Raw genomic sequence first — 144179 nt, 5'->3', positions numbered from 1 at the left:
AGCAGTGCCAGTGCAGTACCAGCCTTGCAGGCAGTCTTATATAGCAGTGCCAGTGCAGTAAAAGTCTTGCATGCAGTCTTATATAGCAATGTCAGTGCATTACCATGCAGCCTTATACAGCAGTGCCAGTGCAGCACCAGCCTTACATGCAGCATTATAGAGCAGTGCCAGCCTTGCATGCAGCCTTATACAGCAGTGCCAGTGCAGCACCAGCCATGCATGCAGCAGTGCAGTACCAGCCTTGCATGCAGTCTTATACAGCAGTGCCAGTGCAGTAGAAGCCTTGCATGTAGCCTTATACAGCAGTGCCAGTGCAGCACCAGCCATGCATGCAGCAGTGCAGTACCAGCCTTGCATGCAGTCTTATACAGCAGTGCCAGTGCAGTAGAAGCCTTGCGTGTAGCCTTATACAGCAGTGCCAGTGCAGTACCAGCCTTGCATGTAGCCTTATACAGCAGTGCCAGTGCAGTACCAGCCTTGCATGAAGTATTATACAGCAGTGCCAGTGCAGGAAAAGCCTTGCAGGCAGTCTTATACAGCAGTGCCAGTGCAGTACCAGCCTTGCAGGCAGTCTTATATAGCAGTGCCAGTGCAGTAAAAGCCTTGCAGGCAGTCTTATACAGCAGTGTCAGTGAAGGTGTAAGCTGGCACATGGCAGCATTTTCTGGCATTTCATAACAGCATTTATAGTAACAGGTCAATGAAGGCACAGTAGGAAACTGATGTATTTACTACGTGGCTCCACAAAACCCATGGATTGCTGACTGTGTAGCTTTAATATGACACATTCCATTGCAGAAGCACTCACCAGTCTTCTGATCGCAGCCTGCAGTCCTTGGCCTCCTTCTCCAGGGATTGAGCTTTGACCTGAGGGATATATACTATATAGGTTAGACGCCCATGTTTCCTCAATTAAATTCCAGCAGATTAAGGATGCAGCGGCATAATCTCAATAAATACAGAAAAAACGATGAATGCGCCTGAAGCCATTTCCGCGTGCTGCGGACAGACCACAGCAACCAATAACATACTCCAAGAGTGATCTCCTAATGTCACTGCATCGTGCAAACAGCACAATGTGCTGCAACGCATAGCAACCTTCCATTTTCATTTAGATCCGTTTAGCGGAAGTTAAAATACAGAGGGCCTGACTTCAAGATTTACGCAATTCCGATATTTATGGTGAGCAATTTTTACCCACTGCACATGCGTGAAAGCCGTATTGTGAACGCACAGTGATTGGTTGGCGATTACGTTCGCACTGAAGATTCACTCACAGAGTGAGCGACAGGTAGTCAGCATTTGGGGGGAGGCAACAATGGGGTGGGTTAAGGAAACGCAGGTGTGTCTGAGCGCTTACACACCGTTTCAAGGGCCTGCATAAATAATCCACTGCGATCTCATCTCGTTCGCAGCATGAGAGACGCTGTGTTCCAGACAGGTCAGACTTGACTTAGAGGATGCGCAGCTGCCCGATCTGCGTCGATGTTACCGGTGTTTACACAGGAGAAACCCAACTCTGATGGGGACTGTCCAAAATGGACAACTCCTCCTTTTTCTTTTAAATATAAATTCTAAAATGAGTTTTGACAATGGCGCCCCTGCTGTTATAGAGGTTTTTCAACAACCGATTATTAACAAAAAAAATAAAAAATTAATAATAAAAGTATGAACAGAAAACAGGAGAACATTTCCTTAAGCTGAATCAGCAGAGCAATGGTGCGGTGTCACTATCCCCCCTCCCCCACCCACTCTGCCTTTCCACACTGTCAGCAACATTGCTACCAAGCAGACAAAGCCCAGGAAGGAACTTTAGTCATGTTTAATGCAATAGTTCCTCTCAAAACCAAGAGAAGATGATTTCTGCTCACCTCCAGCTTTGCCTTGTCACTCTGTAACTTTTCGATGGTTTCCATGTATTTCTGCTTCAGGCCATCCACGACAGCTTGGTGCTGAGCGGCGCCCGTCTCCAGGATCTCCAGCCGACTCTTCAGCTCATCCTCTACCTGCCGGTGCTTCTCGCTGGCCTCAAAGTACTAAGAACACAGAAATGACCCTTGTGTGAGAGAATTACTGCAGCCACGGACTGTCAGGGGATCTTCTGTGGTATTATATTATAGACTTACACAACACAAATCAAGGGGTAACGTGTACAAGATCCCACCATGTCTTGTACAAAAGCGCTATTAATACCACACACGGGCAATTGGTGGCTCTCCATCTGTTGTGGAACTACAAGATCCAGCAGGAAAGCTGACATTGTTAGTGGGACATGTAGTTCCACAAAATCAGGCAAGCCACCATAAAAACATGTTTGACATAAATGCATATCTACTATATAATCAATATAATATATATATTTTCTAGGAAACCGTAAGGTGCGCACAAGTTGTAAAGTGTAAAAAAAAAATTTAATAACACAATTGGCATCAGTTATGTACATTTCAGTGTTAGAATATCATCACATGACCAGCCTGGTCCCGAAGCATCGCTCCCAGCTCATTCGTACCATGTCACCTAACAGCCATCGATCTTCAGCAGCGTGCAGTCACGGCTCTAACCACCGAACACTGGAACGCTGCTAATGCCACGTGTGTTCCAAGCCTCTATTCCAGACCAAAAGCACAGTGCTCAATGCGTCTCAGGCTCTGTGAAGTAGCTCCGCCCAGACGCTTTTCGTCATACCGAGGGGGGGAATTCAATTAGGTGAGAGTTTGCAAAAGGCGTTAAATTCGCACACTTCGCCTTCATGCGCGCACCCAAGATACGCACAATTCAATTAGATATGACAATTCGCAGCAAAAATGCGTATGAATTTCGACCAAAAAACGAACAGGCAAAATAGCATAAAACAGTGGGGAGACTTTCTTGGACCCCAAAAAAGTTACAAATTTGTTAGCAAAATCATATAGCAGACTGTTAGTGGCCATAAGGAAAGTACTGTACGCTTTTAAAAAGGTTTCAAATGGCTGATTTGTGCACTGAAGAATTTTATTTAATTGCAAAGGAAATAAATGGAAAATGCAAAAAATAAAAAAAGTAGAAGATACTGCTTTTGGAATAATTTGAGGCAACTTTACAAAATGTAAAAAAAAAAAAAAAAAAATGATAAAAAGCAAATTATTTTAGTTTAAATAAATACTTTCATTAATATTTAGCAAAAAAAGAATAGAGAGCTTATTTTAGGATAATTTTGAGGCCATTTGATTTTTTTTCACCTCAAAACAGAACATATAATTATTGGTCCAATTAAACCAAATGAAAATGTCAAAATGCCTACATATGTGTCCACATACATCTGTCCTTCATGTGCTACTAGTCGCGTTACACAAAACGTGTGAGCACTGTGTGACTCGGTAGCGCCGGGTGTCTTTCGGGATGACATTTTACCTTTGCGAATAGGACACAAGCAGCTTCTGCTGCGTAAAATGATATGCGGCATGTCTATATTCTGTGCGACTGCGGGTGTATCTACATATGAAACGCTACCTTACAGTGTCAGCGGCAGCGACACTAACATAGCGTTTCACATGCAGATGCGCCCTGCTTGTGCATTCTATTCGCATCGCCGTGCGAATAAGACGCATTTAAAAAAGGTAAAAAAAAATAAAAAACGCACCAAAAGATACTCAGCGCTACTGAGTCACGCCACGGCAAGGCGCGACTAGAAGGGCTGTTAAACCTGCAAGGGAGCTAGATGTGCAAACATCTGTAATTACTCATTAGGGGGGGTGGTCCAAGGGGTTCTGAAGCAAGTCCCGACATTTTTACCTTAAAATAAAGATTTTCCCTACCTTTTCACCTGCTCAGGGGATGCAAACAAAAACAAGAGAATTTATTCTGAAAAAGAAATGAGCGTCTGGAATTGAAGTACAAATGGAATTCGCAATGCGACTGCCATGAATTTGCCTCACGGGACCAAACTCGCACCTAATTATATTCCTCCCCAAGACTTCGTCAGTGGGGGTGTCTCACCACTTGTCATATCCAGTTTATATACCCTTCAAACGGCTTCTAATTTATAACATCAATTGCCAATAACCAAACAGGCTACATTATCATGCAACACAGCGAACATTGGGCCTGATTCAGAGCCGGACGCTATTTGCGCTCGCTCGTTCAGAAAAAGGGGGTGGCTATTTAAATGAACCGTTCGCTCTTTGCGGTCTGTTCACGCCTCTATGTCTGAACGAGCGAACAAAACATGCGGTCGTAATTTTGTAAAAGACGACCCCTGGCTGCTCGCATCATACGTCATGTCCGCTATTTAATAGATTAATCGAGTACATCGAACAGCGTATGAACTGCTCGCTATTCTTGTGGTTGGTTTTTCCTACCACAATCTTGCGAGCAGTTCTGACTTTAAAATAACCAAGTGACGTGGTCAATGAAGCTCCTGTATTAATTATGCACACCCATAAAACGCCCGTTTTGACCTTTAAGCACGCCTGCGTTCTGATTTCCACTCCCCGTTTTCAAGCACCTTCCCCCGTTACCACCCACATACGCCTCCTCCTGTCACTCAAATTATCAGGCATTCGCTTTTTAGCGAACAAACGATTTTCGGCCGCACTGACTGGTTCACGCATGCGTATTACAATCCGTACGCATGCGCAGATGTGCGAACATCGGTCACAACGAACGAGCGGCCGCTTACGAGCAGCTCTGAATGAGGGCCATTGTTAAGCTGAATACACACACAACAATTTTGTTACCAACAATTTTATGAACGATTTTCTGTCAGATTATCTAAATTGTAATGAACGATTTTTTTGAACTACAAACGATATTTGCATATTCCCTTAATGAAAATTGTTCAGTTGGTCAGTCTGACTGAACTACAAACGTGAACGAGCATGAACGATAATCGTTCATAGTTTAAACTCAGAAAGTGAACAATTTTTTCAACGATTGAATGATAAACGATATCGTTAAAAAAATCGTTGTGTGTGTATGCACCTTCAGTCACACATAAACTAGTACAAAACATTACAGCAATTACAAATGTATCCATCACAATTATACATAAAAATAAAGAAAGGCTGTACATGGCGGTTCAATGTTCACAGTCAATTATCCATAACCGTACTTAGGGCGGAAATCAATTGTTTCACCCCACTACATGCCCAACAGGAGCTATTCAATTGTTGCTCCGGTCGGGCGCAATCAGCTGCCGATGCACCATTTCAGTTCGCACCTCCCAGGGGGTGCGAGCTGAAATGGGCAAAAAAAAAGGGACCATATTTGTTATGTGAAGCGTCAATAGCGGGGGGGGGAAAAAATAATTACTTTCTGCAATGTATATGCACCAAATGTCTGCTCAAAATTTTTTTTCAACAATTGATTGCTCTCCTTAGCCAACATCCAGCTGATTCTTTATGTGTTTGTGGGGATTTGAATCTAATCTCTTTACCACAATTAGACAGACAGGGACCTTCTAAGCGGGTTCGTAAGCTTCCTAAACTGGAGGCACCATTTTTGCAGTTAGTCTAAATTTATTAAATATCTGGAAGACGTTCCATCCGCTGGAGGGATCATATTCCTTGCTGGTCTGTGGCTCATGGCACGTTCTCCAGCATAGATTACATGCTCCTTTCTACAGCCTTATTACCGCACACAATGGAGGCAGAGATGGAACCGATTGGTCTCTGTGACCATGTTCTCTTGAGGTTTGGGCTTCATGTAAATTACAACAAAAAGGTATTTATAGAACGTGGTGATTCCCGACATATTTAGCACAATCCTTAAAGTTCCGTGCTAAAATCGAAGCTGCATGGGAAGAATAGAAACCAAATAACCTTGAACATTTGGAGGCAGATCCAATACTATTTTGGCAAGCTTCCAAAACAGTAATTAAGGGAGCGATCATCTCTTATATAGCAGCCCATTGGAAAAAACTTGCGGAAGAGTCTCTCTCAGCCCGGAATGGGTATGAAATACCGCCGGCCGCACGGCCGGCGGTTCGATTCCCGTCAGCGGCAGCCCGACAGGAGCAGAGTGCGACGCAGCGGAAGCCCGACAGCGCTGGAGATCCCGATCGTGGATAGGTAAGTATCCACTAACCTAACCCCCCTAACCCTCCTTAGGGGTGCCTAACCCTAACTTCCCCCCCCGAGTGCCTAACCCTAACCACCCCCTTCCACGCTACCTAAACTTAAGTCCCCCGGGGGGGTGCCTAACCCTAAGTCCCCCCCGGGAGCCCTAAACCTAACCCTCCCCCCCCCCCGCGGCTGTCCGCTCGCGGCGCCCGGCATCACTACGATCGTGATGACGGGCGCCGGTCTCCCGGCGTTGGGGAAATGCGGGCCTACATCTAGACGCCCGGCATTTCTCCATTGCCGGGATAAGACAGTCGGGAAGCCGGCTGCCGGTAGATAGGCAGTTGGCTTCACGACTGCTTCCCCTCAGCCCAACAGTGACTTACAAATTCAATTCAAACTTACTCTTCGTCTCCCAACAACCAAAATAGAATTAATTATTTGAAGGCCAAGACCATTTCGATGGTCTTTTTATTCAAATGGAAAGTAGATTCACGTTTAAAAAGGACCATCGATTTCATCAATTTGGAAAGAAGTCTGGGAGACTACTTACTAATTTATCGCGAGGCAGTAATCCTCCCTCGATAGTTCATCCCCTACGTCTTCCTGATGGGTCTTTCACCACATCAGGAGTGCATGTAATGGAGGCAATGAGATCTTTTTATGAGACATTATATGCAGATGGGCAGACCCCCTATCCCACTGATGAATCTGCAAAGTTTTCGAAGCTTTGCCGATACCTCAAGTGTCCACCGTATTCAATGATCTATTAGTTTCTCCTGTGACTGAAGCGGAGGCGAAAAAGGCGTTACATAGTATGAAAAAAGGAAAGGCGTCTGGCCCTGACGGTCTGTCAGCAGAATATTATCATATTCTCTCTAAAACAGTGTATCCTACGCTCACGCTTGTATTGAATCACATGATTCAACACAGCACCACGCCAATCCATTTTAGCTCAGCGATTCTCAGAATTCTGCCAAAACCAGGTCGAGATCTCAGTGATCCAAGCTCTTATCCCCCCATATTCCTCCTGAATTTAGATTATAAAATTTTGACTAAGATATGGCAGAAAGATTGAATCATTACCTTCTATAATACATGAAGGCCAGACCGGTTTTATTGCAGGCAGACACTCAGTGGTCAGTATACGAAGGGTTCTGTCAGCTATAATATCTGCTACGAAGTCTTCAGGCCACTCAGAAAAAGTTATATTGTCATTAGATGCTGAATAGGCATTTGACATGGTGTTGTGGCCACATCTCAGTGATACTTTGAGGATATTTGGATTTACTGAGGGCTTTTTGAATATATTTTAAAAACATTGTATTCCAGACCCACTACACAGGTCGTGTGCGATGGGCATATTTCTGATCCCTTTCTAATCCAACGAGGCACTCGACAGGGATGCCCAATGTCACTTTTGTTCGCCATAGCGCTCAAACCCTTGGCAATAGCTTTAAAGGCAGTCACCTCTATTTCAGGGTATTCTAGTGGGTAGTATAGATCTGCGAGCAGCACTATTTGCAGATGATAGGCTGTTATTTTTGTCCGGCCCTTCGGAATCTATTCCTAGGGTTATGGCTATCATTGAGGAGTTTGGTAAATTTTCTGGTTACAAAACTAACGTAGAGAAATCAGAGACACATGTTGTTATTTCTGGAGATGTTGCCACACTTTCTCAGACTTAGTCATTAAAACCGTTTAAAATTCTAGATACTCAGATTAAATATCTGGGCGCACAAATTCCTGCAAAGCTCTCAAAACTTTACTCTCTAAAATTGTATGCCTCTACTTCAGCCAATAAGTAAGATGTTGGACCGCTGGATGTTGTTGCCATTGTCGATGCTTGGTAGAATAGCGGTGACCAAGACAATCCTCTTCCCCAGGTTGTCTTCTACGTGATCCAGATGTTGCCAATAAAATTATCCCGTATAGACATGACTCGTATTACTAGATTGTTCATAAAATGTATCTGGTCTAACAAAAAACCCAGAATAGCACAAGCCAAATTAAAAGCCACTAGAGAAGGTGGGGGCGTTGGCCTTCCCGACCTTCTGAATTTTACACATGCAGTTCATTGATACATCACAGATTGGCTACTTACACGTAGTATCTACACCACATATAGAGCCATATTCAATTAGAGGTGAAGTTTTCGCCTGTCCGACTGTTCGCTTTATTCGCCTGTTTCAGAGGCAAATTTATTCCGTGCTCGTCCCCGCTTTTCACCTAATTCAATTGCAAAACAGGCGAAAACGGAAATAGGCGAATGCGGAACAGGTGAAAAGTACAGAAAGAATTGGGGAAATCAGTCTGTACCCCAGAAAAAGATGCTCTAATATAGGGAATCAATATAGATGTGTACTAATAGCCCTATTAAAACTATTTTGCGTACTTAAGTTGTGTAAATTGCTTGCTATTAGCGTCTTTGTAAAAGTGGTGAAGAATGGCATAAAGCAGTATTTTTTGGTGAAAATAAATAGTCCTGGGTTGCTTGAAAATGGGTGCAAGCATGTTTTTATGTCTCTAAAGTAAACTTTTAAAAAACGAGAAAAATCCACCTGCTGCATGCACCTGCAATCCCAAAAACACCTGACCCATATTTGTGGACCCCCAAGAAGTCTTTTTTGTTACTTTTAATGTTTATCCCCCCACTTTTTAAATTTTTACCCCAAAAATGACATGTCTTTTTTGGGGTGTTCTTAGGTTTTAGTTTCTGGTTTTTTTGCGTATTTGTCCTTTGGGGGGCTGTCCAAAGGGGTCTGAGTCGTTACCCCACGTTTGCACCCCAAAATAAAGATTTTGCATTTCTTTTCACCAGCTATTGATTGGAGAATCATTTTTGGAGAATTGTTTCCACTTAGGCAAAATTGTCCTGGAATTGAATTTGGCGAATTTTTTTTTTAGGCGAATTTTTCACAAAAAAAACAGGCGAATATGGCTTTTCACCTCTAATTGAATTCCCCTCATAGACTGTGCTTTATTAGCACCTTATTCCCCAGGAGCATTCCTGCACTCTCCGCGATCTGACATACTTCCTGAATATTGGAATCATTTAAATGTTTCACGATACCCATTTTACATGGTGGGCCTTTAACACAACCCTTAAAAGAAACCCCAGACATTTTAATTTTATTCCAATTTGGGGCAATCCTCAATTTTTGCCAGCATTGGAAAATCCTATTTACAAAAAAACTACAGGTTAAAAGGGATTCGTTCTACAGCGGACGTGTTCGACTCAGGAGGTAAATTACTAACTTTCTGATTTGAGAGAAAAAGTATGGACTTCCTCAATCTTATTTTTTTATCTTTACCTCCAAATCAGACATTATGTTCAATCTATACCGCCTCCTATGACCGTACCTCAATCACATGATTTCCTAATGTCTCTAGTTTCATAGGTCTCTAGAACCACATATAGAACTAGGTCACTGAAATCTTGGCAATCGGATTTTCCCTCTATAGCTATTGGGCAAGAACCCCTCCATAATTATCAAAAAATGATATGTACTCTAAACTCAACTTTATTACAAGAAGTCCATTTTAAAACAATTAACAGAGCTTATATTACCCCTACTCAAGGTTGCCATATAATTTCTTCTGAAATGGGAACTTGTAATAAATGTGGTTATAATAATGCTTCCATTATACACTGCATGTGGAAGTGTAGGATTATTAAACAGTTTGGGAATAAATTGGTGGTATACCTGAACACATCATTACAACTCAATATCGTTAGATCCATTGGCTCTCCTATTTGCTAATTTTACCAAGTGGGACTTTGGATCGGGTAAACATCTGCTGACTCCCTTCCTTATAGTAGAGGTTACTGTTGCGAAGAAAGTCATATTGGACTACTCACTCAAAACCCCACTATTCATGCGTCAAAAGATTTTTTATTACGGCTAATGTATTACGACAGGTATTCCACTCTCCCATATGTTGAAACAGGTGTGGTCCATTTCTATCGCAAATGGGGTAAATTTATTGAAACTTTAGATACAGAGACTCAAAATCAAGTATTTCAGAAATTTCACAAAACACAGACTGGTTCCTCCTCAGGAGAGTAACATCAACAGTGTAAAATCTAGCTATAGCTACCTGGTTCCTCCTCTGAGCCCAATATCAAAGATTCCGATCTTATCGACTCCTAACCAAAGGCTGTGTTATCTTATCTTAGTCTTATTTTATTTCTTTGTCTGTAGATAAGAGTTGTTTTCTGTCTGATATGTATATATGGACCAAAGAATTATTCTCTCTCCCACTTCCCTATTGTTCTTTCCTTTGTCTGGTGTCTTCCCCTAAGTATCTACTATTTTCAATTTTGACTGGCATATTTACTAAGCTATGGAGCTTATTCAATTCAAAGACAGTAACACAATGCAGTCCTTATATTTATATTCATGTCTAAGTTTGAAGTATAATGTCCTATACCTGGACTGAAGCCTTTATTATAAGCCGATTCCCATATTATGACTTTTTTTTTAATGCTAAATATATTATTTATTACATTAAAAATGTGCCAATATTTGATTCTCTGTACAATCTTTATAAAAAAAAAAAGCAATAAAAACATTTTGAAGAATAAAAACAATCCTACCAACACTCCACCCCCTCCTTTCCTGGATCACCCTTCCTCATCCATTTCACCAGCTGTAACATACTTCTCCCCTGTATCTGGAGAGGAAGTCATGGCCCTCATACGATCCTCCCTCCCCCCTCTTCCACCTCCCCCTTGACCCTATCCTTTCCAGTCTCCTACTCTAAAATCTCTCCTTGTGCCTGCTCCCATCTTGCCCACCTCCTCAATCTCTCTCTCTCTCTCATCTGGCACAGTCAGGTCTGCTTTCAAACATGCCCTTGTCTCCCCCATGCAAAACCACCCTTGATCCGTACACTCTTTCCAACTACCGGACCCATCTCTCTTTTGCCTCCAAACTCCTTGAGCGAATGGTTTACAACCGCCTTTCTTTCCTCCCACTCCCTGCTTCACCTGTTTCAGTCTGGCTTCCGTTCTCTCCACTCCACTGAAACTGCCCTCATGATAGTCAACAATTACCTCCTTGCTGCCAAATCCAAGAGCCACTACTCTCTGATCATTCTCCTAGAACTATGACTCCTCTATCCACCCACATCTTACAGTAGGTGTTCCCCAAGGTTCTGTTCTTGGACCTCTCCTATTCTCCCTATATACATCCTCTCTAGGTGAACACATCAGCTCTTTTGACATCCAATATCCTCTCTATGCTGAGGATACTCAGATCTACCTCTCCTCCCCTGACCTCTCCCCTCACTCGTATCTCCAACTGTCTCTCTGCTGTCTCTTCCTGGATGTTCCAGCGATTTCTTAAACTTAATATGTCCAAGACTGAGCTGATTGTCTTCCCACCCTCCCACATAACCTCACTTCCCAAAATTTTTCTTCATCAATTGATGGCACAACTATCTCCTCTAGCCACAAAGTGCGCTGTCTTGGAGTTATCCTGGACTCACCCCTCTCCCTCAAAACACATATCCAGCACCTCTCGCAGTCCTGTCGCTGCCATCTAAAAAAATAGTTCCAAGATCAGACACTTTGTCACCCAGGATGCTACTAAAACCATCATACACTCACTGGTCGTCTCCAAATTGGACTGCTGTAACCTCCTCCTATCTCTCTTCTCCAATCTGTCCTCAGTGCTGCTGCTCAGCTCATCTTCCCCTCCAAAAGTTCTGCATCTGCCTCCCCTCTCCTGCAAGCTATACACTGGCTCCCCTTCAAAACCCAATTCAAGGTTCTTACATTCACTTACAAAGTACTCACCTATTCCTCTCCCATTTACATCTCTGACCTGATCTCCCTTCACTCTCCTGGCAGCCCTCTTCATTCAAAAACAATGCACCCTGCCAACTGATTACTTGCCGCCTCCAAGATTTTGCCCTGCTGCTCCCCACCTTTGGAACTCTCTCCCTCTCCCCATCAGACTCTCCACCTCTCTACAATCCTTCAAACGGGCTCTCAAGACCCACTACTTCATCAAAACCTTCCAGCTCTCAACCTAACTTGCTCCTTCCTCCCTAACTGCTCCCATCTGTGTCAGGCCTGTTTGTCTGCCCCTCCCCCTTAGAATGTAAGATCTTACGAGCAGGGCCCTCTACCCCTCTTGTGCTTCTCTTTACTTTAGCAGCACAGGACAAAAAACACAGTATAAAAGTAACAGTGACAAGGTAAACATAAAGACAGCTTTTATTACCTGCTTGCTGTACTCCTCCTCTATAACAATACATTCCTATCCAGCCAAGCTACATCCTGTGGCTTCTGTACCGTATAGTATATAAGTCAGCCAAAAGGCTCACAGGGAACAAAAATTAAAAAAAACTATTAAAAGGCAAATTGACCCAATGCTCAAAAGCAATTAAGCTCCTTCTACTGTAAATAACTCATAAAGGTGCATACACACACTACGATTTTTTGAACGATTATCGTTTAAAGATATCGTTTAACGATAATCGTTTGAAAAAATCGTTCACTTTCTGAGTCAAACGATGAACAATCATTGTTCATGTGCGTTCACGTTTGTAGTTTGTAGTTCAGTCAGACTTGTCAACTCAACGATTTTCATTAAGTTAATATGCAAAAATCGTTTGTAGTTCATAAAAATTGTTCATTACATTTAAATGAACATAGTAAATGAACAACTTTAGTAAACGATTTTAGTTCATTTTTTCAAGGTAGAAAATCGTTTACTAAAATCGTTCATTAACTCAATCGTTGTGTGTGTATGCAGCTATAGGCTATAACGGTACATTATTTTACAAACATATAAAAATAACAGATGTGTCCTCATACACTATTGCTGCAGTCGTGCCAATCAGCCTTCTTGGCGTGCCAGGTCCCGCCTGACTACTTGCGCCGAGCTTCTTATTCACCCCAAAAATGCATCTTAGTCGCTAATGGGTGTGATAAACCGCTTCAGGAGACCGCGCAGATTCATTTGATATGCGATACTTGTATATATGTGTGACAGAGTCTGTATACTAAGTACTACGTGGTAGTGGCCGCGGCTGTTTTCCAAGCCATGGTCCGTTGTGCTTTCTCCTAAGGTTTTAAACATTAGGGGTTAATTACCAGAACTGCATTTACATAGCGCAACAACCAATTACACAATTGCTTTCATTGTCTAAAGCGCCCCATAGACCCCGATCGGGCCGGTACTGCAGACTGGCAGCCATCGATGATCGCAGATCCGTTGTGGTAATCAGTGAGATTTTGCATGTTAAAAATCCACGATTTGCTAATCACGATCATATTTTGATCGTGATCGGCAAATCAGTAAAATACAACATGCTGGATGCCACCGATGCGCCGACCCCAGCGTCTGGGGATCAGCGAATTGGCACCATCTGTCGCTAGTGTATGAGGGACTTAACTTCCACTATAAAAGCGAATTGGCAAATGTTTGTGAATTCTGCATATGAACGCATACTGGCATGTACATCCAAGTTAGAATTCTGACATTTTTTTTTTAGCCCTAGGCTTCGATTTTCCTAAGAAAGCAAAGAAAAAAAAAAAAAAAAAACTTAACTTGTTACTGACCTGTATGTGCAACCTCTCATTTTCCTCTATCTTCTTCTGGAGATCCTCATCAAAGACACTTTTTTGTTCCTGACTCATCTGGGAAGACTCCACGTGTTTCTGAACGACAGAAGGATATAGCATTAATCATTGTGCATTATCAAATCACTCAATAACTTAGTTATTAAATAACTTTTGTATCGAACGGGCCTATTTCCAGGTGAGCAAACAAGTCTATGAATAAATAGATATAAGAACATGGGAATGCTCTAGGACACCACTTAGTGAGAGTAATCATTTGTCTATTATTTTCTCACATCTAGCTCAGGGGTAGCCAACCCTGGTCCTCGTGAGCTACCAACAGAGCATATTTTCCAGGTCTCCTCATAGAGTCACAAGTGAAATAATTAGCTCCACCTGTGGATCTTTTCAAATGTGTTCGTGAGTAAAGAATACACCTGTGCATCAGCTAGGCAATCTGAAAAACATGAACTGTTACTAGCTCTCGAGGACAGTGGTTGGCTACCCCTGATTTAGCTGATAACACCTTACGAATTAACATTTGGGCTAAGAAATAATTAATGTCTTCTCAAAGACCAGTCATTGAATTGGCAGCTCCCTATTATATTACTTTGGTGATATAACGGAAAAATGTTCCAGGCGGATAATGCACAAGGATGTAGTCACTCTCGGAATCCCGACAAAGTAGTGGGGTTAGGGAAAGGGTTAGGCACTAGGGAGGGAGGGTTAGGCACTAGGGAGGGAGGGTTAGGGGGAGGATTCTGACCGCCAGCATTCCATATCCAACCCATTCCACAGATTTACAACTTCCTAATGCTACACATTACAAGATATATCGAACAACAAATGATACATCAGTAGTGAATCGGCAGGTGTGTACACCCGATATGTCTGTTAACGATGTCGTTCAGGGACATATCCGTCAGTGCAGATATATCAGCGCATCTGCATACGTGTACAGGCACCCAGCCGACCGCCAGTACACCGGCTGCAAGACCAGCCAACAACGATCTCACAACTGGGTGGGCAAATTTAAATGCCAGCCCAGTTGCGATGACAGGACAGACATATGGAGTGGCCGATCTGTGTGTACAGCTTACCAAATCTCCCGCTAGGTCGGCACAATGGCTGGTCGGCCACTTCATTGTGTGTGTAGCCCAGCTTAATGCACCGCACTGAAGTAAAACATTAATGGTCCGATTCAGAGTTGTACCGGTTTTGCTTCTGCAACTTTATGCAAATACCGCTACAGGCCTTTCCTTGGCGCACAGCAGTGTGTCTGCACGTGTAAGGACTGAGACGCTCTAACACCGCTTGGTGCGTCTCCAGATACAACCATTGGTCGCACCAGCCCCATGCTAAGTGCAGATTGTCCGTCACAGTATGGTCTCCAGTGTGAGCGAATAGGCAACAGAGTTCGCAACCACTTCAGAGAAACGCCTGCGACACTCCCATAACACCCCCATAAGAGGTATCATCTCCGTGCGTTGGAATAGCGAACGCCCATTACTTTTTCCAAGACATTTCTGAGACTACGCATATCAATCGCTACTGCGCCTCTTTGCGCGTGGACTCTGGATACATGTAAAGCGCAACAAAGACGCATGCGCAGCAGGAAAAACAATGAAAATGCTCAACTGCGTCCAACATCAACATCGCGGACGACGCAGAATCAGGACCCCAGCCTCACTTATAAAGCACAGAAGAAAGGCAGATATTTTGTCTTTAGGGTCATTTTCTTTATTCATATGCGCAATTGGTTTTGGTTGTAGGAGACAAGGAAACTGGAGGTCGCTTATAGAAGACAACACAAAGGCATCATCTAATCACTAAGCCTTGGAAAGAGATAAAGTGGCGAGAGATAAAGTATCAACCAATCAGCTCCAAACTGTCATGTTACAGGCGGTGTTTGAAAAGTGACAGGAGCGGATTGGTTGGTACTTTATCTCTTGCCAAGGCTTAGTACATAGACTCCGTAGTACAGTGGCTCCCAAACTGTGCGCCGTGGCACCCTGGGGTGCCTCAGGTTGGTGGTCCAGCATCATGTCAAATTATTTATGGTCAATGTCATGTAAATATGTGGACAAACAGAAGCGGAAAACCTGTCCACCACCACATAACTGTACTGAAGGATGACAGATAAACACAATTGACTTCATTTTACTACTTTACTACATTTATCAATAACAAACTTTTGGCTTAGGGGTGCCATGAAAACAATGCTGATACTCTAGGGTGCCATGGTTCAAAAAAGTTTTGCCGTAGTACCTTAGTCTTTTTGCCTTTGGCTTCCATCAAGGACAGTTCTTCCTGCAGCAGCTCCACCCTCTTGGCCAGCTGTTGGTTTCGGAAAGTCAGACTGTCCATCTCCTGCTGCTGTTTCCTCAGTGACTGGTCCTTCATCTTCAGCTGCTCCTGGTTGAAATAATAGAAGGAACATACTTTTAGATCCTACTACATTAAAGGAAACATCCACCTTTTCATTATGCTCTACAAACAGGAAGGATTGTGGGACACTCATGGCCGGGAACATTCACGGTACCCGGTACATGGCCTGCACTCCATGTGCTCTCCAAACGCCACGGTGGGGCACATCGAATCCCATCTGGGTTCAATAGAGGCCGACTGGACAAGACATCGCAGCCAATAAACACAGATGAGGGTTCCGATAACATAAAATCCTAACTGACACTTCACATAAGGTCCACCAGCAGAAGCTGTTGCGATGGGCCCCATGAAGACCAAATGAGTGGGGTCACTGGTATCATTCGCTGTGGCTCATGAAATCATATACTTGTAGTTTATTATTAATAAGCGGCCATCATCGACACATACTGCCAAGGTGGGTTCTCTTATACATAATAAGGTCTAGTTACCCAACAGTAAGAGAAAGAGTGGTGAAGTGTGGGGGATAGGGGACCTAACTACTAAATCATAGTGTAAGCCTCTGCTGTAAAATGCATACAGCCATAGCTACAACCATGTATGTTCTATAAGCTGGCAGATACCTTATTGCACAAACTCATTTTATTTTCCACTTGTTCAGGCAGGCTGTAGTTTTATGTGGAGTATTGCATATTTGTGTCTTCTACAGTGCTGTAGGAAATAATACAGCTAGCTTTAGAAGTGTTATGCTCACAAAGAACACGTAAATATTAACAGGTAACCCATAAAACAAAGTAGAAAGTTAAAGTTACACATTAAGTTTGGGTGCATAAGAGGTGGTCATCCGCTGACCAAAGTGCCTCTGGTGACTCTCCAGTGAGCAGCAAAGTGTTCCCTGCAGCGTTCAGCACTGCCCGCTCAGCACTGCCTGCTCAGCACTGCTTGGTCTGCCAGGAGGTAAATAGCATTGCTGGGAATACCTGTGACACAGGCACAGAGCAATCCAGTATTGCACACTTTTATAGTTACTTACCCCGGCGACTATGTAACCCTAAAACGGGCATTGATAGCAGTTATTGCCATGTGGAGGGTACACCACGGATAGTTCCGGGAATATCAAGTAAGAGAGAGAGAACAGGCGGCACAATTAGGGAAGAGTCCAAAACCCTGTTTTCAAGATTTTGAACATTAATTACGCAATTGCCGCAGAGTAAATATTCACCACAAACAGTGACTCCACCCGAGTCTGGGCTAATTCAATACGTGCACAAGGTCCAGGGGGAAACTAGCTGGCTGATCAGGGCAACCAATGGCTGATTGTACTATCTTGTGAGTAGGGATGTGGATTATTATCTCACAGCATGGATGTCATGTCCCAAGTTTTACTGCTTTTCTTGGTGGGTGTGGACAATTGTGACTTGTTTTATTGTTAGTGGGTATGTACACACACACACACACATCGAATAGTAATTGTGAGCCGGACCTCCCCCTTAGGGCTAATACCAAGACACGATGAGCACATCTTCTGTTACAGATGCTAGGGTGTCACCTTCACGACGTGCATTGTCTACCAACACCTGGAACCGTGCAGGAAGGATGCAGCACTATTACTCTCCAGAAAAGTCACTCAACTGGGTGTTAGCAAGTGGTGTAAAACACGGTATTCCCAGTATATCCCATAACGGTTCAGTTAGGTTCTCATCTGGTGAATAAGAAAGTCCTGACATGTGGATAAAAAAAAAAAAAAACAGTGTCATGCTCCTGAAACCACTGGGTGACCATATGGGCACTATGGCCGGGAGCATGGTTATCCTGGGAGACACGTGAAGATGATGAAGCGGTAGGATTGAGGTGGCCAGGACTGCAGCCAAACCATGCCAGGAAAACGCACCAGACAGCATTATGGAACCACCAGTAAATGTCACGGTCCCTCAGGGTTGTATAGTTCTCCAGCCGCACATTCCTAACCCGTGGTGAAATAGGACTCACCTGTCCACATCTCCGTCCTCTATAGCTCAGTCGTGCGCTGCTCATTCGCTTTGCAAAACTAGACAATCAAGTATTGACATAAGTCAAAAGCTCTACAGTTGTTCATCTGCTTTGCCCTGCATGGGTACTACCCTCCTGGAGCATGACAGCGTCACGTGAGACACCGCTGCTGATGAAGCATTAGCTGAACTGTACTCGTCAGTGAAACCTCCGTCAATGCTAACCATAGTATTGGTTTAAATTAGGGATGTGCAGGCTCGGATAGGTTCGAGTTTGCACGTGGAGTTCGGATTTTTCCCTCCAAAAAAACGGAACTCAGAACGAGGCAAAACGTCATCTTACATGGACGAACATCATCATTCCTGGACAAAAGACCAGGAATGATGATGTTCGTCCATGTAAGATGACGTTTTGCCTCGTTCTGAGTTCCGTTTTTTTGGAGGGAAAAATCCGAACTCCACGTGCAAACTCGAACCTATCCGAGCCTGCACATCCCTAGTTTAAATACTGCATTAGCCACACCTGGGTGGAAACCCTTCCTTCCGATATGCTTGGTGTCCATCGTTTTCCAAGGTGCTTCCATGATTTTACCTATCTCCTTTTCCTCTCTTCTTGTTTATCTATGCAATGTCGAGTTTAAAGAACCTTCTTCACACAACCAATAAAGAAAGCCTACCTTCAACGCTGCGGAATTGGCTTGCTCATCAACGACGGCCTTCTTCAGCACCTGGTTCTGTGCCCGCAGCTGAAACAAAAACAGCAGATTTAGAGCAATGCAAAAATTATAAAAAAAAAAACCTCTAGGCAGGGAGGTTAGGTTTAAGCACTAGGGAGAGGGTTAGGGGTTTAGGCGCTATACTTACAGATGGAGCTGCCAGAAGGGATGTAGTCATAATCCCGGAGTATGGGATGCCGACGCTCAGAATGCCGGTGCTGGAATCCTGACACCAGTCAGAATCTCTGTTGCGCCGGCATCCCGACGGTAAGTAGTGGGCTTAGGCACTGGGAGGGGAGGGATAGATTTAGGCAGCATGGGGGGGGGAGGGGGGTTAGGCTTAGGGTGCGGGGAAGTAGAGTAAGGGTTAGGGTACCTACCGACAGGTGTTGGTATTCTAACCCAGTCGGGATTCTGACCACCAGAATCCCGTACCCAACCCCGCTAGACCACGTAAGTCACCACTAGACTACAGGAACATTTTAATCATGTTGACATTTAATCAGTGCCGACATGAATATCAACAACATATACCACACCCTCATAAAAGCATTATATAACCCCCTAAAATAGACTCAGCTCAATATTAAAAGCACAACAATGATATATGTCCTCCCTGTTTTATGAAGTATAAATGTGTACAAGTCTCAAGAACAAAGGCATACCAAAAGAAATAGGACATCCATCATAGAACAAATCTCACAAACTGGCATCTACAAGCAAACATATGCAATAAGTGAGAGTGGGCATTTGCCGATCACAGGTAAAACCATGTACACTTATCGTGCGACCTCCGCAATCAGCATTTTCCAATTGAATAGCGAGGATCGCGGGAGCGCACGTACTGGGAAAAGCCCGTGAAGTGCACGGTAATAAAAACTGTGGTAAAAATCTCCACTTAACGCGGCTGATTGAATCGGCCCAATAAATATCATTTACAATTGGATCCGAGTGTATTTGCATGACATAATTGTGCATTTCACATGCAATCTGTCACATTGACCACAGCCATTCTGTAGTCATTTCAGTCACCAGCAGCTGACACCCGTGGTCCCCTGCGCTACTAAAGGCCTTCGCGTGCTACTACAGAATGAGCATGGAAACGCGCTGTAGCTACTGTAATACTTTGTTAGGTGTCAGTGTTCTTGGATACAATAACCTTAAAAAACACATTACTATACCTACTATAAAGTGCCCACACAACATAGATAAAAATATATTCATCTTACAACCAGATATTTTCACAGAACGCATCTATGTGCTGTATTTATCATTGAACGTATCATTAGATACACCCTACAGATGTCACAATTCAAGTGTGTAGATTCACATCTATTATATAATGCTGTGAGGAGCAATAGAGAGTTTGCAGGGAGGCCACGCCACTTCCCGCACAGCTCTCACTGGCTGCCTGGACACCACAGTCTCTCCTCTCCAACAGCTAATCCCCTCCCCCCTTCAGTGAACCTTCCGCAATCACAATAGGGAGAAATGGGAGGAACAGGAGGAAAAGCATGGGGAGACGGTTAGGTCTAGACTATACAAGCCCGATGGACTTGTGACGTCACACCCATGTGACCCGGCCTGAAAGGGGGAGGGGTGGGGATGTTAACGGGGGACCAAAAGTGTCCGCTCGCCACGCTTTGGGCACGGTGGCTCGCCACAAATATTTATTCCCCCTCTATGCCCTAGTGGATGGTAACGCAGGAGCAGTCCAGCCTCCTGCAGCGGTCACGTGGTGGATACGTCACAGAGGTCCTTTAGCCACATAGGAAATAGCAGCAACCATGGGGAGACTGAAGGAATAGAGAAGAGCATTGGTAAGATGAGAGGGAACAACAGAGGGAGCCGGGAGGACCAGGGGGAAGAACTCGGGAGGAGCCGGGAGGAACAGGAGGATGAACTTGGAGGGGAGGGGAGGACATAAGGAGCATAGTGGAACAGGGGATAGAGGAGAAGAATTTCCACACAATTGCCAGCGACTTGCCAAATGATGGGTCCAAAATACTAGATTGTGTGTACTCAAAAGGGCTTTTTTCACACCCAACGCTGAATCACTCCCATAGTCAGAGCTAGCTGTAGTTACCCAAATATAAAAAAGTGATTTAAATATTTGCACTGCATGCAAGTATGAAATTAAATCCCACAAGCAGAGTCCTCAATACACTATGATTTCACATATGTATTCATCTACACGGTTTGTCCCCGTTTTATGAGATGACTTCTAAAATCAATGTAGGGGATACATTATTCTTTCTAGCATACAAGGTTCAATCTGTAACAAAGCATAATTCTTCTACAAAGTACTCATCACATCCAGTAGAGTTTGGTGATCACAGAGTTAAACCAGACCTCCCAACTTTGTGGGGATCATATTGGGACACACGTAGCTGGGGGCATGGTTATAAGGGGAACATGGCCACAACACAATGCTGGCGTGCCTATTCCTTCAAAAGCATCAGACAGCCCATCAAAAGACATTAACTGGCAGGACACCAGGGGTTGGTGAACACTGCACCCGCTCACCGCCATCTCCCACAACAACGTAATGTGCCAGCTGAGACGGTGGGACAGAGGCTTCGATTCGGGCCCATCTTATCTAAATTGTATGCTTATATTTATACATTCCTTCACAGACCACGCTCCTAATGTGATGCAAGTGACATCCCCCAGCCCCATACACAAGCCACACATTACAGGGGTGACATCCCCCTTCCCCATACACAGGTTACACATTACAGGGGTGGCATCCCCACTCCCCATATCACACATTACAGGGGTGGCATCCCCACTCCCCATATCACACAGTACAGGGGTGGCATCCCCACTCCCCATATCACACAGTACAGGGGTGGCATCCCCACTCCCCATATCACACAGTACAGGGGTGGCATCCCCACTCCCCATATCACACAGTACAGGGGTGGCATCCCCACTCCCCATATCACACAGTACAGGGGTGGCATCCCCACATCACACAGTACAGGGGTGGCATCACCACTCCTCATACATATAGGCATGCCATTGGTACAGTATATATGTAGGAAGGGGCCATGGCCCGGTTTATGGGTACTGCCAGCCCTCCTCACCTTGGAGTACTCCTGTGCCAGCTTCTGGTACTTGCCCTGCAGCTCCCCGCTGGCCATTCTCTGCCCGTATACTGAATGGACGGTCAGGAGAACTCTCCAGAGCAGGCGATGATGGCGGCGCCGGTTACTGGGTCGGGTATGGAGGAGGGCCCGGCTTCCGCCTGTACCATCCCTCCCAGCGCTGCCGGTACAGGTCGGGAGCCGGCGGGTGAGAGATGGGCACCGGGTGTACCGGAAGCCGCCTGGTAAACACGGCCAACGCCAGTCAACAGCAACCAATCGCCGGGCTCGGTATCACTCATCAATGGCAACACAGCTCTCAGCTGCAGCTTACACGGCGATTGATGAGAGGAGAGCTGTAATTGGCTGCGACGTCCGGGATGCCCACACTCATCATGGAGTCTGTGTTGGCAATGGGCTGAGGGAGAGTGACATGCTGGTGTACATGGAGCATCATCTCTGTTCTGTCACATACTGTATACATTTGTATTACTCATGTGATTGCATAGTGAGAGCCCTCCTAGTTCTGTATATTCATTTCTCACATTCTTTTGTTCATAATTCTTCACATCTTAATATGATGATTAACATGAGTTGATGTATCATCATATTAAATAGGCTCCTACCCAGTCACAGGAATATCCTGGGGGTAGTTTTAAAATGTTAGAAACTATGGGCCTGATTCAGACCCACTCGCGAGCGGCTGTACGCTCGCAAGTGGGTCGATGGTCTGCACTGAGCATGCGCACGACGGAGGGAGCTCCGTCGTGCGCATGCGCCAGACACGACGAGCGAAGGACTTTCCTTCGCTCGTTGTGTCCGATCAAAGGGGGCGTGCTGTCAATGTTGATTGACAGCACGCCCCCTTTGGTGGGCGTGCCGGGGGCGTGCCTCCCTGACGGGGGCGTTCCAACGGGAACGCCTCCCGTCAGAAGCCGGCCCACTGACATCACTAGTGATGTCAGTGGGAGTGATTTTGGCTCTGATAGAGCCAAAATCACTCCGGAGCTTGCGGTTGAAAACCTCAACCGCAGGCTCCGGCTCGCAATTTCGATGGTCACGACCATCGCGACCATCAAAATGCACGCTCGTATAGCCTGTGGGTGGTGACCCACAGCTATACGAGCGTCCAGGAGGACGCTCCATGAAAAAGGAGCCCGGCCCTCATGCAGAGCGTGCGCTCTGCTCAGAGCGTACGGCTCTGAATGAGGGCCTATGTTTTATCCAGGCCCCCATATTTATTACATGAAGTCTGCTTGGGCTGCTCTCTCTGTCTAATAGATGTCCGAAATGGGTTTGGTATGAAATACCGGCAGTGGGGATGCCTACTGTCAAAATGCTGACAGCGGCATCCCGATGCTCGGTATCTCAACAAGACGGGGAAGTATACTAACCCCCCTTCTCCCCCTAGCCATACCTCCCAACTGTCCCGAATCCAGCGGGACAGTCCCGTTTTTCTGGGACTGTACCGCTGTCCCACCAGCGGGCCGCAGTGTCCCGCGGTGGGGGGGAAGTTGGGGAGAGCACAGGTGTGCAGGAGGAGAACATCTGTTCTCATGTGTAAGGACTGCCTGGGGCTGCCCAGCGGCTTCCCCCCAAAGTCACGAAACCCGGGAAATACGCGAGGCTCCGCTGCGACCTGTCCCGCCTGGAGGTCTGGAATTGTTGGGAAGTATGCCCTAAGCCTCCCTTTTTGCATCCTAACCCTCCCCATTAGTGCCTAAACCAAAGCATCTCCCCTTAGTGCCCAACCCTAACCCCCCCTCACCCCTGTGGCTAACAGCTAAGCCGCCCCGGTGTACCTGTAACCGGAATGGCGGCTGTCAAGATTCAGCCGTCGGGATTTCGATGCCTATCTTTAGTCCCGGGTTTGGATTTCGATGGCCGGCATACTCTCTACATCCCGTGCCAAATAAGGCAGGGATGGCCACTGACCATCAATTGTTTGTAACCATCAATGGTTTCTTCCTGATGGCAAATAGTTTTTATAGTTATTCAGTTTATTTCAATGGCAAAGTCCCTTTGCTTGTAAGCACTGCTCTAGTGCTACCGCAGTTCAATTACTTTGCGTATTTGCAGACCCAAACCATCGATAGTCTCGCCCCACCTTTCCTGTGATTGGTAATGGCTAAATGGTTAAATATAAAATAATTCTGACCCCCAACTTTAAAAACACCTTCCTTCAAGCCACCTCTCTCTTTGGTTGATATTTCTGAGAGAAAAAGTAGTAGGAGAATGCAAGGCTGTTTCTTTGTAAGGGGGAGATGTAACAAGCCTTGGAGAGAGATAACGTGGAGAAGTTCCCAAAGCGACCAATCAGCTTCTAACTGACATTTTACAGGCTATGGTAGGAAAATGACAGAAGCCGATTGGTTGCTATGAGCAACTTCTTCACTTTATCTCTCTCCAAGATTTGTAAATCTCCCCCTAAGGAAAATATACAGCCTGCATTACTACTGGGAGTTTTTGCCTGTTTGAAGGATATTTTGGTGATGTTTCAAAAGGCAGTCAGTAACTTAAGATCTGCGCCCTGAGCTACGGCCAAGGTTTCTGTTGTAAGGATTTGCCATGCCAATTTTGCTCTAGATTGATCCAGGTTATAAAAGAAGTTGTGTGGTCCCATGTGTCATGCCAAGACCTTCCTGGGCATGTGGGTATGAAAGCGTAGTCAAAACAAAACCACCTGGTCTGTCTAGAACGGATGAAAGCCCCCCAAAATCTCACACTCTGTACTCACTGTGAAGCTTCTCTCCTTTATCGGTCAAACATAACCCCATCTATTGATAGCGTTATGTGGCACATATGGACCAGTATAACGTAGTTATAGGATCGGGCTTACCACCTATAGCTGTAACCTGGGACAGCATTACCTTTAAGGAGCTCCAGGGACACAGTGACGCTCTCCGGCTGCAGCTGGCGGACGTTGGAATTCTGGTACACTACATATTCTTCTGGCTCAGCACATCCAGCAATGCGATAAACCGCCACCTGCCATTCAGGTTCACTCATTGCACCAACAGGTGAACATGTCTGCTTCATCTTCCATGGTGCATCTTCCTCTAGGTTCTTTCTCTGTGACCGGCATCTCTCTGCTGCTGGTAGCCTAGGGTCTACTCTAGCTACTCTCCTCAAATCCTACTAAACATGGCCTCTGAAGCTGTGGATACGCCATTGGGAACGCAGTAGCATTCCCAGACACGCCCATGACACTCCCCGCACCCCCGGAAGAGTATCCGGATCTCCTGCATCCCGCCCATTTCCTAGGGAAGTGGGCAGGATGGGAAGGTAAATGCCGTGAATTGTTGGTTCGTACAGAGGGGACAGGGCAAAATGACGTGAAACCACTTCATTTAGCCATGCCCCCTCCTTGTGCTCCAGCGATTTGCGACAGTTCGCCATGAAGGGGGCGGGGCCTAATGACAGAAACCCGGCCCCACCCCCCAAAGTGGCCAGCGGTGTCTGCTCTCCGGGCATCTCCCGAGTAGCAGATAAGCAGTCAGTAAGTATGTGACACTCCCATCAGTGGCATCACAAGGTGGGTGCAAGCCGCACCCGGATGTTACCTGTCAAGGGCTGACACCAAAGTGCCTACTCCCTCTCAGTGACAGGAGCCGGGTGCTACACTGTAGCATTACGTGCAGCGCTCTGCTTCTGAAACAGTGAGGGAGCCGGCACTGTGAACTTACTGGTCCTACAGGTCCCCAGGGGCAGTCTACATTTCCTGGACCCCCGCAGTGACTTAAGCGGGGGTTCGTGCCGCAAGACCACGCCCCTCCACCACGATGCCATGCCCCTCCCGAGAGGCCATACCCTTTTTTCCCAGCTCCACCGCGCACACTACTGGCTACCCAGGAGGAGACCGCAACGAGTGTCCCACAGGTAAGTGACGCCAGTCACTCCCATAACACGCCCATGAAACGGCTCCTTTTTGCCATCACTTTAGGTTCCCTTCTAGTCTCTACCCTGAAATGCCCAGGGATTGAAACCCCTTCACAAGTGTTAGTGATCCCCTACGCAATTGCAAATGACATTGGATACTTGGGTTTTGTGCGTGCGCAGTAAGGGTATTCCGGACTTTTCGCGCATGTGCAGAAGCAAAAAAAAAATCGTTCGACTGTGTACAACATTGACATTCCGTCCAGCTCTCAATCAGGCCCACAGTTAACATTTATTAAATATACCCTTAGTCCAAGAGCTGATTCATTATGGATATATTTAGCTACTCCCAGATTTATCCCAAAAAGTAATCCTAAAATGACTTAACCCTGAGAAATAGTGATAACAAATAGACAGACACAAATATAAATGCAAAAAATGTTTCTTATAAATACAGAAACATGTGAACCACAATAACATATACCTTTACGTATTCTGCTTGGGGAAACTCTGGAAGTTTTCTGTAGCAGACTGATACCCCAAAACGGACAATCTATTGTATAATCGTACTAAGGGGGTGATTTAGGGGTGGACGGAATTGCAAAGGCAGGCAGGCAGCTTTGCAGTTCCGTCCTTGCAAAGCGGGAGGTTTTTGATACACTCTGCTGCATTTGCGATCCCAGCAGGCTGGGATCACCATCGCGACCATCGGTGGCAATGGTGGACAGCGCCGAGCCACCAGCCAGCTGCGGAAGCCTCAGCTTACTCAGGCTGGCCGGCTTGCGAGGCCAGGAACTGAGTTTGTCGATGCAGGCCTGGCCTTGCCACTCACGAAAAAAAATGGGGAATGCCAGACGACCTCGCCTCCTAAATGCCTCTGCTTGTCAATCAGGCAGAGGCATCAAAGGGGCTGCGTGCAATAATCATGAATCTGCGTTCAGTATTGCACTTGCGAATGCTGAATCGGCCCCTAAATGAGCAGTCGAGGTAAACAGCACAAGCACGCCCCCTGCTGACAGCTCCCTGCAACTAACCTCGGCCCAGCTACTGCAGGGCGCATCCCTGACACTTCCTGTCAGTCTGGGGGATGCATGCACATTTTGAAAATCCCAGGAGCTCAGCTGGGAACTGCTTATATGGAAGACCTTACTGCAGACAAAGGGACAGGGCAGCGGGAGGAACAAGATGTCAATCAGATTGCTACCTCGGCCTGGTCTCACTTGTCTCCAAGAGTAGCAGGGGTGTATTATGAGAGGAGGGGGCTTGTGTGCAGTCTCCGCCTGGTCCCCTTCAACTCCAGCCGGTGCTAAAAGTGGGGAAAATGTCCATTTCACTTTTTTCATGTGATTTGTGCAGCATGGGTGCAGGATGTGTGGTGTGGGCCTTCCTGGTCCCAGGAGCCCTTTGCATCGCAGACCCTGTGCCCATTATAGATACACCACTGGTCAGTAGGTAAGAGTGGGAGGACCAATCATAACGGGGGTGAACAAAGGGGAGAGCTGCAGACAGCATAGAGTAGGGAATGACTGAGGGGTTGGGCCAGTTCACTGCACCACAAGGCAGGCCATGATCTCTGGCACCAAAGCACAAGCGCACTGTTGGGGCTGAAGGAGAATACAGGAAAGACCTGAGTTTTTACCACAGGGCTAATGAGAGAGAGAATAAGAATCAGGCCGGGCCCCCCAAAAATCCGTCCCTGGAGAACCTACTGCGCTGTCTGTGGCGTCACCTGTCGCTACTAGCACCAGCCGGGGAGAGAGGGGTCGAGGACAAACATACAGGCAGTGAGTGTAGTTGTAGCAGCACGTCCGAGGCCCTGCCCCTGGGGGAGGAGGAGGCGTAGTTGAAAGCCTGGGCCAGACCTAATGTTAGGCAGGAAGGGGATGCAGCCAGTGGTGAATGGGTCGCCATGGTGAGGAGGGCGTCACTGTGCTTGCAGTCTGTGAAAGTGACACTCTCACTTACTTTGTCCCCCGCTGTGCCACTGTTAAGGAGGCAGGACCACTGTGGCTACTCGAAGAGCCATGCAGGTCTGCGGTATGCCGGACAGGTAAGTTTGCTGGAGCTGGCAGCGTGGGGAGAAAGGCGCTAAACTGTGAGGGGAGGGGGGGTCTATGCTAAGAGGGTCTGTGCTGTGAGGGAAGAGGGATCTATGCTGAGAGGGGTGTTTGTGCTGTGAAGGGATGGGTCTGTGCTTTGGGGGAGGGGGCTCTGTGCTGTGAGGGGAGGGAGTCTGTGAGGGGAGGGTTAGTTCTAAAAGGAAGTGGGCTTCAGGATCTGTGACCCGCGACAACAGAGGGAGGAGCAAGGTTCAGAACATGGGGCCCAGAGTGTAACCTCGCATGCTCGCTTCGCCCACCACAGGTTACTATTCCCACTCTATGTCCACATGGATAGTAAAAGTAGAATGAAAATCTAGTGCTATGGATTGTTTGAAGGAGGGTATCTTGCCTAGGGCCCCTGAGGTCTAAATCCGGCTCTGATAAGAATATATAAATGAATGGGGGAAGAATAGGGAAAGAGGGGAGGAGTAGGTGGAGAGATAGGAAGTTGGTGGAAGAGGAAAGTCAGAAGCAATAGCTAGCGACCTGGTGAATTATGGGTCCAAAATACTAGTTTCATAAATCATTTCACTACTTTTTAAACATCTTTCTTTATATGGCAACCCTGAAAGCTGTGCTGGTACGTTTTCCTATTGTCCAAGAATTGTTCTTGGAATAGATTAAAATATACCCTAATTCCCTTTTGGAACATAGCAGACGCGTCATTACACTGGGTCTGATTCAGATATGGACGCTAATGCACAGCCACTGTAACTTTGTATACAGCAGATGTACTATAATATGCTAGTGCCGTAGGAGGCATCTAGTGTAAAAAGATGCTTACTGTCGGCATCGCAGAGCAACGCAACATCATATCACTCTGTGTGAAAATCGGTCATCGGCGTAACCTTCAGTTCAGAAAAGGCGCAGGCACTGGCTATGGCGCGCCTCAAAAACGGGGTCGACACGCCACAGTGTTTGAGAATGCTGTCTGTTGCCACCCAGTCCCCACCCTGAAACAGCTGCAGCATGTCAATCCTGCTGCTTAGGGGGTAATGCGAGTGATCTCGCAGGAGATCTGCACATGTGTAGTGTGGCATCTGCGTATGCACAGGTCTCACACCATCAGAGATGTACGCAAACCATCGGGTTTGTGTACATCTCTGAATAAAGCCCACTAAACATCTTTTAATTTTGTGCACATATACATAGGAAACATAATTATGAGGAGAATATACTGAACTTGGATTGACCCAAATATTTAAGAATCCTTGATACCCATAACTGGCGCTCCTGTTATATCAGGGCATCTCTGAAAAATAATTAAGGTAAAGTGACAGAAATAAATCAACCTGAAGTATATTTGCAGGAAATCATGTTAACTAAAGCAAATTCAGGTATTAGATTAGATTATTAAAATAATATCTTAATTATCCTGATTAGGTCATATTTATCACACCCACTGAGAGGACAGTGGTCTTAGGGCCTGATTCAGACCCGGTCGCAAGTGCTGAGTGCTCGCAACCGGGTCGATAGTGGCCCAGAGCGCATGCGCACGACGGAGCCGGCTCCGTCTTGTGCATGCACAAGACCCGGATAGTGACGGGTAATCCGTCGCTCCTGGTCTCGTACCAAAGGGGGCGTGCTGTCGATGTTGAGTGACAGCAAGCTCCCTTTGGTGGGCGGGCTGGGGGAGTGGCTGCCCAAAACGGAGGTGTTCCCATGTGAACGCCTCCGTTTGGGGGCGGCCCCACGAGTGCCCGAGTGATGTCAGTGGGAGAGAGTTCGGCTCTGCTAGAGCCGAAATCTCTCTGGGGCTTGTGGAAACGAGACCCTACCACAAGGGTCTCGTCGCAAGCCCGACCATCTTCCTGACCGCTCGCTATAGCTGTGAGTGGTCACCCACAGCTATGCGAGCGGCCAAGAGGCCGTTCTAAAAAAAAAAATAGCCCGGCCCTGATTCAGAGCGAGCGCTCTGTCAGAGCGTCCGGCTCTGAATCAGGGACTTAGGCCCTGATTCAGAGCCGGACGCAAGTGGCTGCTCGTTCGCTCCGAGCGATGTTTGCCCAACTGCGCATGCGTACGGATCGTAATACGCATGCGTGAACCACTCAGTGTGGCCGAAATTCATGTGCTCGCAAAATAGCGAATGCCTGATAATTTGAGTGACAGAAAGAGGCGTATGTGGGTGGTAACAGGGGAAGGTGCTTGAAAACGGGGAGTGGAGATCCGATCGCAGGCGTGCTTAAAGGTCAAAACGGGCGTTTTATGGGTGTGCATATTTAAAACAGCAGCGTCATTGACCACGTCACTGGGTTCTTTTATAGCCAGAACTGCTCGCAAAATTGTGGTAGCAAAAACCAACCACAAGAATAGCGAGCAGTTCATACCCTGGTCGATGTACTCGATTAATCTAATAAATAGCGGACATGACGTAGGATGCGAGCGGCCAGGGGGCGTATTTTTCCAAAAAATTAACGCAAGTTTTGTTCGCTCGTTCAGACCTAGAGGCGTGAACAGACCGCAAAGAGCGAACGGTTCATTTGAATAGCCACCCCTTGTTTTAGAACGAACGACCGCAAATAGCGAGTGGCTCTGAATGAGGGCCTTAGTTTGCTCCTGAGCATATCAGGGGAACCCAAAAATTTAAGAAGCTAGGTTGCTATCCCAAATATAAAACGAGTTACCTGGAGGATACATTTCTATAATTATTTAATACTATTAGAATACTATTGATTCTTGTAAGGGAGTCTTGTCTTAATTAAATATGACCTTAGGTGAGATGAACCAAGGGGAGGGATGTATGAAAGGGCATTATGGGGTTTAGTGGCATAAGCACACGTTATGTGAGGCAGCACTAGGCTAATGCGCTATGGGGTCTGGCAGGGTTCGTCGGAGGGGGAAGATTTCGATCCCCCACTCCGGCAGACGAGTTGCTGACACATCTTGTCGGTACTGCTTCGGGCTCGGTAAAAAGGCGAAGCGGGAAGAGCTATAGCGGCACAATCCATGCCACTATGATACATCTAACCCCTAGATCTTTTTTATTTCCTTTTTGCCACAGAGTGAGATGATGAAGAGAGAAGGGAGGGGAGTGTAAGTGAGTACTGTGCCTAGCACCAGCCTATACTGTAAATTATGTTCTACAACAAGAGAAATTCTTGCAGGTTATTTTGTCTAAACATGATCTACTAGACCCGAGAGATTGGACTACTGTAACCTCCTCCTATCTGGCCTCTCTGACTCCCACCGCTCCTCCAATCTGTCCTCAGTGCTGCTGCCTGGCTCATCTTCCTCTCCAAAATGTTCTACATCTGCCTCCCTTCTCCAACAAGCCCTACGCTGGCTCCCCTTCCCCTTCAGAACCCAATTCAAACTTCTCAGACTCACTTACAAAGCCCTCACCCAATCCTCGTCCTGTTGCTTATTTAAGTCTTATGATCGCTAATGCAGCAATGTTTATAAACCATGTCCTTGTCCTGCATTGTTTTGTACTGTTAATAACTCATTTGTTTATGTAAGGCACTCTGGTACCCTTGTGGCGCCATATAAATAAAGGATAATAATAATAATTCAAGAGAGCCACCACTAAATGCTCTCATGCTCCATGTAATAAATACCAAGATCCACTAGAGGGAGCATTACACCATGATAACAATCCACTTGATGTAAAAGTATTTATAGTTTATTCTTAGGACTTAGGGGCCTATTTATAAAATAATATTTGTAGGATATTCCACCAAAAACAGCTATTTTCAGGGGATAGCTATAAATATTAAGGGTCCCCTGAATGTATGAAGGAAGGGCCGCAGCGGTGGTCCTTCCATATTCGACAGCAGCTGCAGCCCCCACAGCTGTCATATTTTCCAAGCTCCAGAATGTGATGCATTCAGGAGTTTGGCCCTGATAAGATCTCCAAATGGCGTTACCCTACAGTAGCCTATGGGCTACTATTTCCCAAAAATTACCAGGAGAGGGTTCCTCCAGGAAACCCCCACGGAATTGCCCGCTCCCCATGCGTGGTCAGCCCTGGCTCCCTATATAGAAGGGAAATTATCTCCATTGCGATCATTTCCCTTCTATACATATCGCAAGGTCAGGCTTCTTTCGGAAACCCTGTTCCGCGTATTATTTTGAGTACATTCGGAAGAAAGTGAATTTATTATTGCTGGGAATAGCAGTGATAAGAAATTCTAGTTATCGGGACTGATACCCGATGGTTATTAAATATATCCCTTAATCCCAAAAATAGCTCAGAAACTGCAGATTTGTTTTTATGATTGAAATAGATCAAGAACATCAATTTACAATGTATCCAACACAATTTTAATAAAAAGAAAAAAAAAATAATGAACTTGAACTTTCAAACTTATATAGAACTTATTTACCAGTAATCTTTGGCTTAATGCTGACACTCGATCAGATTCTCAGCCAGCTCAAATCTAAATTGTAGGTGGTTTTTTGGATAAACCCATTTTTTTTAATATAAATGAACTCTTTCCAAATTGTTTGGTCCAATTGACCAATATTTTGATGTAAAATGTCTTGCCCCTTTTTTTTCGGTTTACAGGATAGTTTGTAATGTGTTGTTTTGCATGATCCACCCCATTTGTTGTTAAGTTATGATTAACTACAGCCCATGGCTTGACTATGTTTGTGTCTTCCACAAGGTTTGTGGATTGTAGACAAGAAACAGACGTGTTTTTTATCTTTACACTTAATAAAACACACCTTTATTTCTTTAGCACATCAGTGGTTTCTTTCCGGCTCATCCTCAGGGTCCCATAGGACCTGGCGACGTCAAATGTGATGCGACCACAGCCAGCTGAACAACCGCAACCCCCCTGCTCTGTGCCCCAGCTGTAGAAGAGCCACAGAGAGGAGGGAATCGGTATGTAATGCCGGTGGCTGTATAGCCGCTGGATCAAATACCGACAGCAGCAGCCCGGCGGGTTGAAATCCCAACAGCTGAAGGTAAGTACCATAACCCTCCCATCTCCCCCCCTAACCCTCCCTTAGGGGTGCCTAACCCTAACCTACCCCCTAGTGCACAAACCTAAGCTCCCCTTCCGTTAGTGCCTAAACCTAACCCCCCAATCATCTCCCCGCACCCTAACCCCCTTAGTGGTGCCTAAGAGTAACCCCCCCCCTTCCCCTACTCTAACCCTCCCGGGGGTGTGCCTAACCCTAAATCCCCCCGGGGGTCCCTAAACCTACCCCCCCCCGCGGCTAAACGCTAAGACTCCCGGCATACCTTTGTTCGGTATGCCGGGTGTCGGGATTCCGTAGTGGGGCTAATGATAGGCGTCGGGATTTCAACGCCTATCTTTAGTCCCATATCGGTATCCTGACTGCATCCCGAGACGAGGGCCTTCCAAATCACAGAGCGATCTCCGAATCTCTAGAACGCCGACATCATTGCGGCATCCCAAGACTGCCGACATGTTACCACTAACATCACTGCTAGAATCGCGCCCCAGAATGCCGTGAGAACTGTGAACGGCACTCTGGAGGGTATTCGCCGGGGATCATGGTGCGAGGTGGGGAACTTGTGGCCTGATTCAGACACGGACGCTAAGCCGCGAATGCACGCTATGGCGATAGTAGCAGGTTTGCGCATGCATCAATATGCGCATGTCACTCACTGAGCTCGGGAGTTGTGCGCTCGCAGTACACAGACTGGACGCTAATTTGAGTGACAGATAGTGCCGTTTGTAGGTGGCGAACGCAGGTGTGTCTGGGCGTCTAAACGGTGTTTTATGGGTGTGCATAATTAGCACAGAAGCATCATTGTACACGTCACTTGGTACTTGGCATTTTAGACAGCAGTGATCGCAGTGCTTGCGGTGGGGTAGGGTCTACCTCAAGCGCTGCGTGCAGATCCGATGGCTCTCGATGTAACCGATTAATCACACACTGTCTGGAGATGAAGTGTGCTAAGAAAGAAAGGTGGGCATTTTTATATTATTTTTATAGATTGCATGCCAAGACATAGTGGCGTGCTTATGCCTTGCCGTGCGATCGCCTGCCATGCCGTCACTTTGCCGAATTTGTATATGCTGGGAGGGAGCGTACGCATCTGGCGAGCGGGTCTGAATGAGCTCCAGAGCGCGCTCACTGCATATTTATTATTCATTTCCCCAGTATAATTTGTTAGAAGAACGAGAGGTAGTTTGTACAAAGTAGTGACTAGTCAGTATAGTTTTTGTTTTTGGGCAAAGCACCACACCCCGTTAAGCTGAGTGCACATTTAACAATGTATACCCAGCCGACCTATCGTGCGAAGGGACCCTGCCGCGGGTCCCCGCATCGGCAAGTGCATACACACTTGCCAATGTCGGGAGCGACAGCGCGGAAGTGGGGGCGGGGCCATGCTGCATTCGGCACAGGTCCAACGGGCAAAGTCGCTGACGATGCGCAGGAGCACGCAACGTCAATGACATTGAGGGTACACACTAGACTATGTGCTCGATATGTCGTCGGAAGACATATCATCTAGTGTGTACCCGGCATTACTCTGATCCCCACAAAAAAACAGTAATGTTAACAAACTGTATTTACTAAGAGAAGCTCAATGTTTGGAACTCACAGGTAACTTTCCTTTATCTACTCTTGCATGGTACAAACTGAAAATCTAAATAAACTTCAGAAGTTCCTGGAGGAGGGCTGCTCCCTCCACCGTCCCCACACAGTGTGCAATAATATCATTCAGTCTGAGGACTGCACTGGAATTGTAATGCTGCTATGGTTCCCAAGATCTTTGTTACAAGTTTTTGTTTTTATACAAAGATTTTGTTGTTGATTGTCCCAGTACTATGCCCCCATTCAAGTGGTACCAGCACTGTTTTGCCAAATGCCGATGCCAGCATTATTCATCCAAAGTCAGTGATGCCACCATGAGCAAAATGACATTTACAAAATGGTGTTGAGCATGTTTCCTAACAGGGCTGGATTAAGGCTTGAGGGGGCCCCAGAGCAACTAACTTGAGGGGGCCCCTACAAATAGAATTGTCAAAATGCCATACTGACGATGATATTAAAAAGGCTAATGTGTAAATACTCCCAGTACCGCAAATATGTGTCCTCAGTTCACATTATGCCACACAGAGCCCCCAGTTCACATTATGCATCCCCTCTTCTACTCACCTTCCGGTGGTCTTTAATCTTAGAACCACAGGCTGCAGCAGGGGCTTGGAAGAATCGCCTGCTACGCCATGGCCAGACTACTAGGGCAACATGAAACCTTCTTGTTCCTCCTTCTTGCTCCTGCCACCTTGTTGGTAATTCGGCACTGTTCCCTAATATAATAGCAGCATATTAATTGAATTAGTGATTGCAGCGAGTGAAACATACCAAATTAAATCATTGATTTAAAAACTGTAATTTATACTTTTCTTCCTCCAAAGACCAACCTGAACGTGCCAATGCACTGTGTCTATGACTATATGTTGTTGGACATATTAGGAATAGATTGGGTTTCTTCTGCAGTAGGTCACTACATGCTGTTTGGCCCACTTATGCAGCTTTACTTCAACATTTAGAAAATATGTAATCTGCCGAGATGCATACCAACTTGCAATGCATAAGTGGCTCAGAGATGGTCTCACTCACAGCTCATGTACTGTAACTAGAACTTTTTGAAAGTCGAAAATTTTTGGAGAGCCCTTTTGAATTTCTGGAGAGCACTTTTACATTTCTCAGCTCATGATGCAGAGTTCAAAGGAAATGTCTTGCAGAAAGGGAGGGTGACGCTCGTTTTTTCAGCTGTCCCTCAATCGAAACGAAACAGTATGTGCTCATAACTTGCCCTTCATCTCGCACACTAGGCGAACCCAAAAAGATGGAGATTTAAAAATAAACAAAGACATGTTAAAACACTTGAAAGTGTTTGCTAAGTTGAAGTGGCCTTGCAATCCAGATATTTGCTTTGGAGACCTTTGAAACAAATATCTTTGTGCTTCTTTAAAGTTTCTGAAGCACAGGGAGCAGAAGGCGGCTTTTGGGAAGGTCAGTGACTCACTAAACAAAGATAACATAATACCTGTAAGATTCAAACTGCTAGCAGACTGTAACAATACTCCCTGCAGAATGTGAGTGGTCTTTCAACACAATGAGTGTAAAGGGGCCTATCCATTTATAGACTTGGAAGGTCTGAACGACTAGCGTTCAGACATTCAAGTCGCCAGGTGCTGAGCGGCACTGAAAGACGTTCACTGAACGTCTTTTCAGTGCTGCCGCTGCTGCACGTCCAGCTTCCTATCTCCTAACATGCCGAACCTGACGACTGTCGTCAGGTTGATTGGCATGTTGGAGAGATAGTCGGGGTCGGCAAGGACCCAGCGTGCATGCGCATCGCTGGACCTTGCCGGCTATCCACTAGCAGACTTTCTGCACTTTCCCACCAAAACCTCCTGTTTTTGGTCACATCGTGCAGAAAGTCTGCTAATGGATAGGCCCCTTTACGCTAACAAATATCAGAGATTCATTGTCCCTGGAAATTACATTTAAATTGAAATTTAAAAATGTTGTTTGTACCAAGCATCTCAAGCCAGAAAAAGTCAACAGGCACCAAAGCTATCCTTGTCATTCTATACAGTGTGTGTGTGTATATATATTTATTTATTCAACTCGTTCATATACGTATAATCAATAGTATAGCCCTGGTACAGATTATTTTTCCACATAGTCCCCAATACTTGTCTAAGCATTTGTTCCAACAGTTCACCGAGGCATATATTCCAGCATATAAGAAATCAGTGTCGAGCACCTGAAGCCAGGACATGACGGCTGCTGAACTTCACCGTCGGTTGCGAATCACCTTCCACCCAAGTGCTTCTTCAATGGTCCAAAGAGATGGAAATCACTCAGTGCAAGATCAGGGCTGTAGGGAGGATGGCCCAGTACCTCCCAATGGACACACGCGTGTGTTTGGCTGAGAGTGCCCTGGTTTTATCGTGCAGCAATATGATGCCTCTTTGCAGCAACCCGGGTCATTTTCGATGAATTGCCCTCAGCAACTGGCTCAGTGTGTCACAATAGCGGAGAGCATTCACATTATCTCCCTTGGTGGTCCCAAAGTATGGTCGCCATGACCTTCTTTGCTGATGGAGTTTCCATGTCATGAATGCTTGTTTCGTCTCTGGTGTCCAGGGCCGGCAAAAGAAATCTCAGGGCCCGGTACACTGATGTCTCTGGGGGTCCCACCTTCTCACCAAGACCCCCGATCCCGCACATCCCTCCCCTGCATGTGTGATATGTGAAGCATGATATGTTAACTGAAAGATATGCCAGCCTGTAAATAAAGTAAAAATACACTATTGCCATCTCTTGCAAGGTCTTCTTGGTGACAGTGCTCTCAGGGGTAGGAAGGACATTGTCTGCAGCCAGCCATCCTCAGTCCCTCATCACCTTCCTCATATTCAGTCTCTCATCACCATCCTCAGCCCAGAAGCCCCCATCACCTTCTGTCCCAGCCCCCATCACCTTACTTTGCCCCAGCCCCCTTCACATTTCTCTGCCACGAGCCCCCATCTCCTTCCTCTACCCCCAGCCCCTAACACTGTCCTGTGCCCCCAGCCCCTATCACAATCCTCTGCCCCAAGCCCCTAACACCTTCCTGTTCCCCCAGCCCCTATAAGCTTCCCCCTTCACCTTCTTCTGTACCAAGCACCTATTATCTTCCTCTGCCCCCAGCCCCTATTCCTCTATCATCGCCTAAACTCCTCAAGGTTGTTGCTAGAACCAAGTCCTCTCACCGGTGCAGTGGCGCAGCCTGCCTGATGGGCAGGGAAGAAGTGCGGCGATGAGACCTATGACGTTACGCCACCGCGTTGCTCACTGAAAGGTCATCTCCTCCCCACACCGCAGCTGAGCCACCTGGAAGAGCCCAGCACTGCCCGGGCCAGGCTACAAGGGAGGCACAGGATGGGCAGTGGCTATGGGTCCCCGCTTTGTGCCCGTCCGGTCCTCGGGGCCCCTCTGAACCTCAGGGCCCGGTATAGGTGTACCCTTAGTCCCTCCCTGTCGCCGGGCCTGCCGGTGTTACATGATGCACCCACGTTTCATCACCTGTAATAATACGCTGCAAGAACTACACTCCCTCCTTCTGTGTGTAGCTTCGGTCAACACTTTTTCCTGTACCCCAGTAGCTCATGAACAATGTTGTGCACAGTATCCACTGAGACGTTTAGCTGGTCAGCAATATCACTAACTTGAATGCATCTGTCCTGAATCAGACCTTCAAAGTGGCACAAATTGTCATCTGTGGTGGACGTGCTTGCCCGGCTGGATCACTGCTCATCTTGAATGTATCCTGCTGTTATCAAAGGCCGTGCACCAAACCCAAACCTGTTTCCGTGACATGACGTTATCACCGTACTCCTCAACAATTTGGTGATGAATTTCAGCTGCTGATGTTCCCTTTAGATGCAGAAATGTGATCACACTACGCACCTCAATATTTGATCATATTTCTGCCAGCCCCGCCATCTTACAACTGATGTTGGGACAGTATGACTGATATGAGGCACTGTCCAATGGCCGTGAGGGGAAGCAGTGGTCTACCTAGCTCTGGCCTAACGGGAAACTAGAATGTAGTAGAGAATATTACACACGTGAGAGGTCTTGTTAACTCACTTATTGGACCACCCCCATATATAAGAAGTTGATCACTCTTAGAGGCCAGATTAATCAGATCTTGTAAATAAAAAGCAATTATTTTACAAACAATGGGGTCAAAGCGGATTCGCTTCAAGCAGGTAAACTTCCTGCAAAATATGCACATAATAGGATCCTATCCATTATGGATTCTAAAAGTCGACTGACATGAAACTTGAAACAGTCCCGAATACACCTTTTTTTAGAGTCTGGGGGATAAATTTACTAAAGGGAGAGATTTTAGAAGTGGAAATGTTGCCCATAGCAACCAATCAGATTATAGCTATTATCTTATAGAAGGTACTAGTTAAGTGTTAAGTAGAATCTGATTGGTTGCTATGGGCAACATCTCCACTTCTAAAAAACTCTCACTTTAGTAAATATACCTCTGGTTCTATTCATAAGCTCATTAATACTCATTGATTGAAACTAAACAAAAAAATTTATATTGATTACATAACCAGAATAACTCTACAGCCCAGCCAAGATGGCATTCTTGTCTATATACTATTAGAAATGTTAAAAAACCCTCGTCCCACCTTCACTGTTTTGTTTAATGCCATCTTAAATGACAATCAATGTTATAGTGCCTACACCAGGAAGGAACCAAACAATTGTGGCAGCTGCCAATCTTTCTGCTTAACTCTGATCTAAAACATTTTGCTATAATTCTGCTGAATATACTTGCTGGCTGTTATACCCTCCCTAAATCTCCCAGATCAGGTAGAATTTGTCCCTGGTCTACAAGCTCTTGAGAATACAAGGAGAGTAATAAATCTGATACACATGGCCATACTTCCTGGTCCTGGAACTAGATGCAGAAAAGGCATTCAGTTGGGTGTTCTGGACTCTTATGTGTAGAGCTAATCAACACTTTGGTCTACATGGTGATGTGACATCCTTAACACTGAGCACTTTGGTGCCCATATTCCTGAACACTGAGCACTTTTGACTTCTGGACTCTTATGTGTAGAGCACTTAAACACTTTGGTCTACATGGTGATGTGACATCCTTAACACTGAGCACTTTTGGATTCTGTGAGGACATCAGCCTGATGTCCTCACAGAAGCCAAAGTGCTCCGTGTTAAGGAATATGTTTCCTCTGCAGTTCTCAATCTGCAATGGCATGAGACACAGATGCCCTCTCTCCCTTTTTATTTTTGCTTTTATGATTGAGACAGCATCAGCATTTGCCTAACCAGGCGATATGGTCAACTGAATGCAACAAACTATACAGAGCTAATTAGATGGAATTAACTCTCCATCTCATGGACTAGTTGACCTTACACAATCAAGATGATTCCATTCCCCAAATTATTATGTGTTATCCATGCACTGAAAATAGCGATCCACTCAAAGGCTTTGCTTTTGCTCCAATGTAAGTTCACACCTCCATGGGAAAATGTGGATCCTGCACAAAACTGCAAAAGAGGGAGGATTGGGTGTCCCAATTTTGTGGCAGCACATCTTTCCCAATGGTACTTACCCCCTTTCCTTCAGGGTGTGGGTAAACAATGAATAAGAACATACAAAATAATTTTCCTTCCCTTTGGATTGTTCCCTCTAACAAAAACTCTATTTTTAAATTATTTGCCACCAGATCTTTTCCACTTAATATATGGGATCGGCCTGTTAGGAAATTTCTGCCTCTTAGAGAACCCAGCCTTTCAACCTGGTCTGAATCACAACATGGATTAAACAGGGGAAACACATCCTCAAAGATATTGTTCTTCTCTGAAGGTTTCCCTCTTTTAGAAAGCTTATTTTGGAAACGGGTCTTTTCCAATACTACCAAAAAGGTTCTTCTCAACAACATTCAGTTCTTAAAATCTCATCCTGGTTTTTCTCCCCCGCTAGCGGTCTGATATCCAATATTCATTATTTCCTTCTTTCATCTGGAAACCCATGAGAAGAACAGCATGAGCTGGGGAGTGGAGAAGTTTGCTCATAGCAACCAATCAGCTTCTAACTATCAATAATCTATTGCTATTACATTTTATAATACGATAGCTAGGATCTGATCAGGAGCCACAGGCAACTTCTCTACCTGTCCTCTTTAGAAGGTTTGATACATCTCCTCCTGTGTGTTATGTGGGGCAGGTAATATGTGGGATAGTGAGGCCTATTATTATCAGCATAATACAGTACAGAACATTGAGACAGCTTTTGAGGCCTTGATGGCTTTTTGCCTTGCCAAACAGTTATCGCCAAGCTTCTGTTTAAGTATGATTGGGAGCGGACAGCATAGTTGCTCTCGTGTCAACTCATGCAGGGAAAGAGACCAATAAGAGCAGATAATGGTCTAACGTTTGAGGCAGTGTAGAGATCAGTAATGTGGGTTGGCAAATAGTATGTGATATGGGAAAAGGAAATATCTTTGTTGGACTACGATGTGGAACAATATGAGATATGGTTGATATCTACCTAGACATTTCCTGAACATGGAACATGTCGACATTTGCAGAATGTCATGTTCGCAATGTCGACATTTAAAATGCAGACGGGTAAGGGTTAGGCTGCAGGAGCTGAGAATTAGGGTTAGGCTACAGAAGGGGAGAGTTAGAGTGAATCACTAGGGGGAGGGTTAGAGTTAGGCTACAGAAGGTGCTGGTTAGGCTTAGTCAATACGGGGAGGGTTAGTCACTAGGGGGAGAGTTAGTTAGTCACGTTCTAAAGGGTTATGGTGCAGGAGGGGAGGATTAGTCACTATGGGGAGGGCTAGGGTTAGTCACTTGGGGAAGGGTTAGGCTGTGGGAGAGGTTAGGATTAGGCTCTTGGGGGAGGGTTAGGGGTTAGACTGCAGGAGGGGAGGGTTGGAGTTAGTGACTAGAGGGAGGATTAGGCTACGAGAAGGGAGCCTTAGGATTAGTCACTAGGGGGAGGGATTAGGCAATTGGAGGGGAAAATAGGGTTAGGCACTAGGGGGAGGGTTGAGGATTTAGCTGTAGGTGTCACGTTAGCGATAAATTGTTGGACATCCTGCGACATAGTTGGCTATCAGTAGTCTCTATGGTTGAGAGGCAGAGTTTTTTGAGTATCGCATGACCTGCAAACTTATAGCAATGAGCCAACTGCAGAAGATTCTTCTAAAGTTTGCCAGAGTCAAAAATATTTCCCTTAGGAGAGACTTTGTTGTCTCTTTGATTCTTAGGGTTACATTTACTAAAGTGAGCGTTTTTAGAAGTAGAGATGTTGCCAATTGCAACCACTCAGATTCTAGCTATTATATTTTAGAAGGTGCTAGTTAAATGTTAAGAAAAATCTGATTGGTTGCTATTGGCAACATCTCTACTTCTAAAAACTCTCACTTTAGTAAACATACCCCTTAGAACCTGGACGAAATGCAACATGAAGGCTGAAATAAGATAAAAACAATTCCCACCAAGCTTGGTACTCAAAGACTGAGCATGTTTAAGATACAAAAGATTTTTGTGGTCAGTGTAAATGGTGATGGGAAACTGAGGACCCTCCAGTAGATATCACTATGCCTCCAAGGCAAGTTTCATGTTGAATGGCCAGTAACTCTTTGTCACCTACAGCGTAGCTTTTCTCAGCAGGAAGGAATTTCCTTGAAAAATAAATCTACATGGATGCCGCTGGCCATCCTCGGATTTCTGTGAAAGGACTGCTCCTACGGAGGATGTATCCACTTATAGGAAAAAATGGTGTTGCCAAATCAGGCTGATATAAAATTGGAGTGGAGTTGAATGCTTTTTTGAGGATTTGAAAAGCCAAAAAAGCCTCTTTTGGCCATTAGCACCTTTCTTCGTGAGAGGTGCAACAATGGTTGAATAGTTCTGGATAAACTTTTTGTAATAATTAGCAAACCCTAGGAATCATTGCACTGATTTCAAAGTGTTTGGTTTTGGCCAATCAACCATTGCCTGAATATTTGCAGAATCCATGCACAAGACTGTTCCAGAAATTATGTAGCCCAGGAATAGAATAGAGGAGACCTCGAAAGTATGCTTTTTTTACAGAAGAGTTTATTTTTTCTTAGACGTAGAAGAACCGATTTTACGAGTTTCCAATGGGAAGTTAGGTCAGCTAAAAAGAGGAGAGTATCATCCACACCACCACCGAATGGTACAGTAGGTCCCAAAATATGTCACTTACAAAATTTTTAAGAACTGCCGGAGCTTTACTGAGACCAAAGGGCATTACCAGATACTCATGGGACAACACAAATACTGAAATGGTTGCCATAGAAATTTCAAATGCAACTATTAGTAAGTCAGGGCTTTGACAGGAGCCTTTTGGCAGTTTTCTGTGCCTTTTCAGCAACCTTTTTTTTATTTTTTATTTCATTTTGTGTGACCAAGGTGAAAAGTATATGGGCTCAACAGAGGGACAAATATAATATAATCATATATAAAGTAAAATATGCAAAATCTCATGTCCTCCCCTCCACCACTTATGATATTATCATTAAAGTTTTATTTGTTCCCATGTTTAACATGCACAGTTTGAATTTATTTAACATTTTAGAAATTTTGCCACTCATTTTTGTAAGCGTAAACGTATAATTCTAATGTCTCCATGACTCATAGGTCTCCTACATCCAGAGAGGCACAGCCAGCCATGATAATGAGTCCCGATCTCCAGACAGGAGTCATAAAATCAATTTAGTGGCATTGTGTGGGCTCTCTCAGTGGTATGAGATTTCATGTTAGGTCAGGATGGGATGTGTTGTGGTCTAAGTGGTAGGGGGAGGCACGTGGGGATGTCAGAGTCGTATGTGGAGGCATAATGATATAGCCATCAACAATATGACCTGTCTGTATTTCGAATGTCGACATTTTGACCATGTCGACCCATTGACTGTATTTTTCATTTCATTGCCGACCTAGTCAACATTCTGACTGCCGACGATGATGATGATGATGTCTTAGCTCAGCGACACTCCCAGGCAATAAATGCAGACCACCGTTCCACACGACTTAAAAAAGCAGATTGGGTGGGCAGCGCTTGTTGATGTGTGGTGCTTCCAGTGGCCCTTGTCACAACACATCCCATCCAAAGTTAGACTTCAGCTGGTCATTAAGAAAACTCATATTACATGTACTGATTTTGCAGTCTAACTGCCGCCTGTGTTTGCTGATACTAATACTGCAATAAAGAGAAATAAAAGGGATCACTAGCTACTATTTGATGGCGTTACAGAGCAGCATGACGCCTATTATACAGAGGCTGAGAGCAAGTGGTTTGCAGCCTCTGTTTCTTCCCAAGGTATTCAATATCTCCACTGAATGGGTTGCATAAGAGAATGATAGTTGCCTTGTTGTACAAGAGCTTTTAGGCAACGTCAAAGCTACTTTATCTGAAGCATTCAGTGCAGCTTTTATCTATTGACCAGACCTAGGAAATTAGCTGCATTACTTCATTGAATAAAAAGAGAACAAACTAAGTAGGTTCTTGTGTGCGGGGAAAATAACACTTTAAAAAGGGACAAATAACAAAAAAACAAGTCATTTATCTGATCAAAATGGCTAGAACTTATTTTTGCCTTTAGTTAGAAGCACAGAAAGAAAAAAAAAAAAAACCTAAAGTCATAATCCTTTGGTGAAGATAACTAAACGTACTTGGTATAGGCAGCACCGCTGGTGTAATGGTTAGCATTACTGTCTCACAGCAGTGAGGTCTTGGGTTCGATTCCCAACAGGGCCCTTAATGTATTTTGTAATTACTCCCCGTGCTTGAGTGGGTTCCGCCCACCACCCAAAAATACAGTATACTGGTACATTAATTGGCTCCTGCCACAAAATTAACAATGGTGTGTACATGTGATAGGGAATGTAGATTGTAAGCTCCACTGCAGCAGGGACTGATGTGAGTGGCCGAATATTCTATGTAAATCGCTGCAGAATAGGTGTAATTCAATTATAAATTTAATCAACAATGGAAAGGTTCATTTCGTCTAAAGCTTGATAAGTGTGTATATGGTTATGTGATTCAAGGCATGATATAGAATAGTACTTGTAGCCTTTATTGTTAAATATATAACATTTCAAGTTTTTAAAAATGTGATTTCCCCAAGTACAACACCAATATCAGCTCTGCTTAGGACGAAACAAAAGGATGTAGAACAAAGGAACTCCAAAAATGCCACAAAGAGCAGGATACTGAAGCTGTCATTGCCACCATCGAATTCTAAATTGTTTTAACCAGTGTGAACAGATAATGGAATACCTAATTTTAGACCGCTCATTTGGAGAGTGAATAAATAGAACAGTTGTTCATCAGGAAGGTTAATGGTTTATAATCCACATGTAAAGAGCTGACTCCTGCTTGTTGCCTAGCAACCGCTGCATGTAGCAAAGCTGCCGTCAGTCACTTGGTTCCTGTCCAGAGAGTGAAGATTCCCTTCCCAGCCAGGGTCCTGATTGGCCAGAGGTGAGGTAATCTTTAATTAATGTGATCAGCATAATAACAAAGCATACATTCTCATTAAACAATAAGACAGTAAGTGGTTTAGGTTTTAAGCCTCACTGGCATGTAAAGGGTTTAAGCAAATTTTAGGACATATTGTCACCTATAGATGCATGAGGGTGGGCAAGTAAATGAATAAAACCACAAATAATAAAGCCATGTTAATACAAGTAGTCCTGTGATCATATTAACATTTGTGTAACATCAGTAGAACAGATGGAATTAAGTATGTTCCGCGAATCCTGGAAAATGAAATGTTTGCATATAATTAGTATGGCACATTAGTTTAAATATTAAACACCTCACCAGAGAATTGTACAACTAACTTAGACACACTATACAGCAGGGATAGTCAACATGCGCCCCCACCCCAGCTGCTGCATGCCCTAATACAGAGTTTTCCAAACTCCACCATTACAGTCCAGGTTTTTAGCATATCCATGTCTGAATGCAGGTGGTTAAATCAAATTGACTGAGGTACTGGTATCACCTGTGCTCAAGTATGGCTATCCTTAAAAGCGGGATTGTAATGACAGCGTTTGGGTACTTCCGCTCCAGTCGTCTACGTAGTTTCACAGCAGGTGAGAGGGCTGCATGTTGAATACCCCTGGTATAGAGTGTACTAGAGCATGGGTTATGTCACTGGCATCATTGCAGCAAATGCTTTGCTAACCCAAATATCATCCCCGCAAAATATAAGTGATAGAATCATATAACGCTAGAATCTGATTGGTTGCCATCAGTCTTAAAATGCCCCCACAGGCCATAAACGCAGAGTGTTTTACATTTTGTAGTGTTCTTTAACTGAACATACTAACAAAAAACCCTTAAAAACAGTTCCAATGGTTAGTTATAAAACAGTTTTATAAACTAACCATTGGATAGGTTCAACCTGCCACTGCTTCATGATACTTATACTTATGAAACGTTTCCGACTGACTGACTCACCCAGTAACATTACATAGTTACAGCATCGGGGCAGTTGCTAAAAGCTGGCAGTAGTAGGGTGACCCTGTTCAGAGTATGGTTTAAGAGGACAGGACAATGGAAGTGAAGAATTAAAAAGGTAGTTCTATCAAATCATAATTAAGAAAACAAAAATCTGGGATATCCCTCTACAACCCATGACGACAAGAACATGCAATTACATGCTAAGGTGTGAATATACACTTTAAACAGCAGAAACACACTCACCTGTACTATATTTAAATTTAAATGTATTATTCTGAAACAGATTGTGGGCAAGAGTAAAAAAAAGAAATAAAATTATACTAAAAATATATATACATGAAGGAAAAAAACAACACAACTCTTCAATGTTATAAAACAAAAAGTTTATTTTGCAATACTTTTATCAGAATGAATTGCATATCTTTGGTAAAAATAAACTTTATAAACATTTCCATTAACAGAGGTTAGCATACAAAAACTAAACATCTGTAAACTATTTAATGTTAAGGAGACCAATTAAATTTTTTGGGGAAAAAGTTAAATGTGTCTGGAATAGGACAAGAAATGTAAAGGGGGGGGGGGGGGGAGGGGCGAGTGTGTATTGGGGAGGGGGGTTGTACAAGAAAGAATGGAGGTTGGGATGGGGAATGAAACCATTGGTTTTCTACTGGCAGTTTAACCTATACACTTTTCTAACAAAAGAAAAATATATATATTTTAACAAAATGTTTTACAATGATCAGAAAGTATTTAGTTACAATTTTAAATAAATAGTAGATACAATGACTTGGCAATCACAAATGACTCATATCACTAAAGAATGGCAACATAATACTTGTAATGTAAGCACTTATTTAGAGCGAAATAAGTTAATAAAACAGAAATAATGGCACTGGCAGTTTCTTTTTAACAAAACTAGTTTCAGCTCCTTTGCATAAGCAGTTTATGCACATTAGCCAAAACAATTCTTCCAAAATATGCTGAAGTTACTTTGCTTTTTTTTTTTATTTAATTTTTTATTTTTTTTTGGAACGACTTGAACAATTATGCAATTTTAAATATCCCTGCAGATTCAACTCCCTCGATATATATATTTTCTATTGTATGTCGAAAGCATTTTTATAGTTAACAAGCAAACAAAGAAATATAACTTACTACTATTTGATCACGGAATATGAACCACTTATAAGTCATTAATCGTTTCCCCTAGTTACGACAGCGACACTATATACAGGCGCATAAACATTATTTGGAAAAAGGAGCCAAAAAAGTATACTGAAATCTTGGAAGGCGGTGATCACAGGTGCAATTTTACACCCGCAAGCAGATCTTTTTATCCTGCAATCTTACAGGAGATAGTTTAACAATAATTATCCATTTGAGAAAACACGTGACCCTACTCACACATGATCAGGAGCCAAGAGGATCTATTGTACATAACCTGTATGATTTGGCTGCACACTGCAATAGCCTGGGAAATAGATTAGTCCTAGCAGCACTTATGGGGAGTTTTTGCAAATTTTACAAAATAAACTAACAATTGTGCTGTCAAAATCCCTAAAAGCAAAAGGTAAAATTTGTTTTCCGAAGGTACCAACTTGCCTGCAAAATGAAATGTATTTTTTGTAGATAAGGTGATGCAGTCTAGCAAAACTCAACCTAATCCCACTCATCAGAACCCATGCCTGTTTGTGTGTATACAGGGATAAAAGCTGTTCAGAGATGCAAATTATTCACAAAAACTCCTGGCTAGACAGCAAAGAGCACTGGCTGATATAAAAGCCTTTCAGTGTCTACTCCTGATGTGTGTGAACAGCGTAATTCACAGACATATCGCATCGGCGGTGCAGATATATCGGTGCATCTGCTGGTGTGTACGGACGACCTGGCGATCGCCTCTACACATGCTGCAGGGACCAGACGGTGAGCGACAGCTCATCTGGACAGGCAAATTTAAATGCCTGCCCAGCTGTGATGTCAGGCCTGACATATTGGGCAGCCAATTGCTAAGTGTACATGCACTTACCAGTCATCAGATAAGTTGGCCAATTGTAGCCAGCATAAAAGACACCAGATATTGAGTCAGTGCAATGTAGCACAATAAGTTAGTAAGTTCAACAATGATTAAGTAGAAACATGTAAGAGAATGCTTTTTAAAATATATATTATAGTGTGTGTGTTTGTGTGTGTGTGTATATGTATATGTGTATATATATATATATATATATATATATATATATATATATTATACATACACACACATATGTATGTATATATGTACATTTGTTTGTACAGCAGCCCGTAGATCAGTTTTTATACCACCGCCATAATGATCCCGCTTCAAATACAATGATCCCCAAAATAAATATGAACGTACCAACATGTAAAATTAACAAAAATGGCAGTGCTCCAAACAAAGTACACAAAAAAACATAACGTTGCAAAATGGTCAACGTAAAGATTTAGTAATCCCCCACTCCTTGGCTATAAATGGTATGGACAGAAATAGCTTTATGTTCAGGAGTAAATGCTCTTATGTAGAAAAAAAAATCCCATACTCCTTATGAGTTTTAAAGTCGTTCCAATAAGCAGCCACCATTTAAAGAGGAAGTATTTAGTTTAGTTAGAAACTAAGTCATTGGGCAAGCTGGATTTTAAGGAAAACAACATTAAAACTTTTGCTTTTAGGCTTAAGGGGGGTATCTATCAAGCCTTCCAAAGAGTGGAGAATCAGCTTCTGCCTATCATTTTACAGAATGTACTTGATACGGATAGCTAGGAGCTAATTGGTTGCTATGGGCAACTTCTCTAGAAGGCTTGACATATCGCCCCCTAAGTTACACAAGTGATCAAAACTTCGGCCTATTGAACACTGTAGCACATAATAACTGATGCACTGATACAGGAGTGCTCAGAGCTGGCAATCACACACTGCAACCTCTACTACAGAGACTCCCGTCATCAACACGGATCAGTGCTTTAAGCACTTGGTGACTTAAGTGCGCATAAAGTTAATTGATTTATGTTGACGGAAAAAAAAAAAAAGATAAAATCATAAATTCAGAAACCATGGTTACCTGCTTTGATTTGTGTTTTTTTTTTTTAACCATCCTTATTGAAAAGAGAAAATATATTCTTGAGTTGTTACATAAAACAGGCAGTGAAAAACAGATTGTATGCAAGGAACATACATAGTATTTACATGTGTTGATGGAAGCACCCAAAAAAAGCGCATTAATAACTGGATTTCCCAGCAAGAACTGTACAAGTGCATATGGTTCTATTTTCCAGTGAGACCATATGCAGCTTAAGCTAGTACACAGCTTAACTCAAAATTACATATCACCCATGCCAATAACAATACGGCCTTACATGGCTACAAGTAGGGGAGACGCATTGCCGGGTGGCGCCATAAACACACGGCACCGACAATGCGTTCCCAGCTCATCACCGGGTGTGGCCATCAATTAGAAAGCATCATGTACTTAATATCCTATGTGGCACTACCCCATAACTGAAAACCAGAGATCTCCCAACAACAAAAAGCAGCGCTATTTAAATGCTATTTTGGAGAGATTGAAGCGATGAGCATGCATTAAGCATTAAGGAGGGGGGGGTTGGCAGGGTATGGTCGGCTCTGGGATCACAGTGCTTTTTTCTGCCCTTCAATATGCCGTGGTAAATGGGGAGCATTATATAGAACATGGTGCCCCTACACTCCGTAAGATTGCGCTGCAACACGTAAATTATTTAGGGGAAGGCAGGGGGTGCTTTTTGGCCGGCCACATGTCTGGTTTCTACAACAAGAGCTACTACTTACAGGGACTTTGAGGTTAAATCTAAGGGCGGTTTCTAATATACAGGACATTCAATTTTGAATAGTAGAAAAATGTTACTTCAACAAGAGCCCGGGAAGTGGAAATAAGTCATCAGCCAATTACATTGACTATACACAGCCATAATCGCATTCTTATAATAAGCATTACTTTAAACGTTCAAAGTAGCCATTACAAATATACATATAAATTTAGAGTAAAGCCTTCAACAGCGCGCATACGTGTTACATTATGGCCGTTTAACCGGTGTCTAACTAGCATGCAGCTTATTCTGTACTCTGTTTTACAAATGGAGAATTATCAAGACTCATGCAAGGAGTTTCATCTCTACCACTTGTCAGACCAGTACGATGAGGGCGCCAACGTAACCATGTTTAGGCAGCAAGACACACAGGCTAGATGGAAACATACAGACCAGAAGAAGACTGTTTCAAAAGTCCATGGCGGGATCGCAGATTATGTTACGAGAAATCCTTGTGCATTGAAACTTTTTTTTTTTTTTTTTTCATTCCACGGGAGGTGGGAGGGGGGCTTAATGTTTCCTTACAAATATATTGTGCATAACGCACTGTTTTTTTTTACTGACTACATATAAATAGTTGGCAAAATGATCACGAATACTGCAATTTGTTTTGTTATCGCTTAGTTGTACAATGGGCCAAAAAAAAAACAACAAAAAAAAAAAACAATCTTTAAAAAAGCCCCATACAGCAGTGTCGGCAAGTTACGGCACAATTCAAGGAATCCTTTGCGTCAGGGTAGAGTTCCTACAATAAATTTAAATAGCTTATTCTTTGCGGAGGGGGGTGGAGGGGTTGTCACACCATGCATTTCTGTTCATGTATAAAACGTGAGTTACTCTGAGGCAGTAATCTTGGGAGAGAGCGCGAGAGCAAAAAAAAAAAAGAAGTAAAAAACAAAAAAAACAGAATAAGCCTCAAGTCTTTTATGGCTTTGATCTCCTAAAGGAAAAATAAAATGGTGAATATTGCCACGCTATGAATGGATGAGGGAGGCAGGAAAAAAAATATATATATGTAAAAAGGTAAAGAAACATATGCAGGCTGGCAGAATGACTACTTTCTATGCTTCTGTGATTGGGCTTTTGCAGTTTTTAAGAGGGAATCTAGGCATGTGCGGATCCCAGCCAAATGGAGGAGAGAGCCGGCGGCCTCTTTCAGCTCGTCGTCGATATCTTGGCAGGCTTCTTTTCCGAGCTTCTTGCCGAGCAAATCTTTGCCAGAAGAATTCATGCAGGGCTGGGAAGCATAACCACTATCTGCAAGTGTGTCTTCTTCATAGTCAATATCGGTATCATCCTCGCTGTGGAAGCCTTCGCTGCCGTCGCTTCCTGCCCGGCTGTTTTTGGGGATGAATTCGTACACTTCATCCACAGAGGACAAGGAAGACACGCTGGAGCGGGATTCGCATCGCTGAGAGTCTGTGCCGCTTGCGCTGTAGTTGTGATCCTCCTTGGGATCGATGTTGATGATGGCGGAGTCGCTTTCTTGAAGGGCCAGATTGGTGCAGTGTTTGAATGCGCTGGTATAATTGCGTTTCTTAGGCAACACCACTTTGAGAGGCTGGGATTTCTGGCCTAAATAAGGAAGAGAAGGATTAAAAAAAAAAAAAAAAAAGTAAATTGCAGCAATATATAGAGCCCAATAAACATAATTCTAAAGCATGCAGTCATACATAAAGGAACATAAATACATGTTATTTGCCACATGTGACAGCACTGTCGGCGTATTTGGTTTGCATTGCTGCCTCACAGCACTGAGGTTTTGGGTTCAATTCCTTCCAAGGGAAAATAGATTGTAAGCTCCGCTGGGGCAGAGACTGGTGTGATTAGTCAAATATATATATTATGTAAAGCTCTGCAGAATGTGTGTGCTATATAAATAACTGGTAATAATAACAGCACATTTGGAATTGCACAATACTACTTTGTGTATGTACGGACACCTAGACCAGTGCACAGAGAAAAGACAAATGATGGAGTTGGGTTTCCCTTACACAATTATGTTTTTTAGCACCATTTGGCGTTATAAAACCATTATTCCCACATCAATAGGGACTATTCCACAAGTATTAGATCACTTGTTAAGTGGCTACACACTGCGCAGTAATCGGGCCAATCAGCAGATTCTGATTATCTCACCGTGTGTAGTGCTAGGCACACACCTCAAATATAACTGTACCAGCAGGCGGATCCCCCTCCTCCACGGCACCATCTCTCCAGAGATAATTGGGAAGGTAATGCATGCGTAGTGTTCCTGCTAGGCTGTTTCAGCTGGGCCCTGCCCGATTTGAAGTCGCTGAAATGGGCCCTGCCCTTATGGCGGCGCCCCTCTGAAACAGCCGTCCATACCTGCAGGCAGTAGTGCCCGACGGGGGCGAAAAGTTCCAGTGAAAGAATAGATTGCATGCGCACTCCATTTATTCACAATGCGGGGAGAGCTTGGGGGGCAGCCCAGCATCTCTGTGAGTGCTGGGCACGCCCCCTACAGTGATGAAAAGGGGGCAAGTCTTAAGGACACACCCCCTTTTCTAGTGACCACGCTCCTTTTCCCAACACGCACGGAGCAGTGCCCTTCAGAGAAAGCCAGCCCACCCTAGAAGGAAAACTACGCATGCGCACAAGAGAGCAAAGGCTCTGACACAGTGCCAGAGACTTTGCTTTCACTGCCCTATCTTCCTAAAGATGGCACTGCGGAGGAGGGACCCGCTTGCCGGCACAAGGCAAGTATACTCTAGGTGCAGAGGCTGATTCAGAGCCTGACGCTGTGAAAGAGCGCTCGCTCCGAATCAGGGCGTTTTTTTTTTTGGAGCGGCCTCCAGCCACCCGCATAGCTGTGGGTGACCACCCACAGCTATTGCGAGCGGCCAGGATGATGGTATCGCGAACATCGGGCTTGCGACGAGACCCTTGTGGTAGGGTCTTGTGGCCGCAAGCCCCAGAGAGCTTCTGGCTCTAATAGAGCCAGAAGCTCTCCCACTGACATCACTGGTGATGTCAGTGGGAGCCGCCCACAAAAGTCCGGCGTTCGCATGGGAATGCCTCAGTTTGTGAAGCCACCCCCATGCCATGCCTCCAAAACGGTGCGAGCTGTCGATCAAAATCGACAGCCGCCCCCTTTTGGTGCGGGACCCAGAGCGACGGAGCGCCCGTCGCTAGCCGGGTCTCGCACATGCGCACGTCTGAGTCGGCTCCGGCGTGCGCAGTGGCCTAACATAGACCCGCTCGCGAGCGCATAGCGCTCCCGAGCGGGTCTGAATCAGACCCAGAGTGTGCAATGCTTGGCCCCCCTAGACTCACACCTTAATGATCCGATGCAGCACCCAATGCAATACCCTGGCTCGATTATCTCAGTGTGTAATGCTAGGCACAGACCGTAACTATCCGATACAATACACAGGGCCGATTATCTCATAGTGTAATGCTAGGCACAAACCTTATCTATCAGATACAGTACACAGGGCTATCTCATAGTGTGTAATGAGAGGCACAGACCCTAACCATCCGATACAGTACACAGGGCCGATTATCTCAATGTGTACTGCTAGGCACAGACCTTATCTATCCGATACAGGGCCTGATTCAAAGCCGATCGCTCGCACGATGTGTATGCAAATTGCGTAGGCAGTGCAATTGCACAGCAATGCATTAGCACGCCCAATATTTCTTAGAGAGCAATCACATAGTGTATGCAGACACCCACCAGCCTGTTTTAAAGACTTGTGCAAGTCATGTCCAGGAAGTGTATGCAACCATCGGTACAACGGGTAACATTGGAAGCGATCGAAGCACTTGAGGTTGACCATACCCTGCCACAAGCACTGTGGGCACTTCAGTGTAAAAACAAGCCAGGTGACGAGTACTATGATGCTGTCTTTTAAATATGCACACCTCTAAAATGCCGCTGAGATGCTCAGGAACGCCTGCGTTTGCACCTCCACTCCCCCGTTTTTAATGGCCAGCCCCTGTTACCACCTACAAACGGCTTCCCCTGTCACTCAGTCTGCTGGGCTGTCTATGCGCAGCGAGCGAATGCATTGTGAACTTTCGCTAAGGTATGCGCAAGCGCACTGCATTGCTTTCGCACAACGCATACACATTGCATACCATCGGCAGCAGCGAGAGTATTCATCTTAGCGAGCGGGTCTGAATCAGGCCCACAGTACACAGGGCCAATTATCTCAGTGTGTAATGCTAGGCACAACCCTCAATTATCTGATGCAGCACCCGCAGCAAATTATCACGTGCGGATCAGCTGATTGGATGGGATCTGTTACGTGATATCCTGGATCGGATTCATGAGGTGTGTACTTAGGATAAGAAGCAGCAAAGATTTGGTTAGATCATGCCCTATACCCACAGTGAGTCTGGTGTCTTCATACTTGCATAGTAAATTACTCACTCACCATCTAGAACATCTATCTTCACATTTTCTTTGATATTGCAGCAAACACCTTTATAAAAACAAACAAATGGGAAGATTTAGACACAAAAGCATATACATATAAAGTACAGAGAACATGTTTCAGTCTAAACTGTGTGCACAGAGAACCAGCTCTAGCGCATGAACGTACAGGAAACTAAACACACAAACGTCTGATAAATTTAAGTTTTTAACAGCATCCATATAAAATTGATGGGTGGGGGCTGGTGTGTATGGTGCAGTGCGATGACCCAGATTTGACGTTCCAGAATGGTAAATTGTGCCCATCAACATCGCACACTGGCCGACATATCGGGCGTTCGATTGAACGGACGACATATCGTGTGTGCATCGGCCAGTGTGTACAGACGTCGTTCACCGACATTTCGCTTCGGCTGTGTAGCAGCCAACCGCCCATACATTTGCTGCAGAAGCCGCAATTGACTGACCGCTCAACTGGACGGGCACATGTAAATATCCATCCAGTTGTGACGTCAGGCACGACAAATCGGGCCGATGATTGGTAAGGGTGTATGCACCAATCGTCTGATAGGACGCTGATCCGTCTTCCTAGTGTGTACCCACCTTAAGAAACAAACTGATTGGGCATCTGTGGTAACCAGAGACATTAATGTTCTCTAGGTAAATACCGTATGTTACCCATGTCATCAATAAGGATAAAGGCATTATAAGAATGTAATGGGAAAAAAAAAATCACTTTTAAAAAGGTAACACGTTAGATATGCACAAGAGTTGTTGCCATGTTAAACAATCACTGTAATAGTTAGTTGCAAATATCTTGCATGCATAGACTATTTTGCAAACTAGTGTAATTAAATATGGATACAAAAAACGCTTTGCTTTAATGGTTCCAGTCATCCTTACAATCCAAAGCTTCATGTTTGATAGAGCTGTTCAGGAGCATCATTGCAGTGGCAGCATCGATGTCAGATTCTGCAAGGAGAGGGAAACGTGTACCATTTATCACATAATTATTCTATACTGTAAGCATACTGAGTTACTTGTCTGATTACATGCTACAAAACATTCAATAGTAATCAATGAGGTCTAATGCTGCATACACACGGTCAGATTTCTTATCAGATATGAACGATAACGATTGTAAAAATCATTCAATCGTTCATATCTGACATGTAGGGCATGCTTCGACCAACGATGTGCGTGCCCGCATGTCAGATAACGATATCTGACATCGACTGTGTTTGCAGTCAGATTTGGACGATTTCATTCATTTAAATGCTGTCAGAAATAGTTAATCGTTGGTGAAATCGTTCATCTAGCAAGTCTGATCGTGTGTATGCACCATAAGAACTGAAAACGCCAAATACAACTGACTTAATACTGTTGGCTGTGCAATTGGGGGGCGGGGTGACAGGGCAGCCCAATCAGAAGCCATAATGTCCATGGACTTCTCCCTGACCCACAGTCTGTGGCTTCCTGTGTGTTTCCATGCCCCTTCCTCACATCTTGGCATAGCTCGTCAAATTCAACCATCTCCTCAGTCACACAAAGGGTCAGGTCACTGGGGCTCATTTACCAACGCTGCATTTGGGTGCCAATTTTGCTGTGTACTATAGCAACCAAATCCAGTTTTATTTTTTCCTTAACTTGCACTAGACAGATAGAGACCAACTGTACCAGTGAAGAAGTTGTCCATGGCAACCAATCAGCTTGAGGTTGCATTTATTAAGTACATTCTATAAAATGATAGGTAGAAGCAGTTTGGTTGCCATGGGTAACTTCTCCACTGGCACACTTCTTTGCTCTTTTCACGGCTTCATACATCGACCCCACTGTGCTCTAGATCTGATCTCTGCACTGCAGGGTTTGTTTCAACTGCTAAGGGCCGTGCAAAAAGCCGCTTTCGGCTAAAAAGTTTCCCCAGTGACGTCATTTCGCCAGCAAAAACTTATCCCTGTATTCAATTGTGGTGACTTTTGCCAGTGCGGAAACTCAATGCAACGAACCCGGCGGAAAAGTTTCGCCTATGAATTACAGTCGAAAAAAAGTGCAGAATTGCGGTTTTGAGGTGCAAAGGTGGGGAAACAACCCTACACCCTTAGGACAGGTCCCCAAAGGTAAACTGCGTCAAAAAAATTCCTAAATTACTTTGAAAATGGGGGCAAAAAAAGTTAATTTTGGGTACAAACTTAAAAACTAGCGAAAGACACTGGGGGTGTCTACAAGTATAGGGGATGTGTTTTTTATTTTTTAATTTGCAGGTGCTTGCTGAAGGTGTGTTTTTCAAAAACACACTTTTGCGATTTTTAACCATGCTTGCACCCATTTTCATGTAGCCCAAATTTGCTGGGACTACAAATACGCAAATTAGCATCTATTGAGAGCATTTAAGTGCCCCAAATAGCTTCAGCAGGCCTATTCGGGGCATCTACAGTGATTCCCAATGTTAGTTCATCTTTTGGGGGTGTCAGGTTGATTTCCCCAAAACTGACAGCACTTTTCGCCTGTTTGCGATTCGCCAGGTCCCGTTTTCGCATCCTTTGGAATTGAATAGGGCGATACAAGGGGACGCACGCAAAACTTTTCCGCAGGTAGAACCAGCGATGACAGCGAAAAGTACGGCATGCGAAAAGCAGTCGACTTTCCGCTTCTAAAGGAATATGCCCCTAAGTATAGCAAGACAAACCTCTTGTATTCCAGAGAACATAAAAAAAAAAATGAAGTGGACAGGCCTTTCATTTTAGAATTTATCAGGGGAAACCCTTTTTCTTTTAACAGAAACTGTTGTACTTGTTACATTGGTCACAGATGCTTAGGGGCTGATGCAAGTCAGGCTTGTGGACATGTACATTTTGTTGTTCCATGGCCAATAGTATGCATTTACAGACAGTATACAATTGTGCGCATTCCCGTTTCGGAAGAAGTAGTAATGAGTCTTTATGTCGCAGGTCTTAAACAACTGAAGAGTCTTAAATCAATTCTTTGACATATTTAATGATAATTTCTCAAACCTTTAACACCGATAGTCGGACATCAGTTCACAATTGGCTCTTCAGAGTAAGGTGCGCATAAACTGCCCACTTCCTCAGACTGTGTTTATGCCAAGATCGGTTTGTGTTCCATCTGTAGATAGTGGATTTTGTGTTCCCCTTAATGAGCTGTAGTTGTTACAATACAGTACTCCTGGTTCCATGCAGACTGTATACCAGACACTATGTCGGCACAGAACCAGCAGTCCAATTCCCGACATTGGAAACGAGGGGAACACGGAATCCACTATCTAGAGATGGAACACAAGCAGATAATGGTATAAACACAGTCCGAGGAAGTGGGCAACTTGTGCGTCACTAGAGTTTATGCATGCCATACTCCCAAGAGCCAAATATGAACTGATGTCCGCCTATCCATGTTATGTTTGATGAAATTTCAATAAATTCAAGTTAAAGAAGCGATTAAGACTCTTCCATTGGTTAGGACCTGCACCATAAAACCTCATTACCATTGGAGTTTTGTAAGAGTTTATTGGACTCCTCTTTCTTTTGGCAGCAAACACTAACAATTGATGGAATAGTTTCCCAAGACGGCGAGTGGAAATCATTTGAGGGTGTATTGCGGGCTATGCAGACATGTGCATACGTGTAATTTGTTTTCAGGTGGGTCGTTTGCACCACGGTTAGGGCTGGTACAAGAGTGTAATGGTAATGATGAGGGCTATGAAACCTGCGTACAGATAGGGGGGGGGCATCCGTCCGCAGAGACGCTTACAACTCTACATATGGGTGAAATTACGTCCGACCCGCTTTCAACCCTGCATTAGGCTCTTAATGAGAATAGGATAGATGAGCCTATGATTTTACATGGAACTGGTGAGGATGCTAGTGGGGTTCATCTCACAATAGGTGTGCTAATATAGAAAAAGTGTGCCAATATAAAACACTGTGTACAGGAGATCAGACTGTGTCACGCTGGTTACAGTCAGTGAATTAATGATATCAATGTAAATTGGCAGAGGGAAGGGGGTGTAATAAGGATAGGTTCATTTCAAACCACAACAAACTCTCTGAATGCACCACATGCTGAATGCTCCAATTTATGTGGCCGGTTGGGAAGCGCTGCACACACGTGATGGTGGCCACCCATAGTACAGGAGTGTGTATTATAGAACATCATGAGAAGGTTGCACAAGGTCACTGAAATGCCGTGATGCGGCCAGGAACTGGTCCATGCACTCTGATGACTGAACACTGGGGCTGATTAAGAGATGGACGCTATTATGGCAGTCGCAGCATTTATGTACGCAGCAGCTGTGTGACAAGACACAAATTTAATCAGGATGCGTCTTGGGTAAAAAAAAAGAAAAAAAAAAAAAAAGAAGGGCACCTCCTGACGATTTCACCGATCCTCTGCTGCTTACGAAGACGCAGCATCGGACCAACTGCGTGAACATCGGACATCCGAGTAACCCTCAAGTTATTCAGGATATCCGGGTAAAATCACGCTGCCGGGGCCAGTGAGACTGTTTTCTGGAACGCTAACCATTGCTGTCCTTAAACGCCAGCAGCGTGTCAATCATCCTGCGGCTCTTGGGGAACTGGGACTGACATCGCAGAGGCTGATCTGCACATGCGCATTGCGGCTACAATCATTGAATTTACGTACACCTCTGGATTAGGCCCACTGACTAGTTTGTTTTAAATAAAAAAATCGAAAACGCAATACAAAGTTGCTGCATATGTTAATTTCCAGGCGATCCCCAGTCACTGAGGAGGTAATTCACTTCTGAGCGATGAGCGCGACTTTAGCGGTGCTCCAACCACTTTGCAGCGACTCACGAGCTCCGAGATCTGCGATGTCCGCCTACCGTAACCCAGAGTAACTGCACATCACTTGGAAATGAATTGCATCACAGTAGGAGCCCTGTATTTGTAGAGCGATCACATACACTAATCATGTTCCATATTCCTGTGTGCAGATGTATTTGCCATCATATACAATATCATTTATTAATGCGCCCACTTATAATATTACAAGTCACTGCGCAGTACAATGACCAGTAAGTGTCGGTGGTGCCTTGATATTTAATTTAAGGCTAAGTGGAGATTAGATTCTACAGCAAATCTCAAAGAAAAGAATACTTATATCCCAGTTCTCAGGTACGGTCTAATGATAAATACCTTTCACAGCGTGGCCTTGAGTCTGTTTTAATGCAGAAGATAAACAGAGGGGAGGGGATACGCTGAAAAAAGAAAAAGCAGATGATAAACAGCAATTCATTTGAGTAAAATAAAAGACATATGGGAGCGATTCAATTCCTTTATGGGGAGCCCGATGGAGCAATTCAATTGTTGCTTCGTTGGGGCGCGCACAGCTTTGCGCAGCTAAACCCGGTGCTGTCAGGCACGCACACGTGGCACAGGTGCCGAACCGAGCAACAATTGCATTCCTGCGTCGGGCGCACTTTTGTTAAAGCGTCCAATAAAAGAATTGAATCGCCCCCGTGTAATCTAAGCTCAGGTAAAAAGGTTATAGGCACATTTAGAAAACAATGTAGGGACAGACTATTAAAATAGGTCACATAAAAAGAAGAATGCAGCATTAGAGGAACAGGAGTGTTTAGTTATAAGCTGAAGGCGTAACAGTCATGGAAATTAATCTATTCCTAATAGTACATTTATAGGAGGACAAGCATATTCTATTTCCTCCAAAAATGTGTCAATGGAGCCAAAAACAAAACCCAATCAATGTTGCGTGTTTATGGCACATCATTATAAATGCTAAATAAACATCATGACTGTAACCCAGTGGAAGCTGTGGTGTGAGGTGATGTTTTACAGGACAGCCCAAAGTCATTATGAGGATGTGTGTGGCTGACCAATAGCAGCTGGAAACATTAGGCTTAATTTGTGTAACTGTGTACAGGTTATGATGGTGATTATAGCTGCACCGCTATTAGCAGAGAGACCTAAACCCTGTCACAGGTGCTCCAGCAGTGACGGATCCAGGGATGGGATACCTGCAAGACATCCTGCCCTGCCACTCTGATCGCTTGTTCAATACATTGGAGCCGATGAGCAGCGCCCTCTGTCTGCTTCTCAGGCACAGCCAATCTGTGTTAAGCCATTGTAGCACAATGATTGTTGGAGGTCACTGGCCATCCACCAATCACAACCCAGGAGGGTCAGGGCTAGGCTAACTCCACCCCCATCTCACTTCCCCATGGATCCGCCACTGTGTTGGACGCCTATCACCAGCCCCACGCCGAAATCCCGACATACCGATCGTAGGTAAGCTGGGCGTCGGGAGCACGTAGCCGCGCGAGGGGGGGGTTTAGGGACCCCAAGAGGGACTTAGGCACCGCTAGGGGAAGGGGGGGTTAGGGTCAGGCACCACCGGGAGGCGGTGAGGTATAGCCCACCCCCCCTCCGGGAGGGTTAGGTTTAGGGTGCGGGGGGGGGGGGGGTTTAGGATCCCCTGGGGAGGGGTTAGGGTTAGGCATCCCTAAGGGAGCGTTGGCGGTGATTCATACTGATTCCATTTTCATTGCACTAGCGTCACAAATACCAAAATAACCTACATTGCCTACAGGTGCCTAATACCCACTAAATCACAGAGCATGGCAGTGCCAAGTAGGGGAGGAGCTGATTGCTAATGGTGCAGGACATGGAGGATTTAAAAAGCAATTACTACGACAAAACAGAAAAAAAAAAAAATGCATCACAGAATGTACATCTTCAGATGCACTATGCGATCATTACTGTTCACATTCAAAATGTATTAATTATAATTTCAGAGGTAGTTTGCATATCAATGGCCAATGACACGGACCTGCCCACCAGTGTCAAGGTCACCTCATTGAGCAGGTCCCTAACACTCTGGAGTTCACATCTGGGACGCAGGGCACCCCAAAAGTCAGCTCAGCCAAAGAGCCTCCCCAGGGCATCACACGAAAAAAAGGGTGACAGTGAAGTGTTAAAGTATCAGGTGTGTAAAAGTAGATTATAAGTGTTAAAATAATAATAAAAGGAAAAATGTGTGAAAAACTACATGAATAATAAACAAACATAAAAGGTAATGTACAAAGTGTCTGTGTATTACATGGTGATGCCCTGAAGAGGTCCAGCCAGAACAGCTCAGGGGGCCCCACGCCCAAACGCTCGCCCCAAATAAACTGACACTAACAATATAAATAGGACTTACTTTAGATTATGCCTGTTGCCTGGTGCAGTCAAATGCTAGGTCCCTGCTTAAAAACTTAAAGCCCCTCCCTAGAATGTACATCTTATCTACAGTACTTAAAGAAGGGAAAGCTTCATTTTATGCCCGACAGCTAAATTCCAACTTGTTACATTGACCGATATACTACGGAATGGGACTGACCAGTATTCAGCCTGTAATGATGGCAGCAGTATATGGATCCGCTTACCTTGTCGGTGAGGCAGGAGGGGTGTACAATCCCAGTGCTGCAGAGAACGGCTGCTTCTTCAGTGCTTGTACAAGATTGGGTTTATACTCTGGATCAACGCACCATAGGGATCCTTTCCCATTCACCTAAAACACCAACGGTCATTATAAATAACAGAAACGACATAATAATACACTAAGTGTTTAAAAAAAAAAAAAAAAACAGCATCACATGTCTCTTGACTAGAAATATTTATTGGATTTGAGATATTCTGTGGAAACATCTACTCATCAGTCATGGTAGAAGGATAATAAACTGGATAGATTGACACACACACACACACACACACACACACACATATATATATATATAAAAAATGAGAAGAATTGGCACTCACCAGGTAGCTGACAAGAAAATTGGTTTTTAATTACCCATCTTGAGGGAGAAAGTGCATAGAGCCATAAAGTGCAATAGTCATAGTCTACGTTTCGGTCCTATGTAGGACCTTCTTCAGGACATCACAGCAGACATGTTTCAGCTTGAAAACCAAAGACAGACTAAATACCACCACCACTAGCTGACATATATACCCACTTCCATTAGGTGGAGCTCCACCCACGCAAAACACAATGTATGCTGGGACATAGTCACTGCATATTGTAAACAACTAAACAAACATATCCCAGTCGACACTAAGATGATTTCCTTATTAGCAATGAGTCCCACCGCCCATAGAGCGTCGAGAACAACTTCCACATGGAATTAAACAACAGATATAAGAGAAAGAAAACGGCGCTATTACCGGAAGTTCCATGCGTTCCACAGCAGTGGGACGCATACCTACAACCGGAAGTCGCGCACAAATCATTGTCGGGAGTTAGTCAGCGCTATAGTTACAAATAGCGCTGACATTCTCATGGGGCTGTCATTATAATAGTGTCAGAGTGCCCAAAATGGGATCAACGTCATCTGCACATTCAGCAGCAAAAGTTTATTGCTCTAATGCCTTCAATGGCACATAAGGACCCAAACAATAGAGGGCATGCAGCACAACATATCTCAATAACACCCCCTGCTGGTCTGGAGGATAATACACCTACACACCACAGGGAATAAATGTTCAAAAGTGGGTTCTCATTTAAAAAAATATTATTAGCAATGCGTTGGTGTAGGTATATATGTCAGCATAAAACCAAACATTGAAAAAAATATATATTACAAAAATAATAATCAACAATAAAAAGTCATATATAAAGAAATGACCCTAAACAACATTAAATAAGGAAAAGGAAAAATGGGGACTCCCATAAATATATAGAAGCCCTCATTTCAAAATACCATCATTACAAAAAACAACATCATTTCAAAAAAACATTAAGTGGATTGGATTCATTAAGTCCCTTTGGAACTAGAGTGTCTAACTTAAAAATCCATCTTGCTTCACGTTTACGTAAGGCAACATCCCGGTCACCACCTCTTCTCAAAGCAGGGATATGATCTATCATCATGCATTTCATACTAGACACTGAGTGCCCAAGTTGTAGAAAATGTAGCGCCACAGGTTTATCTGTTCTCTGTGTCTCTATCGCCATTCTGATGGATGAGCGATGATTCGCCATCCGTTCTCTGAAGGGTCTCTTCGTCATCCCGACATAATACAACCCACATGGGCAAACTAGGATGTAAATAATAGTCCATAAGACAATGTAATTTGTGTTTTATTTTTATCCTTCTGCCATTGTGCGGATGAGCGAAAGTAGCTCCAGTCAATAAAGACCGACAAGTTGTACAGTCTGGACATCTGAAACATCCCATCTTCCGATTGTGCAGCCAAGTGTTCGTTTTTACTTCTGGTGTCATAGTTGGTCGCATTAAAAGATTACGAAGATTGGGACCACGTCGATAGGCACAAACCGGCGGCTTCTTGCCCAATGCTCCTAATTCACGATCTGACGTGATTATGGGCCAATGTTTACAAATAACTTTATTGGCATGATTAGAAGTTGCATCAAAGGTGCTTGTAAATAGCATCCTTGTCGGGTCCAATTTGGAATTTTCTGTCAGACCTGTCTGTGAGTGCCGTGTTCTTGCCTTAAATAAACATCTACGTAAAGTCATGTCTGAATAACCTCGTTCCAAAAATCGCTGGGTCATCCCCGCAATTTGTGTTTCTGCTTGGGAAACTGAGGAATTGTTCCTAAAGATACGTAAGTATTGAGAAATTGGTAGACTTTCTTTTAATTGACTTGGATGTTGACTCGTAGAGTATACCTTACTTTACTCTACGAGTCAACATCCAAGTCAATTAAAAGAAAGTCTACCAATTTCTCAATACTTACGTATCTTTAGGAACAATTCCTCAGTTTCCCAAGCAGAAACACAAATTGCGGGGATGACCCAGCGATTTTTGGAACGAGGTTATTCAGACATGACTTTACGTAGATGTTTATTTAAGGCAAGAACACGGCACTCACAGACAGGTCTGACAGAAAATTCCAAATTGGACCCGACAAGGATGCTATTTACAAGCACCTTTGATGCAACTTCTAATCATGCCAATAAAGTTATTTGTAAACATTGGCCCATAATCACGTCAGATCGTGAATTAGGAGCATTGGGCAAGAAGCCGCCGGTTTGTGCCTATCGACGTGGTCCCAATCTTCGTAATCTTTTAATGCGACCAACTATGACACCAGAAGTAAAAACGAACACTTGGCTGCACAATCGGAAGATGGGATGTTTCAGATGTCCAGACTGTACAACTTGTCGGTCTTTATTGACTGGAGCTACTTTCGCTCATCCGCACAATGGCAGAAGGATAAAAATAAAACACAAATTACATTGTCTTATGGACTCTATTATTTACATCCTAGTTTGCCCATGTGGGTTGTATTATGTCGGGATGACGAAGAGACCCTTCAGAGAACGGATGGCGAATCATTGCTCATCCATCAAAATGGCGATAGAGACACAGAGAACAGATAAACCTGTGGCACTACATTTTCTACAACTTGGGCACTCAGTGTCTAGTATGAAATGCATGATGATAGATCATATCCCTGCTTTGAGAAGAGGTGGTGACCGGGATGTTGCCTTACGTAAACGTGAAGCAAGATGGATTTTTGAGTTAGACACTCTAGTTCCAAAGGGACTTAATGAATCCAATCCACTTAATGTTTTTTTGAAATGATGTTGTTTTTTGTAATGATGGTATTTTGAAATGAGGGCTTCTATATATTTATGGGAGTCCCCATTTTTCCTTTTCCTTATTTAATGTTGTTTAGGGTCATTTCTTTATATATGACTTTTTATTGTTGATTATTATTTTTGTAATATATATTTTTTTCAATGTTTGGTTTTATGCTGACATATATACCTACACCAACGCATTGCTAATAATATTTTTTTAAATGAGAACCCACTTTTGAACATTTATTCCCTGTGGTGTGTAGGTGTATTATCCTCCAGACCAGCAGGGGGTGTTATTGAGATATGTTGTGCTGCATGCCCTCTATTGTTTGGGTCCTTATGTGCCATTGAAGGCATTAGAGCAATAAACTTTTGCTGCTGAATGTGCAGATGACGTTGATCCCATTTTGGGCACTCTGACACTATTATAATGACAGCCCCATGAGAATGTCAGCGCTATTTGTAACTATAGCGCTGACTAACTCCCGACAATGATTTGTGCGCGACTTCCGGTTGTAGGTATGCGTCCCACTGCTGTGGAACGCATGGAACTTCCGGTAATAGCGCCGTTTTCTTTCTCTTATATCTGTTGTTTAATTCCATGTGGAAGTTGTTCTCGACGCTCTATGGGCGGTGGGACTCATTGCTAATAAGGAAATCATCTTAGTGTCGACTGGGATATGTTTGTTTAGTTGTTTACAATATGCAGTGACTATGTCCCAGCATACATTGTGTTTTGCGTGGGTGGAGCTCCACCTAATGGAAGTGGGTATATATGTCAGCTAGTGGTGGTGGTATTTAGTCTGTCTTTGGTTTTCAAGCTGAAACATGTCTGCTGTGATGTCCTGAAGAAGGTCCTACATAGGACCGAAACGTAGACTATGACTATTGCACTTTATGGCTCTATGCACTTTCTCCCTCAAGATGGGTAATTAAAAACCAATTTTCTTGTCAGCTACCTGGTGAGTGCCAATTCTTCTCATTTTTTATATTTCATGGGCTGTTTTGTCCTTAATTGAGCACCCCCAAGTTGATTCTGGTGCTGCAAGTGCGGACACTCTGTATGAATATATATATATATAACATTTACATGGTGTCCTAGTGCCGTTTCTCTTTTGGAGATATTAGTTAGTTTGGTACATTCTGGCACAGAACCACGCTGTATGTAATACATTGAGTGCCGGCAGAACTGTGGATGTATATATGGAGATATATATGCTACTGCGTATGCGGGGTCCGCGACCACTCATGTACGCAAATATAATTTGGTAAATATGCCCCTCAATGATCTAACACAGTAGCTCCCAAATGGTGGGTACGTAATCCATGTGGGCCACAGAGGCTACCCAATTCTTGCCCCCTCCACCTCTCTGTTCCGCTCAGCCCTTCCGCCCTCTCTGCCCCCAACCTGTAACCTGGCTGCCTCTCCCCTCTGAATCAGACTTCTGCTCATGCCAGGCCGCAGTGACAGTCCTCCAATGCGTCTGCATTTTCCCTGACAGCTACGATCTTCTTGGTCATAAGGTAAAGTAAGCCAAGGCAAGGGTGACGGCCTCACATTGCAGCATATAGTGGTATAAGATATGACATAGCAACATGGGTGTGGTAACTGCTGCACAGGATGAAAAGAAAGGTGTTCACTAGCAATACTGGCTTCTGTCCAAGGAGAACAGGTTTTCCCAATGCCTCCTCCTGTGCAATCCCATACTTAACTGATACAAAGTTTCACGATCAGTGAACTTGCAGGGGGTGTGCTAGCCGTAGGGTAAAGGTGCCTACACACTAGGCGATTTTTTATTTATTTTACACAATCTGCCCGATTCCGACACATCGGAATGACAGGTCGTGTAAAATATGTCCTAATCGCGAGTGTCCACTCACGATCACGATGCCCTTGAATAGTTAAGGATGCACGATAGATCGTGGGTCAATTTGGATAGTTTTTAACACCAAATCATGCCCACGACTGCCGGGGGAAAAATAGGACACCATATTGCATCGTGACCAGATCGCCTAGTGTGTAGGCAACTTTAGACCATGGATGGTCAGCATCTGTGATTGCAGTCGATGGCAATAAACCATCTATGGTGAGCCATCAATGGTTTGCACCTCTCAATGGCCACGGCGGGCCATCAGCCAATTAGCTTTGGGGGTGGGGCATAGCTGTCTGCCAGGGGTGGCGCTAAGCTCCGTGCTGTCGGGAAGAAGAAAAATACCAACTGGTTCCCAGTCTGCCATCGTTGTGTATGTGTGAGTTTTCATTTGGCAGATGTCGGCAAAGTTTTGTGTTCACAAAAAAAATTGTTCAAATATGAATTATTGTTACATTAAAACTTTCAAACTAGGTTGTGCTTCTTATGGACAATATTTTGATTTTAAAAAAGTTACTCAGCTCTGATCCCCGCGAGGCCATGACATGCCAGGACAAAAGCCAGCTGGTCCACATGGTCGAAAAAAGTTGGGAACCCATGATCAAAGACAACAACCTCAATTTGAAATATTATACGTAGCTCATAAGTGTCAAACATCAATGTATGTAATTCGTACTAAAACTCAGCAGCAGCGCTAACAGTATGAAACAGAACAGACTCCATTAGCCCTAGAACGCGAACCATGGGTCTGACGCCCTCAGCCATTTCTAACTTTCCAATAAAGATCAATCAAGTGGCGATGTGGAATGTGCCCATCAAAAAAAAAGACCAAAAGACATCATACCAATGTAAAGTGTCACAAGGCGATGTGCATGGAACATCGGACAATCATTTGTTCCGATTGTATTTGAACGAAATAATATATATATATATATATATATATACACATACATACACACACACACATATATACACACACACACACATATATTTATTTTTTTCAGTTGTAATTTCGTGTTTAGATCATATAGTAGCCAGGAATTGCACAGTTGTTCAATAAATGTTATTTTCTGGATACTAGATTTTTTTTTTTTCATCTTACGGATATCACAGACCCAGGTTAGCGATTCTGAAACTTTTTCTTTAGAAGGTTAGCTTTCTAGTGTGAAAGCTTTGTATATACATAGAACAGGATTTAAATAAACCCACACATTTTACACTGCATTTACAGATGTGCATAAAGTCTATTTGTGGTAATGTTAAACCAGCATAACATATGTGAATGCTTGCAAAATATGCGCTTTTTATACAGGTGTGAAAGGGCTGAAAGTCATGTAGAGGAATAATGATGCTGTAAGTAAAGGTGCCCACACACATACCGACTTTTCATTCCATTTGGACGGTTTTGACGAATCGTGACGACCGATCATGTCAAAAATGGCCAAATCATGAGGTTCTACTTTTGATCACGATTCTGATGCTCGTCCCTGCTCATCGTATCTTCAGATCTGCCATGCTGTAGGGCAGATTAGCCAATCTGGGATACAATGCACTGGCTGGACATTTTTAACTCCAAATTGTGACCACGACTGCCTGGGGAGAGTTCAGGGGAAATAGTGTACATCGGCTGATTGGGAGCAAGTCGGTATGTGTGGGAACTTTAAGAGGCACTATCGCAGCACAGTAAAGGCAAAATATTATGTTATGAAAGGTGCATTTGACTAGAGTAGAGCACCCTAATCTGCAGAACGTCTCTAGCGGGACAGAGCGACCTGTAAGCAGTCACCGGAGAGAGAACAGTGGCAGGAGATGATTATGGCACCAATCTTATAAAGACAGGGCTGCACAGAACAGGGGTGGTGTCCTGATGTGAGACGGGAAGGGAGTGCAAGCAGGAAGCCACAGGACGACAGATCATAGTGACTGTTCATAAATATATATTAAAAAAAAAACAAACCTCAAATTATATGCCTAAAGAATTACCCTTAGCAATAGATCACCAACTATAAGCTAACAATGTAACCTGAATGCTATAGGATACTGTACCTGATTTTTGCACAGTTATTAACCCTCCAGTTTTCTCCAGTGTCCCAATATCTAACCAACTACATGGACAGTGAATAGCTGTAGACAGATTCAGTCTCATGCTAACAAATGAGGACTGGTTGGGGGCTTCATATTTCTAAGTTACTTGAATATTCACTTAATCTGCCCAACAAAGAGCCTGAATCGAATGGATCTCGGTGCATGGGCGCAAACGGCGAGTCTTCTCATACAGCGCATGCGCAGATGCAAATTTGCACATTTGTCCCTATTTATAGTTGGATGGAACGTGGACAGATCTGTTGTTCCGTGAAATGGTTTCGGGGCAGTGACGATGCGAGAGCGCGTAACAGCCCTGACTTGTGGGTGTGTCGTGGATCTAAAGCTCCATGCGCACGGGGAAGGGACGCCTGTTTCTGGCAGATCTCTTGCACCTAGCATGGGGCTGGTGCACGTTCGTACACCAATGATGGCTGCCGTGTCTAGCATAAAATCAGTGGGTGGCACGAGTTTCAGCTTACAGCCCTACGTATTCTCCCATTAGCATAAGTCTTCCGCGGCTGCCCATATCTACATCCACTTTCCTATGCGCCCCATAGCTTGCATAGAACGACAGGGGCAAAGGCAGCAGATAGAGCAGTGGTCAGGGAACAGGGGTTAATTACCCCACATGGGGTAAAAATTAAATTCCTGGGGGTAATGGATGGACAGCCGGGCATGCATATGAATCATTCTATAATATAGAATGATTCATATGCATGCCCGGCTGTGCCGCAGGGAGGCTCTAAGCCGGACGCCCGTTGAGATGTTATTACCAGCGGGCGCCCAGCTCCTTCCCTGCAGCGCCGCGTTAGCCGGGGGTTGGAGTTCTCTTCTGAACTCCAGCTTCCGCTTCTCTCCATGCGCACTATGGGAGAGACGTCATGCCGTCTGTCCCATAGTTCCGAGGAGCAGCTGGGCGGACAGGACGGCGGCGGATGCAGGAGCGGGGATTAAGGTAAGTAACCGGCACTACAGGGGCATTATATGGGGGCACTACTCCAGGGGCATTATATGGAGGCACTACCCCAGGGGCATTATATGGGGGCACTACCCCAGGGGCATTATATGGGGGCACTACCCCAGGGGCATTATATGGGGGCACTACCCCAGGGGCATTATATGGGGGCACTACTATATGATTTCCTTCCTTTCAGATCAAGGGGGCAACGTCGGCGTATCCAATTATATTTTGGGGTAAAAGGTAAAAAAGTTCCCTGAGATAGAGAATACGACGGAACAGAAAAAAAAAAAAACCAAACACCATTTCAGGAACCAAAGCCCTGGCTGATGTCTGTAGGCAGCTTGTGTTGTGTTCCTGAAACAGGAGGTTATTTTGAAATGTAAATTTGTATACTTTAAAAAAAACAACAACCACCGACATCATTTACACTCACAGATCACACTGTAAGATACTGTTCCCAGCGCTAGCTAGCTAACACACACACACACACACACACACACACCTCACTCTCCCTAGTCAACAAATATTTGTAAGAAGATCAAACACACATCACACAATACAGGCGTTTCAGGAGACATGATGCACGTATACTGACCTGACAGGGTCATGAAACTTATTGGGGGATGGGAAAGAAAACACAGTACTAAGAACTATGCTATGTACCAGATAAAACCCTAAGCAAACAATGTTGCTTTGTGACCGGCTTATTGTCACTAATAAGCATGTAAATTCTAGGTAAGCTACTCGGGTGTGGTATAAAAGATAGACAACGTAAAAAGGTCGACAGTTAAAAGGTTGACACACAAATGCTACCTAACTATCCATCCCCATGGTGCCTAACCCTAACCCATCCCCTAGTGCCTAAACCTAAAACTCCCCCTAACCCTAAAAAGGTTTAAAAACCATGTTGACCATTTGTGCCTGTCGACCTTCTATCCAAATAATAGGTACTTTTAGTACATAGCTGCAGAGTAAGAGGAATTGTCCCCTCCACAACATCTTCCTTTACTACAATAATATGTAAAAATAATAAAAAGTTTTTTTTCAAAAGTCAAACTAATGATAGAGAGAGAGATAGATAGATATCTATCTCTCTCTATCTATCTCTCTCTATCTATCTATCTATCTCTCTCTCTCTATCTCTCTCTATCTATCTATCTATCTATCTCTATCTATCTCTCTCTATCTATCTATCTCTCTCTCTCTATCTATCTCTCTCTATCTATCTATCTCTCTCTCTCTATCTATCTATCTCTCTCTATCTATCTATCTCTATCTATCTATCTCTCTCTATCTATCTATCTCTCTCTATCTATCTATCTCTCTCTATCTATCTCTCTATCTATCTCTCTATCTACTATACAGAGGCTAACCAAGTGATTAAGTGAAATTCAAATCGTCACAACAATGTCTATTTTAATGGGGATAGTACGCTGGGATTGCTAGATGTCCCATAGCTGGATGCTTGCTCCAATGGAGTCTGCTAAACAGATACATTTTGGTAAGTGAGGTTGTAAAATACACGCATTAACCTCCCAGAGGCTGGGCTATGATATGTAGCATAGAATGTGGAGCATTCAATAAAAAATTTTAAATGGTCACAAATTTTCTGCAAGAACAAACCCATGGTAAGGTAAGATTACCTGGGGGGGCTAAACCGGACAAAACAAGCCACTGAGTGCAGAGGCCAAACCACCACGTCCCATGGGAGCAGCAGATGACCCAAAACACACAGGCAGATGGTGGTCGGCAGCCAAACGAATTTACACAGATGCCACAAAATCATTAGGTGATGCTGAGTCAATGTGCAGAGATTGCTGAATGTGCGCCTAGCTTGATGGTGGATCTTACGCTAAATGTGAATATATGATGAGACTTCATAACTGCATGTGTCCATACAAGTTTATTTTACTAGCAGCAGCAGGCAAAGTACTGTACAGACAGAGTACAGATTGGACAGTGTCAGCGTTTTTAGTCTCCATTATATAACTCATATCGGTAAGTGTGTCTGTAAGGAGCAGGCGTGTGCAGGTAACTGGAACAGGTCCTTCCCACCTAGCACGTGCACTACAGATCCAGACTCTCTAGAATGACTACATGTTGCTAATTGCAGGCTAGACCGATTAGAACACCGCCATATATACATTGCTACATAATGAGTCAATTCTGACAATTAAGGTAATCTCTCAAAACAGGGTGTTTTTATTTTTAGCTGTATTAAAAGGATACAATTATGATTATCTAGGCCTCAGCAACCACTACAACTTGATAACTCTCCAATGGGAAGAAGCCATGTCTATGGAAGGATACCCCTTTGTTTCAGCAGCTTCAACCACCTTTAGCAGCGAGGATTTGAAGAAATCACTGTGTTGGAGCATCAGTGTCTCATACCGAATATTAGCCAGCTCCTAATAACACGACTTTACCGATGTTCTCCAAAATAAATATAATACTTGGGGCGCAAATCAATTCCTTTCACCGGCAGCTGATAAATCCCCCGCCTTCAATTGTTGCTCCTGCCGGGTGGCGAGCTAAAATTCGTGAAAAGTGACCCGTTTGGGCGACCAAACGGCACTTTTCACGATTGCGCCCAGCACTTTGGTCGGGTTTAGCCATTTTACGTGGCTAAACCTGACCTCTATGGGCACGATTAACGTGATAATTGGCAGCAATTTAATAGTGCTCCGCGATTTCCAGTCACTTTAGACGGGAGATCGGGCGCGCCAAAACAATTTAATTCCGCCCATGATGTATTCTGATGTCATAGAAAACACACAGGGGGTGAGCAACCTTTTTTGCTGTGTTTTGTTCAGTGCGTTTGCCAAAACTAGTTAAGCTCAGTGTGCTATGTATTTTTAGAATACAATAATATTATTATTATTATCAAAGACCAAAAACTAAAACATGCATTATTTTTAATTCTAGAAAATCTCTAACCTTTCTAACCACACACCTATAATGCGGGGAAGTGGCATAGGATCAAAGAGTGGGTGGCAGCCGGCAAGGCCAATGCACCAACCAAGTTTACAGGCAAAATCAGTCAGTTTAGATTTATAGGGGATAATTAAAATTATTTTCTCGCGCCCGATCTCCTGTCTAAAGTAACGGGAGATCTGGGTGCGGTATTCAGTTTTTTGGGTGCCTATGCCATTTTGCACAGGTCGCTGCCAAAAGCCCTGGGTTTAGCTGCTCAAAGAGTCTAAACCCATTTAAAGTCCTGATTAGGATGCCCAAAATATGCTATGCCCCAGTTGTGATGGAATGTTCAAATGCCAATAAAACACTTCATACAAGCGTGTCCATCTGTCTCCATTATTTTCATTTTATGCTATAGATAGAGATATATATATATATATATATATATATATATATAGATATAGATATATATAAATAATAACAGGACACAGTAGGCGAGAGGTAGGGCACTCAAGATTACAAAATGACAGACACACACACACACACACACACACACACACACACACACACACACACACACACCAATTAAAGGCATTGGCACATACAGATAGGATAGGTTTGATATCAGGGATACGTGTGTAATAACTGCTAGATGTATTATACGTGCGGACAATCTGTACCCGGCACATGAGCGCAGGGCCGGTCTCACATTACTCAGAGCCAGCAGCAGGAAGTGTCGCCATGACAACACAAACCAGACTGTTATCTGAGACTACAGTGTACAGTAACTGTTTATCTGCAGCTGGGAGGAAACACTTCCAAATATAGGCAGCAGTATTTACTGACCGCACAACTTCACAGCCGCAGCTCACTATGATCCTCTTTTATGGCGGGTAACTGATCCAAAGCACACATGTAGGTAAGGAAATAGGGCTCATCGTGTCAAATTAATTAGGCCGGGCAGAACCATAAAACCAAAATTACTGGCCGACTGTAAAGCGCTTACAGATATTTCCGGAAGTCGTAGTGTATCTTATAAATGATGCATCTCTACCATGTACATGCTGGTACTACTGAGTGAGCCTGTCCTGTTTTGCTCAGTAACACAGATCAGCAGCTATTTATGTAATACTAAGATACAGGCAGTCAGTGATGCACTATACTGGCATTGTCCAGTCTCATTCAGCCACAAAATCTGACTAGAACATTATATTGTGTACAAAACCTGGGGAGATCATTCACCAACTATATCATTTGTAATTATATTCCGTCTCACGATTATAACCTGCATTGACTGAATTTTAAGGTAAACTAGGAATAATCTCTTATTGTTCAAGCAAGTAAAAAAAATAAAATGAAAAAAGGTTTTAAAGTTTATTACGTTATAACACCTTCGAAAAATAAAAATGCGTCATTATATTCAGAAGTATAGATGCAGCGGTTATGTGAAACAATTTGCATACAATTGACTACATAATGGTTTCATAGACAGTCATCTGAAGCATTACGTTCCTACTCTGTTGTGTAGATAGTTGAGCTTTTAAAGGGTCCCACTCAGCTACAATCCCCCCCCCCAAGTGAGGGTCCCAGCTGCAACATCTTTCTGGTGATCTCTTCAGATATTACATGTGTAAGAGAGCAAAGATTCTACTGGGCCAATTTCCCAATTCGTAGACGCCGGAATCGCTGAAATCCAACATGATGGATTTCACGGATTTGCCAATCAAAATATCATTGTGATGTGAAAGTCTGGGATTTTTAATATGAAGAATTTCGGCGGTCATCAATGGTCTCAGACCGCTGGATCGGCGGTTCCGGTCGGATTGAGGAATCTGTGAAACGGCCGACAGAAGCATGGGGCCCTTTACACAGTTACCGTACGGAGCCATCTTTCCAAATACATCATTGGAAAGATGGCACCACCAAATAGACATATGAAGCGGAGTGCCACACAGGCAGCCACAGGGGTTTGTCCTGGGGGCAGGGTGTGTGGCACAGGCTCCCATGGACCCATGCCACCACACACTCCACCTATGATAGATTCACAACTGGATCCACAGCTGTAATAACATTTCTAAGTTCTCTAGAAAACATTGGACATTACAGAAAACACTGCAGGTTACACATATTGCAAATTCATCTTTTACTTACTTTTCCGTGACTGCGTTCGACTTTCCGAAAGCATTTGTTTAGTGAAAGGTTGTGTCTGACCGAGTTCTTCCAGCCAGTCGGGGCAGTAGCAAAATATGGGAACCTGTCAAGGATCCAGCTGTAGATTTCTTTCACCGGCAGACATTTGTTGGAAGAGCTCTCGATTGCCATATAAATGAGGAGGCTGAACGAATACGGAGGTTTTGATGAGGCAGAAGACTTCTCGGGGTTTCGACAACCCGTTGGGGAACTGTCACCCTCAATGTCATACAGAGAGTTATTTGCTGAAAGCCCCTCGCTCCCGAGGCTGAAATTGTTCAGCAGGTTTGTACTCTCGTGAAGCCAGTTCAAGTTTGTCAGCTCTTCATCTGCTGAGCCGCAATCCACGGCAGAGGCCTTTGGCCTGGCTGCGCCAACCTCTTCCGGCAGGCTACCCATTGTCTCAGCTTGACTTAATCCTGCAACTTTCTCTGCTGCAGGAGTTTCTACGCTCTTGTCTGGAGTCATTCCCGTAACCGGACCCATGCTATCTGATCACTCTGTAAGAAAGACATTGAAAATGCATTACTTAAGATGAAAGAAGTCTGGGAAATAGGTGGTTGATACACTGAATAAAATAGTTGAATAGCTGGGGGGGGGGGGGCGATTATAGAGCTCTACTTGAACACCTTCCTGTGGGCAATGCCAAAGGCTCTACTACTTGTAGGAAGGGACCTTTTACTGCAATAACTGAGCCAATGTCACTTTTAAGTTTAACATGATCAAAAGTGACCCAGCGTAATTTGGGTATGGTAGCCATATATAGTACTGTACCAATGCTATATTAGCTGGCTATTACAGAACGACAAGGCCTTTCAGTTCCCCTCAAAGAAATCCATTTAATCCACAACAGAAGAGCAGAAAGGTGAAGTTCAGTGGACCTTTAAATACTGTTGTATATGACAAAGGAAGTGAAGGATGATTTGTAGCGTTTGGTTGATTTACATTATATAAAACAATAACACTAGGATGCAACCAGGAGCTGCCTGGAAAAGAATAATGACATGGCCATATGGCCACCCGGCTGACCTCCCTAACAGACATTTGGAAGATGAGGAACGGACACAATTCCCATGACGCATTTAAACTATTACAGCCAAGTATTCAAAGGAGATGCACCAGACCAAATGGGAGTTCTGCTTGCCAATTTGGGCTTATTTAGTGCTAAAAAAAAAACAAATGTGTTAAAATGATATAAAAAGAAAAAACAAAAATTTTTTACTCTCTTGCATCCTGTGCTACAAAACAAGCCAAGCCTGTCATTTACAAAGCACTAGGAAATGCAATGATTTTCAAAATGCAAATTGTGGGTTAACAATATCTCACTAAACAAACATTCTTGCTGCATTGACTTATACAGACTTCAGCAATTTGCGACACACAATTGAGAAAACCGCATTATGTAATTTACCTTACATACATGTCCTGCTGTTCTACTTGCACAACACATAAACAAGGTTCATTCCTGCTGTGTAAACAGCTGCCGTGAAAGAACATGAGGAACTCAACTGGACTGTCCCAATAGTGAGTTTTGCAATATAAATCTTTTTTTTTTTTTCCTTTTTAAAAAATAAAAAACAAACAAAAACAGAGCTTTAAGCACAAGTAAAATCATACAGTTCTTATATTAAAATATATTAAAAAGTATTGTACTGATGAACCCAGTTACAGGGATGCACGTTCAGTTTACAGCTGGACTTGGGCATTAACCAGGGGAGTGTAAAAAACAATGCATCAAGGGGCAGTATGGTTAGCATAGTGGTTGGTATTACTGCCTTACAGCACTATTCACCTTTGCTATATCTGTGGAGAGTTTGTATGTTCTCCCAGCGATTGCATGGGTTTTCTCCAAGTGCTCAGATTATCTCCCACAATCCAAAGAAAAACATATTGGTACAGTAGGTAAATTGGCATTTAACCAAAAATAACCCTGCGTATGTAGGTTTAAAAAATAAATAAGAATAAAAAAAAACAGAGATAGAGATATAGAAATAGTACAAGCTAAAGGTAAGTCTTTGGATATTTCTTGTGCTTCTTATGTCACTTTTGTAGAATTTAAGCTGTTATATGGAGATGCTCAGGAGCATGTAAAAGGTGAGGCAGCCATCTTGGGCGCCTGTAAATGTGCCCTCTACCTCGGTCTCCCAGCAAAAGAATGACACCGTTTGCAGATGGTACAAAACGCAGCTGCCAGGCTGTTAACACCCATTCTCTACTCCCTTCACTGGCTGCCTGTCAGATGGCGAATTGCTTTCAAGATTGGATTAGTAACTTACAAGGCCCTTCATGACCATGGCCCAGGGTACCTGAAGCAGCTTCTGATTCCTTACTGGCCCACTCGATTACTGCGATCCGTTGACGAAGGACTATTAACGGTACCTAGAGTCTCACGGAATTCGTCTGGGGGTCGAGCTTTCAGTTTTGGGGCTCCAACCTTTTGGAACTCACTTCCCCGCACAGTTCGAGAGGCCTCCACTCTAGAATCCTTCAAAAATAGACTCAAGACTCACCTATTCACCCAAGCATTTCACTAATGTCCCTTGTTTAAGCTTATTTTGTACTGTAAATGTAAAGCACTTTGAGTCCTTTAGGAGAAAAGCGCTATATAAATAAAATTATTATTATTAAATTATATATATATATATATATATATATAAATATATATACACACACACACACACACATACATATATACACACCTCTATTCCTCTGTGGCGCTGCCCCTAAAATTGTTCAATCACACAGGAGGATGGTACTATTAAGGAAGTCTGTTTCCTCCTTCTTATATTAAGTCACACTATACTCCTTTTTGCAAACAGGTAGCTGCTTAATCTTTGAAAAAGCACATTGGTAAATCGGATAAATCTGGGGGGAAAAAAAAGGGGGACAAGGACAAGCGCCTGATAGTGTAGTAATTAGTTACACCGTGAATTACGTATATGAATAATGTGCGCGTACCGCAAGTATACTTGTATATTAAGAATATAGGAAAACAATCCTTAGATCGCAGTTATAGGATCCCACATCGGATGTAGCCTGCAGCTTTTGTCTTTCCACCCCACAGTAGTCAGGAAATCACCGACCAGACTGTTGCAACACAAAGTTCTGGTTCAATCACGGATTTCTTAATGACCGAATCACTTTCTTGTTCACTGGAATGTAATGACTTCTACTCGTAGTCCGATAACTGGATTTATGAGCACTTTCTTCCATGCATGCTCTTTAAAAGCATCTGCGGTTCTGAGCAACACAACATTGACTTCTCGTAACGAACATGGTACACAATTTGCCCACACATGCCATTCTGGTTTCCAGTAGAATATAAGCACACGAACTGGGTTACCATTATACTTATTGTACCATGCTACCTGTGAGTCACATATTGACACTGAAAAGGTACTAAATACACATTTCAGTGAAGACACACACACACACACACACACACACATTCAATTGCTGTAAACACCCCCCTGCTGGGCATCTATACGAAGTCGTCCGACGGAGCAATTCAATTGTTGCTCCGCTCAGACGCCTAAAGCTGCGGGAGGACACGTTTCTTCTTGCAGCCTTCTGAGGTGCGTGAAGAAATGTGTGCAAAGTCCATTTTTGGGCGCCTCGACTGCTTCTTTAAATGGGTTTAGCCGCTACGAGTGGCTAAACCCGGTGCTTTTAGTCGCGATAAATACTAATGGGCGCCCAAATGGAGAACCAATTGCTCCGTTGGGTGCCTATTCATATAGACGCCCAGCAGGGCGAGAGAAAAACACTACACTGGGACAGGGCCCGATGTGAATGACAGCGCAGAGAAACAGGCGTGCGCTACATGAATAATATAAAACAAATAAAGAGGAGAGTGGGATAAGCAGCAGTTATCTCACAGCACCACAACCCTATCAGACCGTTGGGGAGGTTACAGTTTTCAAACAAATAACATAACTACAGACTGTAAAACAGAACAGTCCTTTTATAGCCCCCTCATTGGATAAAGGTGTAAATGACATCTTCCATAAGATTTTGTGCACCCTGTAAGTTGTAGCGAGTGCCAGCGATCGCACAAACACAGTACTGTACAACCAAGCGTTACATTCTTTTGTCTGCATTGTCCCTTCGCATTGTCCACCTCGCTCCAGCAGCTGCTAAGATTGGAGGTCAGATTTGAATCCCAAAACGCACAGCAAAAAGCCTAGATTTGATTACAATGCAGCATGTCAGTATCCAGGACAACTGGGGCATTAGTGTCTTTCATTCAGGCTGCTTCTTAGTCAAAGCTCCAGGCCACACTAAAAACTGTTGGATGTAAAAAAAAAAAAAAAAAAGGGGGGGGGGGGGATTGCAGCTGCCGGTCTTTATCAAAGCATGACAGATTTTCTTGATGTACTTAACATGTGTGTGACTTATATTACTGACTGCATCTCATTGTGCAATAAACATTGAGCAAAGAAAAAAAACAATAATAAAAAAAAAAATAATAATGATAAATACATAAAGTTCATATATAGAGTTAAATGCAATTTTCATCATTGGCTCCTGTACCCCGTAGAAGGGAAAGTTGCACTGTTCAAGCGCTGATGTTAGCTGTGGATTAATTTAGCTGTTATGGGAGACAATGTCACACGCCAGTTGGATGTTACCATGCGTGCCAGATAAAATGGCCGATCACGGACCGCATTGACGATCACAGCAGAGTCGCACGCTGATGTCTTCGCTGATACTGTGTAGTCGTGGTACAGCCTTGAAGTTGTTGTACGTGAAAATACTAATTTCGTATGGATTTTGAAGACAGAGTGACCCATCTCTGCCACCTACAATCAAATCTTTGTTCAAAGTTGCGATACGCTGCCATTTTCACTGCAATTTATACAACAATGGATTATTATTATTATCATTTATTTATATGGCGCCACAAGTGTTCCGCAGCGCCTTACAAAGTACATAGACAAAAAAGTAACCATTGACTTACAATACAATACAATACAATACAGGACAGGACATGGATAAACATTGCTATTGTAGTGACATTAACGCCCGCATAAGCAGCCAAGTGTTAGTTGCCCTAGTGGCTAGTAAGAGATAAATTAAATTATAGTAGGGAGAAGCACAAGAGGGTAGAGGACCCTGCTCGAAAGAGCTTACATTCTTTAAGGGAGGGGAAGACAAACAGGAGTGACACAGAATGGGGTGGGCTGGGAGAAAGGAAGATGTAGCAGCAAGTTAGGATGAGAGCTGGAAGGCTTTATTGCAGTGATATCTGCCTAGATATAGTACTTCAAATGCAGAAGATACCAAATTAATGCGGGGATGTGGTAGCATGTACTGGGAACGGAAGTGGCTAGCTCTGTTTTCGGTCACGAGTGTATACAGATAAATAATTTTATTGCACTGAAACACTGTGAGCAGTTGTCCATTTTTTTTTTCCTTTTGCTTTGCTCTTGAATCAGCCTCAGAGTGTGTGGGTGCTCAGTGATTCAGCTGCTCACTAACCCTGCACAGGCCGAGTCTCTGAAAATGGCTCATCAGAACAATCAACTCAGCCTCAGTACTTCAGATAAAAAGAAACTTGCTTACATGGTGCTAATGGTTTTCCTTTAGGTTTTTCTTTTTTTTTTTTGGGTTGGGGTTGCTGGTTAGAGTTAGGCACCCCCAGGGGGTGGTTAGGATTAGGCACCACTAAGGGAGGGTAGAGTTTGTCTCTCCCATGCAACAGACCACTACAGGAAACTGCACTGATTGACATGCGGCACTTGTATATCTGTGTGCGACTGAGTCTGAATATGAAATGCTATGATGCAGCAGCCGCGGCTTTTACTACTCCAAGTTCCATTGTGCTTCGTATACAGATTCAGACTTGCACGCAGATAAACAAGCGCCGCATATCAATTAAATCAGTGAAGTCTCCAAAAGCCATTTGTCTCATCCATTTGCGACTCATTGGCAAATGAAAAAGATGCAAAAAAAAAAAAAAAAAAAGACAGCTTGGTCGTGCGTGACCTGGTAGCTCACTCGTGCAGCGTGGTGCATTGAAGCTAGGTGTATGTGGAAACATTTGAAAATGTAACCATTGGCAATGTCGACATTCATTAAGAAGGTTTACATTGACATTACATCTGTCTTTTTTGTCTAATTCTGTTCCTTACGGAAAAGTGAACATTATGACAACGCCTACATTACCGATGTTTACATTCGGTCAGTGTTGACGTTTTGCAGGTTTCAACATTGTCAACATTAGCAATTTTAACTTTTGCTGTCGACTTTGTGATCTACGACATTTTTACTTAATACATCACAATGTAATGTAGGCCAATTGTAACCAGTGTACATACTGCCTGTTTTCTTGCCTGGAATGAAATTTTAAGCCGGTTACACACTGGAGCGATGTCGGGATGATATGCCATTAGGTACTATTTGAAGAGATTGGAAATCAAAGAGAAGTTTGTTATAAAAATGAAAATGTATATAATAAGTGAGAAAGTGTGCGTCTGTTTATTTGTCCTTTATGCACGGCCAGAGTTTTGTATCTAGCTCCACCAATTTTGGCATGGTGGTGTAGCTTGACCAGGATTAAGTTTTTGCCTATGTTTGAATATCGGCAGGGCCACACACTGTCACAGAATCCCATAAAACCGGGACACTCTTAAATTTTACAGGTTCTGGGGCTGGCTTCATAGACACATTCTCAACTCCTCCAAAGTGCTGTCTTATATCACTTTTCCACAAACCGCATTCATGAATTAGGGAGTTAGTCAGCCCTCTTTCAGCTTCCAGGATGCCTCTGGTCCTCCTCCACATATACCCTGACCCGGCCACAGGCATTCAGTTCTGTAAGCAAGCCCAAGGGAAGAGAAGGAAACGAGGAGAAGGAAGAACAATCGTACACCAGAAACCCTCTCAGAAAACGAGGGAATTTCTTACCCGAAAGAAAGATTACCCAATGCGTCAAGGTGGGTGCCCTGTGGACCTCGAAGAAAAAAAAGGAGTTATCAATGGAAAGTCAGAACTCTTATTTTCTTCTTCACGGTCCATAGGGATCCACAGGGATGTACTAGAGCCACGCCATCAAAGACAGGCAAGGTAAGTCCGGATGCCGGCAGGGACCCTGCGCTAACAGATTCAGCCATAGAGAAAGAGGATACGGACTGTCTATGGATAGATTTTGGATGTCTGTGAACCAATTATGTCTGCGCCATGCAGGAGCCACTAGTATTACTGTTCCACCTTCCTGCTTGAATTTCCTGAGAACCCTTGGGAGGAGGGAAAACGGAGGAAAGATATGCCGGCTTGAAGTCCCATCTTACTGCCAGTGTGTCCACCAAGGCTGCTGAGGGATATCTGGTCCTGGACTTTTACCTGGGGACCTTGTGGCTGTGACGTGATGCCATGAGGTCTGTGTCTGGTAGGCCCCATTTGTTCACCAGGAGTTGAAAACCCCCCAGGTGGAGAGACCACTCTCCGGCGTGTATGTCCTGATGACTTAGGAAGTCCACTTCCCAATTGAGGAATCCCAGGATGAATATTGCCGAGATCACCGGTAGATGACGTTCTGCCCAAATCAGAATGTTTGTCACTTCCCTCATGGCTGCATGACTTTGCATTCCTCCCTTATTGTTCAGATAGGCTACTGTGGTCGCGTTGTTGGACTTGATCTGGACCGGCCTGCCCTGGAGCAGGTCCTGTGCCACGATGAGTGCTTTGTATACTGCTCGAAGCTCCAGAATGTTTATGGGCAGATGACTTTCCTGATTTGTCCATCTTCCCTGAAAGGTGTGATGACCTGTCACTGCCCCCTATCCGCGAAGACTGGCGTCCCTGGTGAGAAGTACCCAATTTGGAATCCAGAATGGGCGACCTTTGTCCAGATGATCCTTTTGTAGCCACCACGAGAGAGAGAAGAACGAACCTCTGGAATATTAGATGATACTGTTCTATCCACCTGGAGAGAATCAATTTTTGCAGAGGCCTGGAATGGAACTGAGAATACCCCACCATTGACACCAGGACCTGCATTGCTGACAGAATGGATAGCCTTCGCTTGCGTACTCGCAATGATAGGGCCGCAATCTTGTCCTCTGGCAGAAACACCCTTTGTGCCTGAGAATCCAGAAGTGCCCCCAGATGTACCATCTGCTGTGTTGGAGAAAGAGGATTTCTTCCAACTGATGATCCAGCCGTACTTCTGTAGGCAGACAATGGTCAGTTGGAGATGGTGTTGTAAAACAGCTGGAGACTGTGCAAATATCAGAAGGTCGTCCAGATATGGTAGTATTCCGATTCCCTGACGCCTGAGGTAGGCCGTCATAACCACCATTATTTTGGTAAAGACCCGAGGGGCCTTTGATAGACCAAAGGGTAGTGCCTGAAATTGGTAATGTTGTTGCAGGACAGCAAACCGTAAACATTTTTGGTGGGATGGTGCAATAGGCACATGCAGATATGCATCCTGAATGTCCAGGAAAACCATAAAATCTCTAGGCTTCATTGCCAAAATAAATTGAGTTTCCATACGGAACTTGGATACACTGATAAACTTGTTGAGGGTTTTTAGATTTAGAATGGGACGATGAGACCCATTCGGTTTCTGAACCAAAGATAGATTGGAATAACCACCCCTTCCTTGCTGAAACACAGGAACTGGGATTATCAGCCCTGCCTGCAACAGGGAGTAAATGGCCTCCTTCGCATCTGGGGAGGATGTCTCTGGAAAGTCAGGGCATACCCTGAGAGACCACTTCTCAGACCCAGGCGTCTTATTTAATGCCAGTAATCTGCAAACTGAAGGAGTCAGCCTCCCACCCACCCTGGGATCTCCCAGGAGGAGGCCCACCCCATAAGGCAGGTTTGTCATCCGGCTTAGACCTCTTAGTTTGCCGCTTGGTTGTCCTGTGAAAACTAGACGGCCTGGAGGAAGACTGTTCTTTTACTCGTCCCTGAGGACGAAAGGACCGAAAAGAAAACTGCCTAAACTTTAATGTAGCTGTTGATGGCAGACCTGCAGATTTTGAAGCTGCCAGAGCAGCTATTATCTTATCTAATTCTGCTCCAAAAGAAAGGTAAGGATTCCAGAGCCTTCTTTGACCCTGTATCTGCTTTCCAGGACTTTAACAAAAAGGACTCTACGAGCCACCATGGAGGCTACCGATGCTTTAGAAGCTAGGAGTCCAGCATCTATAGCAGCTCCTCCCAGATAGGAGGCTGCTTCCCATATGTGGGAGATATAAGTCAGCTGTTCCCTGGTAGCATCAGGTAGAGAATCTTCCCCTTTCCATTCTACAACAGCCTTGGCTACCCAAGCCCCAGCCATAGCCAGTCGAGTAACCGCTCCAGATGATGAAAATACTGCTTTAAGCCATGTTTAAATTTTTCTATCTGTAGGATCTTTAAGAGAAGATGCTGACGGAATAGGCAATGTAGCATTCCTGACTAAGTGTGTCACATGAGCATCCACAGTAGGAGGAATTTCCCACTTAGTAAATTCAGAAGCTGGGAAAGGATATGATACTAATCTTTTCGTAACATAAAACAGTTTATCCAGGTAACTCCATGCCTCTTCCATAAGTTCAGTGAGCTGCTCAGATTTAGGAAACTCAGTTTTTACCAACTTCTGGTGTTTAAACACTGGAGCTTTCTTTCTAAGAGCCGGTTCATCATCCTGTATACGTAGGATTGGATTTAACCACCCTCACTAAAGGAGGAACACCCAAGGATGGCCCTCCTTTCCGGACCTAGACCCTGGAGAAGAACCCTGCACATCATCCGATTCCTCCAATGATGCTTCTGAATCTACATGCTGAGCAGACTGATAAAAACATAACTTTCGCTTAGGTACCTTAGTAACTACCGGTCTGCTTGCAACAGCCGACTGAGCCATACTCTGACTTGAGTGGGCATAAACATCCATCCAGGAAGGATATATAGGAGATGCAAACATAGCATGCTGTGGGTATCCCATACAAGGAGGCAGTGTGGGAGTAGCCATACAATCCACAAACTGCTTCATTACCCGAGACAAGGAGGACACCCAAGATGGCTCCTGTACAGGGGCTGGTAAACTTGACTGGTGAGGTGGTTCTTTATAAACAGACAGCACACAAACCATCCTGTATAAAGTCATGAGGGGACAAAGCCGCCAAACAGGATTTACATGAAACCAGCACAGGGGCCTCCACCTCCTGTTTCCCTTTACCTTTTGAGATATTGCATTTGTTACCTTTTGATATTTAATGAGATTGTGCTTCACATTTACTAGTAAATGTGAAGCAGACAAAAAACAAAACAAAAAAAACACACCTGTACCAAAGGGATGAGGAGAAAAAAACAGTGATAGTTATAACTGATAATCAGAAATAAAAGGCAGTATCAATACAGTGGCTTGCAGTCACATACAATGCATACGTAATATAGTTGCTCTATAGCCTATCAAGCCTCATGTTTGGGTAGTTGATTCAGAGTCTATTGCACCATATACCTGACCCGAGAGAGAGGTATACAGGAAGACTGACCCAACCAAAATCTCCTGAGACCAAATCACTTCAGCAGAGGATAGTGGACTGTGAACTTTTCATATACATGTGGAGGGTAGGAGGAGCGACCCAGACGCGCAAAAACTTTTGATGGCTCCACGTCTGGGGAGAGCCTACCTCCCCTAAGCTGCATCAACCGGCCGGGTACACTGGCCTCATGGCAGAAGCATCAGACGATAAGGCCCCGATGGTCTAGTGAGAAAGCGCACGCTCCAAGCCCTCACTGCAGTAGCTTCTGGTGCGTCTCCAGAGCCAGTAGCAAGGACTGCCAAGCGCGAGCCCCAATCAGCAAAGATTCGCCTTACCTGACATCTCATCACCGTGCGTCTGGTTACAGTCCGGGCCCGAGCATCGCTGCTAGCAAGCTCTGCCATGACCCACCAAAATCAGAGAGGTTACTGGTGTGGACCAGCAGAGGTAGATGGAGTCGCAGTGCACGAGTCTTAATTCAGACGCTCAGCACTGCTAACTCAAAAACAAACATAGAAATAGAATAAAACATAAAATAAGAGCTTGGCACTGCCTGAGCAGTTTCTTGTTACAAATGTGCATCTGAATCCTGCCGGACCAAACGAATAACAATGCCTGGCCGGGGTATATGTGGAGGAGGACCAGAGGCATCCTGGGAGCTGAAAGCTTAACTGTTTGGTGTCTGGATCATTCCAACCACATTATCCCCATGGTATCCCTGTGGATCCCTATGGACACTGAAGAAGAAATTTTTACATTAAACAGTGTGCATTATTAGCATTTCACTCAGAGCAACCACCCTGGGTGTCTTAGCAAAGTGCCTGGCAGGCTTATGAGCAGCTCAACACTCGATACATTCAGACTGTGGCAGACAGGATAATCAATCCATAATCTTTGATTTTGGCAAAGCTTAGCATGCAAAGATTACAAACAGCATTACCCCTGATGGCAGCCCTGCTAGACAGGGTCTTCAATGTTGGTCTGTAGAGTGATTTCAGGGGATGATTCAGTTGCAGACGCAGTGACAGGGATCACACAGATTCCCCAATTTTATGTTAGCAGCTGCGATAGCATATCAGTCCATCTGAATTATCCCCTCCGTTCTGCAGTGATATCTGAAACACAAGCGATTTTGAAAGCTATATGGATTTCTGTTCTGTAAGTCTGTCTGTTCCTGATATACCCCATTCCAAAAGGTATAAGAATACTCCTGCCTGTGCTGTCATTTACTGCTAATTTACATAATTATCCAGGTTATAGGCGAGCACAATGTAAAAATACAAATGCTGCAGGTGTACTTCAGGGTCCGGTCTTAAACCCGGCTAGTATAAGAATATAATAATAGAAGTTGAGGTGAGAGGATATTTATGTTCTTTTAAATGCAAGCTTACAGTCAATAACTGTGGCCACTCACACTGCAATATTGCAAACCATGGTTTGCCTTCCAAATACGATACGAGGCCCAAGACCTGGCAATTTATATAAAGTGTGTTGGAAACAGGACATTGGTCCTGTTGTGCAGGCGTTCTTGCAGAGAAGCAGGTCAGGCTCATGTATGTACAAGTTTAAAAGGACAATAGAGCAATACTTAGGAAATTATGTGGCACATATTAAGTCACAGTGGGACACAGTAGTGTCTATACCAGTTGTTACCAAAGTGTGCGCAGGGTGCCATGGCGCTGTCATCAGGGAGCCGCGGCTGGAGGGGGAAGTAGGTGTCAGGTTTTTTTTTTCCCCCCAGTGCATCGTGTACGGAGCTAGAGCGGAGGCGGCAGATAGGCGCTGTCACTGAGGTGCCGGAGGGAAGCTGTTTTTTTTAGTGCCTTGCGATGGAGCCGAAGCCAAAGCGGAGGCGGTTTGGGGCGGGGCGTTAGATTTGATCACACGTGAGCCTGCAGTGAGCTGGGCTGGACTGCCTGTGTTGATGCTGGAGGGGGAGGATCTGAAAGACCGTCCGCGGCGCTGGATCTCTGTAGGACAGGTAAGTAAAGTTGGCTCCTGTGGAAAGAATAGGAGGGGGGATATGACCTGCACTGGTATAAGTACTGTCTGTATACTGTAGGGAGGGGGCCCACATAGGGAACTACAGGGGGGTGGGGATCGCTGCAATGAAACACAGGGAGACACATGGTGGAGGGGGGGCAGCACAGGGAGACATGGAGGAGGGGGGCTGAACAGGGAGACACATGGAGGGGGCTTTAAAGGGAGATGCATGGAGTAGGGGGGTGCAATGAGAGACAGTTTTGTTGCATATTGTTTTTAGTTTTTTCTTATTCCTTATTGAAAGAATTATAATTGAAAAAAAAAAAAAAAAGGGACCGGTCGGTAATTATTTTGGCTTGGGGTGCCTTGAAAAAAAAAATCATGGAGACCCCAAGGGTGCCTTGAAGTGAAAAAGTTTGGGAACCACTGTTCTATACCATTCTTACATTAAGTACGCTGGACTCTAACTGACACGGTCGCAACCCATGTGACCGCGCCGTTACGGTGCATCCACCATCCGTTATGGAGGAAACCCAACGGATCTCCTCCTCCGGCCCCTGGGAAAGCTGCTGTGGTCTATGATGGCTGACATGACTCCCAAAATTGCTCCCCAGAATACCATGGAAATGGCACTCTGGGGCACATGCGCTAGAAGACAAGACAGAGTGCGAGGAGGAGAACATAGTTCTCCCGAGCACAACTACATGCAAAGATCAGCAGCTGAAGGGAGAACTGAATTAGTCCCCCCTGCCTCGCACCAAGGTAAGGGGGGGCTATGGCATCTTTTAGCACTGGAGTGTAGGGGTGTGGGTTATGACCTATAAAATAGACTGCCGACCCGGGGGAAGGGAGTATATAAAAATATATACATCCGCATATAAAGTGAAATATAGGGTGGTGGGGGTGCCAATACAGTGAGTGTGCATTTGTGAGACGGGCATTGGGATGATACTACTAGGAAGTCTTTTGCCACAGGGTGGCGGGAAGTGATTTTAGGGGCCAATGGACACTAGGGGGTAAATTTACTTAAGAGTTTTTTTAGAAGTGAGTTTTAGAAGAGATGTTGTCCATAACAACCAGATTCTAGCTATTATCTTCTAGAAGGTGCTAGTTAAATGTTAAGTAGAATCTGATTGGTTGCTATGGGCAACAGCTCTTCTAAAACTCACTTCTAAAAAACTCTTACTTTAGTAAATTTACCCCTAGGGTTGCAAATATATAATATTTAAACATATTTTGAAAAATAAATACATAAACTAAATATTTTAAAAAAAAATAAAACAAAACATGTCTGGACTCTTGTGAAGACCACCACATAACTGAGCCTAAGGATGACAGGTAAGCACAATTGAATTTAATATTTATTTTTTTTTGTGAATTTCTCAGTAGGAAGAAACAAAAAAAAAAAAAAAAGTGTATTCCATATCAATTAAAACCACCTCGGGTACATTAACATACATCTATATTTGAAACGGTCAAGTGTTTTTTTTTTTTTTAAGGAGTGTAAACAGGCATGCAGTCACGTACTCAACAGAAATGATCTGCATAGATCTGTGTAATCGGGCGGCGTGGCCACTGGTGTCACTACTACCTGCATGTTAGGCCTTGGAAGTTATTTTGATGCAAAACCATTGGGGTGAAACAAGTGTTCAAAGTTTTTTTTTTTAAGATAGTATTTCACACGTTACTACACATAGGGCCTTATATTCCTATCACACCATGGACCTTTACTCCAGATCTTCAGTTACTGCAAAAGGGGCCGTTTACATTGATAATTAAACTCCCCTTCACCTGTTCTGCAAACTGATTTTCATCCAAATTATAACATTAGAATCCCTTGTTCAGCACAAGCCTATGTAACCATTACAGAATATGCATTACAAAAAAAATAAAATATAGGAATACAGATGGAGAGTCATCAATAATTAATGAACTATTCATTGCTCTAACAACACTAGTGCAGATTGTGGTCGTTCTACAAGGACCAGATGCTTCTGTCATTTTGACTAGAAAAAGGAAAGTCATTTTCCATGAGGGGTTCCAGAAGTATGAAGCAGATATACAGTGTTTATATACGTTTATTTAATTTTTATGTGCTAGTTTCTTAGCTGAAAAAAAAAGAGGAAAAGCATTTGTAGGATAAAACATCTGAATGTAGAAAAGAAAGCTCCCTCCCTCCTTGTGTACTTTATTTTAGGAGACTGTATTCTAAAATTAATCCCTGTATAAAGTCACTTTACATTATTAGATGCACCAAGTGTGCACAAAATTAGTTATGCGAATGTCAGTCAGGCTCTGAATACTTTCAAATGCAAAAGCACAACTTTCACTTCTGCTGCAGCGGCAACTGACTGGGGACATGAAACCCCGTGTAGTCACTGTGGAGAGAGACTCGCTCTGGGGACCGGACACTCTGCAGTGATGCAGCTATGCATAGATGGGCTTCAGTGATCACAGAGTAAGACCCAGGCGTATATACGTTTACATGTCTTAAGGTGCATACACAAGTCACGATTTTTTGAACGATTTAACGATAACGACATAGTTATCGTTCAAAAAAGTCGTTCACTTTCTGAGTTATGCTGCATACACACGTAACGATTTTGTTAGTTAACGATTTTCGTTCAGTTACCCCTTTGAAAAAGTGAACGATTTTTTTGGACTATTTTTTTTGCAACGGTGAACGAAAAATGTTCCTTCCCTTAATGAAAATCGTTGAGTTGGTCAGTCAGAAATGGACGATGAACTACAAACGGGAAGACGGAAGGGAATGATTATCGTTCGTCGTTATAACTCAGAAACTGAACGATTTTTTGAACGATGACATCGTTATAGTTAAATCATTAAAAAAAATAGTTACGCGCATATGCACCTTTACAACGATGAACGATAATTGTTCAAGCCCCTGTTTGTAGTTTATCGTCCATTTCAGACTGTCCAACTTAACGATTTTCATTAAGGGAAGGAACATTTTTTGTGCATCGTTCAAAAAATCGTTCATTACACTACAAAAAAAATCGTTCACTTTTTCAAAGGAAATAAAGTGAACGAAAATCGTTCACTAACAAAATCCTTACGTGTGTATGCAGCATAACTCTGCGTTCCACAGTTGTGTCACACTGAAATATGCAGATATGGGAAAGCCATATTGTAGCCCTTAACGATTAGTCTGTCGTTAATGCAGGCGCAATCGAAATGCGTACAACTCTGCGCGGTTCTGGAGCAGTGCTAAAATACGCAAAATAAGCTCTGCAAACAGGCACATTGTCAGTCTCGGCATCACACCCTAAATGCTCAACTATCAGCACGCCAACCTTCAGTTTTGAGAAGTGCAACCATTTGCAGTACGAGAGGATTTTAAACATCACTTCCTGTCTTCAATCACTATTATACTATTTATTAACATTTATAAAGTGCCAGCACATTACAATAGGATAAGCCCTAGCCTAGCCCCTTAAATCCTTTCAACTTTTATATTTACTCCAAAAATCCTGCTTATTAGGAGCCCAACACATCTTGGGAGGGTGATTTCAGCCTGAACTAACCTGGCTTTTTGAGAAAGCACTAACAGGGGCTTTAACCACCCCAAAAGCAGGTTAATAAAATAAATAATATATTAAAAATAAAATTGTAATAATGCTTTTAAATAAGGGGAAGCAGCCTGACCTAATTACATTTTCAACAGGTATGTAATATCAGCATGTCAACATGGACGTTATGTCGACATCGAAATAATGTCAACATCTCATGTTAGTGTTAGGCTGTGGTTAGGGCTTAAATGCACAAAAAAACGTTATGTCAACATTCACATGTCAATATAGGGGGTAGTTCAATTGTTTTTTGGGCGGCAATAACTAATGGGCACCTGACAGAGCAATTAAATTGTTTAGGGCGTCCATTAATTTTCACGGTTGTTGCGCCCAAAAGCACACTGCTAAACCAGCCTAAAGTCCTGGTTATGGCAACCAAAACACTGACTTTCAGCATATTTCTACTCGCCACCGGAAGGCGGCGAGCAGAAATGTCGTGCACATGGCACTCGCACCTGATCGGAGCAATTTAATTGCTCCATCAGGTGCCATTACTAATTGGCACCCGAAACCTATTGAATTCCCCCCATAAAGTCCATGTTGATATTCTGCCACACTCGTTCAACATATAAAACTTTTATTACAATGCATTTCCTGTATAAAGTGCTCCTCAGTACAGCAAAATGCTCTGCACAGACAACTCTCTTAGGGGGAGGATTCAATTGGTAGCGCTGGACGTCTTAACTAATGGGCGTATGATCAGAGCAATTAAACTGTTGCTCCGATCAGATGCCCATTAGCTGCGGCAGTCACGTTTTTGCTCACAGCCTCCAGAGGTGTGAGAAAAAAAGTGTGAAAAGTCCTTAGTTTAGGCACCCAAATGGTAGTTTGGACACCCAAAACAGGATTTTAGACGGGGCTAGCGTGTAAAATACTAATGGGCGTCTAATGGAGCAACAATTGAATTGCTCCATTAAAGTCAAAAACCCATATTATACTATTTATTTATTGTGATTATTGATGAATTGGGATTATCATGCGTTTCACGATCATGTGACCTGCGATCACGTGACTCGCAACCACATGATTTCTTCCAATCCATCAGACTACGTTCCCCCATTCTCCTTCATTGAATGCGGTACTTCCGGGTCATGTGATCGGACCTCAGGAATGGAGTCTTCTAAATAAACCTAAAAGGTAATATACTTATCGTTTTAGCTATATATTATTATTATATGAATAAATGGGATTGCCTTCCTATGAGATAAATTATTTTAAGTTTTTGGACGGTTCTATTATTTGCACGTTAATTGCACACAGATGCAGCTAATGAGTGGACATACTATAGGTATAAAAAGATCATTTGGACAGATCACTTAATGCTCCTGAGGAAGCTGGACCCTAAAAATTTCCAGTGAAACGTGTTGAGCGCTTTTATACCTACCTTTGGACATACCATTCTTAAACTCCCCTTGGTTCCTCTACTCGACTCTGGACTGAATTATACCAGCCACTGGCAGGAACTAACAGCATCCGGAGGATCTACATCATCCTAGATTTTGCGGTAAATCTGCTAAAGGACTGAATGGAACTTTGCCTTTCCAATCCGGTAATTTATGCTGCCCCACGAGTTTTATAAATACCAAGGAGTAGATTAACTATAACTGAGACTTTATGGTTTTTTTATGGTTGTCCAATGTGAACTTCATTTTTTCTATACTGTTCTAATTATTGAACAGTTTTATATGCTATATAGCTGTTGACTATTGTGTTATTGTGTATTAAAGAACCATCCAATTTATTATACCCTGTATAGTGGTGTATTATAGCGCTGGTATTTTATTGTGTTTTAAAAACCCATATTAGATGGCCGATTTGTTGGTACATAAACAGTCCAACATAAAAACAAACAGTTCAGAGGAAATGTCAGAACGTTACTCATACCAAACAGTTTAAACACCAGACCTGTGGTATAAAGCTTTGCTTCAATAGGTAAAACATTATTGTTCTAATCCAGCTTCAGCTCGCCCCAACTCATGAATTTCAGTACAAAGTCCTGTAGAGCTGCCACACTTATGATGTGCCTAGACTGAACGTTCACTCGTTCAGTCCCAGCACATCCCTCATCCCCGCACATGCAGAACCTGACAAGATCGTCAGGTTGACCTGCATGTACGGGCAATGTCGCAAGCGACCCGCGGGCACGCGCATCGCGGGTCGCTTCCGTCCAAAACATCCCCGCTGCATGCACGATTTGCAAGCGATTGCACGATGACATAGTTATTGTGCAATCGCTTGTTTAAATCGTTTAGTGGATACCCCCCATTAAAGCCCCTAAATGAACGATTACGATATCGTTAATAGTTTGCAAATATGTCTAAATGATCAGCGATGCGCGTGCCCGCTGGTTGTTTAGACATCATCGTGTAAATATCCTGGTCAACCTGACTACCTGCATGTTTACAGATGATAGATGAGCCTGTACTGAAAGACTGCTCATTCAGTGCATGCTATGAGCAGACATGAAAACGACTGCTTGATAAAAATGTCGTAATCGTGCAGTCGTTTTCATGTCTGCTAGTGGATAGGCACCTTAACTTGCAAAAGTTTTAGAGACTGTGAGGTATATTTACTACAGTGCAGGTTTTTGGAGCTGTTGCTCTTAGCAAGCAATCAGATTCTAGCTATTATCTTCTAGAAGGTGCTAGTTAAATAAGTAGAAACTGATCGGTTGCTATGGGCAACAACTCTACTTCTAAAAAATCCCACTTTAGTAAATATACCCCTAGTGTTTTGAGAGTAAGTGCGGCATCTAAGGCAAAGGGAGGGGACATACCAGTTCCTGATTAATATGAATTTTAGAAGCCACTACTGGCACCAATGGATGATTGGACCATTTTGATCACTGTAAATATTAAAACAAGGTTCCTGGCACAATAGATCATGACATTTCCAATACTTCTAGCTAAAGTGACTGCTACCAGGAAATAATATGTTGATGGTAACCACCTAAGGAAACTTCCTGTAGTGATTCAAATAGATTTTATTAAAGCAATAATAAAAGGAGCTAGCAAACAGAAGGTCTAACATGTTTGGCTGCCTGCAAAACTCTTGCTATAAATTGGTTGTGTGCCAACTGTACATTCCTATGCACTTCAGTCTTATGGACTTAGGCCCAAGGCAGTGCTTACAGTTAGCTATAAGAGCTTGATGGCTAGCTCTTTAACTTTTGCCTATATTTTCAATGTTATCTATAGTGCTTGTTAAACCCATCCTCACTTTTGAGTCAGCAATACTTCCAGGAACTGTCTTGCAAATGGCTTTAAATTACTACAACCAATTGCTAATCAATTATTTTGTAGGGTTGGAATAACTTACACGCTATGCTGCTGGACCTGCATTACCTATAATGTGGTCTAGATAATGGTATGAGATCAATCCCTTGCAGTCCAAGATGTACGAATACTTATCAACCAATTCATAAAAACAGTGTAGGGAGCGGTGTTTAATCCGAAGCGTAGACTGGCGAACTGGACGTGCTGGTTTAATACACAGAATATGAGGAATCATTGTGCAGAGAAACGCAATTTAACCTATGGGGTGGAATGCAATTGATTATGCGGTCCGAATCTCCCGTCTAAAGTGACAGGAGATCGCGGACCGCTATTCATTTGATGGCGTTTTTTGCGCTGATCGCGCCCATGGAGGTCAGGTTTAGCCGCGTAAAGCAGCTAAACCCGACCAAAGTGCTGGGAGTGACCGTGAAAAGTGATGTTTGGGTGCCCAAACAAGTCACTTTTCGCACATTTCAGCTCTCATCCCCCTGGGGCTGCGAGCTGAAATGGAGCGCGGGCAGCTGATTGCGCCCTACAGGAGCAAGAATTGAATAGCTCCATCGGGCGCGATAGGGGCTGGAATCAATTGAATTCCGCCCATGGAGTTCACAAAGTTTCCTAGTTCGATGGCAGCCAGGACAACCTTTTGGGACTTCATATGACACAATACACATTCATAAAATGGTTCACCTAATCAGAAATGTAGTGATCATTCAAGCACCCTGCACACCTTTCACAATCCGTGCAGTTCCTCTTTTCTGCCTGTGGTGTCACACCACTCTGGTGCTTCTAGCACACTCAACTGATAAAATTAACTTCTGAGATACAGACCAGAGTGTGCTAGAAGCACCAAAGCAGAGAGCGACACCCTAGGCAGGAAAGAGGAACTGCATGGGTTATGTCAGGTGCAAGTGCTAGAATGAATACTAGAGATGCAAGACCATTTTGAATTCCCAAGTTCTTACAAATAACGAACGAGCATCAAACCCAAATCCCTTTTTTCGCCCAGGGTAACCTCTGAAATTATACATATGAATGCAACGTTAACCCCTGCAGAAACATGCACCTTCATTCGAAGAGTCTCCATCTTTATTACTTATAGGATCTCTAAGAGTGCCACCATCTGCTAATGGCTTAGTAGTTTTGTTGAAAAAGTTAGCAATGGTTAAATCAACCTTGAGACATGCATCTTAGGGCGGAAAACAATTGCTTTTAGCTATTTAATTGTTGCTCCTGTCGAACGCGATCAGCTGCCGGCGCACCATTTCAGCTCGCACCCCCAGGTGGGTGCGAACTGAAGTGGGTGAAAAGTGACCAGTTTGGGCGCCCAAACTGCATTTTTTTTGCGATCGTGACCAAACACTTTGGTCGGGGAGTCGCTTTATACGGCTAAACCCCACCACTTTGGGAGCGATCAGCGCGATACTCGGCATCAACTGAATAGCACATCGCGATCTCCCGTCACTTTAGATGGGAGACCGGGCATGCCAAAACTGAATTCCGCCCCTAGTCTTATGTCTTAGTAGCCCTGTACAGCTAGCTTGCTTTTGTTTGGCAATTCTCTAGTGATTATGTCACAGCTGCAAGTCTTTAAAAATGGACTCAAATAAGTTGTCCTGCAAGACTAGAGTATCCTCCGATTCACGCTAACGGAAAAGTCCTCAGAAGAGGGAGTGGTCCTTTCCCAGGACCATCAACACGTACACTTAGCCAAGATCTGGTACATTTTAAAAATAGCTTTTTTTTTTTTTTTTTTTTAATATCAACTCCTTAGTAACAAATGTGTCATCCCTTTGATTTGTTTTTTTTTAGTTTTTTCAAAGCTCTGCATAGTGTCCATTTTGTCGGGCCTGCTGCACTTTCTATGTTTATGTACAACTGACACAGATGGCTTGCAAGTAATCCACAGGCAGTGCAGCACTGCTGACAATGCAAGAACTATTTTTATCTTTATCAGTTTTCTTTTTATCCAGTTTTCAGAAGATCAGAGACAGAACCGCACTAGAAACAAAGGAAAAAAAAAAAAAGGGGGAACCCGTTCCAATGCTGGGTACACACTTGTCGATATATCGTTCTGTCAACAAACTATATATTACTAGTGCATGGGCGACATTGCTCACAGATATATCAGGTCAGCTCTACAGCACAACAGATATATTATGCAGATGTATGTGCAACTGTATGTTTACACGGGGACTCGCCGACCGCCCGTAAACTGGCTACAGGGGGCTGCCAACACTGACATCACAGCTGGACAGGCAAATTTAAACGACATATTGGTATACTGTGCACCTTTTTGGCTGCTGTACAGCTTCTCCATGACTAATAAGCTTTTTCTGCAAACAGCCGACTGGCGTGTTCAGTAGAAGGACATGCATAAGATGGGATATTATGCCACATCCCTGAAGTCCAGCATGCAAGAATTAGGTGTGGAAACAATAGCTGCCCTCAGGTTACCACTTTCCTAGCCTGTATCAGCTGTATACCGATCAGGAAAAGCTCACCTCCAAGTAAATCCTAACTGTAGATGAAATACTCAACGTAGCTACGGAGTGCCTGACCAGCTAAACAGGAAAGACAACACCAGCTAAGTAGGAGTTGGCTGTATAGGCTTCTGACATAAAATGCTTTCCTGTATAGCCTGCAGCAACTATGATTAGCCATTTAGTATACGCTGATATGGAGGGATGAAATGTAAACAGCAATATACCTATCTTGCGATCACAGGCCCTGATTCTGAGCCGGACGCTCTGACAGAGCGCTCGCTCTGAATCAGGGCCGTCCTTCCTGATTTTAGAGCGGCCTCCTGGCCGCTCGCATAGCTGTGGTATAGCGAGCGGCCAAAAAGATGGTTGCGATGGTCAAGACCATCGCGACCATCGGGCTTGCGACAAGACCCTTGTGGTAGGGTCTCGTCTACTGCAAGCCCTGGAGTGCTTTTGGCTCTATCAGAGCCAAAAGCACTCCCAATGACATCACTTGTGATGTCAGTGGGGCCGGCCCCAGACTGTAGGCGTTCCCATGGGAACGCCTGTCTGGCCAGCCACGCCCCCGGCACACCCACCAAAGGGGGCATGCTGTCACTCACCATCGACAGCACGCCCCCTTTGTAGCGAGACCCATAGCGACGGCTTGCCCGTCGCTATCCGGGTCTCGCCCATGCGCACGACGGAGCCGGGTCCGTCGTGTGCATGCGCACTGGCCCAACATCGACCCGCTTGCGAGCGCTCACGAGCAGGTCTGAATCAGGCCCACAGCTCTCTCAGTTGTGAGTTCCTATCAATATGAATGTAAACTAAGGTTTTCAAGGAATCATTAACACAAGACAGTATTTCACTCCAAAGACCTTTTCATGAAACATATGATGTCTAATAGGTTAGTGTCTTAGGTAGGTCAATTCCTTTTATTAAATTTATTTATACAGCGCTTCTCTCCCAATAGGATGCAATAAGCCCTTTTGGAAGAAAAGTGCTATATAAATAAAATGATATACTTGTAATGCTACACTACAGAAATATCCTTTACTAACATGTTCCTGATCCTCGCTAGAGCATCAAGACTGTGGCTTGTAATAGTTTCCCCCTGTTCACATCGCCCTTCGCTGCCATTTTAAGATAGTGACTGTTATTTCTTTGGGGGTTCCGTATTACAAGAGAGGCACATTAGTACAATTTTACAGCAGGGAGATAATGCAGCTTTTATAGTCTGACCCCCAAAATTTAGACGGATCGAGATGAATGACAGCTCCCTAAAATGTGCTACAAATGTCTAAACAGAAGCAAAAAAACTACTTGGAATTTGAAGACCATTTATCTATTGTGACAATAGAAGAAACTGATCCAATACCATTGTGATACCATTCTGGAGTAATAAATTTGATTACGGCTGAAATATACGAAGTCATCAAGATATAATGTTACATACCGCATTCGGAGACAAGCAATTTAGAATATAAGGCGTAGACACCTTTATATATAGGACATTATGTTTTGCTATGCTAGAGAATGAATGCTAGAGATTTCAGAATAATACAGGACATCTTATCTCTCCACGCAGAGACAAGCAGGAATTTCTATTCCTCGTCGGCCTAATAGGAACAATGTACAGTATTACATTCTAGCTGCATTCCTCAAAATCAGAGGGGAGAGGATAAAAAAATTTAAATGTTTAACTTAGTCACTCACCGTCCTCCCCTTTGGAAAAAGAAAAAAAAAAGTTCTTTGTTTTTCTAAGTGATGACTAGTTTGACTCGCCTGTGGCAAGATGTGCCCATTTGAAAAGAAGTCTTTTATCCTACTCAAGTATGCAACTGTTATGCAAATCCTGCACAATCTAAATGTGAATAGCTGAAAACCCTGGCACTAAAAGTCTCTCAACAACAGGGCAATATTAAGAGCCTGGAGGATCGTTCCTCCGACTATGTAAGGTGTGAAAAGGGAAAGTGGTACATTAACTATGCTGCTGGGTCATTCGACACAAGGAATCACTTCAGAAGAATGAAAGCAAGAACTCACTACACTGCACACATTGTTCAACACAAAAGGACGCACACGACCGGCTCTACACGCTGCCGACTTGTTAAGATCTACGGCCGTAATATACTTTTTTTTTTTCTTTAAGGTTATACTGGCTGGATAGACATAAATGAGCCATGTTCACACCATACTTTTCATTGCCCTTTCTGTGTATAAAGGTTCCTTTTTTCCATAAAATGTTTCCTTATTTATGGGCAAAGAATTGAGGAGTCTTGTAAATGTAAGGATTAATTTAAACAAAAATATGGTAACTAGAGTGCCAGCAATTTCACTTGCAAGCTGAGTACAACACTGAGTACAGTGCTACTAGTCATCCCCATCAGCACGCACATGCACCTGCCCTATTTCTAGGTACAAGAGATGCACCTCCAAACAGGCATATTTCCAACTCTGCGTAGCCTGCTGTTGCATGGACATGCCCTAAATTATTATGCCTATATAAGACAGTTACAACAGAAATCTCTCAGTTATCGTAACTGCAGATGTGTATTACTCTATCAACAGTACATGCATGGGATCAATTGTGGAGCAATTGCAGTGCAAAAATATGTAAGAAATGGTTGCAAACAGGGGCATGTTCAGTTCTGCATTATCCCCAGGTGGGAATTCAATTTGGCACGATGAACCACGAGGCATCACCGCGTGGCCCGACTGCACACATATAAGCCACTTACGGCAGTGCCAACATCACAATGTGATGCCAGCAGGATATGATGTGCCGTTCCAGAATGCCACATAGCGGTAATGTATGTAATTTTATACCCCCATAGGGCTCAATCCAATTAACTCACCCCTCCCTACACGCGAGATGGGGACGAGTTGTCATTGCAACTGCATGTAAACACCGGCACTGACATTGGAAACCACCCACTAGGTGTCCCTATATCTCGACAACGAATCCGGTAGTACCGTAAGTGGGCGGTGAAGAGGGCTTTTTTTTTCTCCTATAAAGTTAACTTTCCTTCCACAGCTTTCAGTAGCCTACCATAGGGTGAGGTACTGGTGGGGTGCCATGAGACATCCACTCATCTTGGCGTTCTGTATTGCACAAATGGTAAGAATAAAATAAAAAAATATGTTTCTCACAAATAATATGCAGAAGGATTCTGACCCAAAGTCATGAGAATATTTATACACTTTCTATGTAGCTATTTGGAGAATAGTTTGTGCTCGCTGTTCGCCATATGATTAAGTTGTGCTCTATTATTAGGTGAATGACACATAGCCATTAGAAACTCTTGCTACTAACAAGATGTTTCCAGAAATATTCTATGAAACAAAAACCAGCAGCAATTATCACACTATTTTTATTGTGAAAACTACTTGTATGTCAGAATGTTGTGATTCTCTTGCAAAAAAATTAAAATAAAATGCAACCTTTAAAAACCGTAGAGGTATAAATGTATTTAAAAAAAGACATCTATTGCCTTTAAACATGGTTTGCTCTCCTCAAGATGTCCATTTAGTGTGTATTGAAAGCTCTCCCGTCAATGCATGCTTCGAAGTTCTTACTGAAAACCAGACACAGGATAGTAGCTTGATGGATGAACATCTACTTTATCAAAAGGCCCTAGGGCTCTCAGGCCAGACAAGGTCATTAGCCACTCACTGAGCAGATGATACAAAATGATCATCTACAAAAGAGAACAAGTTGGCTTGGCATAAAAGAAATTCCACAGTACTTCATAAAATTGTTAACATCCAGCAAGGGGTATTACAGATAGGCACGATGCGAAATATAAAAACGAAAGTAGACTGTGCGCCTCACTAACTTCACCATCTGTGAGTCAATTGATAGGCCACATTCTCATGACCGTACTTCAACGGTGTGCAAATAACACTTTCAATATTCGGCTAAAGGTATCTATGCACCCTTCAATTTTAGCAAATCAAGGCTGTCTGTTTAATATAGAAGTTGACACCAAAACAAACTGTATGGGCACGAAACAACTGCTGATCCAGTCAACATCTAATTGGGAAAGCGAAGATAGGCACGGAAAAAATTAGACTGAACAAAGATCACTATCCCACAGTGGGGGCGATGCAGAGTTGAACAGAAGTCACTTTTGCGATCAGAACTTGAGTGATTTTGCACCGCACTTGCAACTAGTGAGTTATACGCATTTCCACTTATAGCTAAAGGGGCGAAGCTAGGTGATAATGCGGTGCTCTAATGTAGGTAAAGTTTAACAAGGGGGTGGCAACGGATTTGCAGCTATGCAGCGTTGTAAAGATATTTAGATAGGGTGTGGATCATTAAGTCTACAATAAAAAGGTAGACAATGTTTAGGTAGACAATACAAGTTAGACAGGCAATCTGTCGACAGGGTCTGAAGATAGACACACTAAAGGTCGACTAGTAAGACGGTCGACGGAGACAGAAGGTTGACACAGAAATGGTCAACTTTTTTTTTCTAGCCTTAATCTTCACCCTAACCCTCCCTCCTGGTGCCTAAGCCTAACAGTCGAGGTAGGTGTCTGACCCTAACCGTCCCTACTAGTGCTTAACCCAAAAAAAATTAAAAAAAGAAAAAAAAAAAAACACCCGACGACCATTTATGTGTCAACCTAATTACCCTGTTGACCTTCTGTCGGTCAACCTTCTTACTAGTCGACCTTTAGTGTGTGGACCTTCAGACTATGTCGACCTATTGCCTGTATAACTTGTATCGTCTACCTCTTTACTGTAGGCCTAAAGACCAGATACCATTTAGATGGATCTTTTGCATCAAGATGGGGCTGGTGTAAGTTTGGACTGATGTGGCTATGAAACCAAGCATATGGGTAAAGGCTTAATACTTTACATGCAAGCACAAATCACGGCCCAACTTACGCTCAACTGCATCAGCCACAATGTGTGCAGTTGTCATCCAGCCACACTAGTAGTGCCCGATCGACTCGGGATGAATAGCAAGGTGTGCCCAATCTTGATGCATGCATATACACAAATGGATAGACATTCAAGAGGCCCTGATTCAGAGCCGGAGGTTCTGACAGAGCGCTCGCTCTGAATCAGGGCCGTCCCTCTTCCTTTTTGGAGCGGCCTCCTGGCCGCTCGCATAGCTGTTGGTGACCACCCACAGCTATAGCGAGCGGCCAAAATGATGGTCGCCATGGTCAAGCCCATCGCGACCATCGGGCTTGCGACGAGACCCTTGCGGTAGGGTCTCGCTGCCGCAAGCCCTGGAGTGCTTTTGGCTCTATCAGAGCCAAAAGCACTCCCACTGACATCACTAGTGATGTCAGTGGGGCCGGCCCCAGACGGTAGGCGTTCCCAACGCCTCCGTCTGGGCACCTACGCCCCCGGCACGCCCACCAAAGGGGGCGTGCTGTCAATCACCATCGACAGCACGCCCCTTTTGGTGCAAGACCCTAAACGACAACTTGGCCGTCGTTATTCGGGTCCCACGCATGCGCCCGACGGAGCCGCCTCCGTCGTGCGCATGCGCACTTGGGCAACATCGACCCACTTGCAAGCGCTCAGGTCTGAATTAGGCCCAGTGTTTCCAAAGGCCACTACTCTCTTCTCATTCTCCTTGATCTCTCTGCTGCTTTTGTCACTGTGGACCACCCTCTCCTGCTGCATATCCTTCACTCCCTTGGTCTACGTGACACTGCCCTCTCCTGGCTGTCGTCCTACCTGACCGATCTTTCTCAGTTTCCTCTCATGACTCCTCTTCCACCCCACAGCCTCTTACAGTAGGTGTTCCCCAAGGTTCTGTTCTTGGACCTCTCCTATTCTCCCTCTAAACTTCCTCTCTAGGTGAACTCATCAGCTCTTTTGACCTCCATTATCATCTCTATGCTGATGATACTCAAATCTACCTTTCCTCCCCTGATCTCTAACCCTCTCTTCTGACTCGTATCTCCAACTGTCTCTCTGCTATCTCTTCCTGGATGTCCCAGCGATTTCATAAACTTAATAGGTCTAAGACAGAGCTGATAGTCCTCCCACCCTCCCACATAACCTCACTTCCCACTATTTCTTTATCAATTGATGGAATAACTATCTCATCTAGTCCCAAGGTGTGCTGTCTTTGGAGTTATCCTGGACTCATCCCTCTCCTTCAAACCACATATCCAGAACATTTCACAGTCCTGTCGTTTCCATCTCAAAAATATTTCTAAGACCAGACCCTATCTCACCCAGGATGCTACTAAAACCTTCACACACTCACTGGTCATCTCCAAATTGGACAACTGTAACCTCCTCCTACCGTGTTTCCCCGATAATAAGACACTGTCTTATTTTTATTTTTTTTGTCCAAAAAACACACTAGGGCTTATTTTCGGGGTAGGGCTTATTTTAGTTAACATTGACAGCAATTTCAATGTGCCTCTCTCCTCCCCTGTTGTTGAATGCAGCCTGTGCCTCTCCAGCCCCCCCCCTGTTGTTGAATACAGCCTGTGTGTCTCCAGCCCCCCCACCCCGGTGTTGAATTCAGCTTGTCCCTCTCCCTGTTGAACGCAGCAATTTCCCCAACTTACCTTTACAACAAGAAGTCCACCTTCAGAGTTGCGCCTTCCTCCACGATCCGCGGCTCCTCCGTTGTCCACCTTCAGAGTCGCGCCTTCCTCCACGGTCCTTGGCTCCTCCGATGTCCACCTTCAGAGGCGCGCCGTGACGTCATGACGTCACGCGCACTGACTCCAAAACAAGCTTTATTGAAAGCTTGTTTTGCAGTCTGAGTACGTTACTGTAAGCTGGTGGAGGAGCGTCCCGAGCGGGCCGGGCAGCCTCCTCCAGCTCTTTCATTTACCGTAGTACCGGATTTCATGTGGGGGGTGGAGCTGGGTGCATATTAGTGTAGTGCAGGGTCCGGGAAAAATTTAGATTTTATTAGGTCTTACTTTCGGGGTAGGGCTTATTTTGGGCCATTCATCAATAGTAAGGATAGGGCTTATTTTCGGGGTAGGTCTAATTATCGGGGAAACACGGTATCTGGCCTCCCCAAATCCCATCTCTCCAGTCTATCCTTAATGCTGCTGCATGGCTTATCTTCCTCTCCAAACACTCTACATCTGCATCCCCTCTCCTACAAGCCCTCCACTGGCTCCTCTTCCCTTTTAGAACCCAATTTAAGGTTCTGACACTCGCTCAAAAAGCCTTCACCCAATCTTCTCCCATATACATCTCTGATCTCATCTCCCTTCACTCTCCTCTCCACTCTCTTCGTTTAACTAATGCATGCCGCCTTTCATGCCAGCTGATTACTTCCTCCCACTCCCGCCTCCAAGATTTTGCCGGCACTGATCCCCACCTCTAGAACTCTCTCCCACTCCCCATCAGACTCTCCACCTCTTTACAATTCTTCAAACGGGCTCTCAAGACCCACTACTTCATCAATGCCTTCCAGCTATCATTCTAACTCCCTGCTACATGCTCCTTCCTCCACATCTATCCCATCTGTGTCAAACCTGTTTGTCTTCCCCTCCCTTTTAGAATATAAGCTCTTACGAGCAGGGCCCTCTACCCTCTTGTGCTTCTCCCTACTTTCGTTTCATCTACTTCTTACTCACCACTAGGGCACCTAACACTTGGTTACTTATCTGGGTGTTGCGGACGGTAATGTAGCAATATATATTATCCATGTCCTGGTCCTGTATCGTATTGTATTGTATTATGTAAGTCGCTTGTCTACAATTTGTTTATGTACTTTGTAAGGCGCTGCAGAACACTTGTGGCGCCATATAAATAAATAATAACTTGCAACACCATTAAAATGAAGACATTCATAGTAGAACTAAAAATACATATCACGCCCACAACGGTTCCAGGTATAGAAGTTCCTGAAATGATACAAAGCGTGTCATGTAAGGGGGTGATAGAATGAATATCGCCAGTTCTGGATTACAGTGCAGTAACAAAGTATTTCAAACGCAACCTAAGACTGACAACTTTACATCTTTTTAACACCATTAATTACCCACCAACCTATAAAGTCTCCTTAACTTTCAATATCATAACCTGATCACCCTATGAATGTGTCAAACATACAAGGCCATTAGCCCAGCACAGACTGTAAATAGTTATCAAGGTCATTATATAAACTGACAAATCAGAAAACTGTGAGGATTAGGTGGTCAGTAAAGGATTATGACGGATGGAATCATAACAGCAATAAGCTTGCATATTGTTCAAGTCGTGTAATGTCCATAACCCTCATGTGTAATACAATAGGCTCAAATAAAAATTAACAAAAACCTAGCAACTTGAGAACTGCTGTTAGTTTTTTCACAACTGTAACCCTACTGTAAAAACTAGTACCTCTTTTCCACCAAAAACCTGAGTCCGACCTGGGTTTTCAGATACTGTTCCAACCCAGGTCAGACACAGTTTACACAGCACCATCGATCTGGGTTATTCTCAGATCAGCCCCGTTCACACTGAACCCAGGTCTGCCCTGCTAAATTTGTGAGGTCAGAAAAAGTGGGAGGCAACTGCTCCACAACCACCAATCAGCTCATTTTAGGCATGACCCAGGTCGGATCGCCCAGATTGTGCTGTTTACACTGCACAGTTACCCAGGTCCATTCTGGGTCTGACCCTGGTAGCTACCGGGGTTGGATTGCCGGGTCACTTGACCCGGGTTATTTTTCAGGGATCCTTTTACACTGAGCTGTGACTCGGGTAGACCCAGCAATAACCTGGGTTTTAGCTCTGGAGTAAAAGGAGTAGTAACATCATCAATTGTAACTTTTACTGTTTAGTACAAAACTATTTTGCCAATTATTTCTTAACAAAACTATTAAAAAAAATAAAAAAGATATATATATATATATACACATACACACACACAATTATATATATATATATTTTTATTTTTTTTTGTCGTGCAATAAGTACATGTTCTGACAGGAAACAGTCACATAAGGAAGGACACAGGAATGTTGAAATAGGCTGATAAAGAGTGGGTGGGGGAACACGCAGAGCCTGTGACCAGCAAGTACATGCCACTGCTGGCTCAGCTTTCCGCTCACCACGTGTCTGTCACAGTCCCAGCTTTACCATTTCTTACAGCAATTCAAACAGCTGGATGCAGTTACAGGGCAGGAGCTTACACCTTCCATAGCTAGGTGGGTATACAACAAGGAGTTGGAAGCTTTCTGGCAGTAAAGGGCATCCACCTCATTATTGAGGACATGCACAATAGAGACTATAAAACCACCAGAGTTCAGGCAATGGAGGACAAAGAGCACCCAACAAGGACACTAAACACCATATTCCATGTATACATTGCTCACTTCATTAAATCAGCTGATACTGCTCTTGTGACAGAGAAGACAATAGACACTAATCATGAGTCATGTTAGCAGGGCTACAGATGTGGGCTATTTCATATGCAGAGGCCTGACTGCTAAGGCAATTCATCTCTGATGGGACTGAACAGTGAAAGCTAAGGCGTGTACTGTCTTGTGCTTTACACTGAACTACAATTAGTTTTGCACACACATCTATACACATTAATATTTGGCTGAATATGCTGGTGCTATGGCAATAATGAAAAATAAATTATAAACTAATCTGGAAGGGTAAAATCACTTTGTACATATACATACACAAAAGCATAATAGTACTCCACATCTCAACTCAATGAAAGTATAATTAAAAAGGTCACAAGTCTGTAACAAACACACAATTGCCTCTGAATGCCATCAATGTCCATTAAATAAATAAAGCCTGAGCCAGACCAATCTGATCTTTATTACACCCTACCAAGGTTAAACCAAACTCTTCCCAGTGGTTCATGTACAGGATCCAACAACAGCAGGAGGTGACATGGAAGGGACCCTACACACCCATGTAGGGGCCAAAGTACAACAACTCCTGGCTCATAAAAGGTGCTCATTTATTGCATAGTCCCCTCAGCTGACTGCATTAACCCCTGCACGGCGGCCCAGGGACAGAGGAAATGGGAGCACTCAGCGAGGAAAGCTACATGCCACAGACAGGATGCCAGCAGGAGAATACAGGGTGCACTAGTACTAACCCCATTACTAGTGCTCAGCAGCTGCTGCATGTAGGAAGTGAGGAGAGAGCACATGCCCCGTGTAACACAGCCAGCAGCAGCTAAGGGGTTACATGGAGACAAAGCCCCTGCCAGAGATAGACAGATAGAGGAGCACCACCCTCTCCTCCTCCCCAGCACCGATCACTGAACGAACACGTTGTGCACCTATTGTAGGGCAAAGGTCCAGGCTGTGCCCCTGGTGCATTACAGCAGGCAGGTCACGGTGCCAGCCTAGGGTGGGGGGTGGATGCCATAAGCAATAAATACCCAACACCCCCTCCAGCCACCTCTAGCAGCACCCGCGCATAGGGTCCCCCTGACCTGAAGGGACAATACCTGGGCCACCCCGGGTCACACACACCCAGACAGCGGGCGAGAGAGAGAGAAGCGGGCTACTCACCGACATGAAGCGAGTCCCGGTACAATATGGCAGTGGGTGTGTGGGGGGGGGGTAACAATGTGTCAGAGATCAGCAGCTGCTGCTCCCTACATCATCCCCGTGCGAGCAGCAACGCCACCAAATCCCCCACCGAGTCGCCATGGCAACGCGGCGCCCAAAAGGCACCTCCCCCCGCCCTCGTCGTCAAGCACGCACGCCTGGCCGCGCCCCTCCCCAGCTCGTCGCCTCCTCCTCCTCCTCCTCCCAGACAGGTCATTTGTGTGTGTGCAGTTATGCTGCTGCTGCTCCCAATGGCGGCACCTACGCGTCACTCGCCCGTACCAGGGGTCTGTGTGACAGAGGCTCTCCCGCCTTTTCTTTTTTCCTCCTCTGTGGTAAATAGGGGCGGGGCCACGGCGCTGACGCAATTAAAGCAAGATCAGCCGCCCGCTGGCCATGTGACGGGCTTTTTTTTTTTTCCACTCCTACCCTGATGACGGATAATTAACAATTTCGGTGCCTCCGCGCCGACGCATTGATGATTATACGGATGGAGTGTGGTGGGGGAATGAATACACTCAGCAGCACACACGGGCAGATTCTCCCGCTGCCGCAGTGGTCGGGTCAAGTCACGCGATGCGTTGCCATGGGGACGGGGGGCCCGCGCGCCAAATTGCGCGTGCCACTGAAAGGAGGGGTCGGATGGCGCCAAGTCAGTCAGTCAGTGTTGTTTGGGGGCACGGGGCAGTCACGTGTCGGCTCTCTGGTTTTGCCGCCTAATTTTACGATCATTATATCACCCGGTCATACAGTCTCTGAGGCCCGGGAGCTCAGTTGTTGTGTTGGTGTTGGCTTATTGTCCAGCTGTTGTTGAGGAGCTATTAATTCTTTTTTTTTTTTTTTTCCTTTAGTAATGGGAGAATGCTGTACTACAGCTGTCGAGAGACAGGTTTCTCTACGGTCAGGTTCTGTAAACTGCTTTGGGCTCCCCAAAGTTATAAATATGAATAGCAATTAAGTTAGTTTGGGGGGTAGAGCTTATTCAATAACATGTTGAAATTTGCACGCAAAAACATTACACAGATATGTCGACTAATTTTGGATTAACGAGGGTATGAGCGCTCCCCACAGTATCTAATTAAAAATAATTTGGGGGGCACTTTTAAAAAAAACATAAATGCCTGTGCAAAAATATAATAATAATAATAAAATTAGCCCCCCCAAAAAAGTAGTTTATAAAATGTTTTAAAAAAAATTCTTTTAACTATGTACAAATAAGAAAAAATGACCTTAAAAAAAAAATTTAGGTCAATAAAAAATTTTAATTAAAAAAAAATTATAAAAAGAAGCTCGTTTTTGATTTGAACAAAAAAAAAATTTGTTTAAATAATTTTAGGCCAATTAAAATTTACAGTAAAAAAAAATGTAAGACAAAAAAAAAGTTTAAATCATTACTTGAATTAAGTTTGGGTTTCAGTATTTAACAAAAGTTGATTTGGGGGTAATTTGAAGTAATTGGTTTTAACAAACAATAATGACATGTAATTATTGGACTAATTAAGCTAATTGGAAACTTCCAATTGCTTAATTAGTCATTAGGGGGGCATCCTAAGGATGCTAAAGCAAGTCTCGACAATTTTTCCCAAATAACAATTTTTGGAAAAATTAGACCTGCTCTGAAGGTACGCCCAAAAAAATAATTGCATGCTCAAAAAAAAGTTAAAATCTCACACCCACAAATCTCGCAGCTGTGGGAAAAACTGCGGCACAAGATTTTTGGAAAATTTACTCCGGATTGGATAGCCCCTTGGAGGCAGATTACTAAGGGAGGGGGTCAAGGCTGCAGCTCATCAGGAAAATATGCTAAATAAGCCAGGTTTAGCAATGATTCCTATCACCATTTTAAATCTGTCTTGTCAAATCGGGAGGTGACAGGTGGATGCTGATTTGTAAATCTACCCCTTGGTGAAGGAGCAGGTTGTGAACAATGTGCCCTTTAGTAAATATACCCCTCAGATTCAACATGACCCATTTCACTGTCCACCTGGTAAAAAATGATATCCTGAGCTTCTTACTGTATGTATTTCAGAGTTGCCAATATCTGTTAATTCCTGGAAATGTTTTTATGCTAATTAGGTAAGGCTAAATTACGGAATTTAAATTATTAGGCAGAGGCTTCTGTAGGGTTGTCATTCAAAGGGGCTCGCCATTCATGTTCTCCATCGATGGCGCTATTATTACCTGCCACCGAAGGCAGGTAAGCATCGGTAGGGTAACATTGATGTGTTTGACCATTAATGGATAAAGACCTGGACCAGGGGCAGAACTATGGGAGACAATGGAGGTGCCTGCCGCTGGGCTTCAGCTCTGAAGGGGCACCTCCTCCATTGCCCACAACATATTCACCCAACTTAGGGCTGTAACTATGTACACGGAGTGTACCGTCACGGCCGACCAATACATGGCACCCCTTCCCGGCACCTGAGAAGCCATCATACACTAGTGGAGAGCTCCATGTCAGACCATTAGCTGCCGCCTCCGTCTATCTATGTCTGCATGCAACTGCTACATTACAGTGTCAGCGGCTGTGACGGGGGCACCAAATTATAACTTGCCTGCGTGTGTCTGGGATGAACTTACGCCACTGCCCTGGACTGACTACATCATGGCCCTGGGAGCCAATCTCAGCAGAGAGTCCTATGTGTTGTCACAGCATTAAAAGCCCATACATCTATGGCCAGATTCCCCATTCTGCCGATCCATATATCGGTGGCCGTTGATGATTGCCGATCAGCAAGTGAATTGGGGAACTTCAACATGTAAAAGAAATCCTGACTTGCCGATTCTAACCCTTTTCGGTTTGGGATGAGGGAATTGAGATTTTCAACATGTATTTCCCAAATTCACCGCCCCCCCAGTCTGGCAGAACGGGTAATTGCAGCAATCAGTCACTGATGTATGGGCCCCTTTATACATTTATTAGATCCATCAACCAGGAATGTATGCTGGAATGTACAGTATGTCCAACATGTCTACATACAGGCATCAACAACATTGGGCAAAACTTCATCGCATCCACAGTTAATCACAGATGCATGATCCTCTGCGCTCCTAATTTGATCACAACTAATTCTTGCAGGAAGAGACCTGTCCCTTCCCTCTGATGTTCTCACAAAACCCTTCATGCTTTGCATTTAACTCTTTTACTGCTACAGCTCACCATCACTTTAATGGTGGGATACTACCAATCCTACATCATTGATAGTAAAACCATCACACACTGGACCCTACATTTTGTACCCAGTTGAAGGGGTCCTGCTGGAGATTCTGCCATGTTTCCTGTTTTTTGGAAAGAGCATCTCTACCAATTATCAGTAGTGACCCGTCCCGACTTTGCTCAGGAGCAATTTAATCTTGCCACAGCTCCCGGGATCTCATAACAACCTTTGCCATGTCACCAAAGTCCCCTGCATCCCACCACAACCCCCTGCATCTCATCAGTGTCACCACAACCGACACTGCTGCTCTGCAGCTGGCTGGGGCCCGGCCGCTGGGATGTGCTGGGAAGGGCAGGAGGATCATGGATGAGAAATTTATATTACAGCTACCATAAGCATTATCAGCATGTCCCTGGGGGTGAGGCACCTGTGCATATTTCCACAGCCTTCATGTGCACCACTCCCCAGCTGACGAATATGGCAATGAGCAATGTCCTCTTTGCACAATGTACCCTGCATTTCCTGGGCTTCCTGTTGAGCTTCCTCAACCTTTTTCTGCTGTGGGCCATTTGATATATATAACATTAGTGATGTCACAAGGGGGCAGGGCCACAATCACCGGTGAATACAGCAATGCCTGGAGTATCCTAAGGATGCTCCAGGGAGCTGTAAGGGCAGCTAAGGACGCTCCAAGCAGCACTGCTGCATAGATTCTGGCTGCAGGGTGCCATTCTGGGCACCCTGCTAGCCAGATGAGGCTAGCATAAGAAAAGCTCAGAGGGCCAGAGCAAATTATTCCGGGGGCCTTATACGGTCCCCGGGCCTGAGGTTCCCCATCCTTGCTTCACAGAATAGTGAAAACCCCATCAATATCAGTCCAGTGCTTCGAAAGATCAGCCTGACTGAACAGACAGACCCCTACACTGGAGACTATTTTAACGAGAGAGAGAGTAGATATAGAGATGAAATAGGGAGAACAGTCCCATTTTGTGGACTTAATCCTACTCTCCTCATTAGGACATTTTTTCCTGCGGTAGGTGAAATTTATAGGTATGTCCTATTCAGCTATGGATGGAACATCGATAACCTTGATTAAACATTGATTAAAACATCGACACATGACCAATGCCATAAAAAAAAATATGCAAGACAATATTTTTGACCTAAAAAAATGTTTTTTTTAATTGGCCTCCACTATTTCTTTCTTTTGGAAGTGTCTGGGTTATAGAAGGTGGAATGAGAAGGGTATTGACATCATCAGAAAACATTGGTGCAAACATCAATCTCTAACTATTGATGGCAAAAAATAACCATCAACCTCAAAACATGCCCTTCCCTATTCATTGCTTCACTTCATAGCCACTTCCACTGATGTGAGTGTAGCCATGAACGGGAATTTGGAAGTGGGGTGAGGAAGGGGCAGCCTAGGACTTGAAAAGTCTGTACATGCTTTTATCGTGACATGTACACACACCCTTTACTGGTTCTCTGCATTCTAATGATGGAAAGTAAAGAAGAGTCCCGATTTTCCTGTGGAAATCTCACAAAATCAACTCTTAAGATCGCATAATCCCACAAAAACACTCAGATGTATTAATCCAACTTAAAAACAATGTAAATCTAGCAAAATGTTATAGAACGTGTACATTTTGGGGGCTATGCGTAAATGTAGATCATACAAGAGGTTATGAGGCGCATACTAGGAGAAGATGGACACTCGCTGAAGCTCAAACCCACTAATGTCACATCTCACGGAAACAGGTGTGTTCTAAAAAAATATGACTACTATGTGTCAGTCACCACATAAAAAAGTAGTTTTTTGTTTGTAATGTAGCACTTGACACATTACTATGAATAACTGAAAACATAGAAATAAACTAAAGCCAGTTTTTGCTTTTCACATATCCTTATTTCAACTTTAACTCAAATTTTCTTTTTCTTTATATATCCTTCATCGGTCACATAGTAATTCTTACGACACATCCAGCATAGCATTCTATCATATTTGGTTGAGAAAAATAGATCACAATTTAGTGCATGTGGTTGAACAACTAATGGAATTTGAAATTGCAAGTGAATACTATTCCCACACAATTTTCAATGTTCGACACACCTGTCCATCTAGTGTTGCAATTACTTTTTTTAAATAAAAACATTGTGGATACAGTGAACATATTAGTTAGGTCACCAGTGGGAACACCAATCCTCTATTTATTGTCCACCTATTTCATTTATTTCACTACTTTAGTGACTTTCATAGGTCCATGACTTGTACTTAGTACTTTCCTCTGAGTGTTATTCTTGTCTGACCATCTTGTTTATTGGTTTCACATTTATTTCCTTCTTGCAGCTCTTCTCTAGGTGTGCTTTCCAATCATCAGACCCTCCAACATGACCCTTTCCATTAGGTACAAAATGCTCTGCTACTGGACTTCCTACCTCAGTTATGACTGCAGTCACCTGTGTTGAACTAGTTAATTGATGAGAAGGGTTTTTCAACACAGGTGGCTGCCATAATAAAGAGTGAAGTCTAGGAGCAGAGCATGTTGTAGGGTCTGAATCATCCTATTTATGGGGATGGGTACGGTATGCTGGCGTTCGGGATTCCTGCGCTGGGATTCTGACAGGTGTCGGGATTCTGGCGCCGGCATTCTGACCGCCGAAATCCCATGTGCCGGGATTTTGAACGTATACCCCTATTTATAAGCTCCTAGTATTCTTGTTACACTTAAGGTGCATACACACGTAACAATTTTGTAACCAACGATTTTCTGTCAGATTTTTTGAAGTGTAATGAACGATTTTTACAAAGATGAACGAAAAATGTTCCTTCCCTTAATGAAAATCGTTATGTTGGACAGTCTGAAATGGACGATGAACTATAAACGGGAGCACGCTTGAACGATTATCGTTCATCGTTATAACTCAGAAACTGAACGATTTTTTTAACGATTGAACAATAACGAAGTTGTTAACGACAAATCGTTAAAAAAATCGTTACGTGTGTATGCACCTTTAGGTTCATCTTTCTGGCTCTCAAACTAGGTCACCTACCCCTTGTATTATTTCCTAACTCTTGAATTCATCAACTGTTTTCTGGTGGGATTCTGGGGCTTATCGCAGTTTCACAATTATCGGGAATCTGCGTGGTCGCAGGGATCCATTCTGCGAATGTGCAGAATGGTTCCTACGTGATTGCACTCAGCCCTTTCTATCAATCAGGCAGATGCATTTAAGGGGCGGGGACGTGTCCGCCCCATTTTCCAGGAGTGGCAAGGCCAGGGGCTGCGTCCACGAATGCAGTTTCCTGGCCTCGCAAGCCAGCCTGACTAAGCTGAGGCTTACTCAGCTGGCCAGCGGCCTGGCGCGGTACACCATCACAAATGCAGCAGGTGTCATACACCTCCTGCTGCATTTGCATATTTGCAAGGACGGAATTGCAAAGCAGTCTGCGTGCAGCTTTGCAATTTCATCCTAGGCTGAATTAACCCCTCTGTACAGTGTTGTTAGCCTTGGATACTTTGCATTGATGGCTAAGGGGGGTATTCAATTAGGCAGCGAAAAGTCGGAATCGGCGATAATTTATGACGTCATTTTCGCCTATTTCAATTATCCCCATATTCAATGTCAAAGACTTTTCGCAGGTTCGAAAAGTCTTTGCAAAAAAACGGGATAATTCTTCACCACTGAAATAGGTGGCGAAAAAAAGTTCAGAATTGGGGTTTAGGGGTGCAGGCTTAAAAAAAAATAGCCTGCACCCCTGGGAAGCTCATTTAAAAATAAACTGTGTCAAAATAAGTTTTTTTTTTTTAAATCAGGACACCTTTAATTTTGGGGTTTAAAAAATAAATAAATTAGGGAACACACTTCTAAAATTGCCAAATTAAATTCAGAGGGGTCCCCAAGTATGCGGCAGGTGTTTTCTTCATTACAGAAAAATCATTTTGGGGACTTAAAAAAATGCTTACCCCCATTTTCATATACCCCAAATTTGATAGATTTAAAAAAAAAAAAAAAAAAAAGAACTATTCCTAAGTGCTATTCTTCACCCCTGCTTCATAGCCGCAAATATGCACCTACCGCGGCTATTAGAAACCCAGACTTCCTTCAGCAGGTAAAATTGGGGGTACCCATAGTGATCCCCAATGTCTAGACACCTTTAGGGGGGTCCCTGGAATATTTCCCGAAAATTCCCGTGTTTTGGCGATACTTACCTTTCCGCTAGCTCCCGTTTTAGCTGATTTCTAATTGAATATGGGGATAAAGCGGGCACGCGCCCGATACTTTATCCCTGGAAAACCTGCGATGTGGAGCGAAAAATCCAGCACAGACTTTTCGCTCCAAATTGAATACCCCTATAAGTGTAGGGCCAGATTAACAATGGGGCAGATGGAGCTCAAGCTCCATGCCTCCACATAAAAATAGGCCCATCATCATGGCAGCATGATGGTGACAATCTGCCTAGTTGGCCACACAATAACTACATCATAAATCATAAGTATTCAAATATTTTTTCTAGTTTTCTCACAAAATTATACAATTTCTCTATTTTTATATATTTAGGGAGACAGTGGGGCTGATAGTGTAGGGGGTGTACACACCCAATGTCGCACTGGTCACAGCTACTCTCCTACTCAGTATAGTCCCTTGAACATTTTCAGTCCCAGGACCATGTGGCCTTTAATCTGTCTTAGGGATCTATTTCTAAAGCTTAAAACCATTTATAAATGGCTGTTTTTGCATTTTTAGGCAACTTTAATTGACAAGACTACCTAAGAAATGTTTAACGCAGGAGATCTCCAAGATGTTTCCTGCATGAGGCAAATGCTGAAAACTGCAGTCCTCACAATTCTCAATGGGACTGCAGTTTGGGCCAATTAATAAAGTGACAAAGTGAAGGACTTGCAGGAGTCTCTAAGGAAAACAAATGTGTTTTACAATCCAGTGGTAACAGCTAGAGATTTATATGGTTTCCTGTCTTTAGCAATACTCAATTCAGCTAATGAAAATGTGTACATTTGTGAAGTCATTGGCCTCTGGAAGTGCAAAGTGACACTGTGGGCTATATTAACAAAGCTGCAAGCTTTTGTAAGCCATCGCTTCACTGGGGGGGGGGATATAGGCAACAATTTAAAGTGGCACTAACATGAAGTGTAAAGCCCAGGTGTGCTTTACACTTAATGTTAGTGCTGCTTTCAATTTTCACCTGAAACCCGCGGAGAATTAACGGCATTCAAAAGCTGACGCTTTGTAAATGCATACCGGTGGGCCTGATGCAGGGATGTAGGTCATATATGCCTACCCTACCGATTTTTCGGGTAACCACCCCCCCCCCCCGCTCCCCCAGAAGGGTAGGCATTTCTCCCGCATTCTGCCCACTTTCTAGTGAAATGGGGAGAATTTCCGCAGCGATCACGGGTCCCCGTGTAGGGGGCGGGGCTTAATGACGCGATTCTCCATGAATCGCGTAATTTAGCTTCGCCACCTATTTAAAATTTCAGCCAATTGCGTCAATTTACCGTGAAGGGGCTGGGGCTTAATGACGTGGCCCATCAGGCCCGCCCCCATCACAGTTGACCTGCTTGTCCTCCCCAGGCTTCTCCCGGTGAGGACAAGCAAAAAGTCGACAAGTATGATGTAGGTACGCCTGCTTGCAGAGCATATCTTGCATATTTTTGTGATGCTTATGCTTCGGAACTGAGTGCATGTAAGTACGGGGACTCCACAGTCGCATACAATTTAGGTTACACACATGTAGACATAAGCTACTCATGTTTTTACACATATCTATTGCACCTAGCAGAGTGGTAGCTACACTTTTTGGTGCCCTGTGCCAGAGAGAGCATTGGCGCCCCCTCCCCCCAATTTTTTAATTAGTACATAAGGTAGTGCACCTGAGGGCCAGGGAAGATATAGGGGAGGTCAGGACATGCTAAGAGGAAGCTACAAGTGAGAATGATAATAAACAGGAAAATTGACAGGCCCAAACAGCGCCCCCTGCCCTGCGGTGCCCTGTGCCGTGGCACAGGTCACACTACCCTAGTTACGGCTCTGGCACCTAGTAAAGACTATTGCAATTGCACACGTGAAGATGACTAGCATCAAACTAAACATTTGGATAGCAAACACACTACAAAATACACAACACACAACTCTTCATATTGGCGAATAAAGGCATTTTTATTTTTCATGTACACAATGTGGGAACAGATATGCCCCATTTCCATCCAATTCTTTATCTTTGCAATTTGTGTGGTTATCTTGGCAGACATTTAGGAATATAAAATAGTGGTTGCTCAGATCACATAATCATAGCATATCTATGGCAATTCAACTTTGACACGGGGAGCCTGTTCTGGGCCTTCCACTGGATGGAATCAGATGAAAACTTCACAGAGGGGTGGCAATTGGTCTGGGTTGCCTAATGGAGTGGCTGGGGTCCCGATCAGACCTCACGGCAGAGTGTGCAGGGCAGAACTTTTACCCAGGTAGCCTATTCTGGGCCTTCCACTGGATGGATTTGGACAACATCACATAATTTGGACGTAAACTTCTGATTGGTAACACTGGATCCTAGAAGACATACTAGGCGGTTGAGATCCTGGTCGGTCTTCCCGTTGGTGTGCTCTGGGCAGAACTTTGTCCCAGGGAACCTGTTCTGGACCTTCCACTGGATTGATTTGGATGATATCACATAATAAAACTTAATAACTTGAAGATTTAAATCCAGGCAACACCGGGTACTTCAATTAGTACATTAATATATAAGTTGAGAGCCAACTCACCTGGAGATACCCCAGAATCCTCCAAATAACACTACAGGAACCAGCACACCCTCCATGCCTCTCAAAACCGTAATATAAAATAGTGGTCTCTGGATTTTTATTATCATGTAGTATTCAAATCTTATTGCTGGTCTATTGCATTGTGCTGGGGGACATTTTTTTTTTTTTTTTTATAGCCCAGACATTTAGGAACACTTTCCCCAGGTAGAAGTGATGGTACTCCCCATAAGAACCCATCTGGTTACAAAAAATTATAGAATTTAATTGATATAGTTCATTGTAGTAAAGTTTAATTTATTTACTTTATTAACATGTATCTATTGCCAGCATTATAGAATTGGGAGTAAACACAGTAATAAAGAAAGAATGGGTATTTATAAAGTGGTATGAGACACAAACTACATCATTATACACTGCATCTAAAGCCAGGTTAAGGGCTTATTTTGTTTGTTTAAATTACATTTTTAGATAGCATTTTGTCTTATTGGTAATTTAAACTCCGTTATTTAGTTTTATATCAACTTATTACTAAAAAAGGAGTAATGATGGGCATGAAAGCCTCTACAAAACTAGTTTCAGTATGTGTGCTAGAGTGTAATCTAATCCTGATTGCACATCCAGATGTTCAGAGTTTAGGATTAGCTTGTGAACACAGTACAATTAAGGATCTGCTAATGTACAGTGGCCTAGATTTGTTGTGCAGAGTGAGGTCATCGGTGCTATCTTTTTACACTCCAAACTCAAGATAGTTTGTTTGGGCCTTTCTAGTCTCATATTTGTTAAGCATTAATTGCATACATATGCTATACAGTATGCATGTCAGCCTGCAGCAAAATTTAAGCATTAAACAGACCTTGACAACATAGCAGAACAACACCCCACCCTGAGTAAGAAAGAGACTATCAAGCTCACACAGTTAGAGACTGTCACAAAATGCGTACTTGTCATGTACGCCAGTAACCAGCACAGGAGGCCGTGACCTGCATGCCTGGTACAGCGATTTCCAAAAATCCTTACCACTATGAATCTGCGCCTCTGATACTAGTGGCACGAAGACTAGCTCGAAGTTACAAGAATCCAGAATCCCAGTAGAATCATGAAGCAAATAAATGACCAAGCACAAATGATGCATTGTTTACAGACTCTTGTGCAGCATAACAAAGATCTGCCAAACCCTGCTGACGCTCCACCAATACTCTGGAGCCTGGAATCCATGCTTCACCTCCAGGAGTCTCAACTCATTTATGGATCCTACTCCACCAAAGTTTGATGATCCCGAAGTTTGCAGGGGTTTCTTAGTCAATGCTCCACTTTCCTTACAACCAAACAATTTTCCTTTAGAGAAAGTGAAAATTAGAGTTATGGTAGACATACCTCGATAACTCCTTTTCTTCAAGGTCCATATGGTCCACAGGGATACCATGGGGGGAGGTAATGTGGTTGGAGAGATCCAGGCACCAAACAGTTAAAGCAGGGGTCTTCAACCTTGGCCCTCCAGCTGCTATGGAACTACAGATCCCAGGATGCCCTGCCACAGTTTTAGCATGCTTTTATATCAAAACGGTGGCAAGGCATTCTGGGATGTGTAGTTCCACAGCATCTGGAGGGCCAAGGTTGAAGACCTATGAGTTAAAGCTTTCAGCTCCCAGGATGCCTCGGGTTCTCCTCCATATATACCCCACCCCAGCCACAAGCCTTCAGTTTTGTAAGCAAGCCGCAAGACAGGAGAAGGAAGAACAATTGTGCACCAGAAACACATAAGATGAGGGAATCAGTGACCGAAAGAAATGAAAATGTATCCAATGCAGCCAGGTGCGTCAGGGTGGGATGACAAGAGAGCGCTGCCAAATCAGACTCTGCGTGCAGAAGAGATAGCGAGAAGAAAAAGTGTCTTCACTGTCAACCATTTCAAATCTACAGAGTCCAAAGGTTCAATTGGGGGAGCTTGTAGTCACTTAAGAACCAACGAAAGATCCGACAGTGCTACCGGTAGGACAAAATGATTCTGAACCCACAGAACTCCCTGAAAAAAAAAATTCTAACATCTGGTAATGAAGCAATCTTTATCTGGAACCAGACTGGAAATGCAGAAACTTGCACTCTCAAAGTGGCTAGGCGGCGACCATAGTCTAAATCAGCCTGGAGAAAAGCCAGTACCCGGGAAACCCTAAACACCTTAGGGTCCTATTTCCAGTAGGAAAAGAATGCCAAACCCTGTAATAAAACGGGCAGAGGCAGGCTTCCGTGCCCTAATAATCATTTAATCACAGAACTGGAGAAACCTTTAGCTCTTAAGATGGAAGATTCAAGAGCCACGCCATCAAAGCCAGACATGGTAAGTCTGAATGCCAGCAGGGACCCTGTGTTAACAAATCCTGCCATAGAGGAAGAGGATACGGACTGTCTATGGATAGATTCTGTATGCCGGTGAACCAATGACATCTGGGCCAAGCCGGAGCCACTAGTATTACTGTTCTGCCTTCCTGCATGAATTTCCCGAGGACTCTTGAAAGGAGGGGATTTGGAGGAAAGAGCTTGAAGTCCCATCTTACTGCCAGTGCATCCATGAAGACTGCTGATGGATCTCCGGACCTGGACCCGTACCTGGGGACCTTGCGGTTGTGATGTGATGCCATTAGATCTGTTGTCTGGTAGACCCCATTTGTTCACCACAAGCTGAAACACTCCCGGGTGTAGAAACCACTCCCCAGCGTGTATGTCCTGACGAATTAAGAAGTCTGCTTCCCAATTGAGAACTCGCGGTATGAATATTGCAGAGACAGCTGGAAAATTACATTCTGCCCACATCAGAACCTTTGTCACTTCCTTTATGGCTGCATGACTTCGTGTGCCTCCCTGATGATTGAGATAGGCCACTGTAGTCGCGTTGTCGGACTGGATCTGGACCAGACTGTGCTGGAGCAGGTCCTGTGCCATGATATGTGCTTTTTATACTGCTCGCAGTTCCAGAATATTTATTGGCAGATGACTTTCTTGATTTGTCCATCTTTGCAAAGGTGTGATGACCTATCACTGCCCCCCATTCCACGAAGACTGACGTCCATGGTGAGAAGCACCCAATTTGGAATCCAGAATAGATGCCCTTTGTCCAGATGATCCTTTCTTAGCCATCACAGGAGGGAGAGACAAACCTCTGGAGTGGGAAGGATCCTCTGGGACTTTATATGATACTGTCCATTCCACCTGGAGAGAATACATTTTTGCAGAGGCCTGGAATGAAACTGAGCATTTCTCACCATGTCGAAGGTGGATAACATTGATCCCAGGACCTGCATCGCTGATAGAACGGTTACCCTCTGCTTGCGTAGCAGTTTGCGTACTCTCAATGATAGGGCCGCAATCTTGTCCTCTGGTAGAAAGACTCTTTGTTCCTGAGAGTCCAGCAGTGCTCCCAGATGTACCATCTGTTGTGTTGGAGAAAGAGAGGATTTCTTCCAATTGATGATCCAGCCGTGCTTTTGTAGGCAGACTATGGTTAGCTGAAGATGGTGTTGTAAACCAACTGGAGTCTGTGCCAATATCAGAAGGTCATCCAGATATGATAGTATTCTGACTCCCTGACGCCTGAGATAAGCCGTCATGACTGCCATTATCTTAGTAAATACCCGAGGGGCTGTTAATAGGCCAAAGGGCAGCCTTTGGAATTGGTAATGTTGCTGTAGGACAGCAAACCGTAGAATTTGTTGGTGGGATGGCATAATAGGAACATGCAGGTACACATCCTGAATGTCCAGGGAATCCATAAAATCCCCAGGTTCCATTGCCAAAATAATTGACCGGAGAGTTTTCATACAGAACTTGGGTACTTGGATAAACCTGTTGAGCGTTTTTAGATTTAGAATAGGGCGATGAGACCCATTCGGTTTCTGAACCAAAAACAGAATGGAATAATAACCCCTTTCTTGTTGTAACACAGGAACCAGTATTATTACCCCTGCCTGCAGCAGGGAGTGAATGGCCTCCTGAAGAGCCACTTTGCCTGCATGGAGAAATTGTACGAAAACATTTCTGGGGAGGATGCCTTCGGAAGTGAGTCCCCTGAGAGACCACTTCTCGGCCCAGGCATCTGTTGTTGTTTGATGCCAGTAATCCACAAGAAGGACAAAAAGAACCAAAAGAAAATTGCCTAGACCAATGTAGCTGAAGATGGCTGACCTGCAGATTTTGAAACTGCCAAAGTAGCTATTATCTTATTTAATTCTGCTCCAAAAAGTATATTTCCATAAAAAGGTAAGGATTCCAGAGCCTTCTTTGATCCTGTATCAACTTTCCAGGATCTTAACCAAAGGACCCTGCGTGCCACTACTGACACTGCTGATGCTCCAGAAGCTAAAATTCCAGAATTTACTGCCACTCCTCCCAAATAGAATGGCGCTTCCTTTATGTCCGAGATATACTTCATCTGTTCTCTGGTAGCATCAGGTAGAGAGTCTTGCAATGCCCCCATCCATTCTTCAACAGCTTTGGCTACCCAGGCTCCAACCATAGCTGGACGAGTAATAGCTTCCGATAATGAAAATATTGCCTTAAGATATGTTTAAATTTTCCTGTCTGTAGAATCCTTAAAAGAGGATGCTGATGGAATAGGCAACGTAGCATTTTTGACTAAGTGCGTTAGATGAGCATCCACTGTAGGAGGTACCTCCCACTTTGTACATTCAGAAGCTGGGAAAGGATTATCCGTGTTACCCCATACCTCTTCCATAAGCTCAGTGAGCTGCTCAAATTTAGGAAACTCCATTTTGACCACCTTCTTGTGTTTAAACACCGAAGCCTTCTTACTATAGGGGCTGGTTCATCATCCTGAATATCTAGGATTGATTTAGCCACCCTCACCAAAGAGTGAACATCCATTGAGGACGGATGGTCCTCCTCTCCCGAGCTAGACCCTGGAGAAGAACCCTGCGCATCAACTGATTCTTCTGATGATGCATCTGAATCCATATGCTGAGCAAACTGATAAAAAGATAACTTGCCTTTAGGTGCCTTAGTAACTATCGGTCTGCTTGCAAAAGCTGACTGAGCCATACTCTGACTTGAGTGGACATAAGCATCCATCCAGGAAGGATATATAGGAAGTGTTGTGATTCCAGGAGGGAATCCACTGTGTTTATGTAGAGCTGACTGATGACAGCCTTGAGGGCTGGAATGTATTTACTAGTCGTGGCCGAGTGGTAAAGATATGATGCAGCCCTTAGGCTGTTGATGCAGCCTTGGGGCTGATTTGCTTCGACTAGTATTGGCCGAGGGCTGGAAATGTGATGCAGCCTGTGGTCTGTTGGAGCAGCCTCGAGGGCTGATTGTGGCCTTTATAATCATGGCCAAGGGACTGAAGATGTGAAGCTGCCTTTGGGCTGTTGGAGCAGCCTTGAGGGCTGGTTGTGGCCTTTATAGTCGTGGCCAAGGGACTGGAGATGTGATGTAGCCTTTAGGCTGTAGCAGCATTGGGGGCTGATAGTGACCTTTATAGTCGTGGTCAAGGGACTAGAGATGTGATGCAGCCTTTGGGCTGTTGTAGCAGTCTTGGGTGCTGATAGTGACCTGGGGCCCCCAGAACAGATGTCAGCCTTCAGGCTGATGAGTCTAAGGTGAAGTATGCACAAGAATGTGGAGCTGCTACCAATGTCGCCGAGATAACACTGGCGACGGTGTGCTAGATTGTGCACCTGGAACGCAGAGTTGCTACCAGTGCCGCCGGAATGACACTGGCGACGGTGTGCTAAATTGCGCACCACTGATGCTAAATTGTGACCAGTGCCGCCGGGTTGACACAAGCCTCCGGATGATGACAGATGCTTCTGAGATAGGAAGCGCTATGTGCTGCCCAGATGGCACAAACAGCACAAGTGGACGAGATGCAGGTGGAGCCGCCTGGATGGAACAAATGGCAATAACAAAACACAGCAAGACTGGCTCAGGAACTCGACTGACAAGCAGGAGACTGGAAAACCGAAAGTACGAGAAACTCTATCACCGGCATGGAGTGAAGGGCTGGCTGTAATTTAACAGAACAGGGCTCAACCAGAGCAAGCCTTCCTTAATGACAAACTGGTGTGTATCTGGGTTGTGCACAGACAGGCAGTAATTAGTGCAGTGCCTCAGCAGCAACTACAATGATCTGCTAAGTGCAGAGCCTAACAGGTGTAAACATAGCATGCTATGGGTACCCCATACAAGGAGGCATTATGGGAGTAGCCATACAATGCACAAACTGCTTTATAAGCTGAGACAAGGAAGACACCATAGATAACTCTTGTACAGGGACTGGTATACTGGACAGCACACAAACCATCCTTTATCAAGTCCTGCGATATCAAACCCGCTACACAGGCTTTACATGAAATCAGCACAGGGGCCTCCCCCTCTTGATTGCCTTTATTTATGACATATCAATTTTAATGTAATGTGACAACCTTCACAAATAACAATTAAATGTGAATTATAAGAAAAAAAAAAATTATAACTGACAGTCAGAAATAAAAGGCAATATCAAGACAGCAGCTAGCAAACAGTCACATATGATGCATATGCCATTTAGTTGCAATGGGCTCTGAATCAACTACTCAATTACACGATGCTTGGTAGGATAAAGAGCACTATATCCTCGGCGTCAGACAATAAGGCCCCGGCGGTCTTAGTGAGGACGCGGATGCTCCGGGCCCTGACTGCATCGGCTTCCGGTGTGTCTCCTACACGGAAGCAAGGACTGCCATGCGCGATGTCCCGTAAGCAAGAAATCCCCTACACTGATATCTCCGTGCATCCGGATGCAGTACGGGTCCCAGCATCGCTGCTAGCAAGGCTCAGCCAAGACCCGCTGAAATCACCAGCTCTATTACTGGTGTTGCGGTCCGGCGGAGGTGGACGGAGTCGCAGAACTTAATTCAGATGCTCAGTACTGACAACCCAAAAACATAAAATAAAAGCTTAGGACTGCCTGAGCAGGCCCCTGTTACAAAAGTGCGTCTGAATCCTGCCGTACAAAACAAACAACTGAAGGCCTGTGGCTGGGGTTGAGGTATATAAGGAGCAGGACCCGAGGCTTCCTGGGAGCTGAAAGCTTTAACTGTTTGGTGCCTGGGTCTCTCCAACCACATTACCCCCCCATGGTATCCCTGTGGATCCCTATGGACCCTGAAGAAAAAAGTTGCATATAACATTTGTCCACTGAACAAGCTCTATTTGGGCATCTCCACTCTAGGAGAGGAATGACCAGTTGTAGTACAAATGCCTTTGTAGAGCTCTTCAAGAAAGTTTTTGTTCAACCAGGACGGTTTGTCTTCTGCTGCTTCTAGTAACCGTTGTGTAAGAGCATACTTGACCAATGGGTCAATGAATGTGATTCAGAGTCTGCAGCACTAGCATATTTTAGCACAACAGCTGCATCCAAAGATGCAGCTACTGTGCTATTAGCATTCAACTCTGAAGCAGGCCCAATAGGCGGTTCAGTTCAAAACTTTGGCATTCGAGCTTTCTTGGAATAAATAAGCTCTTATAGCCTTTTAGGAGGGACTTTCTGAGTGTGTTAAGATGAACTTGCCTCCAGGGGAGTTGCCTTCCAGACTTGAGGACCTTATATTGCTTTATGTCAAACACTGTAATCAAGCACAGGAGATTGAGTAATCCAGAAATTCTAATATTCGCTTAGCACCTTGTTTCTTCCATCCGAATCATCAAAAAAACACATGTAAGTCACTAGCTCCATTATTACTCTAGAGGAATGTGTATGAAAAATAAATCGTGCTTATATTGTGGAGAATCTGCCCATCTTCTTTCAACTTTTAACATGCCTCTGGGTAACGAGAGTACCTAATTGGTACCAGGAAGTCTACGTTAGATGTTTTTCATCACTCACCGAATCTTCAAACAACAAGTCTTTTCACCATTCAAGTTCACCTACAGCTTCCTTATAAAAAGTTTCTAATTCTGCCTTGTTAGATTCTAAGGTAAAAGGAAATTTGATCACAACTGCATTTGTTTCCAAGCTCAAGCTTCCAGCGCTTCCTTGGTCCAGCCCTCTCACGATCACTGCTATTGATGGCATTAAGATTCTAAATGCCATGGTTGGAATGGATACCAGATCGATCCCTTGTCGATGAGTTATCTTTCTTATAGCTACCTACAGCAATCAGTCCCACTGTCCTAGGAAAACATTGGCTTCATTAGAACATTCCTGGTAGAGTTTAACTTCTTTATTTACACAAAACCAAGACAGTGTATGAAAATAATATACAGGAGATTTTGAAACAAGGTTTCCTCTGCAAATCCCATATACCAACTGGAAGCGGTTTCTTCTTTGTAAAAAAGAATTATGGAAGCTTAAGACCTTTCATCAACTACAGGGTGCTGAAAGCCATCATCATGGAAGATAAATGTCCTCTAACTCTCATTCCAGAACTCTTTGACAGACTTTAGGAGCATCTGTGTTCTTTCAGATGGAAGTTAGCTCAGCTTCATTAGAATAAAACAAAGGGATCAAGAAAAGGCAGCTTTTAATCAGAGACAGGCATTATGAATATCTGGTAATGCCCTTCAGTTTAAGCAACATCCCAGTAGTCTTTCAAATATGTGTAATTGAGATCTTCAGAGGCTTCACCTTTTTATCTAATTGGAAGGCATTTTTATGTTCTCCAAGGAACTTTCCACTCATCGAAGATATATAGCCAAAGTCATATTTCACTTGCTTGGCTAACAAATTATTATGCAAACCTGGGAAGTTTTTGTTCTCGCAGACCTGGTTACCTTTCTTGAGCTGCATAGTTTCTGGTACAGGGCTAGATTGGAGGTGTTGGTTAGTGTCGCGTTCCCTATAAAAATCACTCACAAATTTTTAGTTTACTGTTCATTGGAAGCACTGTCTGATGTGAATCATGCTTCAAACAAATGAGATCTCAGAAGATGTAAGATTAAGAATCGTCGCCTTTCATGACATCAAGATTTTTTTAAATAAAATATGTAAAAAAACAACGAAAAGAAAAGTGTTTGCAAAAAATAATTTTTGAATTCGCTATGTTATTAGCTGTGATTTTGATTCCAGTCATTATTTCAGCGCACCATGTCATTTGGGGTGATATATTTTAAAAATAACTGCATATGGCAATTACTATAATTATTGTGTCAGTTCAAGTTATAAATGGAAGTCTGTTAGTAACACTCCTTATTGATCAGACATATCTTCCATTTAGTTTCAATGTTCAATCTGATGTTTCTGAAGAAATTACTGAGTGCTCTTTTTGTTAATAAACTTTCAGTTATTTGTTGCAATCACACAATTTCCTCAAGCTGGCCATACACCAGACCAACTTTCCTCCAACCATCCAACTAGTTGGTCGGTTGGAATGAAAATCTGGTAATGCATGGGAGCAAATGATAATTAGCAATTATCTCCCAAACACCAGAAAACATGAAAAAGATTGTTCAGGCAAGTTGGTTAAATCTGTTCGATTTAAAAAAAAAAACTTGTCTGAACATCAGCTTTCATCTGTTTTCTGGTGTTTGGGAACAAATAGCTGATTGTCATTTGCCCCCATGCATTACCAGATTTTCATTCTAACCAACCAACTAGTTGGATGGTTGGAGGAAAGAAAGTTGATCCAGTGTATGGCCACCTTAACAGGACTCTGATGCCCCCCCCCCCCCCCCTCTCCTTCATTCTATGTTGTATGGTCTAACTGGAGTCAAAGGTTAGTTAAGACAAGTCCAGTAAGAAAAGAAATGTAATATTCAATATGCAGGAATTATGGGGCTGATGTAGAATTACACAAGCACATCAAAAGTTATTACAAATTTATAGCCATGCCACCTTAAACACAATTTGTATTTTTGACCTCTTGCACTAGAGATCTGAAGGTTATACAGAATGGCCGTGTCTGCAGAAAATGCGTCTCCTGCTAAACGCATGACAGATTTGTTTCTTAGATGTATGTAGCAGGATTTGGATTCAGGCTAGATGTGAGGAAGAAATAACTGTTCAAGTGGTATAGATAGAGAAGTATAGAGAGCATAACCAAACTTTATAGTACTCCAATTGATAGAAGAAGGGGAACAAAATGTCTGATTGTGTGAGTCATGTTTCTGATATGGCTAAAAGTTTAAAGTTGTTTTGGAGAAATAAATCATAGATAGAGGTAACTATGTTGCAAAAAGATGCTGAGGGTGAGTTGGACTTACGTTCATCATTAACATAGCGTACCATAGGCAAATTAGTTCTGTGTGCGCCTAAAAAAAACAGGCCAGCACGAGCTAGCCACTTCTAATAAATTTACATCTGAAACTGATAAATGCTTTCTGCATAGCTCGTTCATATGTGGTTTGGGAGCAAGATTTTTTTTTTTTATGTATATATATTTTCCTACATGGAAAAAACAATTATAGCTGTTGCATTTTTTTTAATCCTAGAGAGTGCATATTTTGCCTTCAAAACAAATGTTTCAAAATTGGATTTTAGTGTATCTGATGTGTGCCTGACATAAATCTGACCTGTACTAATCTTGCACTTTTTAGTGAATATTTTTTACATCTGTAAATTTGCACACAAATTTGTTCAAACTCAGCTTGAGCCCCAGAGCATGTTTATAATAAGATATGTTTAAAGAATTTTGAAAGTTATGACATCCAGGAAACTCCCGAATCTCAGGTGGCTCAAGCTGAGTTTGCAGAGTAGGCAACCCGGGGCTGTGCGGCTTGATGATGCAATTCACTTTGAATCGTGTCATCGTGTTCTTAACCTCTCCCTTAAAATGCAGAGAACCGTGGCATTGTGGGGTTGGGGCCATGATGATGTGATTATAGCACCACGCTCCCACACTGCCCAACTGGCTACTTCCTGCCACGCCCCACAACACCCTGCACCCATATTTTTAATACTTAGTTTTAGAAACTATTGTGAATAAAAAATACCCTGTTGAGAAAATACACAAAGCTTGAGTCCGGTATGCATAATTCTTTTTTAGCCAAGGAGGGGCATATTTTAATATCTTTGGGGCATATCTCCCCAAAAGACTCCAATGAAGATTATCCTCAATGGCTAAATTGTTTTATAGAAATAGTAAGAAACTTGGTTGACTTTACCAAGAATTTACTTTTGAACAAAGTATCATGGGTTTATGGGCATTATTCTGTTTTATCAAACATGAAGATATGTTTAAGACATATGTATATGTTTTAAATTAAGTTTTCAGGTAAGCAGAATGAGGCTTGGGAGTAAAATTGAAATAAGTTACTGAAAAGAAAAGTTTTTGCAATAAATACGTACGCGCATAAGATACACCCGAGAATTGTATGCCTCTGCAAAGGGAGCATATGCGGCAATTTTCCGACAAGTCATCGATGTTAGCATGCGCTGGGACCTCCCTATTGCAGATGGAAATTATATGCCTCCTAACAAGCAATATTTGCATGTCTGTATGGCCCTCATTTGCATTTACATGCCTTAGCTGATCTGTGCCTACGTGAGAAACTCTCTTCCCACCCCCAGTTCCGCCTCTTCGGAGATATTGGTCGCAGTGCCCAAATTGCGTAAAATTCTGCATTTGCGAGCTAACGCAAAGAAGGGTGTAGGTTTAAAACAGCATCAGCCCAAATGTCACTAAAATAAACTAGAAACTATCGCAGAGGTTGGGTGAAAATGCCAGATAATATCGTAACTACAGTGACAGTCCATAAACAGATTGAACTTTAAATTGCAATAAAGGAACAACTGCTAATAATGAAGTAATTAATTTCTCTAGAGACTCCACAAATGAATTAAATGAAGCATTATATTCCGTTAATGCAAACGACACTCTGCTTAATTGTTGTTTTGGAAATATTCATTATTATCAAATTGTCACTTTCTGTAATGTATTAAAACCAGCCTCAATCCCATTATCACTTTAAAATTAACACAGATAAGTTTTATTACAAAAAAAAAATCTGTTTAATGTCAATTTGCAATTTATCAAATCTCAGCAAAGAAGTTAATCACAATCACCTTATACTATAATGTTGCATTAAAGTTTTTCATTAACATATATAGGACAGGCTATGTGTGCAGGAAATAATACATCTATGGCAGTGCAATAGCTAGGGACACCTGGGAAATAGGCAAATCAAGCAAACAGATAGATGAAACAGGTATGCAAATGGAATAAAGACAGTAGACTAGGCAATCGACCAAATTAATAGTATGAGACAGTAATATACCGCAGTATTATAAAACGTAATTCCTTGAAAAAAAAAACAACTTTCCATTTAAAATTTAAATGAAAAACATAAAAATTAAAAAAAAGATGGAGAGCCAAGTTATGGAGATTTTCCAGGTAATATCAAGATCTCAATACTCAATAGTACTAAAACATCAATGTGACAAGTGATCAAACGTCATCATATTTGGGACAAAACTGTGAACAAAATATTACTTACATTTTATGTTAACTAAAATATATTACGGATATAGTATATATACATTTTGTACCTAGCACTAATTTCCATATTTAGGGATATAAAAAAGTGTGCATAGTAAGTGCATTGGTAATGCAGATTGTAGTGTGATATTACCAACTAAAGTCGCATTGCGAATTCAGGCATTATCACAGGGATTTACTAAAAATCCCTTGCAGGGACAGAACTTGCGAGAAAGCTCTGTCCCTGCGAATCCCATCCGCACAATAGTCACGGTATTTTCTCAAAAAAATACCGTGACTAGTGCCCCGCGCATGCGCCGACCGACCGTCACTGCTAGGCCCCCCCGGCACTAAGCCCTGCCCCCATCATTAAGCCCCGCCCCCGCGATTGCGGACCCCCCCACAAACCCCCTCCCTTAATAGCACGTACCTACAGTCATCAGTGCTCCAGTGAGGTCTTCCATGCCTCCGGTCAGCTGATATCCCATACTGCACTGGGACCCAATTACCAGCTGACCGGAGGGAGAACATCACCAGAGCCCCGACCACCGCTCCATGGAGTCAGGTAAGTAAATTTTTTTTTTACCTTTTTTTTTTTTTTTTTTTTTTTTTTAGCAGAGATCAGCTTGCGGTCTGTTTAGACCACACAGCTGATCACTGGGACCGGATTTCTGAAATCCGAGCCCCCCTGATCCGAGGCCGATCGTATTCAGGCTCGACTTTTCCCGCCTGACTCGGATCTGAAATCGAGGCAAAACGTCATCATCCCGCCTTCCGGGTCTCCGGGGTTTTGGATCCTATATAAGGTACCCGCGTCGGCGCCATTTTCTCACTCGGCTGTGGACAGTGAAGAGGGAGGGTGGGAGTTAGGGCTGGCTGGGCTGTGTAGTGCAGTGTAGTGTTGTGCTGTGCTGCTGTTGTCCATAGGGGCTGTGTCCACTCCTTCAGTCCATAGGGGCTGGCTGGACTGTGTTGTGCAGTCAGTTCTCCATAGGGGCTGTGTCCACTCCAAAGTCCTGTGCAGTGTCCCAGTCCTAAAGGAGTGCTGTAGTGTTGTCCAGGGGGTGCTCTGTCCATCAGGGGTGCTCCCCCCAAGTGCAAAAAAAAAAAAAATTTCTGTGTTTGTGAATTGTGTGCACTGTGGCTGCACGTGCATCAACAAAGGAGCAGCGCCAAGCGTGCGCCTGTGTCCCATAAGTAAAAGGCCGGCTGGCTTGTCCGTTAAAGGGTGCTGTAACCCCCAAAGGGCACTCCAAACAAAATAAAAAAATTTATTTTTTTGTGTTTGTGAATTGTGTGCGCAGTAGCCGCACGTGCATCAACAAAGTAGTGCCAAGCGTGCGCCTGTGTCCCATAAATAAAGGGCCAGCTGGATTGACCGCTAAAGGGTGCTGTAGCCCCCAAAGGGCACTCCAAACAAAATAAAAAATAAAAATCTCTGTGTTTGTGAATTGTGTGCACTGTGGCTGCACGTGCATCAACAAAGGAGCAGCGCCAAGCGTGCGCCTGTGTCCCATAAGTAAAAGGCCGGCTGGCTTGTCCGTTAAAGGGTGCTGTAACCCCCAAAGGGCACTCCAAACAAAATAAAAAAATATTTTCTGTGTTTGTGAATTGTGTGGGCTGTAGCTGCACGTGCATCAACAAAGGAGCAGCGCCAAGCATGCGCCTGTGTCCCATAAGTAAAGGGCCGGCTGGCTCATTTCTTAAAGGGTGGTGTAACCCACAAAGTGCACTAGTCTCCAACAAAAATAAAAAAATATTTTCTGTGTTTGTGTGCGCCTTAGCCGCACGTATATATCAATATAACATAAATGGAGGACCAAACTTTCTCCAATAAAAATAAAATAGGGAAAGATCAAGAGCCACTTCCTCCTAGTGCTGAAGCTGCTGCCACTAGTCATGACATAGACGATAACATGCCATCAACGTCGTCTGCCAAGGTCGATGCCCAATGTCATAGTAGAGGGCACATACAATCCCAAAAGACAAAGTTCAGGAAAATGACCTTGAAAAAAACATTTAAATCATCAGAAGAGAAACGTAAACTTGCCAATATGCCATTTACGACACGGAGTGGCAAGGAACGTCTAAGGTCTTTCCCTATGTTCATGACTAGTGGTTCAGCTTCACATGACGATGGAAGCCCTCCTCCCTGTAAAAAAATCAAACGAGTTAAGCTGGCAAAAGCACAGCGAAGAACTGTGCGTTCTAAGAAGATATCACAAATCCCCAAGGAGAGTCGAAGTGTGGTGGCGGTTGCGATGCCTGACCTTCCCAGCACTGGACGGGAAGAGGTGGCTCTTTCCACCATTTGCATGCCCCCTGCAAGTGCTGAAAGGAGCACCCACAGGCCACTTGCTGATATGCAAATTGAAGATGTCACTGTTGAAGTATAACAGGATGAGGATACTGGTGTAGCTGGCGCTGAGGAGGAAGTTGGCGAGGAGGATTCTGATGGTGATGTGGTTTGTTTAAATCAGGCTCCGGGGGAGACAGTTGTTGTCCATGTGATAAATAAACCCATCACGGTCATGCCTGGACAGAAGACCAAACATGCCACCTCTTTGGTCTGGCAATATTTCTATCCAAATCCAGACAACAACTGTCTTGCCATATGTACCATATGTAAAGGTGAAATAAGTAGGGGTAGGGACGTTAACCACCTAGGAACATCTTCTCTTATACGGCACCTGCAGCACGTTCATAAAAAGTTACTGTCAAGTTCAGAAACTTTGGCTAAGACCGTATGTAGTCCAGGGACACCTAAATCCCTTTTTCATGTTTTATCCAAGGAATCGGTGGATGAGGAAGTTGAGGGCGACATCTTGCCTCCGTAGAACCAGTTTGTGCAGGGACACATTCATTGCCAGCTTGTTTTGTGGGGGCCCAAACGAACCAATCATTTCAGCCACAGTCATGTGGCAGACCCTAGCGCTGAAATGATTGGTTTGTTAAGTGTGCATGTCCTATTTATACAACATAAGGGTGGGTGGGAGGGACCAAGGACAATTCCATCTTGCACCTCTTTTTTTTCTTTGCATTATGTACTGTTTGGGGCCTAGTTTTTCAAACTGCCAACCTGTCTGCCACTGCAGTGTCACTCCTAGATAGGCCACGTGTTTGTGCCGCCCACTCGTGTCGCTTAGCATAGTCATCCAGCTACCTCGGTGCAACCTTTTGGCCATAAAAACAATATTGTGAGGTGTTCAGAATAGACTGGAAATGAGTGGAAATGAAGGTTATTGAGGTTAATAATAGCATAGGAGCAGAAAAACCCACACATTCTGTGATTTTAGCTGTTTTTATGCTTTTTTAAAAAAAAATACAGATCCAAAACCCAGAACTCAAAACACGGAAGGGTGGTTTTGGCAAAACCAATCCAGATCCAAAACACGAAGAAAGTTCCAGATCCAAAACCAAAACACGAAAAGTGGCCGGTGCACACCCCTAGTGCGTATATATATATATATATATATATATATATATATATATTGTAACACAGGGTATTGAAATGAGGACTCCAGACAGGCAGGTACTTGGTTAAGCAGTATCTTTTTAATGGTAGCAGACACTTCACCTTAGCATGCGTGAGATTAGGCCTGGACACACACAGACACTTAATAGAAAATAAGCTAACAACATAAAAGTAAATGTCTCAGCACTCCTTGTGCTAATGTCTGTGAACCCTCCAGGTCCTGGCACCCTAATGCTAACCACTACCCCCAGCCTATCACCTGGCTAGCTTATCCAGCATCAGGAGCAAGGGGCAACAGGAGTGTGAGAGTTTTAAACACTTACTGTGCTGCCGACTTCCTGCTGGCTCTGGTCGACCTGTAAAACAAGGAGTTCCATAGCTCCATGTTGAGCTGTGCAGCCCAGAAAACCCTGAATTCCAAACTTTTATTGTAAATGCAGAATGTGCTGGTCTTGTTTTCCTCGCCCTTAGCTTATCTCACCAGAATGTGGGTAATTCAAGTGAGCGACAACCCCTCTCTCCACGATATATATAATAAATATACAGCATATGTGTGAGTATATGTGTATATATATATATATATATATGTATATATATATATATGTGTGTGTTTATATATATATATATATATATATATATTTACACAGTCTAGTCACATTAATATGACCACCTCCTACATTTGACGTCGGCAGCACGTAGCCCATGAAGTACGTTAGGTGTCATGCGCTGGCTTGGTGGGTATATAAGGTGTGTGATATGCCGTCTGCACACATATCACTCGTTTCTGTCATGGGTAAAAGGGGCAATTTATCTGAGTTGCAAAAAGGGATGATTATTGGCTTTTGGGCAAAGGGTCAGGGCCGGCAACTGAAGTTTTGGGGCCCGGTACAATGAATTTTGAGGGCCCTGCCCTCTCCACAGAGAGAGGTAGCTAGGTGTGTGTGTGTATGTGTGCGCGCCATCCCTACCTGCCATCTGCAGCCTGGACAATTCACTACAACACAGCCACCAGCACTTCCATTCTTCACCCCCGCAAGGTCAGCCGCCTGCACTCTCTCTACAGCACTATAGCCCCGTTTTGAACTTTTTGGCACCATTGCGAAAAACTACGTGGAAACTGCATGCCATTGATGTGGGAGGTGAACGTCGGGTATGAAGGTGCGTGAGGGCTGATCGACATGCTACAGTAGATCAGCTCACAATCAAAATGAACCTGGGGGCCACCAGATGTGTGCCTAAAACAACAGTTCAGTGTGTGGGGCTCCGAAGCAAATGGATGGTCACTGCACCTATGCTAACGAAGGTGCATCGGAGGAAAAGTCTTCCATTTTCACAACTGTATCAGAAGTGGACCTCCACTGATTGGCGTGGGGATGCCTTCTCCGAAGAGTCATGTTTTCTGCTTCATTGAACGGATGGACTATGGCGTGTCTGACGAGAAACATCGGAGAACAAACACCCTGCAGCCATTGCTGGAAGAACACAAACTGGTGGTGGCAGCGTTATGGTCTAGGTAATGTTTTCATGGCATTCTCTGGGCTCAGTCATCCATGAGGTACCCTTAACCAATTTGGTTATGAATCCATCCTTGCAAAGCATGAACACCCATACATGCTGATTGTCTTTCCTGAGGCAGATGAGATCTTTCAGCAAGACAATGCGACATGTCACACAGATAGAAATGTCCGACAGTGGTTGGACGAGCATGACCAAAACGTCCAAGTACTTCCCTTGCCCCCTAAATACCTGGACTTGAACCCAATTGAGCATCCGCTGGACCACCTTCATCGTTGTGTTTGCTCTATGGATACTCCACCACGCACCCTCCAGCAGCTGTGGAATGCACTGAAGTCAGCATGGCTCCAGATACCAGTGCCAACCTACCAGGACCTTATTGAGTCACTCCCAGTCCGTCTAGCTACTGTCCGTGCTGCAAACGGCGGCTACTCTAGCTATTAGCTGTTAGCTACAATAATGTGACTCGACTGTGTGTGTGTGTATATATATATATATGTTATGGGTATGAAGTTTCGGCGGCTGAATAGTTGCCGGTTCATATCCCGATGCTGGCAGCCCGAAGGGAGAAGATCCTGAAAGGGCAGGTAAGTATCCTATCCTCTCCCCCCCTAACACTAACCTCCCTCCCATTGCCTAACCCTAACCTCCCGCCGGGGGTGCCTAACCCTAACCCCCCTTACCGCACCCTAAACCTAACCCTCCCGGGAGGGGCATAGCCCTGACATTCCCCCTGGGGGTGCCTTACTGTGCCCCCTAGGGGTACTTAACCCAACCCCCACCCCAAAACCTAACCCCCGCTACTCTCCCTAAACGTAATCCCCTCCATGCCTGCTGGTCTCATAACTACATCTCTCTCTCTCTCTCTCTCTCTCTCTCTCTATATATATATATATATATGTGTGTGTATATAAATATTGTGGCAAGGACAGGATATATCTTACGCTGCTGAGCTCTATCCATATGTTCATTCAGCAGTGGTGCAATCTGCCTTAATCGGCCATACAATTGGGACACAAACTAAACAATATTAGGATCTTGACATGACTGTTGCTCCCACCCTACCTTTAACACATCGACAATTCCTCTAGGTTGCCTCCCATAGAGGAGTTTGAAGGGACTGAACCCCGTGGAGGATTGGGGCACCTCACGAACTGCAAACATTAAATAAGGAAGGAGTAGATCCCAGTCTTGCTTTTCTTGTGACACCGCCCTCTTTATCATCTGTTTTAGGATCTGGTTAAAGCATTCCACTAGACCATCCATTTGCGGGTGATAAACTGAAGTGGTAATCCTATCTACAAAAGGGGTTCTTTGATCTGTCAGAACCTCTTTTGGTATTCCTAATTAGGTATATGGCATCAATAACTCCCAGGCAATAGTGCTAGATTTCATGTTACATAGCGGCATGACCTCCGGGTACCTTGTGGCATAATCTACTACCACTATTATGTATTGATGCCCACCAGCAGATTTTTCCACCAGCCCTATCAGATCCATACCAATTCTCTCAAAAGGTACAGTAATGACAGAGGGGAACCAAGGCTGCCCGAAAAACTGGCCAGGGTGCTGTGTTCTGACACACTGGACATTCCTGACAATACTTTTTTACTGCGGGCCAGAAGAATCTTAACTGAATACGCTGGAGAGTTTTCTCCTCCCCCAAATGGCCACCCCACAGGTGTGTATGAGACGCCCTTAACACCAACTGCTCGTGGTTCCGAGGAACCAACAATTTGTCTACTCTTTTACATTGCAAATATGTTACACGATATAACAAATCATTTTTCAATGCAAAGTATGGTACACCTTCTGCTGGTAAAGCCGTGATTATTCTACCATTTATCTCTACATTTTCAAATGCATTTATCAAGTTCCCATTATTCTGTTGGTCTTGGCCAAAGTCCTGCAAAGACACGTTCTTGCCAATGGTACCCCACTGTGCCTTGGTCTAACTCCCCTCCTGCTGGCCAAGGAGGGTGTTACAGCCACCAAACTTTGGGACACAGCAGAGCTTGGCTCTTGGGATACCTTTGACATGGACCGTCTGCTGTCATCATGCCAGGTAACCACCTCTTGTAATAATAGATAGGTGCACTCTGGGCATTCTTCTACATTCCCATGTACACATATAATCTTTACAGGGGTAGCACCACATCAGCCCCAGGTGGAACCAGGTTGGCAGAGTTGATGGTTAATTCGCTGGCAGTATCCACTAAGGCCCAGAACTCCCGGCCTTCCATTCGCACCATCAAACGAAACAAGGTGGTTTCGCTGGACAAGTGCTTCCAGCAGCCATGAGTTGTTTTTCCAGCACTGCAGTCCATCAGCTCGCCCTGCTTTGAGCAGTTCTGGCGCAAATGACTGGGCTCGCCGCAGTCAAAACACACAGCTGGAGGTGGTTTGTTGGCTTTAACAACTGAGACCTGGGTTCTAGGCTTGGGTACTAGCTGGAACCTCTGCTTGGCTTTATTCAACTTCCCAAGAGTCAGGTACCATTCAATCACCACTGCTAACTCCTAAAACATTTGAGGATCAGCCTGTAGGGCCCACTGTTGCCCCACATGTTCTAGTACAGCATGGTCCAAAGCCGCCACCTCTACTATACACTGAGCAGAGTTTTTATCCTGCTATAACCATGCCTTACTCAGCCTGGCTGATTTGGCCAGCTGGACCCTTGGAGGCTCAGATGAGTTCAGCCGCCATTCCTGAAACTCCTGAGCTTTGCTAGGGCCAGTCACTCCAACCCTGCTGAGTATGGCCTTTTTCAGGCATGGATAGGAGTTTGCCTCAGTCATGTTTAAATCAACATATGGTCTCTGAGGTTCCCCTGTGAGACAGGGAGCAAGTCTGCCAGCCCACTCCTCCTCAGGACATTTTAAACGTGCAGCAGTATGCTCAAAGATGCACAGAAAAGCTTCAATGTCCTCAGATGGGGCAAGCTTCAGTAACACCTCTCGCTCATGCCCACCTTTCATTATTACAGTTAATTCTGCATGTAATTACTGAATTTCAGCTTGTTGCCCAGCAGCCAGAGCCTGCTGCCAGAGTTTACTGCTCTGCAGCTAGTTCAGCAAAACTTTTCAAAACTCCAACATTCTACACTGCTTTATCACTTTATGGACAAACTTAGGAAGCTTTATAAACTATATTTTGCAAGCCAGATTCCCAACAATCTATATCAGCTGTCTTCCCTTAAAACTGTACTACATTCCCTGGGCTCCCAGCCCCATACACAGGAATCAAGCAGTTGTATATTGTGCACAATTTGCATACACACATGGACAGGTTATCACTGTGAACAACTGCCATTTTATGCATCCGAATACTTGAATAAGTTTGAGGATAGATAAGCACCCTGTTTGATATGTAATTTTGTTAGGTAAGTTAAGGGTTAAAAGCTGGAGGGGGATGTGGTTAGTATTCGTCACTTGAGGAGTATAAGCCTATGGTAGGATTTAAGGGAGGGCTTAGAGGTTCCATATAAATAGCCTGGTGAGGGGAGCCATCTTCCTCTTTCCAGTTTATTTCAACCAGGCTGGCTAAGTGGCATATGTATTGTATTTTATATGTCTGTCTTTCTCTTCTTCTTTCATATTTCACACCCCATTTATTTCCCCTGGTCTACCACCCTCTCTGTCTCCTGTTAATTTTATCTTTTACTACCTTCCTATTTCTAATTTCCCCCCTGTCCTTTCCTTTCTGCACATGTTCCATACTTTTCTTCCCCCTTCCCCTGCTTGTGTTTCCATATAGTGCCTGTTACCTGCCAGTGCCCACCCTCCCTGTCATTTCCAGATACACAGGCCCCGTGTCCCCCCCCCCCCGCGCCCCTGGCTGCCAGGCCTCTCACCTCCGTGGCTGCTTCCCCAGCCACGCGAGGGCCATGGTCCGCTCAGGCGCAAGGCTCCACCTGCCTGCACTCCCGCTTCTCACCTCCGTGGCTGCTTCCCCAGCCACGCGAGGGCCATGGTCCGCTCAGGCGCAAGGCTCCACCTGCCTGCACTCCCGCTGCTGGCTCTCGATTGCCGCCCCCCCACATCGACCACCCCTTCCCCGCGGCCGCCTGCTCTCAAGCGGCAGCGATATTAGCTAGACGGCCCCCACTCCCCGTCTCCCCTCACGCTAAGCGCGGCCATCCCGCTCCCTGCACCGGTGGCTAGCTCCACCCACAGGGTTGCGGCGGCCATCTTGTGCAGCCAGGCGCCGCATGGTGCTCTGCCGCACCCCTCCGACCCCCCCATGCCCCCACTACTTAAGAACAGGGGGGCACCTCCCTGCACAGCCTCCCCCCTGCTCTGCCAGCACCAGAGACCCCCTTGGTGCGGTGTCCCCTAGCGCGCTACCCACCAACTTGTCCCCTTCCCCCCCCGCCCCCTGGGGTGGGGGTTACACCCCCCCTTGCATTTAGGGGCGGCTGGTGCACAGCACAATAATCCTGCCCCATTCAAGCCTACAATGACGCGCCGCCGGGCTGCCCCCCCCCCCTTATTTCCCTGCCACCGGGATGCTGCACATAAGCCCAATGCATTTTTCAGCCCCTTATCATCCGCCCCGCTTATGCACTGCCAGCCACTGCCCCCCACTCTCCTCCAGTTCGCCCCCTCCACTGCTAACGCGGCCCCCCCCCTTTTTTCCCAGGGATTGGCGCATCACTACAAGGCGCAATAGCTATGCCCATCCAGCCGCATGCCACTACAGCTGTTTTCCTGAACCCATACATGTTTCCACCCCCTCCTCACACCCCTCCCCCCAAAACCTGAACCCGTACCCCCGCTGGCTACAGCATCTCCTGCTCTTTCTTCTGCGGAGGGACTTTGTTGCGTGGGTTTCACCGGATATTTTTTCGAGCCCCCAGGTCACAGTTTTTTGAGCGTCTAGGACCATTGTCGAAGTCCAGCGGACAGATGGTGCTGATGTCGAATCAAGTCATGGTGGGCGCACCGCGCAGCGAGGGACTGTTGGCGAACAAAAAGGAGCCAGTGGCTGGGCCTTCCACGTCAGGATCAGGTGAGCATGGTGTTAACCCATTTGCGCAGCACACATTCCCCTTCCACTGATGATTCTAGCGATTCTTCCAGTTCATTTGTAAATCCGCGCAAGCTTAGGTGTTACTTAGTGCAAATTTAATGGGTAGCAAGGGTGCCCTTAGAGATTTAACACAGTGTCAGCAATTGAGGTACCGGATGAAGCGCGTGTTATGGTTCACTGAGCGAATACGGCTATCCTTAAAGATTTAAAGTTTTAAAGTAGGGAGCGGTTAGTGAAGAGTAAATTTGTGGATATGTTTGTGATAACGGCTGACGCACGTAGGTTTAGTTCAGGCTAAGTCAGCAGGAGTAATGGCGGGGGCCTTCGGGTATGTTATGTTTTTTGCGGCGTGCTACCTTGAGTCCAGACACAACAGGAGGGACAGGCAGTGTTTTCAATTAGGTTTCAAGGATGTTGAGGTTTGGTTTGCTCGACCAACTGCCTAGCTTGCCTGCGGAATCCTCGGTTGGTCGGAAGCAGCCCTTTCTGGCCTGCCCAGATCTGTGGGCATCAGCCGCTGGTAGTGCTACGCGTGTAATAACACGCAGGGTCATATGGGGCAGGCTGTGGATACAGTCATATCTGCATGCTCTGTGGGAGCATTCATCCAGCCAAGGTGTGCGCGTTGGTCTGCCGCACAGGGTCAAGGAGAATATTGCAGCAGCAGCGCAGAGGTGTTCAGAAAAGCACCGTCATTGATTAATTTGGGGGTTTTTGGCGTGGGTTTGCATTTATCTTTGACACAGGAATATCCGTGGTTTCTGAGAGGAATCTGAAAGCGGAAGTCGGGTGGGGGCCCATGCGTGGCCCCTTTTGCTCCACCCACTTTTGGTACGGTTTAGGTGCACCGCCTTCAAGGGGGTGTCGTAGAAGGAATTGGGTAAATTGGGGTTGTTACAGAGTCTTTTACATAAATGGAAGGGTTCGGCAATCACACAAAATATCTGTCAGATCACTGCGCCATTTAACAAACGGGGGGAGGGCTCTTCTAGCTAAGGCAGATATCGCATCTGCTTTTTGACTGCTGCCCATTTCACCCCGAGTCCTTTAAATATTTGGGGTTTGGAGTTGCAGGGCTCAATTACGTTACACAGAGGGAAAGCCCTTATGGCCTTGTGGTTAAGATGACTGTTTATACATGGCGGCCGATTGGCTTTTTCATTTCGTGTACTTTAGTTGAAGGTTTTAGTTACTTTTTGCAGTAGTTGTCCATGCGGTATTGGGACATACTGTGGTGTCCCGCTACCTGGATGTTTTCATGTTATGGGGCTAGTAGATACCAGAGTTTGCCAGTATTCATTTAATTTCCTTAGTTTAGTCGTTATGGGAGCCCCGATGGCTTGTGACAGGTAAGAAGGTTCAGTTATGCGCATTATCTTATTTGCGGATAGAAATCGATACCTTGATAGGATTATGCCGCTTGCCTATGGCGAAGGCGTGGCGTTTTGGGGAGTTGCTAGAAGCATTTCATTTTGGCAAAAAAAAAAAAGTTTCGCTAGTACAGTTGCAGTCGCTATCGGGCCCCCTCAGTTTGGCATTTAGAGTCATACATAGGGGTCGGTTTTTCAGTAGACGGCTAGAAGGAGCCACAGCAGGGGTTAGGAAGCCTCGTCACCTCATATGTGTCCCTCTGGAGCGGAGTGGACATGCTGCGCATTTGTTTGTATTTTATGCGCAAATTCAACGGAGTACAGTTCTGCACACGTCACCCGTAGCCAAGTCCGAACTTAGACCGTTACGTATGCATCCTGTTCATTAAGTGGTGCATTTGAAGGGGAGTGTGGCACGGAGCCTTGGCCGGTTTCCTGTGGGGTTCAGGGCCTAGACAGGAACATCCTTATTCTTGAGAATTTTTCAATTGTAGTGGCGGTCGAACTGCGGTCCAGCAAGCCTTGCATTAGGCAAATCCTGTTTGGTGATAACTTAGGTGTGGTATAAGAAGGCTCTAATCTAGGATGGACTTGGATACGGCCTCGCAGTGGTTAGGCATCTATGTGTTTAAGGAATATTGAGTTTAGGGCACGGCATGTTTTGGGCGTTGCTACCAAGATAGTGGACATCTTATATCGTTCAGTAGGACATGTTTCATTCGCTCGCGCCTCCTGCTAATTTACATGGTTTCTCCTTCCCCTTCCATGCCTGGCGGATTGTCACGCCGGCATCCAGGGACTAGCACGGAAGTCATGGGCACCAAGTACATTAAGACCTACACGCTAGTTTTGTGCGATTGGCAAGGTGTTTAGCTTCCAAGAGCGGGCGGTTTCAGATGGTTAATGATTGTATGGCAGAGTTTGTCTGTAGCTGCTATGACAGGGGTCGTTCCAAGGCGGCTTGTCTCCAGCGTTACCCAGTATAATTTTCCAAGTTGCACGTTTGGCGGATCCTGACAAATTATTTGTATTAAACAAGGCATTTAATAGGGTGGGCAAGAGAGTATTAACAAAGGTATTTAATAGGGTGGGCAAGGGAGCGTCCTAACAAAGGCGTTGCGCGGAGCCCCATCAACGCAGCCCTATTACAGGATTTGATTGGGCCAGTAAAGGAGTGGCTTCGGTCAAGTGCTAGGCGCCTTCCCCCCCCCCCCCTTTTTGGTTAGCATTTTCATTAGCTTACTTTAGGGCTTTTAGAGTGGGTGAGCTAGTTGCTGCTACTAAGATTTCTGCGCTATCAGGTTTAATGTTAAAATAAGGTGGTTATCAAACCGGTATTGAGCTTGTGCTGAATAGATGGGTCTAAGACAGATTAACTGGCAGGGAGCGAGGGATTTCTATTCAGATGCATGCAGATCCAGTGATTTGGCCAGTTGCTCTTTGGGGTACTTTAATAGGGTTTGCCCTCCAGGTGGCGGGCAGTGGTTATCCATGTTAATCTAACTCCCTTTTGTCCAGGTCGTAGTTTACGAGGGTGTTTCAGTATTATATTATAGCTAGGGCAGTGGAAGTCGTATTTAAAACAAGTAGCATTAAGTAGTTGCGCTCCTTGCGAGTTTGTTGGGAAACCCAGGGGCCTTATGCCTACTGCCGCTAGGGATTCTGAAAGGATTTTCAGCTTTTGCCCTCAAGGAGGTTTTGCTGTTTTTCATCTTCAGATGGGTCACCCAACTATTTGTTTCCCTTTCCTTGTGGTTAGATTATTGTTGTTATTATACATAGCAATTTCTGTTTGTATTAAATACCAATATCTGTCTGTATAAATGCCAATTCTGTATAGGTGAACTTTCGGACAGGGTTGTCTGTGAGTGCTAACTGTCGGGTGTGGGAAAATTCCTATATTTACTGGGCTAGCCAGCACCCTTTGGAGTTACATGCCCAATTTTGGTTGTGAGTGTGTAAGTGGCATTGCTTAGGATTACGAGAAATGCACTGTAAGTGCCTGCTAGATGCCCCATGGGCAGCAGAGGAGAAGTTTGGGGCCAGACTTGGGAGGCAATGATTTGGTCGCGTTCGTGGGTATTGAACAGATATGGCCATTGCACGCTTGTCATTTAGCGTTTGGTGGACGCGTCATACAATAAGTTTATGTCACGGGGCAGAGAGCTTGCATAGGCCCGACGGGGTACATCTCACGAGCGCGCGGCTAGAGCGGTTGACCGATGACCTCTGCAGTTTTAATTTCATTAAGAAGGTCACAGTTTTGGTGGCGGGCCTGGTTCTGCGAACCGGGCTTTGGCGGGAAGCAGTGCTCATGGGCGGCCTATTATTAGCGCAGGAGTGCCTGTGGTAGCATTCTTCCTTTGAGAGCGGCCAGTTTGTTACCGCCTAAAGGGGGGACATGGTCATTGTTCCAAGGGAGGGACCAATGCTGTGCCAATTAGGGAAGGATGGTACTGCCCCAGGTCAGTCTGTGCAGGGCGGGGATCCGCCCCTTTTTATTTGTATTGATATCCACTGGGCTGTGGCCTTGGAGCACTGCTTTCTTCTTGACACCTATTCTAGAATTTCAATTTGATCAATTAATTCTGGCTGTGACCTCTTTGAATTCCATATACATGTGTCAGTGTGTTTATTTCTAGGTTTAGGATTAAGTTAAGTTAACAAAAGGGAATAATAAAACAAATGGGTGACTTAATGGCTGTCCTGCCACACTCACCTACCCAGCTGCTAGTAATGCGACTCAGACTCACCAAGCTGCTGCTCAGTGGGCAGCACCCTGCAATGCGTCTCACTGCCACTGTGGGTGGATCTGGTCACTGTATCTGGGCTCTTGCTGCGTAGTAGTATCCAGCAAGGTCCCTGTTTGGGCGCCAAATGTGACAAGAATCACCTAGACCGAGTAAAAGCCAACAGAAACTTATTTCATCACCACAGGCAGGTATATAAGACAGTGCAGTGTTCACAGGCAAGATGTTACAGGCTGGTACACAGAATCTTCCAAACAGCAATACAGTTCTTTTAGTGGTCTTACAGGTACAGAATCCCTAACACTAGTCACCGACAGGCCTATAACCTGGGTGACTAATTCACTGTCAGGATCAGTTTCCCAGTGCCTCTGCACTCTGCAGCTCTTTTACCAGCCTCACACAGGTGTCTGTAATCAGCTGCCTTTCCAGACTCAAACTTACACACACAAACCCTGGCCTGGATCTGACAACCTGCAGTTTCACCCACAGCTATGCGAGCGGCCAGGAGGCCGCACAAAAAAAAAAAAAAACGCCCTGATTCAAAGCGAGCGCTCTTTCAGAGCGTCCGACTCTGAATCAGGGCCTTTGTGCCTTTTCAGCAGATATTTTAGACAGATGAGTTTCCTGGATCGCAAGTTAGATTGTAAAGGTGTATTCCCATGAATCGTCACTTTGAACGGGACTTCAGAACATGAGTGTAATCGAAAGAAAAATCATATCGAATGTGTATAACCAGTTTTACTCCATCTCTC

At 44.3% G+C, this 144179-nt stretch overlaps 2 protein-coding genes across 5 annotated transcripts in view; both read right to left on the bottom strand.

Annotated features, from left to right (window-relative positions):
• PPP1R21 (protein phosphatase 1 regulatory subunit 21) overlaps positions 1 to 22114 on the bottom strand; it is an 84885-nt gene extending 62771 nt beyond the window's left edge. Inside the window, exons 1-6 of the mRNA XM_088450726.1 lie at positions 21793 to 22114; positions 18665 to 18733; positions 15883 to 16029; positions 13615 to 13713; positions 1872 to 2036; positions 809 to 867 (exon numbers count right to left, since the gene is read on the bottom strand). Of these exons, the coding sequence (XP_088306852.1) occupies positions 809 to 867; positions 1872 to 2036; positions 13615 to 13713; positions 15883 to 16029; positions 18665 to 18733; positions 21793 to 21849 (596 nt within the window). The 5' untranslated portion in view covers positions 21850 to 22114. The remainder of the gene's footprint in view (positions 1 to 808; positions 868 to 1871; positions 2037 to 13614; positions 13714 to 15882; positions 16030 to 18664; positions 18734 to 21792) is intronic.
• Positions 22115 to 46108: 23994 nt separating this feature from the next.
• Positions 46109 to 107039, bottom strand: FOXN2 (forkhead box N2). 4 transcript variants are annotated; one of them, XM_088450722.1, is made up of 7 exons: positions 106901 to 107039; positions 74583 to 75121; positions 61431 to 61555; positions 59182 to 59243; positions 54911 to 54979; positions 54009 to 54056; positions 46109 to 51180 (listed from the first exon to the last, which is right to left on the bottom strand). In XM_088450722.1, exons 2-7 carry the CDS (start codon positions 75105 to 75107, stop codon positions 50660 to 50662), a joined length of 1350 nt encoding a protein of 449 aa, XP_088306848.1. In that variant the 5' UTR covers positions 75108 to 75121; positions 106901 to 107039; the 3' UTR covers positions 46109 to 50659. The 4 variants fall into 4 exon arrangements, with proteins under 4 accessions (XP_088306848.1, XP_088306850.1, XP_088306851.1 ...); XM_088450724.1 differs by lacking the exon at positions 106901 to 107039 and adding an exon at positions 106837 to 106851; XM_088450725.1 differs by lacking the exon at positions 106901 to 107039 and adding an exon at positions 106480 to 106514.
• Between the last annotated feature and the right edge of the window lie 37140 nt (positions 107040 to 144179).

Source organism: Taudactylus pleione, unplaced genomic scaffold, assembly GCF_031769625.1.
Source record: "Taudactylus pleione unplaced genomic scaffold, aTauple2 ptg000522l, whole genome shotgun sequence".
NCBI classification, from domain to species: domain Eukaryota; kingdom Metazoa; phylum Chordata; class Amphibia; order Anura; family Myobatrachidae; genus Taudactylus; species Taudactylus pleione.
The sequence above is the reverse complement of the archived record's forward strand: the minus strand, read 5'-3'. Positions and strand labels throughout refer to the sequence as shown.

Bases quoted from the DNA above. Each gene is read 5' to 3' on its own strand.
- FOXN2 (XM_088450722.1), bottom strand. From the start codon at position 75,107: ATGGGTCCGGTTACGGGAATGACTCCAGACAAGAGCGTAGAAACTCCT. The intron at 54,057-54,910 runs GTAAGGATGACT...GTTTTTATAAAG, and splicing joins CAAACATGAAGCTTTGGATT to GTGTTTGCTGCAATATCAAA. The intron at 51,181-54,008 runs GTGAGTGAGTAA...TTCCTTATTTAG, and splicing joins GAAGATAGATGTTCTAGATG to GCCAGAAATCCCAGCCTCTC.